The 144,179-nt window shown below is 42.3% G+C and overlaps 1 protein-coding gene across 4 annotated transcripts; it reads left to right on the top strand.

The window, feature by feature from the left end:
• Positions 1-18,569: 18,569 nt before the first annotated feature.
• LOC148039433 (uncharacterized) lies at positions 18,570-92,321 on the top strand. Of its 4 annotated transcripts, none has more exons than XR_015692803.1 (10): positions 18,572-18,880; positions 56,895-57,119; positions 66,196-66,288; positions 66,678-66,827; positions 68,223-68,330; positions 68,420-68,528; positions 90,543-90,628; positions 90,709-90,792; positions 90,880-91,218; positions 91,851-92,321. XR_015692803.1 is itself a non-coding variant. In XM_087690612.1 (9 exons), exons 1-9 carry the CDS (start codon positions 18,632-18,634, stop codon positions 90,991-90,993), a joined length of 1,218 nt encoding a protein of 405 aa, XP_087546738.1. In that variant the 5' UTR covers positions 18,572-18,631; the 3' UTR covers positions 90,994-91,254. The 4 variants fall into 4 exon arrangements, 1 of the variants encoding a protein (XP_087546738.1); XR_015692806.1 differs by having other exon boundaries at positions 91,902-92,320; XR_015692808.1 differs by lacking the exon at positions 91,851-92,321 and having other exon boundaries at positions 18,570-18,880; positions 90,719-90,792; positions 90,880-90,922.
• Positions 92,322-144,179: the final 51,858 nt, after the last annotated feature.

Below are 144,179 nucleotides of genomic sequence, written 5' to 3' on the forward strand. Positions count from 1 at the left end.
CCTTATGTGTTCTTCATTTCAAAAGAGCATAGATGTGTTTAGGTTAAGTAATGAAACAACATGTACTTAAAGGAACATTGCAACTCCAAAGTATTGATGAGATAAGCATGTAGTGCTTTTCGAATTGTAACAATCATCAAATCTGCATAGAACTCAACCACTAACCACTAAACCATTAGCAGATTATATTGATTAAAGAGGGAAACTCCCTTATAAAAGTGGCCATCTAGCCAAACTTCCTTGTCATAAACTTATAGCATGGAAGGAGCATCCCAACCGTGCATGCAACTAACTAACTACCTAACTACGTAGACATAACTAAACTAAAGTATGTGAGAACCTAAAAATCAAATAACATAAATTAATTTGGATAGATATTTTATTTTTTAAAAAAATTAATTAAGTAAGAATAAATGCAAAAGAATCTAAGAAAATAAAACATCTAAATAAAAATCCTCACACTCTCTAAGATCCTCTAATACAAATAGTAAACTTAGCCCAAAATCATCTACACTATCAAAATCAAACCTAAAAACTAAACTACTATCTTTAGGATGCTCATGAATGGCCTCCAATATAAGTATATCAAATGTCATAGATCCACTATCATGTGCATAACTAGAATTCTCCATCATTTCATGGAGTGGAGCATTAGTTGCACCATCAACATAAGGCGTAGGTGCCATAGGTAAACATCCCAAAGAGCAACCTGTCATCCCATCCATGTACTAACAAATGTGGTCCCGATAAGGATAGCTATCATCTAATTGAAGGTCTAAATATGATGGAGTCAAGCACGATAGACAACAGCTTGATATCTCATGGCAAACTCCTGCTATTTTCTATCCGTTGGGTACTGACGAATACCATGCTTAGGGGAAAGAACACCGTCATAATCATGATGTTGATAAGTGTAATCGATAGCTTTCTGCATATCAGTGGTACCATAAAGTCGAAAATACATCCGATACTGCCAACACAGTAGCTGAGTGTATACATAAAGATATCGCATGCATGGTTGTCAACTAAATTGAGAGTGATATTGTAAACAAAATAGTCACAAAATATACACCACAACACATCTCACCCCATAGAGTATACACAAAATTGTCGTACATATAAAATTGAGGAATACGATAAGGTCCCACATATATAGGATCAGAACTATCGGTGTGTCAGGGCAAGATCTGAGGGCATCCAACTACATAATCTCCATACCTACATCCCATGAAGAATTACCTTCCCACCCTCCCCCTCCCCCCCAACAAAACAAAAAAAAGCACCAAAATGAGCAAGAAAACCATTCTAATTATTTTATCTACACATCTGACCCAAACTTCTCAATTAAGTCACAAAAGGTTTCAACTGAAGACCATTAACTTGAAAGAGTTCATGTACTACCTCTAAGTCTTGAATATCCACTGAACCATTATCATAAACCCATTTGACTTGAAATGGATCTAACCATTGGATGCGAAGTTTCCCAGGAAATTTATAGTAACGACTATCATACAATAAAACTAAATCATTCTTTTGAAAATCTTTAAGCTTTAAGCATCTATCATACCAGGCTTTCCATCATTTATAATGTGCTTCAATACGTTGTAAAACAAATATATGATCCTTGTCAAGCTTAACTAACTTATATACAAGTGATTAGTAAGAGATTCTTGCTCTCCAAGGTGATTAGATAATGCAACATGCAAAGTAGGAACTTCCAATTCAATAGGAAATACAACTTTAGTTCCATAAACCAAACTAAAGGGGGTGTTATTAGTCATCACCTTGTAGATAGTTGTTAACGCCTAGAGTGCCTATGGCAAGTGCTCATCCTAATCACATCTATTATTGGCTACTGTTTTGGTTAAGATTGTCATCACAATACGATTAGTTACCTCTATAGCACCGTTGGCTCAAGGATAATAAGGGGTAGACTTTTGATGTTTAATTTTGTAGAGATCCATCAATTCTAAAATTAAATTATTCAAAAAATGAGATCTATGATTACTCACTAACTCTAGTGGATAGCCAATGCAAGTAGTAATATTCTCATAAAGAAATAGAGTGACATCCTTGCCCCGATTAGTCTTAAGCACTTTAGCTTCCATCCATTTAGTTACATAATCAGTACATACCAAAATATATCTATTGGAATGATATTGTATAGATGAATCAATTTGACCAATGAATCTATACCTCACTTCTCAAAAGGTACAAGGGCTATGTTAACATTTATTACACTTCCTAAAATGTTCATATGCATTGAGCTTGAGCTCGTTTTGCAAAGCATTTGGATACTCCGTCTTGGATGTACTTATGGCATGTATGTTGCTTATGTCTGACCAGTCTTGACATGCTTAGCCTATACCATTACTACATGCTAGTTACATTGTTTGGAGACTATTGCTACTGGAGCTCGATCTTGGCTTTTGACCTTGGATTCTCAGAGCTTACTTGAGCTATTTATTGGCTTGCCATAGTTGTATCTTGAGATGTACTTGATGTCTTACATGCTTATGGATGCTACATACAGATGCTCTACCGCCTACATGTTCGGGATGTACTATTGATGTATTGTCTTGGACTTATGTCATTGGCACTGTATCTTGCCTTGGCTTGAGCTCTTGAGCTCGTACATATGGCTTTTGTGCCAGTGGGAGCATTCTTGAATGCTTATCAGACATTGAGTAGGTGGTACTTTTATGCATTGAGCCGTTACATGCTATTGAGCAGTTACAGACACTTGCTTTGGGACTTCTTACCTTTTGGGATGATACATCATATGTCTTGGTTCACTGTATGCTTATGAGCTAAGTCTCAGTTTTGGATCCGTATCTTTGTGAATTGACACCTACTTGTGTCAAGTTTTGGTAGTGGCAGGAACACTTTGCCCCGTTGCTTGGGGGGTGTGCCTACTCACTGGCAGATGTTTGTATGACATACTTGGGTGTTGGATTCATGCTTATCAACCATATATGCTTATGCTATGCCTGCATGATGCGGGCTTTGGTCTTGGCAATATCTGATTGCCTTGGGATCCGATTTTGGCATTGTTAGCTCTCTTTTACTGAAATCTGAAATTTATTACAACAAGCATATATGTATGGATTGACATGGATTTTTCATGCTGAAACACTCTGAAATGATGTACTTTCACTAGTACTTGGTGGGCAGCAGGTTTGGTTCTACTTTCTTCGCCTTTTTTCCTCGATTTTGGTGTTTTTTTGGTCATTTTCTGCAGTAAACAACAAGCAGTTTTGAACTGTCTACAGTCTTCCAGCCTGCATTATGGCGAGTTCGTCCACTGATCATGCTACTTTCAACATCATTAAGCTTGATGGTATGAATTACTCTTATTGAAAGAGCCAGATTTGGCAGGTGTTGGTGCAGAAATCGCAGATCAAACCTTTGTGAGGTTAAGCGGGCATCCGCCTGCAACTATGCCAGATGAGGAATGGCTTGAACTTGATGAGTAATGCAAGTCCACTATTGTATTGTCTCTCACAGAACAGGTTCACTATAATGTCTTTGAGGAAGAACAGAGTGCATGGCAGTTGTGGGAAAATATTAAAAATCTCTATGATAAGAAAAGTCCAACGAGTCAGATGTATTGGCTGAAGCAGCTTATGGATATGCGCATGAAGGAGAATGTGACTATGTCTGCTCACTTGAGCCAGTTCCATGCTATACTCAAGAACTTGACTTCACAGGACATCACTTTTGCAGAGGATGTCACTCCTCTTTTCTTGCTTGGTACTCTTAATGAGTCATGGGATGTATTCCGCACTGCATTATGTGCCTCTACTGCTACCTTGAAATTATCTGATGTTGAGAGTGCTCTTCTGCAAGAAGAGGTTAACCGTAAGAATTTGGATGCCTCTCATGTGTCTTATGCTATGACAATTAGAGGCAGGAATGATGGATATGGAAAGCATGGCAGTGGTAGTGGCCATGGACGGGATTCTCAGAAATCTCGGTCCAAGTCTCGTGGGAAGTCACGTAGCAAATCCCATGGTAGGAATGCAGATGTTACTTATCACCATTGTGGGAAAAAGGGCCATATTAGGCCACAATGCCATGAATTGCGCAATGAAAGGCGCAAAGATAAGGGGAAAGACAAAGTGCAGGATAAGTCTTTTGATCGCAGCATAGTACCTGCAAAGTCCAGTGTTAAAATTGAAGAGATCAATGTTATGCAGCTTGAGAATGTTGATGATGATGATTATATCTTGGCAGCTTCTTCTAGTGCTTTGCAGATAACAGAGATACACTCTATGTATGCACAGTGTTGGCTCTTGGACTCAGGTGCGTCCTTTCATGTGACACATTGCCGAGAGTGGTTTCATTCATACTGTATTGTTCGGATTCTGTGCGCTTGGGTGATGACATCTCTCTTGATATTGTGGACATTGGTGATGTTAGGCTGTAGTTTCCTTTTGGCAACAGTTTTGTTATGCAGGATGTACGTCATGTACCTACTTTGACACGCAATCTCATGTGAGTTGGACAGCTTGATGACACAGGATATCATGTATGTTTTGGAGACTCTACATGGAAGATCACTCGTGGGGAAGACTTGTGATTGCGAGAGGTGCCAAGGCTGGCAGTCTCTACCCCTTGATTGTATCAGCTTCTTCCCTTGATCATGTTTTGTCTGTGGGTTCTATCCCACATGTATCTCTTTGGCATGCCCGTTTGGGCCATATAAGGGAATGAAAATGCTTTCTGGTTTGCAATACTTATCGCCCCTTGATTATCCATGTTTTGATTCATGTGAGCATTGTCTTTATGGCAGGGAGACTAGGTCTACGCATAAGAAGTCTGGTAGGCCACGCATGAGTGAGCCCTTGGCATTAGTACATTCGGATGTCTGTGGGCCCATGCCTTGTCAGTCTGTGGGTGGTGCAAAGTATTTTGTTACATTCATAGATGATTCTTCACGGAAAGTTTGGGCTTATCCCATTAAGCTGAAATCCGATGTCTTGGCTGTGTTTCAGAGATGGCTTGCATTGGTTGAGAACCAGTCTGGGTATAGGCTAAAATGCCTAAGGACAGATAATGGGGGTGAGTATGTCTCACGTGCTTTTGAGCAGTTATATGATGAGAGGGGTATTAAGCGTCAGGTGACCGCCCCCTACACCCCCCCCAGAATGGTTTGGCTGAGCAAATGAATAGAACCATCCAGGAGCATGTATGCAGTATGCTTAGCCATGCAGGCCTACCACAAAGCTTTTGGGCTGAGGCAGTTGTTACAGTTGTGCATGTCATAAACAGATCACCCTCTAGTGGTTTGGATTTCTAGGTTGCAGAGAATGTATGAACTGGAAAACCTCCCTCTTATGCGCATCTTTGTGTCTTTGGATGTGAGGCATTTTGCCATGTGCCCAAGGACAAGAGAAGTAAGCTGGATCCCAAGAGTGTCAAATGCATTTTCCTTGGTTATGGGGATGCAGGTGAGATGGGTTACTGTCTCTGGGATCTGCAGGCGCGGAAAGTCATCCATAGTCATGATGTAGTCTTCCATGAAGACAAAATGCATAGGCAGCCTGAGAGAGTTGTTGAGATCCGCAGGGTCATATTTCAGGAGGTGCCGAGAGCTCCCGCACAGCTAGTTGGACAGCCTACAACTACAGCAGATGCTCATGGTTAGGGTGTTGGGCAGGTAGTTGGGCAAGCAGCAGAGCCTACTGTGAGACGGTCTACTAGAGACAGATGTCCACCTGATAGATTTCATCCCTCGATGCATTATGTCTTGGTTACAAATGTAGGAGAGCCTTTCACTTATGATGAGGCTATGCGCAGGGGTGACAGTCACTCCTGGGAGAGGGCTATGCAGTCTAGATAGACTCCCTGCATAAGAATGACACTTGGGATTTGGTTTCCTTGCCTACGGGCAAGAAGGCTTTGCCATGAAGTGGGTGTACAAGCTAAAAAGTACCCCTAGACATTCCAAGCCAGCATACAAGGCTAGATTGGTAGCAAAGGGTTTTAAGCAGGAGCATGGTGTGGACTTTGACGAGGTCTTTTCTCTTGTGGTTAAGATGACCACCATGTGCTTAGTCTTGGCTTTGATTGCTCAGCTTGACTTGGATTTATACCAAATGGATGTCAAGACGGCTTTCTTGCATGATGAGATTTACATGGAGCAGCCTAAGGGCTTTGCAGAACCTGGCAGGCAGCACCTAGTGTGCAAATTGAAGAAAAGTCTTTATGGCTTGAAACAGGCACCTAGGGAGTGGTATCATAAGTTTGATGCCTTTATGCAATCAAAGGGCTACAGCCGGAGTGCTATGGATCCGTGTCTTTACATGAAGAAAGCCTGTGATGGTTCTTTATTGATTTTGGTACTCTATGTGGATGATATGCTGATAGCAGGGAAAGCTCATGATGAGCTAGATGCTCTTAAGGCTCAGCTCAAGAAGAGCTTTGAGATGAAAGATCTGGGATAGGCCGCTCACATACTTGGTATGTGCATTAGATGTGATAGACATCAGGGACTCCTTTACTTGTCACAAAGGGAGTACATTCATAAAGTCCTTGAGCACTTCCGCATGCAGGACATAAAGCCTATTGACTATCCATTGCCTTCTTATGTGAAGGTATCACAGGCTGATTGTCCGTAGACAGATGAGCAGAGGGTCGAGATGGCTAAGATTCCCTATGCATCCGCAATGGGCAGTCTTATGTATGCCATGATAGCCACTTGTCCAGATATTGCCTTTGCAGTTGGTGTTGTGGCACGCTATATGGCTACACCTGGCAAGAAGTATTGGGATGCCGTGAAGGGTATCATGAGGTACCTGAAGGGCACTGCAGATATGTGCATATGCTATGGCAGCCAAGATACAGGAGTCGTGGGGTACACTGACTCTGATTATGCAGGACATGCAGATAATAGGAAGTCCACTTCCTGCTATGTATTCACCTATGCTGGAGGTGTTGTTTCTTGGATGTCCAGGGTGCAGAAATGCACGACCCTTTCTACTACAGAGGCCGAGTATGTTGCAATCCCACTGAGGCTTGCAAAGAGGCCATTTGGTTGGGTCATTTAGTTGCTGACCTTGGTATTGATGCTATCCCTACACTGCATTCGGATTCTATGAGTGCTATTCAGTTAGCCAAGAATCCGGTCTTCCATGCGAAGACGAAACACATTGAGGTGAGGTATCACTTCATATGTGGGGTCGTTGAGGAAAAGTGTATTAATCTTGTCAAGATCTCGATTGACCAAAATCCTACAGATCTGCTCACAAAAAGCCTCTCTACAGAGCGCTTTGCCTTCCTCAGGAGGTTGATGGGCGTGGGATGAGATGACGTCTTTCCTCATCCTGTTGTACATGTGTAAATGTTGTACTGTCTTTTTTCTTTTTCTTTTCACTCCTCACTGGGGCAGATTTGCCTTTAAGTGGGAGGTTGTTGGGGGTAAAGGTGCCTCTGCCTAGCCGCCCGTGTATTACTACACTGATAGTCATCGCCACTGCAACTGCAGCTGGCAGGCGCCTGTCACCGTCACTTTATTCTTTATTCTTTTAGTGACAATTTGAATAAAGGAAGGCCCGGTCACACATTGTGATGGTTGGAGTTCCCATTTCTAGTCTCTCCCTTTCTTACTCTTGCTCTCCCGCCATAGCTCTCGAGTCCAACCTTCGATCCGTCGCTCCCTTTCACCAAGATAAAGGGAAAAGCATTGACCAAAGTCAAGAGCTAGCAAAAATGAAAATGGCGCTAGCAAGATTGCAAGAAATGGTAAGAAATCCTACGCGCCCACATGTCTAATGTGTGCATTGCAGTGAAAAACACCTCCCAGCAGAGTGTCAATACCCTCAGTCTCGACCTTGCGCCAATTGCAATCATGATGCCATGCATTGTAGACTTCCAAGAAGACTTCCATACTAGCAGCTTACAACCAACTGTTGCCTAGGAAGTAGGCCACTGAATTCCTTTGGGAGGGGAGCCCCGTTGGCTCTTTGACCATCTAATGATATGAAACCAACTATCTCTATGATGGAAATTAACTCCACAAGCATACTTAGGCCGCCTGAACCTTTCGTAACCCACCCACCGAGCAATGCTCCAATCCACTACATGGAGGAGCCAAATGACAAAATGGCATATGTAAATCCTTACGTCTCATATGACCAAGAGAGCAACCTGATCCTTATGGATTATCGACCAGTGGCAGTAATGGCATTAGGCATTGGTAGAGGTAAAGGCATAGGAGGCTAGACCCAAGAGTCGATTGCTTGTTGGACTTGTAGTCACCCAAGGTACATACCCTCACACTGCCCCGAGAGGGAGCAAGCCAACCAAGAAAAGGCTAACCTCAGATGCCATCAGTACCATTGGGGCTCAACAGAAACTATCATCTAGCTCAACAATCATGCCATCAATACCATTGGGACTATTCAGAGTTAACACACTCGAGGGAGAGGCTACGCCCATCCCGTTGTATGTTATGACCCGAGCATAGACGAAGCAGCCATGGCCTACCAACATAGATGCAACCTCAATAGGAAAGAAGAGCCGTAGGCGAAGGAAAAAGAAAAGCAAAGCAAAGGTTGTGCTTAAAACTAAGGGTGCCATGACACTACACACAGGGAAGAAAGTCACTGATGCAAAGGTAGAAACATCCACTCCAAAGACTATGGAAAAAGGCAGTCTTAAGATTAGGGAGTACCCCAATCTAAAGTGCCAACTCAAAGCCATAGGTAAAGTCAAGGAGTGGGTGAGAGAAGCCTAGGAACACTTAAAGGACGTAGAGCCCATCTTAGAGGATGAAATCGATGATCTCGCTAGTGTAAGCACACTAGTTTCACCTACACAACTGAAGTTGAGAGATGCCACTGCACCTCAAGCAGTGCCGAATAGACAAAGCTTGAATGCCACAGGCCAGCAAGCTAGCCAGGGCCATTGCCCAAGGAGCACAATTTTAGGAGATAAGTAAGTAACTAGAAATCTTCTTATGACGCTAGTAATCACCCTAGTAACTTTGAGCTTAGGAGGCCTACTTAGGTAGCATCTAATGTTGTGGCAAGAGTTGAAACAATGGGTGGAAGGACCACTTCAGCAAGGGGCACCTGACTTGCATGACTACGACGCAGTAATGCAGATACCAAGCTTAACATTATACTCAGTGTCCAAGACCTTACATGTCAACACTTTTTGGGAACTTTCTGGGAAGGCATAGAGATGCATGCCGTCTTGCCAGTCCTAGCACTAGAAGATACAACAAGGCAAGGAATTGTAGACATTGGGGCAGGAGTGAGTGTTCTTAGCCACGCTATGCTCCAAACCTAGGGTGACCCGCCTGTTAAGAACGCTAGGCTTAATGTCACACTAGCCAATGGGATGAAGGCCAAACCATTCGAAGTGCTAAAAAATTGGCTATTGAAGATCGTAGGAGTCGAGTTCTCAGTAGACTTCATCATCATAAAGGGAGTCGACTACGATATCCTGCTAGGCTAACCCTGGATGCGAAATGCACGTCATAGAAGACTCATGCAATGGTTTGATTTTCTTAGGCAATTGAATGAAAGTAGTGAGGGTAGAAATGGACACTTGGAAGACTACGCCAGTCGACCTTGATACCATCTCAACTCTACTAAAGGGTGATACTCAAGTTAGAAAATCTTACGGGCCGCTAACAAAGTATATCCCTTGCCTTGAGGACAAGCATGATTGGATGCACATGCTAGCCACAATCAATCTACCGTTCTCAGACAATGAGGAATATGAACAAGTTGCTAATGCAATCGGTGAGCCCAAGGACAAACCCTTAGTGCCACTAGGCATGATGGCCAGAAGCCCTAGTGAATGGCCCACCCCTATTGCATTCCATATTCCAAATGACAAGCGAGAGCTCCATGAAATGCTAGAGCACTTGACACACGAGCTAGCTAGCAACCTAGCCGCTAACCTCACCCCCCTTAAGGATCTCTTGGATGAACCCAAGTGGAGGTGGACTAAGGTGCACAATTTGAACTTGATGTACAATTGGACCTTAGTCACCAATGAGAAAGAAAGGGAGCGTCGAGACTTAGGAAATGACAAGCAATCAGATGAGGATAGTTTAGACGATAAGTATGAAGACTACTATTCTACAAAAAAAGATACTAAAGAGGAGATCGACACAATAGAATATGACACAAATGGTCAGGTAATTGAGTAGATCATAGTAGACTTAAAGCTGTAGAGCACCAACACATTTAGGATCGAAAGAGGAGTTCTCAAAATTGACCATGGTCGCACCTGGCTAGACCATTTAGGGGTGATAAACTATGAGCAGGGCTAGTTCAGCCACTTGCCGTGCCTCTATTGAGAACGAAATCACCGTTAGAGCTAGGATCACCAGGAGAGACTCCCTCTTCTAGTGATGAAGAAGAGTTTAATTTTGAATCGAAAGTGAGCTTAGATAGCAACCCTGAGATACCTTGACCTCCTAATACAAAACACACCAAGGGAGACCTACCAGTCTACCTAAGACACCGAAAGTTGAAGGAGGAAAGGAAGAGACAGTCTAGGAAGTTGGAAGTTAGAGAATAGAAAAAGCCACAAGCCCTACCGAAATGATTCATGAAGTTTAAGAGAGGCAATAGGATAGTGATCTTGCTAGGATCCAAAAGACAAGGGCAAGCGAGTGAGCCTATATAAGGACTTGCTAGAGTGAAAGAGGTTAATTTGGCTAAGGAAGGGGAGATGCCTCGACTTGTCTTTATTACCGATGACTTGAGCGTAGGAAGAAGCCAGTCTCATTGCTCTCCTACGAGAGTACAAGAACGTCTTCACTTGATCACTCGATGAGCTGAAAGGAGTGGATCCAAGTATAGTGACTCGCAACATCTCCATGACACTTGATGCAATGCCGGTCAAGCATCAACTGTATCTGATGAATCCCAAGCATGCTCATGTGGTCAAGGAGGAGATAGAAAAACTCTTAAGAGTAGAATTCATCTATGAAATTGGGCACACGGGCTAGGTCTCGCCCATTGTAATCGTCCTCAAGAAGAATGAAAAAATTAGAGTGCGTGTAATTATAAGAAAGTTAACACTGCAATGAAGAGAGACAACTATCCACTACCGTACACTGAGCATATGCTCGAGAGAGGGGCTAGCAAGAAAGCCTATAGTTTCTTGAACGGTTTCTCAAGTTACAATCAAGTGCAAGTGCATCATGATGTGACACGCATAACACTACATTCACTACCGAGTGGGTGTGTCTTTGCCTATATAGTCATGCCCTTTAGATTGACAAATGCACCAGTCACATTCCAACGGCTCATGTGTACCATCTTTAAGGACATGCTTTAGTGGGAGTTAGAGATGTTTGTTGATGATCTACGTGTTTACTTGAGCTAGAAAGAACACCTAGACAAACTCCACGCAGTCTTTGAACGATGCAGATTGTATCGTCTCTCGTTAAACCCCTTAAGTGCCAGTTCTGGGTGAAGCATGGATGCATCTCAGGGCATGTGGTGTCCAAGAATGGCATTGCCGGTGACTTCTCGAAAGCTAGGGTTATTTTCGACCTTCCACCACCAACCAATTACAAGGGAGTTTAATGCTTCTTAGGGCATACATGATACTATCAGCAATTTGTGTTGAACTATGTGTTAATCACTACACCTCTCTACAAACTACTGATAGTATTCGAATGGACCAAGGAATACCAACGTGTATATGAAGAGTTGAAAAAGGATCTGACAACTGCGTTAATACTATGAACCCCAAACTTGACCATAAGCTTCCATGTCCACATTGGTGCCCCGAGGTTTGCCATGAGGGTAGTGTCGTGCCAGACTATCTAGCAAGTTTCGCTAGCAGACAACTCATGGACACGGAAATGAATTATTCCACAATGGAGAGAGAAGGTTTAGCCATGGTATTTGCCATAAAGAAATTTTGGCATTATCTATTGGCTACGCCTTTTACTTTCTTTGTTGACCATCAAGCCTTACTTTATCTTGTTAATAAACCTTGTGCTACATGATGCATTACTCGATGTTTACTTCTGTTGTTAGAATTCAACATCTTTGTGATTGAGTGCAAGGGGAAACAACATTACATGGCTGACCACATGTCCCGCATACCCACATGAGATGCTGCTGGACAGGATATCACCGACGATTTTCCTGATGTGCAGCTCTTTGACATGTCTAGTGAGAAAGATTTGTTTAGAGCCGACTTAGCGCCATATTGGGCAGATGACATAGTGCAAGTGCTCAAACATGGATTACCCAAAAGACCCATCAAAAAAGCCCAGCTTAGGTGACTCATCCTCAAGATAAAACCCTATCAGTTTGATAGCATGTTCACTCTATAGGCTAGGACAAGATGGCTTGCTATGTAGGTGTGTGTGCAAGAATGAAATGCATGAGGTACTTTGAGAAGCACATAGAGGAATTGCTAGAGGACACTTTCAGCGGAGACACGACAACCCGCAAGGTACTGTAGTCTCAACTATAGTGGCCTACACTTTTTCGAGACACAGCATGATTTGTAAAGCACTACGATGAATGCCAACTAACCAAGGTACATGTTCACAAGGACAAGATGGAGTTAACTCCAATCATTGCAAGGCAACCTTTTGAAAAATGGAGAATCAACTTCATTGAGCCAATTAATCCCACAACATAATATTCACAGGCCAAGTACATCATAGTTGCCAAAGACTACCTCACAAAGTGGGTAGAAGCACAAGCCAGTAGAAACAATGATGTTAGAACCACAACTAAGTTCCTTTGGGAGCAGGTGATCTCGTGATTCAACTTTCCCATTTAACTAATTAGTGATCAAGGCATGCATTTTATCAATGAAGTGATTGCTAACCTCTTGTCTACCTCTCTAATCGTACATCAGAAATCCTCGCCTTACTACCCTCAAGCAAATGGCTAGGCAAAATCTACAAATAAGATCTTAGTGAAGCAAAGACTACCTTGGTTAGGACATTCACTAAGATCTTATTGTCCATAAGGCTGCCATCAGCTTGCAATGTCGACTACGAGTCACAATACATTCACCTTGCCATCAACAATGTACGCATCGTGATAGCTTTCAGTAAGCACAACATGGCTCCATCAAAGCCCGCGAAGCCACCAATAGAGGAATCCACCATCACTAAGTCTAAGGAGGGGGTCATGACTTGTCACAACTCACCAAGCCTCAACGTCAGCCAACTGTGGAGATGAAAGCCAAAGCCCATGAACCCAAGTTCAAATGGCCACCTAAACATCAAGGACCACCACCAAGAAGTAACCAAACACGCCCTCACAAGGCTAGGAATTCATCCTCCAAACCTAGGAGGCAGAGAAGAAACTATAGTCATTGATGAACAGTCAAGCCACGTTGGGTCCCCAAGACCTTATTGCAAGTGCAAGGCTATTACGAGGGCAATATCTAGATATGGGTGCCCAAAACCAAGACTTCCACAAGCACACTACTCAAGTGCAACCCTTGACTTTGCCCACACAAGCCCACATGATAGATTAGAAATCGAAATCCCAAACAACTCAAGCTTCGGAGCCCATAGAACCTAAACCTACTATGCTTGTAGAGCCTCAAAAAGTCTATCGACCAAAACTATAGCTTGATGCCTCCAAAACCACCTCAACCTAGCACTACTAGTGCCCCTAAGGCCTCACAGGCATCTAGTAGCACAACATCTACATCGCAACCCACGCCTAATGCGCAAGTGACTGCACCACTCCCTCAAAAGCATTCAAAATTGTTGAGATTTTATCAGTAAAAGAGCAGATTGCAATGTGTCAAGAGACACAGTTAATGACAGTGTGAAAACACACTATGTCAGTGTTGATGTTGAGCTTGATTCTTCTTGTTCGGGATCGTTCCGTCGTTCTTCAATCTTCTCAGGTCCTTCCCCTCCTTGATTTGATGCTGGGACAATGGATTAGAGTGAGCTTTAGCTTGGTAAAGTGTCAGGAGTGAGAAAAATAAGGAAAAAAGAAGCTTGAGAGATTTTGGCTATGGCTGACAGTTTAGGGTTTCAGATAGGGGCCTGGTTTTTTGCAGATTGCAAGAGCTATGGTTGATCATTTCCAAAACTTTTTTAATGGAAATGAAGCTTACTTCAAGCTCTTCAAAAGCCCTATCCTCCTTGTCAAGATTGTGGCCTGTATGGCGCACGCATAATGAACGAATAGGCACGGTGCAGTTTTGGGTAGCGATGTCGAATGTCTGCAATGCCAGGGCTGTAGATCACCAATGTGGTCGATTATTGTGCCAGGAGGGAGCGCCCTAAGTAGAGGAAGATATGTCTAGAAGAAAGTTCATGAAGATATGCTCTACAGAGAGACATATGAAGGCTCCATGGAGGGTATGTCATGCAGGTCATAGTTGAAGACTATGGCAGTGCTGGGAATTTTCACAATGCTGAGCTTCAGATAGCCAAATGTCATGGATTGATGTGATACAGGGAAGCTTTGTGAGTTGGGGAATACTTTTCCAGAAGGAAGCTCCAAGAGATTTGACCTGTGGAATGAGATATAAGCAGCTCAATCTAACAGGGTGCTACTGGCTATGGCTGCCATGGAAGCTTCAGTGAGGGTAGAGTTGGGAGATGAAGTCATGGGATGGAACTAAGCTAACCAGAGATTAACATGAGCTGAGAGAGAGCAGAGGAGAGCTAAGCCGAGCTGAGCCATGCCCGACTGGGCTTTGATACCATGTTGAGAAACATGCGGGATCTAGAGCATGGCAGTGAGTTATGGTGGATGGAAGGAGAAGTGTGGACTCATGATGGAGAAGACAAAGACACTGTTTGTTACACAAGTGAATTAGGTTCCAAGATTGAGACTTGGACTCATAAACACAATCTTGTGTATGTGGACAATGACATTGACACTTCACTGAAAAGAAAAGAGTACTATCATTGCATTAAGAAAAGGAAGCAAGTACAATGCTTTATAGGAAAGTAGGAAACTACAGTAGGCACCACTGTGCATATGGGATAGGTAAGCCTGCATGTCCTTAGCCCTGAAGCTCCATACAAAGAGGCTGTTTAGTGAGTGTGATTGCTGAATCTCAACAAAAATCACCAACCTTAGTTGCAGACGTGTCTTGCCCAACCTCCCATCGGCCTAAAACCCTCTTATGAGCGATGATCAATTCTTATCTTGGCCTCAGACTTAGTTGAAAATATAGGGGATGACTTGGTTACTTGCTTTCAATGCTTGGATGCTACATTTAGTACACTTTCCAAAAGCTATGACCGACTAGATCTAGGCCTTTTAGAAGAGCCTTTGGCCACAGAGGTATGTATGATGCCTTGCTCTTGGGAAGAATTAGAATTCGTATTTGTTAAGGCTCCTCAGGCAGCTGAGGAGCTGATTACCATCGAGATTTCTCATAAGCAAGCACACAAATGACAACTCATCACCTCATATGACAAAAGCACAGTCCCTACCACAGACCAGGAGATTGAAGAGTTGAAACAGCTTGTTAAGCAAAGACGTGCCATCAAAACCTTGGAGTACAACCCAACTTATGTATCTCTGACCTCCTAGTTTTGACCACCATTTGCAACTGACCCCTCAAAGAGCACATCATGACCCACCCCTATTTAGATCACATGTTGACAAAGGAGGAGTTACACAATGGTAGGCGTAGAGACTCCAGTGACTTCCTAATGTATGTCCTCACTTACCTCACCCATGTAAGTATTCGACCCGACGATGTAGACCACTATGACTTACATAGAGTACAACCCGAACTTCTATGCTTGACTCATGCGAAAGTAAAACACAGTGAGCATGCCCTGAATGCCATTAACCCTTTAACCTCTAATTATAGGAAGGATTCTTCTCCTTTCCAAGGGAGGAGGGGATAAAGTGTGGAACAAAGGTGTGGAATAGGGGATAAAGTGTGGAACATAAAAACAAACCCTAAACCTCAATCAATGTCCAAAAGTAGAAAAGAATGGATAAAAATTAGCTTATGATTGAGGAAAAGTGTCATAAATTTTTGAGGAATGCATGGACTGTTTGAATAAAAAATTCCTTCATGTATTTAAGCATTTCAAATTTTCATGAGCATTTTTAACCTTTCCTACATGTCTTTTTGCAAAAAAATTATCTCGAGAGCACTAATGGTGAGTCATGGCTTCATGACATGTACTTATAATGGTAGGGTAGGAGAAAACGAGCAAGTTGCCATTCTCAGAGGAAGAGCAAGCAAAGCATGGCCTCTTAGTGGAGATGAGGGCCTACAACCAATTCAAGTTCAGGCACATCCTGAATTTGGAAGATGTAGTCATGGAAGAGCAGGCCATAAATCAGATTGTGAATCAATGCAATTTTGCAGAAGTACCTGGAGAACAAGCAAGCCATGGATTATGAAAAGTGCATGGAGTTCCTCTGTACTTTCAACAAGAACCGTGACACCATGACTATGCGACAAGGAGAGGCCACCTGCCAAGTAGAAGTTGAGTTGACCTCGAAGCTGGTGGAGAGAGAGTTGTGCCTATCCAACAAATTTGAAAGACAACCAAAAAGGGACATGTACAACATGCTGGGAATGGAAAAAGTGTTGGTCCATGCTAATGATGGCATTAACTTAGCTAATATTCCTGACCTAGAAGTCTAGCTACAAGATGGTGGTGCACGTCTTGTTTTCTAGCCAAAGGTACAACACGTTGATGAGCAAGATCAATGTGTCGATGCTAGAAAGCATTGCAACCAAGTCTTTAGATGAAGTGACCTTGAACGGATTCATGCACAATATAATTAAGACCTCAGCAAATGCACTAGCTACATGTGGAAGACCCACAAGTGGAGAGTCCTTGGCCTCCAAGGCAAGAAAGAAGTCGTCATCTAAGGCCTCAACCATTGGATTTGGTGGGGTCTTAACTAGGGAGGCATTGGCGGAAGCACAAGGCGATGAAGGAGTTGATGAGAGACCAGACAAGTCACCTCCCCACCAAGAGTAAGAAGAGTCTAATACCCCCCAAAGGAAGATGCAAGAAGAGAGAAGGAAGAAAGAAAAAGCTGACTATCTCAAGGTCCAAAGGGAATTCAAGAAGGCGGAAGAAGAGAGAAAGAGAAAGGTAGATGAAGAGGCTAAGGAGCTTAGAAGGAGAGAAGAAGAGGACATAGCCAGGGCCATCTGCATGTCAGTGGAGCAGCCCTCTGGAGAGGAGGAGTTGGCTGCCATGAGACTGCACAGAGTAGAAGGCCCATGGACAAGTTCCAAAGTGCCAGAATTACACCACCCCTAGTAACGGAAGGCAAGGGCAAGGGTTTGAATGATCCTATTCCACTTGTCCTTGTGCCTACCACCCCAATCTCTACACCCATCCAAGGCACATCAACTACAGTAGATGCCAATAACCTTATGGTTTGGGTGTAGTTTTTGGTAAATAAAGAGATAGCTCAAGATGCAAGTGGAGGAACCCCCAGTGACGAGAACAAAGAGGCCGGCAGCTGTCTGCGGATGTAAGGTCAATACAAGATCCTAAGAGACAGAAGATAGAAGCATCCACAATAACTACCCCTACAACACTGCCATCGTCTACAAATTGTGATGATTATGTCAAAGAAATCCTTTCATAGCTGGAGAGAGCAAGGGAGGAAACGAAGATGGTTGTTGCCGAGTTAGAAGCGGAGAAAGATACACTAGTGGCCTTCTAGCTTAGGAGAACCTGCCAAGTGGCCAATTATCAAAGAGAAATAAGTGAGCTAAAGGCAGAGCTCAGGGCTAAGGAGGAGCAAGAAGAAAGCTGGCAAAAGAGGCTTGAAGATGAGAATCAGGAGCTGGTGGGATTTCAAAGGGAGTACAAGCTCTTGATCCTGCGACAAGAAGAGCTGCAAAGGACAGATGAAAAGAGTCTAGAATGCCATGGAGGAGTTTGTAGTTGGAGAGGAAGAGAGAGCCCAAAGATATCAGGAGAACATGGAAAATTTGGAGAAGAGGGTGGTTGTAGAACTAAAAGATTAGAAGAGACTGGAAAGAGAAATCGAGGAACTAGAGTAGAGAATAAGGGCCTTAGCTCAAAGGCATAATGAAAGCTTGGAAGAGATGAAAAGAAGAGCAGATGAATGGGTGGGTAGGAGTGAAAGAAGAGTAAGAGACCTAGTGAGCCAACCAGCCCTTGCAGAAGGTGACAAGGTATTACCATAAAGCAGGGCAAAGGAGGCTGCATAGATAAGCTTGGAAGCCTAACAACACGCCTTCCTCAATACTCTCTTAGACAAATCAGAAGAGAAGGAGGCCATTGAGTCACTAAGGAGAAAGCTGGAGATCGCTCGCAGGCTTATAAGACACAGTCTGCACATCCAACCACAAGCAACAGGAACCAGCCAAAGCTCATAGGATCAAAGAACCTACTTGCTAAGGTTAGGCTTGGCAATCCAAGGAGTGGGCTCTCTAGGGCCTAAGGAGAGCCACAAGAGCACAAGGGAGAGGAGATGCAAAGGCCGACTACACTACCCCTTGAGGGGTTCCAGTATTTTGTTCAAATGACATTTACTTTTGGATTATCTTAGGGATCCAAGAGTGATAAGGAATCATTGGAAGAAAAAAATAGTGCTCTTAGAGGTCGAGGCTTGGTAGTAGCAATCCTTCTAATAAGATATACACATATAGCCGATAGTAGAGAGAGTGAGATGCATTGGGACGCAAAATGACTCTAGAGTGTGCTTTCTCTATCGGCTGGTCGCGCGTTCCATGCGCTGCTCTGCATGGCCAGGTGGTGGTGGCGGCATCATTGGAGGCGAACAAGAAAGGCTTCGGTTCGAGCCCAAGCAAAGACGACCACAAGCCGAAGAAGCAGAAGCCCAAACAGGCCCCCTCTGACCTTGCCGATAGAAAGGGAATCCTTCTCAAAGAAGACTCCCAGGAGCTCCGAAACGTGATCAAGTCCGTGGAAAAGGTCTGTGGCGTTCTTTCGACCTTATCCAGTAAGCTGCCATGGTGCTTCCTTACCATTAAGAACTACTCGGTGGTTTGTTTTTCTGGTGGGGTGCACAAGGAAGCATTTCGTGCCATTCCCAGGGATTCACGGCCATTAATGGCCTTTCTACAGATTCACGGTCATACATTTTCCAAGCATTGTCCCCCAAATCCCGCTGATTTTGTTGTTTTGACCTTGCAAACCTCGTGATCACCAGCTGGGCGAGCATGCATTATGCGAACCTATTGTTCTGCGCTTGCAATCGTGTAATCATCAATTGGTTTGTGAGCACGAATTATGTGAACTGCTGTTATGCAACTGCACCTTCTCCAGAAAGTTATGGCTACAAAAGCATATTGATCTGCATTGGCTAAATTGCTAGCCAGACCTTGGCATCATGCATGACAACCCTATCAAAAAACCACCGGTTCATAAAGATAATAGTACATTCGTTACCCTACATTGTAGGACAGTGGGTGTGCATTTATTCATTGTATGTTGACATCATCGACTGTGTTGGTGCTTTGGGGATTGCACGTTTCTCCCACAATGTGTGACTTGCAATTTGGTGACTTGATATTCCTTGTTGACATTGGTTGTGTTGGATGTCATTGACTCTAACATGTATCTCATTTAAAATCCTTTCTGGACCCCTCCTTGGGCTTCAAATGGGGGTACTTTTGTCAACATTTCTCTAAATGGGTGCCCTTCCCACAGAGTGGGCACTTGGGCTTCTTCTTAGTATCCTTTGTATCCTCTTTCTTGTCATCTTGTTTCTTTGCCTTTGGCTTCGTGTTCTGCTTCCCTCCTCCCCTTGCTATGAAAACTTTCATGGAGCTAGATCCACTGGCACCAACCTCTTTGAGTCACTCGTCATACTCCAAGACTAGCAAGGCAAGCTCCTCCCAAAAAAAAGTCTCTCGGGTCTTCAATGTCAGAAGGCTGGTGTAGAGCACATCGAACTTTGGAGATGGCAATTGAGTCAAGAGAATCATTGCCATATCCCTTGAAGAGATAGTCCTCTTGAGGGATGCAAGCTCATCCCTCATGTCCTACAATTTGTTGATGTGATCCTTCATGGAAGGGGAGTCTTCAACATGGAGCATCCAAAGTTTCTTCTCAAGAGAAATCCTATGGGCAAATTCCTTTTTATGATTCAAAAATGCAAGTTTCGACTATATTTCCACTGCTATCTTCAACCTACGAACATGCACTAGGATAGAGCCTTGTAAGCATATGAAAAGAAAGGATCAGGCTCGAGAGTTGAGAACATCATTGGGTCAAAGGGCATGAGATGGGCATGCTAGTAGCAAGGAAGGGTGGCTCAGAAAGAAAGAAAGAAAGAATGAAGAAAGCTATATTAACATCTTCTGAGGCTAAAATCAGCCTATGAGACAAAACCATATACAATGATGTCATTAGACATTTGTGTGACATGCTGAAAGATGGTCATTGCTGTACTATGAAAAGAAGTAAGGCAATCTAAGAGATACTTGTCTCATACACCAAAGATCATATCGCAGTGTTTGCTCCAATTTAAGGACCCTAGACATGGATTCTCACAAAATAGACTTTTTGTTTGTAATGAGGACTCTTAAAATACCCTAAATAGCAAAAATAAAAAATTAGGGTTTTTGTTGTTGACATGGTAGTGCCATGTGGCACTTCTAGGTCATAGGTGCACTTGTTGATATGGCATTGCATGTCGTATATTTGACTTGTCTTGATGAAGATCAACCTCCCTTTTGGCCTTATGTCAAATTCTAAGTGGAGGTGTGAGAATTTTAAGGGCCTTTGTCATACATGGAAATTATGAAACTCAGTACTGCATGAGTTGAATGGGAACACTTTTCACACACTTTGCATGTGCATGGAGCAGCTTTCACCCACGTTATGTGCATGCAAAGGCTGAGGGTGTTTTGCCATCATTTTCCTACAAAAAAGACACATCGAGAGCATCTTTACACATTGTTTGGAGCTCTACTTGACTGAGTCACTTGTTGCAACAAAAGGGAAGCTGTTGCTGCTCAGTACTGCATGAGTTGCATGGGAACACTTTTCACACACTTTGCATGTGCATGGGGCAACTTTCACCCACTTTACATGCATGCAAAGGCTGAAGGGCATCTTGCCATCAGTTTCCTACAAAAAAGACACATCGAAAGTATCTTTACACATTATTTGGAGCTCTACTTGACCAAGTCACTTCTTGCAACAAAAAGGAAGTTGTTGCTGCTGTTTTGAAGCCGTTTCTATAGGTTTATAGGTGATTATTCACCTTAATTTACCCTTAAGTTGGTACTTAATTTTGGCCCACATGTAAAGTTATTGCACAATTAATTGAAGAGAATGGATGAATTAATTGATGCACAATGATACTTGATCACAAAAGAGAAGGGATGTCTTGATGAATGAGAGAGTACAACTCTCAAGGTGATCACAATGAATAATGCCATACTTAAGTGCTAACGATGCATAAAGTGTCTTTTTATAATAAAATGAAACCCTAAAGGCTTAACTTGTTAGAGATTACGGACTAGCATCTCTTAGGATACAGTTGGTGTGTTTAGTTCTCTTGGAGGGACTTACGCGTTTCCTGTTAGTTAGTTGGGCATTCTTTCCGACATTCGCTAGTGTTTGGGCAGGTTTGGTGGGTAGTTCAGTGCCACATGGGCAGCACATTTATTACAGAATATATGGTGGCCAATTTTGTGCGTTTTGGGTCAAATTTGGCAAGTCGGCCAAATCTGGCAGCAGTCGGCCAGATTTGGCTGGCCGACCAGCCATATTTTATGCATTCTTCTGTGCTATTTATAGCACCACTCAGCCTGCCCTCCTCACTTCTATTTTCGGGTTTTGGTGAGAGAGGTCGGGCTCGAAGAGATACATCGATAGCCCTTGTACATCTTCCCTCTTCATTTCAGTACTCATTGATTGCAAATTTCTGCATTCTTCTATCTCTTTTCTCTCTCCCTTTCTCTTGTGTTCATTGTCTTTCAGTCTTGTCCATACGCTTCCACATTCGCTGTATTCTAACATGGTATTAGTGCAACGTAGAAGGATGGATTGATTGTGGGTAGACTAGATCAGAATGATTCTTTGTGTTGAAATGCATGGATCTAGAGCATGGCTATGGCGGATGGAACACAAAGACCAATTGTTACTCAAGTGAATTAGGTTTCAAGATGGAAGCTTGGACTCATAAACACAATCTTGAGTATGACATTGACTATGATTGAAAGGACAAAGTACAGTTGTATTCCATCATTGAATGATAAGAAGGTACATCACTTTATAGGTTCATAATGGTCCCCTTTTTCTCCACTGTGCATATGGGATTTAGGATATCTCTTCTTGGAGCATACATCATTTGTTATTTCTCAACAACCCCCTTGAAATGATGAGTCTCTACACTTGCTGGCTTTTGTCCCCCCTACATGATGACATGGCTCGAGAGACTAGCTCATAGGCAGTCTAGTCAAGTTAAAGCTTGAATCTTTACATCTTTGGCAAGGGTTTTGTTTTTACAAAGCAAATCCACTAAGGGAAACAAAATCCACTATGGGAAAGATAATTTCTTCAAAACAATCTAACAGAGTTGTTGTTGATGGTAGTGGAAGCATCATCTTTTTCTTCTTCATTCATGAACTGGTTCTGGCAGTGATCATTCTGCATCTGTTCTGCTCTTTTCTTGTGGAAACATTCACTGGTTGTATGGCCAGTCTTGCCACAGTAATGACATATAATCCGATCCTTGTTGTTGTTGGTGTTGAGTCCTTGACCACGGCCTTTTGCTCCATAAGTGCCCTTGGTGTACAAGAAGAGTCTGTTTTTGGTGGTGTATTCCTTTGCATCTTTGCTTTTAACTTTGCTTTCTTCATCAAGTAGTGAGTGCTCAATATCTTTAAGTGAGAGACATTACCTAGGGTGGACACAAGATTCTCATATGGATCCTTATTTACACTCACAAGCAGTACGACTATTGCTTTATCTTCATCAATATTCTTCTTAAGAGTCGCAAGCTAGGTTTTTAGGCTCTTGAACTTGTTAATGTGCATGGTCATGGAAGCACTAACTTTTATGTCCAGTTTATAAAACTGTACAAGTAATTTTACCTTTGAATTCTTTGCTTGGGTACCAAACATCCTGTCAAGTTCCTCCCAAGTAGTTTTAGCATCTCTGATGCCAGAGATATGATGTAGCACATCATCACTTAGTCCCTAGGCAATGATGTCTAGAGCCTTGTTGTTCATCTTTTTCCACTCCTTTGTCTTGAGCTGGTCTTCTTCAATGAATCCGTCTTCATCATCTTTCTTTTTGCTATCTGCATCATTCTCAAACAGGTCCCACAAGTCCTTCTGTATAAGTGGTATATGGTCTTCTCCTTCTAGGCATGAAAGCCTTCTCTGTTGAACTTGGCTATTTGCTCAAGCTCTGCCATGTTGATCAGCTTCAAATAACTAGCAAAAGAGTTGTAGTTCAATGTGTCAAGAGACACGCAAAGATCAGTGTTAAACTGACACTAGTTGAGTATCAATGGGGGATACTATTCTTTGAGCTTAGTGTTGGATGTCGGTGCTTGAGGTCTTCAATTCTTCCAAAGTCTTTCCTCCTTGTTGGTTTGATGGGTGAAACTTTTTGTAAACTTCAGTGCTTGTAGCTCAGTGATTAAAATCATAGTTAATAGCTTCAGCGAGAAGACCCAATGAAAAATGTCAAGTTTTTGAGGTTTTGGCTATGGAGTCTTCAGGGTTTCTGATAGACCCGACTGGTTTTTTGGTCACAACAGCCTGTAGAGGCAACCATTTGATGAGTCCTTTGATGGAGAATAAGCTCATTAGCCCATCTTTGATTGCCCTATGGTCGCAGGAAGGATCGCGGCCTGTGCGCGTAGCAATAGCAATACAACTGAAATTTGGTGTAGTTCAGACAACGATGGAAAATTGTGTCAATGCTGGGCTCTGGTTGGGGGCAATGTTGGTGTTTGATGTGCCACAGAGAAGGTTTGAAAGTCAGGATACACTTTTCCAACAGGAAGCATTGGAAGATATGGCCTGTAGAGAGAGATCTAGCTGCTCAAAGTAGGGTAGGTACTGTTTTGACTATGGGCAGACACAAGGTCAAGATGAAGGTGAAGTTGAAAATGGAGTCATGAGCTGGACAAAGATGACCAGAGGTGAAGAGAGACTAGAGAAGTAGTGTATGGAGTTGTGCCATGTTCAGCTGAGTTCTGATACCATGTTGAAATGCATGGATCTAGAGCATGGCTATGGCGGATGGAACACAAAGACAATGTTCATGATGACATAGATTAGACCAACTGTTACTCAAGTGAATTAGGTTCCAAGATGGAAGCTTGGACTCATAAACACAATCTTGAGTTGACACTGACTATTATTGAAAGGACAAAGTACAGTTGTATTCCATCATTGAATGATAAGAAGGTACATCACTTTCTAGGCTCATGATGATCCCCTTTTTCTCCATTGTGCATATGGGATTCAGGACATCTATTTCTAGAGCATACATCATTTGTCATTTCTCAACACTTTGCAACAAAAGTTAGAGTTTTTAGCCTTTAGAGGCTGCGGGTGAACACTGTGTGTGAAGAAGAAGCAAAGTTGCTGTTTTTTGGAGGTCCTTGCTGTTCGTGAAGGAGGAAAGGGTGCAATTTCAGCCTTTTGCTGTAGATTTTGAGTTTTCATTGCCTCTGGTGGATGAAACTGTTTGAGGATGAGCAGAGGAAGCTCTGGTAGGCATCGGAACCGTGACAAAGTCAGAGGGGGACTGCCCTTGTTTTTGTGCAGGTCATTCCATTTACAATATCAATCAAAATTGATTCGGAGTTTTCGGCTATTATGAACCGTAAGGTCCTCATGTTGCTGGCTCTTCCTTCAAATCAAAAGCTTGATGGGGAGAATCACCACATTTGGAGTATAATGATGCTTGCTATCTTAGAGTCTTATGATTTGGTGGCGCTCGTGAGATTGAGGCTATAGACTATCCTACAGTTTGTGATGCTTCCAAGCTTTCTGCCGATGAGAACACCGAGTTGATGAAGGTACAGGCACATTGGGAGAAATTGAATGCTCGTATCCGTTCTTTCCTCTTTCTCTCTTGCACTCTAGGTGTCATTGCTCACATCGAGGAGTTGATTGTGGCTCGAGAGATATGGTTGGAGCTTAATCAAATATACAATCGTATGACTATGATAAAGCGGGTGTCATTGGAGATTCAGATGAGGACTTTTGAGTCCTAACATGTCTTCTTCTATGCGGGAGCATGTCAATAAGCTTCGGCAATTGCAGATGCAGGTCTAGAACGCAAGGAAGGCGATTACCTCAGAGGTCATGGCGGTAACTTTTCTTTCTCAGATATTACCTTAATTTAGTCCATTCTATTTTGCCTTGATTGCTTTAGGTGGATAGAGACCCGTAAGTGGGAGGAGTTGGTTCCTATGGTCTTGGACCAAGAGGAACAATTGAAAGGTCAGAATGGTCCCAAGTCAAAGGCTTGCCTGTAAGTGGGAGGAGTTGGTTACTATGGTCTTGGACCAAGAGGAACAACTCAAAGGTCAGAACGGTTCGAAGTTAGAGGCTTTGTGCAACTAGTCTTCCCAATAGAAGAAGAAGAAGAAGAAGAAGAAGAAGAAGAAGAAGTCCAAATATGACAAAGCCAATGAGTCTACTCATCACATATTTGGCAAGACAAGCCATTGGAAGAAAGACTGCTCTAACAAGGACAAGAAGGATACCAAGAAGGAGAAGACTACAAAGGACTTGGAAATGATGGGTGCTCCTTCATTGACCACCTTCCTCCAGTTGGAGGTGGTAGAGGATGTTTCTTTGATGGTCACTGATGCAGCGATGATGGCCCTATTGTCTCATGAGTGGATTGTGGATAGTGGTGCTCCTTGCCACATGAGTCCTCCTTTAGAGGGGATTGTCTGAATGCATTCGATGCATGGAAAAATCCTTATAGGTGCAATTTCTTTGGTTCCCATCAAAGGCAAGGGTGATATGCAGTTGATTCCGCATGGGCAAGGTGATGCCCACACATCAGAGGTACTCTATGTGCCGGGTCTAGGGTATCATCTCCTTTAGGTGCACAAGTCTTGTGCTCTTGGTTTGACACTCAAGTTTGAAAGGACCCCTTTTGAGTTCTTGATGGTGTTTCTTGATAGGTTCTTTATGCAGGACATGAGGAGAATGGAGTCTATAAGATGCTATCTTCTTCTACCTTTTCTTCTCTTCTTCTTTTTTCATAGACTCAAACCGAGCTTTGGCATGCTCAGTTTGGCCACCTTAACCATGAGTACCTTTGGAAGGCAGCTCATGGTCAGTTGATTAGTGGATTGGTCTATGGATTGCTAGAGATTGGGATGGGCCACTCGTCGGTACTGGAGAGGCGATCCTCTCTCTCAAGCTCTTGGTTATATGCTTGGATTGATTGCCTTCTTAGAGAAAGGCAACTGCAATTGGACATTGAGATTGCATGCATGGTGATCGAGTGCAATCTTGCATTCAATGTCCTAAGGCATGAGCAATGGAGAAAGATGGTGAGAACCATCGCCAATATGTGCCTATGTGAAGGATGGAGGGTGCTACATACAATGACATGAGGAGGAAGAAGATTGATGAAGAGGAGAGAATTAAATAAAACCCTTGATCCTATTCGGGCCGCATGGACAAAATATAGTTACTCCATTCTCACCGATGGATGGAGAGATTGTAGGAAATAGGGTATCATCAACATACTCGTTTCATGTCCACTCGGCACATATTTTTTGTGGGCTGTAGACACCGGCAAGAGGAGAAGCAAAATGACCGGCACATTTATCTATTGCCACATTCGGCAAGCTATCATTGAGGTATACATTGTTTTTTAAAATTTTAAAGTTGTTGCTTTCATGATTATAATTTTTAATTGATGTCCCTTCGAAGCTTTTCTTATCATAATTTGAATTTGTGCCATGTATGATGTGGTTGTAGGTGGGCCCATCAAATGTGGTGCAAGTTATTACCGGCAATGCATCTAGGGGCTCTAGCAGCTCTCATCCCGTGCTTGATGATGATATTTCCCCCCTTGCCTACAATTACATAGCCATTGCCTAGGGAGCCATCATTTGATGATGATGGTAACCTCATAAGTGAGGATGAGTATGAGAGTGCCTCATCATCTGATGTTGAGGGGTCATCTTTAGACTCTCTTGATGAGTGCTTTGATGATGATGATGATGATGAGTATGATGTATGATGTATCATTGATGATTGCATCCAGATTGGTAGATTCCACTCTTGCCTCTTGAGTCCTGACTCCTATGATAGTTGTATGATCATTGATGTATATAGTATCATGTACGATCATTGATCTCATTTTGTAATGGCATTGTTCTAGCCTATTTTCACTTTAAACATGTGTCTTATGATTTTTAGTTTTTAAAAAAAGTAAGTAATTTTTTTGGTACTAATATCATATCGTATCTTATAAAATCATAAGGTGCCATTTAGTACCATATTTTTTCGTACTGTACCGTACCTTTCATACATGACAATCATGATTCGTGGTAAGTAGCATAGGGATGATATTCCCAGCCCTTGGAGTTTGTTTTGACAGACTTATGTGGATCCATGAGGACATAGTCCCTTAAGGGAGTTTGTGTTTTATGTAATTGTTGATGATTTTAGTAGGATGACATGGGTGTATTTCTTGGCCTTAAAGTACAAAGCATTCTCACAATTTAAGGATTGGTGGATCTTTCAAGAGAACAGATATGGTAGGAAACTCAAGGCCTTACGTGTTGACAAGGGAAGGGAGTTTGTCTCCCATGAGCTAACTTGTTTTTGCGTAGATTGTGGCATTCATCAAGAGTTTACCAATACGAATATCCCTCAGGTGAATGACATATTGGAGTGAAAAAGTCGTAGTGTGATTGAGATGGGGTAGACTACGATGGAGCATCGGTAGACACCTTAGTGTCTTTGGGCCGAAGTAGTGGCTATTGCTATCCACAAACTTAATCGATCTCCTACTTCGACTGTGGTTGGTATTACTCCTTTTGAGGTTTATTTTGGCTTGAAGCTTGATGTCTCTTATTTCAGGGTGCTCGGATGTGATGCCTATGTTCACATCCCGAAGAAGAAGAGAGACAACTTTGAGTTGGCTTCGTCTAAGCCCATTTATAGAAAGGTGATTGGTGTGAAATGGGTCTTCAAGTCCAAATATCATAGTGATGGTACTCTGGATAAGCACAAGGTGCAACTCATTGCAAAGGGCTTCACACAATAGCAAGGGGTGGATTTCCATGATACCTTTGCACCTACAGCCCAGATGATTACCATTAGGGGCGTTCTTGCCTTAGCTAGCCATAGGAGATGGCTGGCTTATTAGCTTGATGTGAAGTTTGCCTTCCTAAATGGTGATTTGAAGGAAGAGATCTATGTTCAGTAGCCTTCTGGCTCTAACATTTCTTAGGATATAGTTGGTGTAGTTAGTTCTCTTGAAGGGACTGACGCATTTCTTGTCAGTTATTTGGGCATTCTTTTCAGCAGTTGCCAGTGTTTGGGCAGGTTAGGTGGGCAATTTAGTGCCATGTGGGCAGTGCATTTATTGCAGCATTTATGGTGGTTAGTTTTGTTTGTTTTGGGCCAGAATTGGTAGGGTGGCCATCTCCATGAGCGATCTATTCTTCCATTCCACTATTACATTTTGTGGTGGGGAGTAGGGGATGGTGTACTGATGATGAATACCTCGAGATGCAAGATACTTTGAAAATTGTTTAGAAAGATATTTATCCCCTTGTTGGTGCGAAGGGTCTAAATGTGAAAGCTGCTTTGGTTCTCCACCATGGCAATAAAAGTCTTGAAGCAAGAGAATACTTCAGACTTTGACTTCAGCCCATATATCCAAGTGAATTAGGATTTTCCATCAATAAATTCGACAAAATAGAGGAATCCACCAAGAGATTTGGTTCGCATAGGACCACAAACATCATTGTGAAGAAGATGCAAAATAGATGGAGAATGCACATGAGAATCCTTGGGAAAGGAAAATTGATGTATCTTACAAAGTAAAGAGCCTTCACAAATGTGATTCGATGGTAGGTGGATTTTTGGAAAATCTTTGACCATTTCCTTTGAGTGGAGCTTCATCAATGCATGATACTTGATGCAGCCAAGCTGTTGATGCCATGAATGAATATCTTGAAAGGATTCCTTTGTTAACAAGGCACAATCAGTACTAGGTACAACAAGCTGCTTATTATATATATCAAGACGGCAAAGACCTTTAGTGAGGGTGCTTGTCAAGACAATGGAAGAAGAAACTTGATCATCATAAACTGCATACTGGTGTAAAGAAAAATACCCTAATATAGAAACATAAACAGAAACCGTACGACAAAGCACAGATTGATAAAAAGAACACAATTAGGGTTAGGGTTAGAGTAACTCAGAGACAATGAACACAGTGAATAAATGAAATGATATGACTACTAATATTACGATGCTCATGCAGCAAACACACTATGCAGTGAATGAATATTGAACCTCAAACTCCTGTATCTCTAGGATCAAGGCAGGGGTAATGAGCTGGAGAGTGTGTCGTACTCCAAATGGATCCCGAATCGCAGCAAGGTAGCCTCCGGATGTCGAACACCAGCAAACACAACAGTGAGAAGTTGGATCTGATGCAGACAGCAGTGAGGAGAGAGAAAGACTAAAAACGGAGCTTGCAGGAGAGAGAGAGACTAAAAACGCAGGCAGGATAGCCTACAGGAGAGAGAAATACTAAAAACGGAGCCTGTAGGAGAGAAAGACTGAAAATGCAAGTAGGACAGCCTGCAGGAGAGAGAAATACTAAAAATGGAGCTTGCAGGAGAGAGAAAGACAGCAAATGCAAGCAGGACAGCCTGCAGGAGAGAGAAAGATTGCAGCAATTGCAGACAGGAGAGAGAAAACTGTCAGGGTGGCAACTGGAGCCTGCAAACGCAGCAGTTTGCTGGTGTGGCAGGTTGTACGACAACAATGCAGATGAACCACAATCAGTCGCCAGGCAAAAACAACAGCAATCAACGTGTGGAGGGCTGGAAACATGCGCCAGACTGTAGGGAATGGTGATGGACAACAAGGGCTGAGATGTCCTTCGTGACCTGGGTGTGGGCAGCAAGCTGGTAACACTTGAAACTTGCAAAAACGAGATTGTGAAAGAGTGGAGGGCTGATTGCCAATTTATAGAAAATTAGGGTTCTAGATTCTCTCCCACTTAACTTTCTCGATCCGCTCCCCGTTTTAGGGTTTTGGCTAAAATAAGCCTAAAATAAGCATGTTTTGGGGTTGTTTAAGTGGCTAAGTGCATTTCTTAGCACAACACCCCTTCTCAGGCCCAAAATAGGGTTAGAAAAGTAGGCCAGCCTAAATCTTGATTTACCCCAAGGCATTCCATCCCAAAGCAGCTAGGGCATCGGACAAAAGGTGCACGTCGGCTGCCCAGTGGCCTACCAAGACTACAGAGGCGATGGATATCTTACCAAGGGAGCCCAAGTGATCACCCCAGAGAGGTTAGGGCATCGGACCAAGGGTGTTCGTCGGCTGCCCAAGGGCCTACCAAGGCCTACAAAGGCGGATGGAATCAACAATGGACTTGTTTGTTTGTTTGTTTTTTTTTTTGAAGAGTGTTTTGAAAATACATAAGTAATATAGGGGCAGCGGCTGATTAAGTGACAGATAGGAAAAGATAAAGAGAGTTTTAAACCCAAGTTATTCACAAAACTAGCAAGCCAATCCCTCGCACTGTCGAGGATAAGTGCCTAAGGATGATAAAAGTGAGTGTATGTGCCAATCGTGTGTTAAATATGTGAGAGGCAAAAAAAACGGTGGGCTTAGCAAAACAAGCAAAGCAAGCAAGCAAGCAAGCAAGGGTAGGAAAACTACCTTTAGAAGAACTGCCATGTGTTATGATACGAATATGGTGGATCCTAGAGTCGACTACTCCAAAAGATCGAAAAGGGATAAATGCACACAGATGCATGTTGACATGAACAGAATGCCAATGCATAGGGTAATGCAAAGGGAGATGCAAGATGTCATGCTCATGTAATATGCTATGCAACGGTGCCACTGGGACAGTGCCCTCGCAAGGGAAGTGTTCACTTGTCCAAGTGCCCTTTTACAATCAGGTCATCCTGATAGTGCGGATGAAGTTACAAATGCCCATAATACAATACAAAATAATAAGTGAATGTAATGTCGAAAAAACTGTAAGCATCATTACTGTCACGATCAAGAGTAGGAGCCACCCCCTCTCAAACTAGAAGGGAAAGCAAGAGGGAAGCACCCTCTCCCCGTCAAGCTGAAGAAGTAGGGGAGGGTGTACCCAAGCTGATCCTGGGTAGCAGGTATTGAAGAACCGGCCGGTTGACCGCTTTGGTCAAGATATCTGCAAAATTATTTGATGAAGACACAAACTCTAGGCGAATAGTGCCTAGCTCAACCTGCTCTCTAGAAAAGTGAAAGTGGACTCCCACATACCGTGTCCGTGGTGTGATGATCGGATTGCCCGTAAGGGCAATGGCACTCTGGTTGTTGTAGTAGACAACTGTGGGAGAGTCACATGGAAAATGAAGCACCGCCAGTAAACTCCTTAGATAGATGGCCTCAGTGGTGCCATCGAAGAGAGCCCGATACTCAGCCTCGGCCGTGGAAGCCGCCACCGTCTCTTGCTTACGGCTGGACCAAGAAATGGGAGCTGTGCCCAAGGTAAAGAGGTAGCCGCCATGGGAACGCCAGGTGTCAGGATCCCGTGCCCAATCAGAATCAGTATACCCCTGCAAACATAAACCAGAACCATATGTCAAGCCATAAAAAAAAGTACACCGCAAATAACGCAACACACGAAGACATGCAATCCAATGTGACATCCTAGGTGCTGTGAAATACTGACTAAGTATGCTAACTGAGTAAGCTAAATCTGGCCTAGTGTGAATTAACCAAAGAAGTTTTCATACAACCGAACTATAGGTGTGTGCATCAAAGGGCTGTCCTAGGGTATCCTTCGACAAGTGGACAGTAGGATCAATAGGCGTGGCCACTGACCGTGTCTGATCCGAAGTGGTAAGCTTACCTATCTTGTCATCCAGCGTGTGTGTGTACGCACGACACCCGAAGACTCTGAAGTGGTAAATAACATGCCGAGAGCCAAAAATGCCTCATACGGGGTCTTTTGAGAAATAGCCGTAGTCGGGCACCGGTTGAGGATGTACACCGAAGTGTTAACAGCCTCGACCCAAAGGCGCTCAGGAAGCTCTGTTGTGAATAGCATAGAGTGTGCCATTTCCATGACTGTGCGGTTCCTACGCTCTACAACTCCATTCTGAGAGGGGGAGTTGGTAGAGGTGAGCTAGCGAGAAATGCCATGCTTCTGTAGAAACTCGGAAAACTCGTGGGAGATAAACTCACCTCCGCTATCACTCCTCATACACCCAACACGACGACCAGTCTGGTTATGAATCAGCAGCATCCAAGCAGAAAAATATGTGAAAGCATCTGACTTATGCTTGAGGAAGTACACCCACATATATCGAGAATGATCATCCACTATCAAAAAGAAATACAGCGCGCCTTTCAAAGCAACAGTGGATGCCAGCCCACAAAGATCAACGTGTTCAATCTAACAGGCTCCTTAGCTCTATGTGTAGACTGCTGAGGAAATGGGGTACGGTGCTGTTTCCCAAGCTGACAGGCTTTACAGGCATCTAGAGTTAGCTTCAGGCGTGGAAGGCCCTCAACCAACTCATGGTGTGACAACTCATAAAGTGAGTCATAACCAAGATGCTCTAAGGGAAAATGCCAAAGACGCTCATTGTGCATAGGCTCCCGAGATGTGGCCAAGGCCTGGAAGCTATGGAACACGGAGCCTTCGGCGGTCTGCTCGGTCAGAAAGTGTGTCATGTGGTATAGGCCATTAGGCTGTGCCTCACCGCGAGTAATCACTAAACCAGTCACAGAGTCAAGGACCTTGACTATGGTCACTGTAAAGAAAACTGCTCGCCCCAACCAGCAAAGTTGCTGAATAGATAACAAGTTCACCCCAAGTTGAGGGACATGATATACATTGTCCAGCGAAGCCAGATCCGGACCCTTGTCAGTGGCAAAACTGACGCAACCTTGAGCTTGAATCTTGACCGAGGAGTTGTTTTCTACGCGGACCCGCCCAGCTGCAGGGGCTCGGGTATGGAAATGTGAGAGTGCGCAACGGAAGAAGAACACGAACACAGAGGAGGAGAGAGAGACAGCAGAAAATGAAGGAAGAAAATCTGCACTGACTGTAATGAATGCTGAATACAAAACTGTGGACTGTCCCTGCACGCAGCCCGAAGCGTCAGTGAGGGCACCAGATCAGGCTGATGATGACGGCAGCACCGAAGACGGAGGAAGATGACGGAGTCGGAGTGTGCACCTGCCAAAGAAGGAGGGAAGATGATAATACAACTGACTGCCAAGTGGGAAATGGCTATAAATAGCCAAAAAACCCAAAAACTGGCCGACCTGAAATTTGAGGCCATAAATATGTCCGACCAGCATTTAATGCTGATCCGACCAGCATTTAATGCTGGTAAAAATGCCAGGAATGCTCAAAAAAATCCCGGAAAGGGTGGACAATGTCCGGCAGGTGAGGCAGGCTGAAGAATGCAGAAACTGCCTCGGGAAATGCACATAAAATCCCGACTGGAGGAGAAAATGCACTGAAATGCAATAAACTGAGTGCTCTAGAATGAGCTACCTCCTCCGTCAAAACAAGTGATAGACAAGTCAGAGCTCCTAAAGTCCTCATCTAACTCAAACTGAGGCTCACAGGCAGGAGATGACAAGGCATGACAAACATGACTGCTAACACCCCCTCTCAGATCCTGGATGTGGCTGAAGGCCAAGGGATGAACGGATCCTGGGGTGGCAAGAGGAATGCCAAGGTCGATGAAGTCCGTCGATGTAGACTGCTGCTGAAGGAGCTCCTCACGATCCTGGGAAGCCCCCTCTAAAACACTAGGGGCCAGGGAATCCACAGCCGCATCACCGAGATCGTCCCCCTCTGAAAGGGATGGGGGGTACGAGGGAACCACCGGAGGAGAAGGTGGGGGATGGGAAGAAACCTGTGGAATAGAAGGTGCACAAGCGGGAACGGGTGTAGCAATAGACTGCCTCAGAGGACCCTGCATCAAAGAAGGGGAATGGAGCCTGTAAAGCCCGCTCTCCTGCCAACCTGTAGATAAGACAGCTCCTGTAAGAGAATCCTCAATAACAACGGCATGCTCGGTGAAGATCACTTGTGTGCCAAGCCTTGTAAGACCATAAACTGAGAGGAAGGGAAGGCCCAAATCCGGAACATGTAGGGCCTGGGAAAAGGAGCTCGAAGGTCGGTCGGTAAACAAAGGCAATGTGCCAACACCACTAATAGACACCGATAAAATGTCACCAACAGTGACTGAACCCTCTGATGGACGGAGATCCTGTAACAAATCACCTCGGGGAGTTATATGACTCGAAGCACCACTGTCCACTAACCAAGGCTGCGCAAAAGACACTGCAGCCACGGAAGAAGGATCCTCCTCCAAAGCATGGATATGAAGGAACACTGACTCATGGGTAACAGCTGGTGTAGAGGTAGAAGAAGGCTCCGATGTAGATCCACCCTTCGCTCCCGGACGAAGGTGAGGATACTTCTTCCAACATTTCTCCTCTGGATGTGTCCCTTTCCCACAATGTGGGCATGTCGGTCTCTCTGAATCTGAGTCAGAGCTTGAAGAACTGTCCTTCTTCGTAGCCTTTGACTTCTTCTTCTTCTTCTTCTGTCCTCCCGAACCTGCAACAAAGGCTTTAGTGGAGTCGGATCCACTAGCACTGACCTCTTTGAGTCGCTCGTCATGCTCCAAGACAAGCGGGGATAGCTCCTCCCATAGAAGCTTCTCACGGATCCTCGATGTAAGAAGGCTGGTGTAGAAGACATCAAACCGAGGCGATGGCAGCTGAGTCAAAAGAATCATAGCCATGTCTTTAGAAGATATCGTCCGACCGAGGGATGCAAGCTCATCCCTCTTATCCTGTAATCTGTTGATGTGGTCCTTCATGGAAGGGCTATCATCAATAGCGAGCATCCGCAACTTCTTTTCAAGAGATATCCGGTGGGCAAACGTCTTCTGTTGATAGAGAGACGCAAGCTTTCTCCACACGTCTGCTGCAGTCTTCAACCTGTGAACATGAACAAGGACAGAATCCTGCAAACTCAGAAAGAGGAAAGATCTGGCTCTAGAATTAAGCCGATCCCATAAGGCTGCACGATCCATAGATGTCCCATCTGCGGGATCCACCTTAGTCCGGGGAATAGGAACAGAAACAAGCTCCCAAAGATCGAAGGAGTCCAAGATACACTCCACCTTGCAGGACCATAGAGAAAAGTTGGAGCCATCCAATCGGTCCTATTTGGGCAGCTGAGGAAGTACGAGTACCTGTACAGGGGGTACCAAAGGCTGCATCTTTGGCCCACTGGAAGGGGATCGCCGAGATACATGAATAGAAGGGGGACGGGAGAGAGGAATAGACTCCGGACGACGGTCCTCCTGATAGAAATCACGCCTCCGTTCAGATGAGTGTCGAGACAAAAGCTCGTTATCTGAGTCATCAAAGCCCGTAAACTGATGAGAAGACATCTTCCAATCTGCAAAACACCAAACACCATAGAAAACTGTGCCGAAGCCGAAGTAGGACCAGTAGTGTGGTCACCAACCACCAAAACACAGGCTGTGATAGCCTACAAACACCTGGAGCTGGAAAACGCAAGGATATCTGATGAAGATCACCAGAAAAGAAGCCGCCAGCACCAAAACGCAGCCTGGGAGTGGGTCGCCACAGCAGGAGATGAGCCGCCAAGAGTGGAAACGACCACCAGATCAAGAAAACGCAGCCTGATGATGTGTCGCCCAGCTGAAGGAGGGGCCGCCTGATGGTAAACGCAAGCAGGAGGGATCGTTTGATGACGTGGCAGCCTCGGGAGTAGTCGTCTGCAGCAAACACAAGAAGAATGGCCACCTGGAGGGGCCGCCTGGGCAGTTGGAGATGAGGCGACAGCAGCAGAAGAGGGGTGAGGTATCTCTCCACAAGGTTAGGTCCTCCGTGCTCTCAGTCAGGCGATGATACCATGTGAGAGTGCGCAACGGAAGAAGACCACGAACACAGAGGAGGAGAGAGAGACAGCAGAAAATGAAGGAAGAAAATCTGCACTGACTGTAACGAATGCTGAATACAAAACTGTGGACTGATCAGTCCCTGCACGCAGCCCGAAGAGTCAGTGAGGGCACCAGATCAGGCTGATGATGACGGCAGCACCGAAGACGGAGGAAGATGACGGAGTCGGAGTGTGCACTTGCCAAAGGAGGGAAGATGATAATACAACTGACTGCCAAGTGGGAAATGGCTATAAATAGCCAAAAAACCCAAAAACTGGCCGACCTGAAATTTGAGGCCATAAATATGTCCGACCAGCATTTAATGCTGATCCGACCAGCATTTGATGCTGGTAAAAATGCCAGGAATGCTCAAAAAAATCCCGGAAAGGGTGGACAATGTCCGGCAGGTGAGGCAGGCTGAAGAATGCAGAAACTGCCCCGGGAAATGCACATAAAATCCCGACTGGAGGAGAAAATACACTGAAATGCAATAAACTGAGTGCTCTAGAATGAGCTACCTCCTCCGTCAAAACAAGTGATAGACAAGTCAGAGCTCCTAAAGTCCTCATCTAACTCAAACTGAGGCTCACAGGCAGGAGATGACAAGGCATGACAAACATGACTGCTAACAGGAAAATGTCCTCTATAAGAGTCGTGTGATGTGTAGCTCCACTGTCCACAATTCAAACTGGAGCTGAAGTGCTCGGCTGTGACGAGTGGGCCTCTGTAGTAACCTCGTCGGGAGGCAACTCACAGATGTGGACGAGACTCGCATCTGATGTCTCTATGGAGACGATATGGGCCTCTGCAGACCAGTCAAACAAGCCCTCTGGAGTTAAGAACGTTGTTGACTGAGATGACTGTGCAATGGCAGTGTGAGTCTGATCTTTAAATTGCCCCTTGCCATCACCCTGCCTCCCCTGCTGGGGGTTACCCGATTGAGGGGCGGGGATCTAAGATTTAGGTTTTGGTGCTGTGCCTCGTGCCTTTGATCGACACTCGTCGTCAAATGGCCAGCCTTTTGACAATGTTGACAATACCTATTCTTTTTAGGTACATTCTGCCACCCAGGTTTGAGTTGTGATTGGGAGTTTCCTTGAGAATCCCAAGATTGATTTAGCTTTTGAGTTCGATTTTGATTTAGAGTGGAGGTTTGGTTTGGTTTGCCCTTCCCTTGTTGCCCTTTCTGAGAATGAGCAAGAAGAGCTCCCTCTGAAGAGGAATTCATATGAAACTGATCGAACAACCGTGCGCAACGCAACAGCTGACATTCAAATTCATAGAATGTAGGCATGGTAGGCTTTGAAACTATTCCTTCCACAAAATTGAAGTATTTCTTGGGGAGTTTAGGAACAATGTGACCTGATCGTCAAAGGACTTGGGAGTCCCCGTAGTGGAGAATTCAGCGAGGAGACGCCGACCAACTTAACTTTCAAGTCATCCCGGTCAGTGATTTTGAAAAGCTGAAGCTCATGGTCAAAATTAATACGATGGGTCCTATCTCGAGCCACATAGCGGTCAGTCAAGTGTGCCCATCGCTCTGATGCTAAGTCAAAATGCTGAAGCTGAGAATGAAACTCTTGCAATAAGCCTTGCATCAGCTCGACAATAGCAGAGGCATTCCTAGCCTTCCATGAGCAGACGACCTCGTATGGAACAAATGCGGGATCGGGTTGGGGTTTCAACCCCTGCACTAGATCCCATAGGTTCTGTGAATCAAGGACATGTCCTATCAAATTCGACCAAGTAGTAAAGTTTAACCCGTTAAAACGAGTATTGTCATTAAATGCATTCTTGGCAGAAGATGAGCTAGAACCATGAGGTGTCGGGTGGGTGGAGTAAGATGATGGTGGAAAAGATGGTGGAGGTGAGAGTGTTTGATAAGAGTAAGGAGGGAAAAGAGGTGGGTAGGCAGAAGTAGGCTATGAGTGTCCAGTGAGTGCCGATTGATGCGGAGGCACTGGAACATGAATGTTTCCATAAGGTGGTGGTGTAGGTGGAGGCACTGAGACACAGTAGCCTTGTCTAAAGTAAGGCTGGGACATAACATTATGACCAGAAGGTCCACTTGGCAATGCCATGGAGGCAAACTGTGGAGGTAACTGATCCACACTCGGGAGAGACTGAGTGGGATACCCAGGCTGCAACGATCCCGAAAGTGTGTATGAGGTAGGTGGAACACCACCCGGCTGAGGGAAGGATGAGGTCCTAAAGGATGTGCCTATGTTTCCATAACCCCCCGGAGTGATGTGCGGTGCGACATGAGGTGTCTGAAATGGAAATGTAAATGGTGTAAATGGAAGTGGTGAAGTAGCAGAAGAATGTGGTGGGATGGGTGGGTTTTAAAAGTGAGGTGTATGAGGTGCAGATTCTTTTTGTTCATTTTTATCATTTAAAGACTGAAAATAAAACTGTGAAGATGATGATACACCATGTAATGAAGTGAAAGGAACACCAAATTCAATCTGATTATGTGAAGTAGACGGAAAAGAAGAAAGGATAGAAGAAGAGTTACCTAGCTTTTTCTTATAATCCCCGCGACGTGTGTTAACATACAAGAATTGGTCCTCTAGAGGACCTTTTCCGTAGTCAACAGACTAGACTCTTTCTTCCACATGATCTCTACTAGTGTATTGCAAAACAGAAGAGGTAAAAGAAGAAGGCACAAAAGACGAATCAAAAGTACCTTGCACCGGAGAGGACGGAAGAGTCTGAAAAAATGGAACATACTCCGGATCTTGCTCTCCAAGAGGGGGGCCCATCCCTGATGGAGGTTTCAATGGCCTTGCAACATCATCAGACTTACGCGTAACATCTGAAGAGTGAAATCCATGCATACCTTCATTTAGAAGCTTTCTTGAAGGGCAATCCTTCGGTCGAGCTCCTCAATCTTCTTTTGTTGATAGGCTATGATCAGTTTATATTCCTCAGAGGTCAGCTTGCCTATCTTTTCTTCCATGTACTTAGATGTTTCTCCCACCATGTCGGAACTTTGTGGAGCAAGCTGATCGGCCCACTCTCGCTCGGTTCTCGGCATAGGCTGATCTGGAGACTGATTGGTGTTGATGTGTTCGAAGTCATTTGAACCTACTGTTGTTCTTGCTTCTTGCGAAGAGCTTTCAGATCAAAGGCTTAGGTTTCTTAGAGAGTACCAGGCTCTGATACCATGTAAAGAAAAATACCCTACCACAGAAGCATAAACAAAATCCGTACGACAAAGCACAGACTGATAAAAAGAATACAGTTAGGATTAGGGTTAGAGTAACTCAGAGACAATGAACACAATGAATAAATGAAATGATATGACTGCTAATAACACGATGCTCATGTAGCAAACACACTATGCAGTGAATGAATATTGAACCTCGAACTCTTGTATCTCTAGGATCAGGGCAGGGGTAATGAGCTGGAGAGTGTGTTGTACTCTGAATGGATCTCGAATCGCAGCAAGGCAGCCTCCGGATGTTGAACACCAGCAAACGCAGCAGTGAGAAGCTAGATCTGATGTAGATAGCAGTGAGGAGAGAGAAAGGCTAAAAACGGAGCCTGCAGGAGAGAGAAAGACTGAAAACGTAGGCAGGATAGCCTGTAGGAGAAAGACTACAGCGACTGCAGACAGGAGAGAGAAAACTGTCAGGGTGGCAGTTGGAGCCTATAAACGCAGCAGTTTGTTGGCGTGGCATGCTGTACGACAGCAATGCAGATGAACAATAATCAATCGCCATGTAGAAACAATAGCAATCAGCGTGTGGAGGGCTGGAAATAGGGCGCCAGACTGTAGGGAACAGTGATGGACAGCAAGGGCTGAGATGTCCTCTGTGACCAGGGTGTGGGCAGCAAGCTGGTAACACTTGAAACCTATAAAAACGAGATTGTGAAAGAGTGGAGGGCTGGCTGCCAATTTATAGAAAATTAGGGTTCTAGATCCTCTTCCACTTAACTTTCTCGATCCGTTCCTCGTTTTAGGGTTTTGGCTAAAATAAGCCTAAAATAAGCATGTTTTGGGGCTGTTTAAGTGGCTAAGTGCATTTCTTAGCACAACAACTGGGGCCATCCAAATGATGTGAAGCCCTAAAGTTGCAATGGCTGAAATAAAAATAAGATTCCTCTTGATGCAGGGCACATAGAGAACATTATGCAATGTCAAAGAAATGTCTGAAACATAGACAACTTGCACATGACCAATGCCTTTAATTGTGTAAGAGGCATTGTTGGCACACATGATTGCGCCGCCCTTAGGTACATGAGAGATGAATGAAAATAATGCTTGACAAGAGGTGATGTGTTTAGAAGCACCACTATTGAAATACCAAGTAGAAGCTGTATTGGTAATAGAGAAACAAGTATCATGAATAGAAGGATTATATTGATATTGAATGAAAAAAGGATAATCCTTAAACCGAGTATAGTTCATGGTCTCATGTCTGAAAGCAAGACCGTTCCTCTTCCCTTTCCGATGCATTGCGCTTTTGACATTCAATGATATCATGCCTCGTCCTTCAGCAATAATTGCACCTGTTGGGTCTGGTGGATGTACCTTTTGAAGAGTTGGAAGAGGATGGGCCGCCATAGGAGGGTGTCTTTGATGTAAAAGATGTGGAAGTAGAAGGATAACTAGTATGAAGGCCTGCTGATTTTTGACCAAGAGGCTTGTTTTTGACTTTAGGTTTGCCCTTTCCACGATGATGGGTGGAAAAGGCTTGTTTGTCTGCCAAAGTAGCATTGTGGTTGAGATAGTTTGTTCTTCGTGCAACATAAGAGACACAAGTTGGTTGAAGGTATAGGTAACTTAGTTGCCCATAGTTGTTCAAGCGCGAAGTAGTAGCAAAACCTCGATAGGATTCAGGTAGACCATTCAATGTAATAGAACAGCTTGATTATTTGGCACTACATCAATATTTAATAATTATTTGCGAAGATTTTTAATGCCAATGAGATAGGTATCCATGTTACCTCCTCCTTCCATATATGAACATCTTCTAGTTGCTTGTGTAAGTAAGCAACTTGCGCTTCATTGTGTACTTGATACAGGGAGGCAAACTGATCCTATGCATCCCTGGTTGTTTTACATGATTGGATGTGTGGAATGACACCTCTCGTCCCAATAAAGTGATTAAGGCATGCACTTTGGTGTCATGGACATCCCATTGAATTTGCTCTTGAGTGGAAAGCAATGTGGGAGAGCAAGATGATTTGGCATCATGAGAGCCATCTCTCGATGTGGAAGCAGAAGGTGGTACTAGTGTTGGAGAAGCTGGCTTTTGCTTGGTGCCATTTACAATATGCTATAGTTTCTTTTCGACAAGAACATGTTGCATCATATATGTCCACATAGGATAATTGGTTGCCATTGAGCTTGTCATCATCGGCACCAAGCATGCCCAACAAGTCATTATTATTGCTGACCATGAGTGCAAATTAGCAATAAAATAATAATTTCCAAAAGGATGCCCCGAATAATGAGAACCATTGATAGAAGAGATGCTGGCCACTTCAGTGGGGTTGAATAATATGAAAAATAATATTTTTCTTTCTTGCTGAGGGGAGAGAAAAATATGCTAAAAATAATAATTCTTTGAAATAAAATATTACCTGAACAAGGCAGCAATCAGTAATATACTGAAATTGGAGATTAATGGCTGAAATGCTCCGATATCACCCAATAATTCTGAAATAATAGAAATTGTCTTCAATGTCAGGAAAAAAATAGGACGAGACCAAATAATATGTTTTTTGAGCATGTCAAGGCCAAACAAAGTGAATTAGGCAAAAGCCTCAAATTTCGAGTGCCTCCGAGGTAAAATTGAGCAAAAGCTTCAAATTTTACTAAAAAGTCAGGAAAAATTGAGGAAATTGGATGAAATTCTTACCCAATTGATTTTGAATGCTATGTTGAAGCTGAATGCCTTGATTTTGATGAATTTCAAAAATGGCCCAAATTCTCCAAAGAAATTTAGGTGAAATTGAGCTCGAATAGTGAAAAGTCCTAAATATTACTAAGAAATTTGAAGAATTTTTGTGACATTTTTACTTGAATAGTGCTGAATGTCACCAAAAGATGCCAAATGTTGCATAGAGGTTGAATTGGGCCTTGAGTTCAATGAAGAATGCCAATATGTTGAATAGCAGCACACAAATCTTCCAGGTCCAATTATACCATCTTCAACTTCTCCTTTGACGAACTAAGAGTCACATTAAAATAGTCTAAACTTACTGATTTTGAACTTTTGCAAGGAGGGAGGTCCACTAGAAGCAAATGAAATACATCATGTATTGCTGAATTTAATCTTGCTTTCATAAATTCTATCATTAATGATGATGCAGAGCCATGAAGTGTAGAGGAGGCTTTGGTCAAAAGGTATGCTCAAAAAGAAGGCATCGATTATGGAGAAAAATTTCTCCTGCAGCAATGTATAAAACCATTAGTTGTATACTTGCTTTGTGTGCAGAGAAAGGATGGCCAAATTATCAAATGGATGTAAAATCAGCCTTGAATGGAGATCTCTCCAAAGAGATCTTTGTTGAACAACCTCCAGGCTTTCTAGAACTCTGAAAAGAAGAGAGTGTGTTTGTTGAAGAAAGCTTTGTATGGGCTAAGATGAGCTCCAAGGGCTTGGTATCATAAAATTCTAAAGTTTTTCATTGATTGTGTGTTTTATTGCTCTCCTGCAGACTCAAAATTTATATGTATTACTTGATGAAAATGTTGTGCCTGTTCTAATCATCTTGTATGTGCATGATCTAATCATAACTAGAGAAAAACCAACAAGCCTAGCTGCTGTAAGACAACAGCTTTCCATTCAACTTGAGATGATCAATCTACGTCTTCTTCTCTGTTACCTGGGGATGGAAGTGTGGCAATTCAAAGATCACATTTTTATCTCACAATTCATATTTGAAGCAGCTTCTTGCTAAATTCAAAATGGAGAATTTTAAACTTGCTGCATGTCCTCTTGTGCCACATTCCAATATAAGCGAAAATGACAAGTCTCCAGAATTTGAAGATTCAACAAAGTATAGGCAACAAATTGGATCTCTTTGGTGCCCGACTCACTCCAGACCATATCTATGCTATTTATTTAGCACTTTAAGCCAGTTTTCTACCAATCCTCATGTATCACATTGGCATGAATGCTTGGGGGTTGTGAAATATGTTGCAGGCATAGCTGACTATGGCATTACTTACTCTTGTGAAGATCAAATCTATGTATATACTGATGCTGTTTGAGCCGAAAATATATTTCAGGTTTTTGTTTCATGTTTGATGGTAGGCTTGTGTCTTGGCTTACCAAGAAACGACCTTCAGTTTCAGGTTCTTCCACAGAAGCAAAATATAAAGCCTATTATTCTGCAACAGCCAAAGTCCTAAGGAAAGACATAAAATTTGCCCATGACGATCTTCTCAGATAGTCAAAGTCCTATTGCTCTTGCGAAGAATCTTGTGTATCATATTAAGGCAAAGCATATTAACATTGCCTACCATTCTACTCAAGAGTAGGTACAACCTGGAGTAATCAATGTGCAATTTTGCACTTCTAAAGACAAACATACTGATATGTTTACCAAATCCTTGAATAGGAAACAATTAAATGGCATTACTCAAAACGTTGGTATTGGTCCTCCCAATTGTATCTAAAGAGGAGGTGTTGGAGTGTCAGCTCCAATTTGAGGTCCCTAGATATGGATTCTCACAAAATAAACTTTCTGTATATTATGAGGACTCTTAAAATACCCTAAATAGCAATAATAAAAAATTAGGGGTTTTGTTGCTGACATGGCAGTGCCACGTGGCACTGCCTCATGAACTTGCTGATATGGCATTGCATGTGGTATAGATCAACTTGTCTTCATGAGGAGATCAACCTTTCCTTCTAGCTTTATGTCAGATTCCAAGTGAAGGTGTGAGAATTTTAAGGGTCTTTGTCATACATGCAAATTATGACACTTGGCACTGCATGAGCTGCATGGGGACATTTTTAACCCACTTTACATGTGCATGGAGCAGTTTTCACCCACGTTACATGCATGAAAAGGATGAAGGGTATTTTGCCATAGCCTCTCTACACATTGTTTGGAGCTCTGCTTCCTAGACACTTCTTGCAACTAAAGGGAAGCTGTTGCTCCTGTTTTGAAGCCATTCCTGCAGGTTTATGGCTGAATCATTCACCGTAATTGACACTTAAGTCGGCACTTAAACAGCCTACACTGTGTGCATCACTTATCTCTGTATTTTCAGCATATGATCAAGTTGTTACATTGCTAAAACAGTGCTTTTACAGCCTTCGATTCTGTACAACTTCTGCATGATTCTCTCCCCAATTTGTGGTGCATTTGTCTTAATTTTAATCAGCTGTAATCTCAGTCCACTATCAGTTTAGTATCTGTGCAATCTAGCTGTAATTCAACCTTAACCTTAATTTACCCTTAAGTTAGTTGGTACTGAAACAGCCTATGCCGTGTGTGCCACTTATATCTGTATTTTCAGCATATAATCAAGTCTTTACTCTGTTGAAACAGTGGTAGCTTTCAATTGTGTACAACTTGTGCATGATTTGCTCCCTAATTTGTGGTGCATTTGTCTTAATTTTAGTCAGCTGTAATCTCAGTCTAATATCAATTTAATATCTGCACAATCTAGCTGTAATTGAACCTTGTGTGAGTAATCTGAAATTTGGTTCTTGTTCCAAGCATCGTCTATCATATCACACAGCATCCAAGATTGTGTTGAAAATTCTAGGCTTATACCATGGTTGAATATGCAAAACAACAGAAGTAGTAGAACAACAATACGATAATCATAGAGAGCAAAGCAACTCGAGATGAGATACATCCAAGCATGATATGCTGCCATAAGGAATGTGCTCAAATATCCTCTCTTTTGGTATATGTATGCAATAAAGCAATCCACCCCTCCATAAATAGGCGTACACTATCTAAGAATGTGCACTCACCAAAATATGGGGGTGTTTAGAATGAACAATAGTGAGTGCATTTTGAAATGTTCAAATAATAATTGCTAATAGTGTTGAGGCACAAACTCCTAGATGTTGGGTATTTCACTCACGCCTCACTTACGCCTATGCTCACATCGGAGTGTCGGTGATCAGTAGGACACTGGGACACTTTTTACTCTCGGTAGGAGAGGTTTTTTCCCCCAGACTTATGGTATTATTTTGTATGTGCTTGTGACACACACTTACGGGTACTTACCGTGTTCGGGTGTGAACACCCCCCTACAACCCTAAGGTTTAAGGGTTGTACCTTGTACTTTCAGTTTACACTCTTTCAGTCTATTGCATTGGGTGTTGTGCTTCACTCTCTACTGTCTACTGTTTTCTGTGCTGAGCTTCGATCCTACCTCCACTCTTACATTTGGTATCAGAGCAGCATTGGCTCTGTTTAGCTCAGCTCCGTTCAGCATTCAGGACTCTCTGCTCAGGTCCAGCCTCAACCTTCAGGAGACGCTGTGCACTTCTGCCTGCACCGTCAGCCCACTTTGAACTCATTACCTCCTTCTTACTTGGCTTTTCATATGGCCTTAAACCTCACAATGAGGATTGCCGCGCAGCCAATCACTTTTCTTCAGTTAGTCAGTTTGCTTCTAGAGGAGGGGCAAACACGGAGGAATAGTGGTGTGGATGCTATAGCTTCTGAGCAGGCTTTTATGGCTAGATAGAAGGGCAAAGGCAGCTAAGTGAAGAATGCTCTGCAAAGTTCTGGAACTTCTGGCACATCCCAGGCAAACAAAAAACAAGGAGGCACGCAAGCCAAAAAGGGTAAATGCCATTACTGCAAGAAGCCAGGCCACTACATTACTGAGTGCAGAAAGCGCATTGCCAAAGAGAAGAAAAAGGAATCAGGAATTTCTGTTTCTGATGCTCCTTCCACTACTACTGAGTCTGCGTCCTTTGTTTCAGACAGGGACTATTACTTTTACACATATAGTTATGACATCTCTTGGGCAGATCGAGCATTCAGCTCTACTGAGGATGCAAGCACTTGGTTTTTTGACAGTGGTGCTTTTAGGCATATTACATCTCGCAGAGATTTATTTGCATATGTTCATGCAGCTCCAGTTGGCAAGTCTGTACAGTGTGCCAACAATGCATCATACCCTGTTAGAGGTATTGGGGAGATTGTGCTCACAGCCATTGATGGCTCTATTCTCCGCCTACAGGATGCTTTATTTGTGCCAGGCATAAAGAAGAATTTGCTTTCTATCTCTTCTTTGGCACGTTGTGGATTGCAGGTCACATTTGATGATGACCGATGCATGGTGAGAGACAAAGAACACATGACTTTGGTCTTGACAGACACTTTATGTCATGGGTTATACGAGTTGGATGCTCTTTCAGTTGATTAGTCAGCGTACTTGGCATCCACTCTTACTCCTGCTATGCTACAGGCAGAGTTATGGCATGCTAGGATGGGGCATGTGAACTTTGGCAGCTTGATGCTCTTACAGCGTATGAAGATGCTAGATGGATTACCTCTATTGGAGAGACCTCTTGAGCACTTGTGTGAAGGATGTATTTTGGGAAAAATGCATCGTTTTTCGTTTCCCCGTGATGTTGCTTTTAGAGCAACAGCCAGGTTGCAATTAGTGCATTCAGATGTATGTGGATCTATGCAGACAAAGTCATTGGGAAGATGTTACTATTTTGTGACTTTTATTGATGACTTTACTCGATTTTGTTGGGTCTACTCTTTGGTCAAAAAGTCAGAAGTGTATGATGCATTCTTGGCTTTTATTGCACTTGTTGAAAACCAGTCTGGTTGTAAAATTAAGACTCTCCGTTCGGACCGAGGGGGGGAATATATGTCCTTTATGCTGAATTCTTTTTTGAAACAGAAGGGCATTGTCCATTAGTACACTACTGCTTATACTCCACAGCAGAATGGGGTTGCAAAGAGAAAGAATTGGTCACTCATGGAGATGGCCAGATGTATGTTGAAGGCAAAGAGCTTGGATGGAAGCTGTCATGTGTGCTTGCCATTTTTTGGACAGATGCCCCACCAAAGCATTGAAGAAAATTACACCTTTTGAGGCTTGGAACAGTCAGAAACCTTCTGTTGGACACTTTCATACCTTTGGGTGCCTTGCATATGCACATATTCGAAAGATACTCAGGAAAAAGTTGGATAACAAGGCTGTCAAATGCATTTTTATGGGATATAGCAGTGAGAGCAAAGGCTACAAACTCTATGATCCTGTTTCTAAAAAGGTGTTTGTCAGTAGGGATGTACTATTTGATGAAAAATCAGAATTGTCCCTGGCTGGTTTAGATACATTTCAGGCTGCCCGTGATGTTTTTGAAGGGCTGCTGCCCGTTACATTTGGTGATTCAGCTGGAGTTTTAGCAAGTGAACTTAGTGTTCAGCCAGCTACTCCTTTGGAAAATGCAGAAAATCAGCCATTGTCAGCAAAGTGCTGAAACTGAAATTCAGTAAGAGCTTATGCACAGTTAGGAGGCAAGACAAATGCCTAGATGGTATTTACAAACTATGAAAGATAGTCATTTGGATGCATCGAAGGCTGGTCGTACTAGAAGTCAAGCTCGTATGCATGATATTCCACATACCATGGAGTTAGTTATGGCAGCAAGCACCTTCGATGATGAGGAGCCTGAATGTTTTGAGGATGCACAACAGAGTGTGCATTGGATGGCAACAATGAAAGCTGAATTGGATTCTATCACTAAGAATCAAACATGGGATTTGGTGTCTTTGCCATTTGGGAAGAAAGCCATTGGAACAAAATGGGTCTACAAGCTGAAACGGAATGCAAATGGATCCATTGACAAATACAAGGCAAGGCTTGTAGCTAAAGGCTATGCACAGAAAAAAGGCATTGACTATGAGGAGACATTTGCTCCTACCTCCCGTATGACGACCATAAGGTCTATGGTTGCTTTGGCTGCTCATTATGGATGGACTGTGCATCAGTTGGATATTAAAAGTGCATTTTTACATGGGGAACTTCATGAGGAAGTATATGTACATCAGCCCATTGGTTTTGCAGTTGAGGGCTTGGAACACTTGGTATGCAAGCTGAAAAAAGCTTTGTACGGTTTGAAACAAGTCCTAGAGCTTGGTATGCAAAGATAGATGCTTTCTTGCTTAGCCAAGGTTCATTAACAGCTCATCTGAGTCTACCCTTTACGTATGTAAAGAGGGGGGGATCCATGCTGATCATTTGTCTTTATGTTGATGATCTTTTACTTACAGTTACACATGATGATCAGATTTCAGCATTTAAACAAAAATTACAGCAAACTTTTGACATGTCAGACTTGGGGTCTTTGCATTATTACTTGGGCATTCAGTTCATACATGATGCTAGAGGTATTGGGTTATCATAGTCAAGATACATTGGTAAACTTCTTGAGAAGTTTGGCTTATAGGATTGCAAGCCAGTTTGTACACCAATGGAACCTGGACTTAAACTGTCATTACATGATGACAGTGATTTGTTTAATATACACACATATGCTCTAGCAGTTGGATGTCTTATTTACTTATGCAACACTAGACCAGACATACAGTTTGCAGTTTCAGCCTTGAGTAGATATATGCATCAGCCACGCATGTCACATTGGCAAGCTGTTAAGTGTGTCTTCCGTTACTTGCAGGGTACTAGATCTCTTGGATTGCTTTATGCCAAGGGGGGACCACTGTAGTTATATGCTTACAGTGATTCTGATTGGGCTGGTGATTATGATTCACGTCACTCCACTAGTGGCAATTGTTTCTTTCTTGGCTCGTCTTGCATATCTTGGCTTAGCAAGAAACAATTCACTGTTGCCACATCGTCATGTGAAGCTGAATACAAGGCAGCTTTCACTACCACAATTGAATGTGTATGGATTAGACGTTTGCTTGCTGATCTGGATGTATCTGTTACGGAGCAAGCACTTTCGTTGAGTGTTGGTGATCAGTAGGACACTGGGGCACTTTTTACTCTCTGTAGGAGAGGCTTTTTCCCCTAGACTTATGGTATTATTTTGTATGTGCTTATGACACACACTTACGGGCACTTACCGTGTTCGGGTGTGAACACCTCCTATAACCCTAAGGTTTAAGGGTTGTACCTTGTACTTTCAGTTTACACTCTTTCAGTCTATTGCATTGGGTGTCGTGCTTCACTCTCTACTGTCTACTGTTTTCTGTGTTGCGCTTCGATCCTACCTCCACTCTCACACTAGAGTAGGTAGACGTCTTTAGTTTCATGGCTCAACATCATGGAGCTATGAGGGGATGCTAGTAGGGATAGTGAGGGCTTCTCCACTTGTGAGTTGAGTTGTTATTGGGTTCACATCGAAGTTGTCCTATTCTCTTTTGTGCTTGGGGACCTTTTCTTTAGTGGTCCTTTGGATTAGGTGATTGCCAATTACTTTGGCTGTTATGGCTTTGGCCCATGTTCTTATGTATTGAGGCACCCTCTCGAACATTCACATATCTCATTGTGTAGGTTCCATTGTCACTCTCATTTGTTCTCATGCATACGTTTCTTGTCTCCCTTTCTCGTAGCACCAAAGGCATGGTGCAACTATGCAAACAACCTATATGACCTTAGAGCAGAGATAGACGTGGGCTTTAGGAGAGGGTTCACTACTCTTGATCATATATTGACCCTCAAATCTATTATAGAAGAAGGTAGGCACATGGGAGGAGGATTTATTGTTGCCTTGTGTATTTTTGCAAAGCATTCATCCCAACAACCTCCCACTTAAAGGTCCGGAGTGAACCTTTAACCAACTCTCACTAGTCGTATGCAATGCTCATGTTGAGCCTTGCCTAGACTTTTAGTGAGAACATCTGCAGGGTTGTCCTGTGTTTTGATCTTGGTCAATGTGATTAGACCATCCTCCAGAATCTGTCTGATAAAGTGATATCGCACATCAATATGCTTTGTGCGTGAATGATACATGGCATTTTTAGCCAGATACACAGCACTCTGGCTATCACATCCCAACACTGGAGTACTCATAGACATGCCGAGATCCTCTGCGAGTTTGCTCAACCATATAGCTTCCTTGGCTTCAGTAGCTGATATGTATTCAGCTTCAGTAGTACTCAGTGCGACAATGTTCTGCAACCTGGAGCACCAAGAGACGGCCCCTCCAGCAACTGTAAAGACATACCCACTAGTGGACCTGTGAGTGTCTAAGTCACCTGCCATGTCTGCATCACAATAACCCTGCAAGTTAAGTGCACCCTGCCCATAGCAAATACACTTTCTTTGTGTACCCTTCAGATATCTAAGAATACTCTTGACAGCCTCCCAATGTGGTTTGCCAGGATTTGACATAAACCTGCTAACAACTCCCACTGCATGAGCAATGTCTGGACGAGTAGCCACCATAGCATACATAAGAGAGCCACAAGCTGATGCATAAGGGACTCTCTTCATAGCATTGGCTTCCATGTCATCTTTTGGGCTGTTGGCTTTACTAAGCTTAAGGTATGGAGGTAAGGGTACTCCGAGAGGTTTAGCTTTAGCCATGTTAAATCTGTCCAGTACCTTTTCAATGTACTTTTCTTGAGATAAGAACAGCAATTTCTGCGTTCTATCCCTACGAATCCTCATGCCCAATATATGCTCTGCATTCCCCAAATCTTTCATGGAAAAAGCTGATTTCAGCTGATCTTTGAGAGCATCCAAGCTAGTCTTTCTCTTCCCAGCTAACAACATATCATCCACATACAAAACAAGTATGATAGGGCTGCCATCTGTATCCTTTTTCATATACAAACAATGATCTGCATGGCTGCGCGTAAACCCATGTGAGAGCATAAAAGTGTCAAACTTTTTGTACCACTGCCGTGGTGCTTGTTTCAGCCCATATAAGCTGCGTTTTAGTTTACACACCAACTGCTCTTTTCCAGGAACTACAAAACCCTCGGGTTGTTTCATGTAGATCTCCTCATCAATGCCACCATGCAGAAAAGCTGTTTTCACATCCATTTGGTACAGCTCTAAATCCAATACAGCAGTGAGAGCAAAAAGCACACGTAGTGTGGTCATCTTCACGACAGGTGAGAAGACCTCCTGGAAGTCAATCTCTTCCTTCTGTGCATACCCTTTGGCAACCAATCTTGCCTTGTACTTGGGTTTCCCATCAACTGTCTTTACTTTGTAAACCCATTTGTTTGGAAGAGGCTTTCTTCCTTTGGGCAACGACACAAGATCCCAAGTATCATTAGCATACAGAGATTTAATCTCTTCCTGCATAGCTAGCTCCCACTTATTGCTGAATTTGCATGACTTAGCCTCTTTATATGTCAGAGGCTCACCCTCATCAGTAAGCATCACATAATGCAAAGAGGGGTCATACCTATGTGGCTGCCTTCTTAGGCGTGTAGACCTGCGTATCCAATGATCTACATTCTCAGGAATCGGATCTACATCTGGAGGCATGTTATTTTCAGCATTTATTGGCTGCTATAAGCCATTTTCAGCATGCTGTTCATGCTGTACAGCACCTTCATTTTCATTTCCAGCACCTGCATTTTCATAATCAGCAAGTCTATCTTGCTGTCCACGACCTCCTTGTGCTTCTATTTGCTGTCCATCATCATCTGGCTCAAAGATAACCGGCTGATCATCAGTTTCAGCTTGTGGTACAGCACCATGAGGCTCATCATTTGAAGTAATAGGTGGCTGCAAATTCTGAAATTTGACATTTTTCATGTCTTCATCAGAGGCTAAAGTACCTTTCAGCAACTTTGCCTCATTAAACACAACATTACGGCTGCGAACAATTTTCTTGGACTGAGGTAGCCATACTCTATAGCCAAATTCACCCTCATCACCATAGCCCATGAAAATGCCTTTGGTGGATTTCGGGTCAAGTTTATTCCTCAGCTCATTTCTAACATGCACAAAAGCATCACAGCCAAATATTCGTAAATGGTCATATGAGGCCGGTTTGCCAGACCAAACCTCCTCAGGAATGCCATTATTTAGGGACCTGTTTGGAGAGCGGTTGCAAATGTGAACCGCGGTTTTAAGTGCCTCTCCCTAAAATTCATGAGGGAGATTAGCAGTGGACAGCATGCACCGCACTCTCTCACATAGAGTCCTATTGTATCTTTCAGCCACACCATTTGAAGAAGGGCTGTAAGGGGCTGTAAGCTCCCTCTTGATCCCATGCAAGTCACAAAAGGACTTAAATTCATTAGACGTGAACTCACCCCCATTATCAGTTCTCAAGCATTTCAACTTTCTACCTGTCTGAGTGGTCACGAATGCATGAAAAGTTTTAAAAACAGCAAACACTTCACTTTTCTTTTTCAACAAATAAACCCAAATATTCTTGGAACAGTCATCAATAAAAGAGACAAAGTATGCAGCACCACCCAACGATTTCAAAGGCATGCTACATACATCAGAATGCACGAAGTCCAATACATTTGACTTACGGGAGACACCAGAGTAAAAGGAATTTTTCATTTGCTTTCCAAACTGACAGTCATTACAAAAATCAAGTTTAGAGCCTTTTCCATCAACCCTCTTCAAAGAGGTAAGAACATCAAGTCCTTTCTGGCTCATATGGCCTAATCTCTTATGCCATAACTCCAAATGACAGCCAATTTCAGCAACTGCAAGAAACTTGCCATTCAAAGCTTTACAGTGCAGACAATACAAAGTGCCCTTCTTGGTTTCTTTAGCAATCAGAATGGAACCCCTTTTTAATTTCCATAAACCACCACCAAACAGTGTGGTGTAACCATGCAAGTCAAGCTATCCAACAGATAGTAAACTCTTCTTGATGCCAGACACATATCTGACATCTTTCAACACAAGTTCTTGCCCATTATCCAAAGACAAGTGTATGGTGCCAATCCCATCAATGCTGCAAGCATGATTATTTCCAAGGTAAACCTTGCCATAACAGCCTGCATCAAAAGTAGCAAAACACTCCAAGCATGGAGTCACATGGAAAGAGGCACCAGAGTCTACAATCCAAGTCTGAGTGACACAATCATCAACTGACAAAAGTGCATCAATCACATCAGCCTTGGTGATTTGCATATCCTGCATGTGACATACAAGGGCATCATAATCCACTGCAGATAATACATCAGCCTCTGCGTCTGAGAGCTCCTCTATGACAACACTGGAGGCCACATTGGCCTTTTCCTTGCCTTTACTTGCCTCAGATGCATCTGTCTTTTCCTCTTTCTTCTTTTTGTCTCCTGCATTCTTCTTTCTCTCTTGTTCCTTCTTGTAATACCTGCAATCAGGCTTCTTGTGGCCCTTCCGACCACACTGATAGCATGTAACATCACTTTTTTCTTTTCCTTTGCTCTTGCTCCTGCTTCTCTGTCCAGCATTTGCATTTTTCTTTTCAGCCCTGCCTCTAACATTATAAGCTGAGTTGCTGCCTTCTCCACTAGACTTACGTCTAATTTCTTCATTCAAGATGGAACCCCTCACACCATCATATGTGAGATTGGGGTTATTGCTGAGAGAAACAACCAAAGTCTCCCAAGTGTCAGGCAATGTCATTGTAAAAAAGATTGCCCTCAACTTATCATCAAAATCCAAACTTGCATCCTTGAGTTGATATGCACTCAAGTGCTCAGCTGTAGGCTTGGACTCATCCAGCCGCATATTCACCAACTTACGCATTAAATGCACCTGATTGACAGGTGTGGTGATCTCATAGGTAGTCTTCAACTTCTCCCATATTGCATGACCAGTGTCTAAACTCTTAATGTCTGTCAAAATGTCATCAGTGACACCCATCTTTATATAAGCCACAGCCCTTTTATTGACTTTGGCCCAATCTGCCTCAGACATTTGTGCGGGTTTATCCATTTGCAAAGCATCCTCACAATCCTTTAAGAACAATATGCCCTGCATACGATCTTTCCAAAGATCAAAGCCCTGACCATCAAATCGCTTGATTTCCATCAAACTTTTAATGTCAGAACTAGAAGAAGTTGCAGCCATTTTTTCACAAGTACAAGTGTAAAAGCACTGAACTGCAAGAGCACAAGCTAAATCAGCAAATACACTGCTGTTCTTGCATAACCAGCAATAATCCTCTGCTGTTTTGACATAAACTAGCCACTGCACAGGCAAATAATGCAGAAATTTATCAAATTCTGCACAAAATCCCAAATTTCCAGGTCCAAATGTGCGCAAATGTCAGCCAAACTAACTCAGCTGAGCAAAATTGCATCAATACATGAAAAACCCCAATTTTCCTTGGTCCTACTCGGATGAGCAAAATTCCAACAAATTTTGAAAAATCCCCAAATTAATTGAGGTCAATGCGCACAATGTCTGCGATTTCTGACACAGATGTCACTGTCAAGCATAAACAACATCAAATCTGGGAAAAGCCCCAAATTTCCAGGTTCAAATTTGACCAAATCTGAGAATTGTGCTTGCGCGCGCGAACTCCCGTCAGTGGTAAAGAGGTTGCTTGCAGTAAACCTTATAAATTTTTTTAAAAATTTCTGGAAGAAAAAAAAAAACGTGTCGAACTGCAGCCGTTGACCTGCGTTGCCTGCGGCAGCCTTGCGTGAGCTGTCGCCTGCTCAAAAACGTGACGAAAACAACATCGCGTGACCTGTCCAGCCTGCGCCTGATGCTCGTGACCTGTTCGACTGCCGCTTGATAAAAAAACGACCTGCCCTGGCTGGTCGTGACCTGTTTGACTGCCGCCTGATCAAAAAACGACCTGTCCTTGCCTGCCAGGTCAAAAACGACCTGTCGCCTGTCTATTAGGCTGTCGCTTGCACAAAACGTGACCTGCAACACTATCGCCTGACTGTCCAGCACATACACGTGCCTGGAAACAGTGACGACCTGACCTGTATGAGTGACGACTTACTGATTTCTCGCGAGCGAAGAGCTGGTGTTGTCTCACATGGACTTCGAGGAGCGCGAGCACCTTAACCTCAGCTATGATACCAGTTGTTGGAGCGCGCGGGTAGTGGAAGCGTGAAGATTTGCAGCAGAGGAAGTGAACAGGTGAGTGAGAGTGAGAGTGAGAGTAAGAGTGACGAACAGATTTGGGTGTACCAACAATGTGTTGGTACACAAAGAATAAAATGTATTTATACTTAGGGCCCGTAAGGGTGCATTCACATGTACAACATAACAATACACGTGTAAAATACACGGAGGTGAATAAAGGACCTTTACATCCCAACAGTTTGCATGCAGGTGCATCCCCTAGAGCCCCTTGGTATGAACATTGCAGGGTATCATCATTTCCTATACGTGTTGGCAGAGGGTATCATCATTTCCTATATGTGTTGGCAGAGGGATTCACTGTCATTCCAATGTACATGGACATCAACCTCTCCCATGGGATTGCCAGTGTTATTGGACAAATATAGACATCATCACACCAGCTCAAGATTGAGACAAGACGGTATGCACACGTCAGAGGATGCACACATTTGCTAGTTATTACTTATGCCACAAGGACATTTGAGTTTGAGGAGCACTTTATTTGTAGGACTGTATATTATGAGATTATAGAGAGATTTCATTTCCTTTTTCAAGAGGGTTTTGGGCCTCTCCACAAGGTGATGGAGTATGAGGACTAGAGATTAGAGGGAGATTTCGTTTCCTTTTTCAGGAGGGGTTCGGGCCTTTCTGCAAGGTGATGGAGTATGAGGACTAGAGATGCCTAGGACTATTCTTATTGGAGCTCTGGGCATATAGAGAGAAGCTTATGAGGAGCAGGACAGAGATAGAGGCAGAGTTAGCGAACTAGTGGGTTTCCACAAATTTTTTCAGTGCTAGCTCACTAGATGCTACCACTACAGCAACACCACCGCACCATCCACGAGTTAGAGGGGTCACAGTAGACCAGACAGCCACAGTCCATAGAGCTCGATGCCCACCACCTTGTCACTGTCTTATATCCTTACCTCCAGTAGATTCAAGCCGTCATCTCTTGCCATGGGAGACGAGTACCTCTCCTTAGTGGACTTGATGTCTTGGTCCCACCCCATGACAGATATTCTTGCCTTGAGGAGGGTACATTATTTCTGGAGAGTCATACTGATTAGGGTGGGGTTCTATGGGTTAGCTGAAGGATCGTTTATAGATCATTTTGTACATGATGGTAGCTTGTACTTGCAGTAGTCATAGTTAGTCGTCTTGTTTTTCTTAAGTTGAAATGACGTGGTCAGATGCACTTATTTTTTTGTCTCAGGCCATTTTGGATTTTTGGAGATGTACATACATCTTTCTTTCTTTCTTGCTTTTTCTCAGCTCCGTTGTGGCTTGTTGTCAAAAAAAATAATAGGTAGGTCCTTTAGGTTTATCTTCACTGTTAGTGCATGGAGATGCCATAAGAATGACGTGAATGAGAAAGGAACAACTTGCAGTAGCAGATGGAGGGAGTTTAAAGCATATGAAAAATGTAAGGTTCAAGTAGCTTATGAAACAGAGTTAGGGTCTACTTCTCAAAATGCAAACACAAAGAGTTCAAATGCAAAGCTTAGAGAATTTAGGGCATGAGCAGGTGAAAAGCATAGATAAGCTATAATTGGTAGAAAACTATTGTTCATTTCCAGTCTGTTTTTTTGCCATAGTTTTCATGTTGTGGTTAATGAGATCCAGTAGCCCTGACTGTCACTTTCAAATATCATGTTTGGATTTATCAGAGAGTTTGGCGTTATTGCTATCCTAGTTCCTAAGGCTGGTTGAATTATAAACTTGTATTTCTTGTTATTTTTCTTCATGTGTGTAGTTTGTTTCTTTCGTATCAAGTGCATATATCATTAATGCAGTTTTTGTAGGGTAATTCTAAAATGCAAGCAAGACAATTCAAGATAGACAAGGATGTTGCAGCAAAAGGAAAAGTGGACTTCGTGAAAGTTGAGTCATGGGGTAGTGCTGACAAAGACCAGGCTGAGCTGGATAATTTGAAAGTGAGATCTTTCAGTCCAGCTTTAAGCTTTAGTGACCACAATGTTCCATTCTATGAAAGGCTGGTGCGCCGGCTTGAACTGCTTGAGACCAAGGTAAGCTATTTGATTCCTGCTCTGTAAAGGGCTGTGAATGTTGGAGCTTTTAAGTTTTAACTGCTGCTTAGTGCTGATCAATTGGTTCTTTGATGGGCGCTGGAAGATTTTGCATCGTAGTAAAAACTTGCATGATTATTCCTTTGGTGGGAGCTGATAAAATGCTGCATTCCATTGAAAATTCTTCGTTCTTAGTTAACATACTTGTAGTGCTATTCGGATAAGTGTTAAATCCTGGTTTTTAGAGCAAAAGTCTGGCTAATTGCACAGTCTTGCATGACTGAACCTCAAAGTAAACAGTCAAGGTTTTGAAGTATAGATTTTCTGAATGTGCTAATGTTTGCTCTCAAATTTAGAATAATAAATAGTTTTATTAAAAAACTAAACACTCATCAAAACAATCAGTCAGCCCTTACTGAAATAAAATATCTGCTCAATTGCTAACTTTTCTCTCCAGTGTGTAATAACAGAAAGGTTTTATCAAAATCATTATATTATCTCTCATAATGCATTTCTCTTGCTCCAATTGTAGAACCTAGCAAAACTGCTTGAGACGCTGTTTGGCAGTGGAACTTGTTTTCTGCTGGACTGCATCATGTTTTCTTAACATAGTACTCGGGGTTTGCACATGTTTTCTTCCAGATTTGGAACCATATAGAGCCTTTAACATATTACCGCTGATCCAGGGGATCTGTAAGAAGAAAAATATAGCTTGAATGCAAGGGGCCTTACTTTTTGCAAGTTTTATCAAGAGTCATTGAGCTCTTTTACAACATGGTTTCTTAAAAACCTGTTTGATGGAAGCACACTGGGCAGATAATAGTCCACTTCATAGAGCTTAATACCCACTTAAAAAGTATGAGTTTTGTGATTTGGCTCAAGTGTGATTGTCTAGTTATTCTATTGCTCTGCATGCTTATTATTGCCATGCACTATAATCTTAACTTTGGCTCAATAAGTAGACTGCTTTCTATTGTATTAAACGGTAGTGTGCAAAGGACATTTATATAGGGACAGTTCATATGAAAGTTATAGCGCAAGGAGGGATATATTAGGTGGGAAGAAATGAAATGAAATGATATATTAATGTCTACAAAAGGCCAAAATGACCTATGAGACCATGAGTTACAACCATGTGTATGGTGGTACACTGTCTGGGCAAAATATGTAGCACAAAGCAAAATAAGAAAGGAAACTAACTATGGCTATGTGTAAAACATAGATCTCTATCTAGTAACAATGAGCTCCAAATGATACAATCTCATGTGGGTACGGAGGGCCTAGCTCTAGCCTGAGCAATAATCCCCTGTATCCGCCTATGAAGGTGTCGCCATTGTCTGTGTCGAGGCCTAGAACGTTTGGATCAGCTAAGTTGAATGGCTCAATCAATCAGTACTCCTTGTCTGTGTGTGGACTGTGGCGGTGAAAGAGGCTCTCGTGTGGACTGTGGCTGTAATTGTATTGAAGTCTTCTGATTCTCCTTTGCAAAGAAGTCTGTGAGCTACCTCTGTGGAGGGTCTAGGTGTCCTGGAGCAGTTGTACTCCTGAGGCGCATGTCACGAAGCTGTTGTATCTCAAGAAGAAAGAGGCCAAGGCATCGCTGATCGGTAAAATCCATGATTCTGGATAGTGGTTCAAATCTGTCTCTAAAAAGACAGTGGAAACGACCATGGACCTCATAATACGTTGGGCAGCGGTAGATATAATGCTCCTCTGTCTTTGGCTCTAATTGGCATATCTGGCATATGCGCTCCTTTGATGAGATGGATCTATATCTGCCAGTCTCAATATCTAGCTGATGTGAGGAGGTGCGCAATTGGCCAATAGTACATTTGATCCCATGGGAAAGGTGGATGTCCATGTATCTCAGGCGAGCAATAAATCCATCATTTGTAGTATGAAGGAAATACTCGCGGTAGAAAGCTATCTTTGTCCCTAGCTCCTGCCTTGGCATCAACCATGTCCGCCTGATATCCAACTGGGTAAGATCCATTCTGATGATCTTGCGAATCTCTAACCTGCTCAGAGCAAGAGATGGTGCATCAAGGGAGTACTGGAAGGGGGGTAACTTGTCCATGCTAAAGCCATGCAGCTCAAACCAGGCCTACATCTATGCATACCAACATGAAGTATCACCCTCTTTGGCAAGCTGCTTGGAGGAATCAAGGGCCAACCGTGCATACCTGTGTGTGGGTAAGTCCCATAGGCTATGTATGTATGTGACCGATTGGGTGAGGGCCTCTACCACAATCGGTGTAGCTGCTAGCTCGGCTTTGATGATCTCATGTGGCACAAAGGCCTTACATCTGATCATCCTGGATATCATGGACACTAGGGGTTTCTCCATCGACCTCCATCCGTCATAAGTGAGAGGGATCTATTAACATCTCTAGAAGGCAAGAACGGCCTATGAGACCATAACTAATACAACTGGTATCATCATCTCTCATCAGAGAAGAAAACATAATTATGTCTAGGTCTATATGATAAATTGAAATGGAAAATGAAGAATATGGAAAACTGAGAAACTGAAAAGAGTATAGAATATCTCCCTCTCATTGTATGGAATCCACCAAGACTTTGCAAGCTATCTCTGACTGACTCGACATGGTAGTCTTCGTCTGTAATGAGCAATTGTGACACGAATGTGTTGCATATGAGCATGCCTATGTTGCCGAGCAAGTACCCTAGGGCATCATGCTCTGCATAACGTTGTAGCTCTGTCTACTGTGATGCCACTTGATGATGTCCCTCGATGGCGCCTCTTAGTAGGAGATATGTCTAAGGTGGCAGTGGCCGGGGGGTTAGCTATACTGAAAAAGTATGTAACTGCTCTCTAAAGGGGTGGATGTGACTGGGGTTGCCTCCAATCTTGTAACAATGTTGCTTCGCGCCATTGGAGCTCCAATAAGAAAAGGCCCAAATATCTGTGGTCCTCATAGTCCATTGCCCGTCTCAATAGTTCAAAGCCGTCCTTAAAGAGGCAATGGTAGTTGCCTCGGATATCATAGTGTACAATGCATCTACAAATGTAGTGTTCCTTTGTCTCTGGCTCCCATCCGCAAAGTTGGCACATTCTCTCATTTGTTGCAACATGGATTCATTGACTTGTCTCAATCATCAGTTGATGTGATGAGGTGCGGATCTATCCAATAGCAATTCGAAGCCCGTGAGAAAGTTGAGCATCCTATATCTCGGCCTCACTATGAAACCATCATGGGAAAGTTGCAAGAAGTGACATTGGTATTGTGCCATCTTTGTGTCTAATGGGAAAGGGGGACTTGGACCAAGTCCTCTCTATCTCTACTTTAGTGATGTTTGCTTTGATCACTCTATTCAACTCTGAATGGCTGAGACTCAAAGTGGAACAATCAAGGCTTTTAATCGAATGGTGGCAATCTGTCTATATTCGTGCCATGCAAGTTCAGCCACATGCTCATATGTGCATACCAACACTGTCTATCTCCCTTTGCTGCAATCTTGAAAGCTCTAGAGCTAGCCTAGGGTATCGGTCTTTAGGGAGCTGCCATATCCTCTGGAGGAAGGTGAATGCCTGAAATAGTGCCTCCACTACCATGGGTGTTGTACCCAATTCTGCTCGGATGATCTCTTGTGGTATTGAGGCTTTCGCCCTTATCATACGTGCTATCATCATGACCATTGGTCTCTCCATATGTTCCTAGCCATCATAATGTTGTGCTTCAAGTCCGTTACAGCCCATGAGAGGCACTTGTCTAGTATGATAAAGGCTTGGGTCCCAAATGGCTGCTCTGTAGAGTAGTATGGGCATAACTAAAGTGTCAAAGAGCCACAATTTGGTACGAGACTCTTGGAACTGTATGTGTGCACTCTGTTGCTCTAGAGTGCCCAAAGCTACATATGCCAGTGCAAGCCTCGCCTCTGAAGTCTCCTTCCATGAAAACTGTGGCCCTTTGAAAGTGACCCCAAGGTATACATATTGTCTAACCATTTCCATAGACTGACCATCAGACACTGAGTTTGTTGTGTCTCCAAGCACTCGTACTCTACCCTGCCACCGTCTCATACAATGTATAAATACACCACTGCATATATAATATACCATTGCATATCCTTTGGGACTCCAATGGTTCGCAACCTTCGCATGAGTCTTGCTTGTGGTACCATATCAAAAGCTTTGTGGAAATCCATGAAACAACAATAGATTTTTTGTCTTTGTGATCATCCCTCCTCAATCAAGGCCCTTAGTGTGAATATATGGTCTAATGTATTGTATCCTTGGCAGAAGTCAGCTTGTCCTGCAAACCATATCCCCTTTGTTTTAGCCCACCAACTCAACTCATTCTCCACAATAGAGGCATATATCTTCACTAGCATATTGCCAATCATAATAGTGCGGTAGTTGTTAGTGACCAATGGATCTCCGCTCTTAAAAATCAGCACTATTGTGTGGTTACACCAACTTGTTGGAAACCCCTCATGTACAACTCTATTGAAGATATTTGACAAGATAGGGGCCAATGCATAACATGCATGTGCAAGATGTTTTGCCACAAGGCTATCTTGATCATGTGCTCTCCCATTCTTTAACCTCCAAATGGCATATCTCACCATTTTTTCGGTAAAGAATCCACAATGTGTTGGCTTAGAATTTGATGGACAAGGAATCTGCTCTTGTGGTGGAACATCATATAGTGCACTAGTATGCTCATGCCATACTGTAGGTGATGTCAGCTAAATAGGGGGTTGTCTATCATGAAATTTCTTCCATGCCTTCTTGCTGTCCTCACTAAAAAAAGGTGATACATTTCGGATTTTATGTGGATACCGCGTGTGTAGTGTCACTGATAATGTGAACTTTTGATGCTTTGCTTAGTGTTTGATAAAAAAGTTAATCAAATGTATAAATGTGACTTGTACATGTGAGGTGCAGGTTTAGTTATTTCACAATGTGGGACAGACATATTAGTTGGTGCCAAAGGCAAAAGTTGTAACAAGTTATACTTAAAAGATATTAGGTGGTATTTGATGTTAGAAATTGACCTAGATCATTTAATTAGCTATAAGTGTCATTGGTGATACTAGGGATTTGTCATTAATTAATAAATTAAAGCTAGTTCCAAGGCTAATGAGTGCTCAGGATTACTTGGGTGATAAATTGGCTATCGGGTAGCCAATTTAAATTGTTAGCCAGTCAAATTAGTTTTCTGAGTTGGATTTAGAAGGCTGCCACTTGACAAAACTTTCCCATGCAAGCAAGAAAGATTGAAGGAAGGCTAGGAGAGAGAGGAGAGTTCATTCTATGTGGGGAAGTTGGGCAAAGAGGCTAGAAAAACAGGTTGCCAGCTGATCAGGGAGAATTTGGCAGCCTCCAAGAGCACCATAGCTGTAGGCAACAACATCCACACTCCTTGTTGGAGCATGCAACAACTCTGGGCAGCACACGGCTGCATCAAAGCACTCCTCATTCTTCCTTAGAAATTTCTAGCAAATTTAGCCATTGGAGGTGGAGATTTCGATGAATCTTTGCTATAAACCCTAGTTTACAGAAGAAATTAACATTTGATAGCCACCTTGAGAAGTGTGCTATAAATTGAAGGCTTAGAGACTTGAATTTCAGTCATTGAAATTGGGAAAATTTCAAGACATTCAAGGGGTCATTCAGCCAACACACATTTGGGGCTGAATTTGTCACCCAAGGAACACGAAGGCCAGTCCTGAGCAAACCAAGGGGCAAATTGGTTTGAAGGCTTGCCAGTTATTGATAACAGTAAGAGGCACTTGGATCAGCAGGGGAGATTGAAGAATCTTAGTGCACTCCATCCATTTGCAATAAAAGATAACGAAATACTGCAAGGGGCACTAGCTTTGGGGCAAAGAGGTTGTCCATTATCCAAGGTTAAGTGGTAAATTGTGCATTTCAATTTATGTGCTTTAGTTGCTTGCTATAATCATTGATTAATCAGGTTTCTACCCCCCTCTCCAAGAAGGAAGGCTAGTTTCATGGTTCCATTGTTGGGATACCATCAATTCCCTTGACTTGGTGGGCTTGAAACACTTGATTGAAGGTTAGAAGCTTTGCTCTAGTGCTGAAATTGTGTTCAATTGAGCATTTACAACAAGAATGTCTTCTTAGAGTGAGATGGCATCAATTAGTGATGATGTATCTCATTCTGAAAATGCACATAATGAAGGGGAAAATGCAATGCCTAAGACAGCAAGGAGGAAATGTGGTTGTTGGGCCAAGAAGCAGGTCCTTTTTAGGCCACATGATGTGGGTGACCAGCAACTAGGAAGTAAAGAATATGATGACTAATATAAGGCTTGGTTGAAGGTAGCAGTTGAAATCTTTGCTCAAGTGGCTAAAGATCCACAAATTGAGACATTTTTGAACTCTCCTATCAAGGAGCTTGGGAGTCAAATTATCATAAACTGGCTGTTGCAAAAAGGGTGCACTTGTTGCCTTTGCATCATAACCACCACTATAAGAAGCATTTGCATGGTCAACATTCATTCCTTGAGCCCCATACATAAGGGGGGGTGCAAATGCATTACCATACATGCCACTTTGTGCCCCAAGCAATATGCCAATACTACCATACATGGGGTTTTGCATTTCACTTGCCATACCGGAATACATTGGGCCTTGCATTCTATGCATTAGTTGTTGCATACCATAAGGAGTTGTACCATGCATCCCCATATATCATCCTAGATCCACCATCTCATGAAATTTAGTACCACCACCAAAGAAAGTATCTTGGCTGCCCCATACTTGCATGCATGCCTTGCTATCCAAAATCCATTGCATTGGCACTAACAAGATAGCCTTGCATTTGTGTGTCTTGCCCCACTTGCACTAGTTGCTTTTGGTATTTGACAACATTGGGAGCATCTTGAGACGGTTTTGGCATTTCCTTCAGTACATCCTATTGTTCCAGAGCTCTAGAGGATAACTTTCTTTTTTTGCCCTTGTTGTTCTTCTTGGAAGAATTCAAAAACTAAAATGAAAATGTTTTATCTTGGATAGTGGAAGAATTCAAAAACTAAAATGCAAATGTTTTATCTTGGATAGTGGACAGTCTGTTGGCCCCAAAACTAGCACCCCTTGTGGTATTTCTTTATCTTGAATTGCAATCTGGATAAAATACAATGAGATTCCCTGAATCTTCTTTGCTCTGCCAATTGCCTCTTGTTGTCATAAATGACCAGCAAGCCTTCAAACAATTTGCCACTTGGTTTGCTTGGCAATTGGCCTTCAATTGTACGCCTTGGGTGACAAATTCAGCCCCAAATGTTTGTTGGCTGAATGGCCACTTGAAACTATTGAAATTGCCCCAATTTCAGCGATTGAAATTCAAGTCTCTAGGCCTTCAATTTTTGAGCATGCTTCCCGATTTGGCTATCAAAACTAAATTTACAACTGTAGAGATTAGTCAAAATCTCCACCTCCAATGGCTGATTTTGCTGGAAATTGCTGAGGAAGGAAGAAAATAGGCTGAGGATGAGAGATAATGCTGAAGAGAGAGAAAATTTAGACTTCTAGCTTCGTAGAATTAGCTTAGATAGGGCACTACTCAACCTTTCCTATCAGACTTTGTAGGAGATTAGAGGACAACTTTCAGCCTAGGAAATTTTCTTTATTTATTTGGCTTATAGTTAATGTAAGTCTCACAGTTATGCACGTGGGTGGGTATGGTAAAGTACTGGTGGCATGGTTGAGATGTGGAGCGGTTGAGGAGTTTCAAAAACATTGCATTCATGACTGCACCATAGAGATATGGACTCTCAATATGTCTTTCAAAGCACTCGTGGAAATATGATTGTTACCTTCATAGCAGTGGAATGGGTAATGGACAGAGGGCCAGCATGCAGACAGTGATTATGAGATTTTCAGAGATTATATATCTTAGCAAGTCATGGGTTAGTACACAAGTATTATGCATACTCTGATTTCGTAGAATGCAGGTAATTTTTACAAAGGGGAGCTTAATTCTTGCATCATTCCTAGGTACATCTGGACAATACAAAACAGTGAGGCTATAGATTAGTAGGATATCATTTCTTTTGAGGCTTAAATATTTGTGTGAGATCAGGTGGGAAGATTATAGTGTGGCTGATAGACTATCAAGAGGAGGTCAGAAGGGGTCCTTCCCCATTGGATACAAGCACCTTCTTTCTTTATATGGTTTGGCATCATAGACTGCCAGAGAGGGTTTTTATACAGCCTTGCACTAGACATTCTCTTTCGAGAGCAGACAGCCCGGGTAGTAGGAGTCTGTCTCTGTACTTTTTAATTTTCAACATTTGGTATATTTGTATTGTATTGGATCTTGTGATATTTCTTGCCGAGGTGCCCTATACAATTCTCTTTTCTTGGAAACAAGGCATTCATGCCCACTCACATACTGGTTGGTAGTTTTCTGAATTTGAAGATCATGTGTGATATTTGTTTGTGCTTTATACAGTCCTTGTACTAAGCATTCTCTTCCTAGAGCAGACAGCCATGTGAGATCTCAATATGCAGTCAGGCTCTTGTACAGTATTTACCTTATAATGCTTGTTACTGAGGTGTCCTTTATTGTTCTCTTTTCTTGGACAAAAGAAAGACATTCATGCCCAGTGTACCGCACATAGTCTTTTGAATAAATTTCCATATGACAAATGCATATGGGTATGGAAGTATGATTCAACCCTTGAAAGCAAGGAATTATACATTATTCAGAGGGTTGCAGAAGCTGAAATTTCAAATTTCAACTTCAAATTTCAACTTTCAAGCTTCATTATCCTTGCATGAGAGATGCTTTTGCAAAACTGGCATATTTTTAATGTTTGGAACCCTGTTTTCTAAATCCCATAGGGGTTGAGTATGTTTGCCCTTTTCCATACGGGTATGAAACCACTTATTTCCCATGTCTGGTTCAATCGATCATATGAGTATGGTTCCAACTATGGTACTACAAATCATTATGGTTTAATAGGTAAGAGGAGAAGTGACTGAGAGCTCTCAGCTGTCCTTTGACATTGCTATTGCCATTACATAAGGGAAGAATGGTGTTGTACCCTGCTCACTGATAAGGTATGATTCATTTTACAGGGAGATATGTCAGTTGTCCAAGTCAAATCCTTACCACCATTTCAGGAATGGATTTTTGGAGAGAAGAGATACCTTCAATACTTAGTTGACCAGGTTTGTGCCTCTGAAGTTTAGTAATATAATTATCTCTCAGTTCTGACTCTTGTTCTAGATTGAGTATTTATAAAATGGGCTATTATAGTTTACAAGTTTCTATTTACACCAAAAATGTTGCTTGGAAGTCTATAAATTTCTTTAGTGAAGTTTGTTCATCAAGGTGCCAGATAAAGTAATGTAAAGAATTAAGCTAAGATGGATGAGAGTGAAGTCAATATGGCCCACATATCCTGCCGCAGTCAATATTGGTTTCTGTTGCATCCATTTTATGCTCCCTTGTGAATTATTTTTCCCCAAATCAGTGCCATGTAATTTGTGATCTTGTTTTCTTTTAGATCTATTTATCATCTATTCAAATTGAGTTTTCTGTGTTGGCATTCTTGCAGCATGCTGTCTTTGAAACGTTAAGGAATGCCATTTCGAGTTTACAAAACCTAAAGTCTGAAGTTTTCGATTCTTCTGAAACGACGACTGATGGAAGTGTAGTGATGGCTGTTGCAATGTTTGATGACAGTCTAGGCCTAAACAGATCACAGGTCTGCAGGTCTCTGCATACCCGGACTTGTTCTCATTCAAATTTCTTTGTGTGTGTCTTGGTTTTTCAATATGTAAGAGTTAGCTGTATGGTCCTGTACTTTTGTTTTCATTTAACTTTTCAGGTTCCAGCTTTATTTTGAGGTTTTCAGCTTTCAAGATTTTGTTTTGGTGCATAGATATTTTCTGAAAAAGCAAGTATAGATAAATTTTAAGAGCAACTATGTATTGAGGTACAGTGTACCCAGGACCAAGATGCTTCTTTCCATGTCCATAATCATACTTTTGGAAATGTCACAAAATACAAGGACTTGACATGAAAAATTAATCATGTCAATACATGCAGGAGTGGATGCTGAACAGCGGCACCACCAAGACAAACCAGCTTAGTCGCAAATCTGGCTTTATGCATCGTTCATAGTTAGGGTCTCTGCTTGGTCATTATCACAAACCCTAATCTTGCACAGGCAAGGAAAGTTCAAAAAATCTCTACATCTTAGAGATAGCACACAAAGGAAGCAGTGCAGCATGTTTGGTGAATGCTTATGCATGAATGCACAATGCAGGTTGATAACGTACCAGCAGGACCAATCATCTTGAAACCATGTATCCTGGTACAATCACTGAATGTGCAGAGTCACTGCTGATTTAGCAAAATCACTAGTCAAAATAGATCGGAGAATGGTTTTCTGATGCTAGTTTCAGTCATTGGTGTATCTTATATTATTGATATTGCCTTCTCATGTTAGGTCCAACCACTGTTATGGTTTTCTTACTTCCATTATTTAGTAAAACAGTCTTGCAAGAATCCATCTCATTCCTGATTAAAAAATGTGTATTGAATAATCCAGTCTCCATAATCCATGATTTAGAGAATTACATATGGATTAATAATTCAATGTTTTGTACATGGGTGGTGATAGATAATACCATCCATACTTGTGTCATCATCTATTTGGATCCATTGGTTGCAGCACAGACCGTCTTGTCTAGGACTTTCCCTTCGACAAGCTTCACAAGTTATTTTGGCTGAGATATATCTCTGTTGTAACCATTGAGTTTGTCACTGTTGAAGTGGTGGCTAACAAACATAGAAGAGAAAGCATTGTTGACTCTAACAAGAGCTACTCTCATATACTTGGATTAAGTTCTAAAATGAAAGGACAAGAGTTTGAGTAGAAAACAGGTGAAGAACATGTATAGAAGGGCTTTTTTGTTGTACTGCAATGCACTTGGCATTGAGAATACATGAAATGGTTAAGTAAGTCTCTGTGTTGGATTTGGAGCTACCCAAATGTTTTTTGTGGAGGTATGTTAATGCTTACCTAAGCAAGAAACAAGAAGTGGTGATGAGAGTTGTGATAGTGCTCTGTCTGTATGCAAAATTTGCAACCCAGGTCCTGTGGAATGACATTGAGACACTGTCTAGGATGATGACTGCAAAAAACAATGGCATTGTTTCTGAGCTGCCAAAATCCACCACACAGACCACAGCATATGTGAAGGTCAGAAGAACTAATAGTTTGGAAATTAGCATGGTGATTCTTATGCTGTTACATCTATATGCTAAGCTTTTTCCTTTCTCATGTGTTAGTATCTGAAGCATTTTACAAGTCTTTCCTCTGATGGGAAAGGTTGGAAACGAGCTTGCCTACAGTTGATTGCTCACATATTTGCAGTTTATGTGGCACATTTGACTACAGGTTTGATCAAATCACTTTCTGTTGGACCAGCTAGCAGTTTGGATACTTCTTGGAATTAGTTCATTTTTTTCTTTCCTGCTGTTTGCATGAAAATATAATTAACTGCAAAGGTGGGTTAGACCTTCTGTGCTAAGCAAAATCATGTTCGCAGGATAAAGAATGCTGATAGTATAGTTCATATGAATACTGTATGGCAGGGATGAGATATCCAACACTTTAAAGCATTGAAGTCTACATTGGGGACATGAAGCAGAAAAATATGCAAGAACCATGAGATGCACTGAAACAATGATGGATTACCACACATTGTTGGAGGAGGAAAGACATGACAAAAAGCTCGCTTGTGATGCCTAAGATCGGCAAGTGAGTGATTGGGGACACCAACACCATACCCGGGAAGGGGTATAAGAGCCAAGAGGCCAAGGGAGAGCTCATTTGTGACCATTTCAGTGTGTGTGTGTGTGTGTGTGAGAGAGAGAGAGAGAGAGAGAGAGAGAGAGAGAGCTACCGCTTGATTCGATTCGATCGCACCATTGACGAGCCCACCACTCTATTCAGGTATATGAATCCCTTTCCCTATCCCCCTAGATAGGATTTGGAGGTTATTGCTTACTATGATTGCCTAAATCGAACGAATCGACCAAAATCGTCCCTTCGCGGTCATCGCGCTGCCGCACTCGGCCCGTTCGAGTGGCCTTTTCTGGGCCGAGTCCCAGAATCGGCCCTTGGTCCCTTACCATTCGGCCCACTCGGCCCGAAACCCTAATCGGGCCTCGGCCCGTCCGAGTTCATTATTTTGCCCAAGCCATTCGGCCCGTCCGAGTCAAACCGTCCGAGCCTATTGATTCGGCCCGTTTGAGTTCAACATTCGGCCCTCGGCCACGTGTCACATTCGGCCCTCGGCCCGTCCGAGTAACCTCGTCCGAGTTTGCTCTGTCCGAGTCACCCACTCGGCCCGTCTGAGTCTGCTCTGTCCGAGTTAGGAATTGGCTCTCGGCCCTGTGTCTCGGCCTGTCCGAGTGACCTACTCGGACCAGTTGGGCCGAGTGTAGATTTTTATCAAATTTTCAGAAACGGAATAGGCAAAATCGTAGGGCACAGCTGCTTAGCAGCTAGAAGTAGGCAGTTGTGAGACCCAGAGACTTAGGCGCAAACCGTTGAGTTGTAAAGCCTGATTGGACAAAAAACGAACGAGGCAACATATTAGAGAAACCCTAAACCCTGCCAGGACGGCCAGAAAATTGACCAACAAGCCTATCAGGCCCGAAACAACGCGAGAGTGCTTAAGACGCCTAGAAATTGGTTGCTACACTCACCCTGAATTTCTGCACTTGAAGTACACTTAAGGAAACTGAAAGCCTGATTGAGCACAAGTGCACAGGAAAAGACACACACATTGAGTGGCCATAAATTGAGGATTGTATTCAATAATTGAAGGAACTCACCCAGATAAACCACTCAAGGAATCCACTAGTAGGAGAGAACCCAAGACATAGACAAACCATCAATGCATAAAGTAGGACCAAGCAAGGGGCACTAACGAAGTGGATTTGACAAGTCTACTGAACCTGATCGATAGCTTGGTGGAGCACGAGAAGGACAGCAGACGCTATCATCGTAGATCTAGAAGAGGAGAGAAAGCTAGCCCGCAAGGCATTGCAAAGCATGGCTGAATACAATAGGGATCAGCAGGCTAGGAGCCAAAGGTAAAGCATGGAGTTGAGAGAGGTGCAGCGGGTGCTGAACCTGGCTGGCAGAAATCGAACGGACCATTAGAGAGCACTAGAAGGAGACTTAACGTTGAGCGAGCTTCTCATGAAGCGGCTGCTCGATAACACGGCTGTAGAGCAAAGTGCCACGGCTCTAGCGACATCGCTGCTCGCAGGATTAGGAGCAAACTAGGGCTCAAAGAGCCAGTCTAAAATCCCTATTGTTGCCAAGCAACTCGATAAGTACCAACCCCATGACGATCCATACAGCTTTGTTGAGCAGTTCGAGCAAGTCTGCGAAGCCAACGGCCTCAATGACCTAACTCAACGCTCTCAAGCGTTCGGGCTTTGCTTGGGCGACAAGGGTAGGACGTGGTATACGAGCTTAGATACCGCAGAGCGAGCCAACTTCGATGGCCTCAAGGATCTCTTCATTAAGAGATTTTCCGAGCTCGGATACTCCGATAATCTACTAGTGTGCTTGATGAACGTCAAGCAGAAAGAGAAGGAGGATATTCGCGATTACGTGATCCACGTGAGGAGTCTCTTCAAGAGAATCCCTACTGGAGGGCAGCCGACTGAAAGAGCAGTATCAACTGTATTCATCAGCGGAATTCGGGACGAGGAACTATATAAGGCTTTGGCAGGCAACTTGAGTTTGCAGCGAGACGCGCTAGCTAGGGTCTTTGAGGAAGCCATCCGAGTTGACGATCAGCTGAAGGAACGAAGCTCTAAGAGCTCGAACTCTGAGCAAACCAACTCGCGGAATTCAGAGAGAGTGTCAGCCTCGAGTGAGCGATCAGTCTCATCATCCCAGGATAAGGGGAAAACCACCGAGACGAACCAAGACTTGGCTGACGTTAAGATGGAATTAGCCAAGTTGCAAGACATGTTGAGACGACCAATGCGCCCACACATCCAATGCGTGTACTGTGGCGGAAACCACTTGCCAGCCGAATGTCAAGACCTTGTGCTAACTGCGATAGGTTCGGTTATGACGTCGCACATTGCAGATTTCCAAGAAGACTTCCATACTCACAATCATATGGCCAGCCTTACCTAGTGAACAGGCCGCAACCATTTTTCGGAAGAGGAGCCCCATTGGCCCTCCCTATGCCTAACGACATTAAGCCGGCTGTTCCTAGGATGGAAATAAATCCTACAGGCATTCCTAGACCGCCTGGTCCTTACGTAACCCATCCAGCGAGTGACGTTCCTGCCACTACGTGGAAGAACCAACTGAAGAAGAGACCTACGTATATCCTTACGTCTCGCATGACGACGAGGGCAACGCAGTCCTCATGGATTATCGACCAGTGCCGGTGATGGCGTTGGGAAGAGGGCAAGGTAGAGGCCTAGGAGGGCAGACGCAGGATCCAATCATTTGATGGACTTGTAGTCACCCAAGACATGTCTCGTCACGCTGCCCTGAAAGGGAGCAACAAAACAGAGACAAGGCTGACCAAAGATGTGCAGAGTGCGGAATCACTCATCTCTTCTTTGATTACCCAAAGCGGAAGCCATCTTCTAGTTCAGCCAACGTGCCATCTGTCCCATTGGGGCTGTTTGGTGTCGAGAACCTCGATGGGGAGGCCACGCCTATCCCATTGTGGGTCATGACCCGTGCCTAAATGAAGCAGGCCAGTATCTCTCTGCCAGGACCTAGCAATCTTGATGCAGCCTTGATAGGAAAGAAGAGCCGTAGACGGAGAAGGCCGCAAGAGGAAGTGCTAAGGTAGGGGTTTACCCGCATCCGAAGCGACAGTTAGAGGCCATAGAAAAGATGAAGGAATGGGTGAAGGAAGCTCAAGAGCATCTAAAAGACGCGGAGCCCATTATGGAGGACGAGATCGATGATCTCTCTAGCATAAGTACACCGGTCTCACCTGCTCAATCAAAGTCGGGAGAAGCAACTACATAATAAGCAGTGCCGCTAAGGCCAAGCCTTGATGCTACAGGGCCGCAGATCAGTCACGGCCATTGGCCAGGACAATCCAGGTTAGGAGAGAGCACCCAACGATCTCCTGACCACGTTGGTGACTACCCCTGTAACACTTAGCCTGGGAGATCTGCTTAGGCAGCATCCCACCCTATGGTAAGATCTTAAGCATTGGGTTGAAGGGTCGTGAGAGTAGGTCACGGCAAACTCTCATGACCATGACGCAGAGACGCAAATACAGAGTTTGATGCTGCACTCTATGCCTAAATCCTTACACGTCAATGCCTTCTGGGAAGGTTCCGAGATGCATGCGGTCTTACCGGTTGTAGCCCTAGGTGACACAACGAGAAAGGGGATTGTAGACACGGGAGCTGGGGTTAGTGTGCTTAGCCATGCAGTGCTTCAGACTCGGGGAAACCCACTTCTATTGAGACTGCTAGGTTTAATGTCACACTAGCAAACGGTATGAGAGTCAAGCCATTTGGAGTGCTTAAGAATTGGCCAGTGAAGATCGCAGGTGTCCAATTCTCTGTGGACTTTACAGTCATGAAGGGAGTGGACTACAACGTTCTATTAGGCCGACCCTAGATGCGCAACACTAGAGTCATTGAAGATTGGGGTAACGGCTTGATCTTCCTTGGCAATAGGGCGGCCGCCGTGAGAGTAGAGATGGACACCTGGAAGACCTCACCAGTCGACTTAGATGCCATCTCTGCTATGCTCAGGTCAAGAAGTCCTATGGGCCCTTGACCAAGTATATCCCATGCCCAGAGGATGAGCGGGATTGGATGCACGTCCTCGCTACAATCGACCTGCCGCTCTCAGATCATGAGGCGTATGAGCAAGTGATCAAAACAATCGGCAAGGCTAGCAACACATCCTCCGTACCAGTCTGCATGATGGTAGGAAGCCGTCATGGGAAACTGAAGCCCGTCAACTTCTAAGTCCCATCCAACAAAAGGGAACTTCAGGAGATACTAGAATACCTAATGGACAAGCTAGCTAGCAATCCAGCTGCAAATTTCAAACCACTCTAGGATCTCTTAGATGAATCCAAGTGGCAATGGACCAGAGTGCATGACTTAAACCTCATGTATAACAGGGCCTTGGTTCCTGACCAACGACCAGAGATATACCAAGCCCTAGGAGACGACGAGCAGTCTGATGAAGAGAATTCTAACGACGAATACGAAGACTGCCAATCCTTCAGTGAAGAAAGTGAGGGTGAGGTAGATACTGTGGAATACGACACTGAAGGACAAGAAATAGAGCAAATACGAGCAGCCTCCAAGCCGCAGAAAAAGAGTGTCTTCAGAATGGACCGAGGAAGTATTTGAACTTTCTTTGGTAGGCTTGCCCAAGCTTTGATATTTGTTGAGATTTTTCCCATTTCATTAATATTTCATGTAGCTTCTCATGGAGTTTCAATATTTCAATTAAACATACTAAGAATCTATGACTTTCTAGAACTATTTTTGTAATATGCATTGGAGAAAGCATCTATAATGTAGTCCTCGACCATGCAAAATTTGTTGATACATATATGAATCAAACGTATCTTGTTCTATTGTAGGTCTCTTTCCATAACATTATAAATGTTAAGACCTGGCTTGACTTCATTAGAAACACTAAAATATACATCAAAGGCTTCATAATTATTTTCCTTTTCAATAGAAATGAATACTAGTATAATCTTAGGAACATGCTTGTCACAAATCCATTTGGGCTCCCACCTATCCCTCTCTCATCTTTCGTTGTGCCTTCCTTTCCGCTTTCATTAAGTGTACCACATTGTCCACCACACACCACACCGAGGGATTCTGAACATTTAGGCACAGCCATCAAGATCTCTACATACCCTTTTTCGGGTGGTATACCTGTGATGGAGGCTTGATCTCCCACACACATACTTTTGAGTTTTTCCCCTCTAGGGTATTCTTTGAGTGTGGATTGTTTGGTATCGTAGTTTGCATCTATGGCATCACCTAGTGGACCATCCGATCATTCTGTAGTGTCCCAGGCGACAGTTGGACAAGGCTATCGTGTCCTAGTGTCTCTATCTACACCTAGTTCATTGGACATCATCGACCTATTTTTGCCTATCCATCTTTACCTCTTCCTGCTTCTTATTCATCACCACTATCACCACCATCTTATCCTCCATTTTATCCTATTTTCCATCTTTTCTAGACACCTCTTGGTTCTAGTCTCTTATCCGCCAAGCATGCACTTAATGATAAGACTCATTTCAACGGGTCAAACTACACCACTTGATCAAATTTGATGAGGCATGTCTTAGACTCTCAGAAGCTATGGGATTTAGTGCAGGGGTTGGAACCTCAACCTGATCCCACCCTTGTTTCATATGAGGTTGTGCGCTTATGTAAGGCTCGTAATGCCTCCACTATTGTTGAGCTTATGCAAGGCTTATTGCCTGAGTTTTACTCTCAGCTTTGGCATTTTGACTTGCATCTGAGCGTTGGGCACATTTGACTAACTACTATGCGCCTTAGGATAGGACCCATAGCATCAATTTGGATCATGAGCTCCAAAACTTCAAAATCATAGACAAGGATGACTTGAAAGTCAAGTTGACTGAGTATTGGCATCTCCTTGCGGAGTTCTCAACCTCTGGGACTTCTAAGTCCTCTAATGATCATGATACCTTGTTCCTTAACAAGGTGCCTAGAAAATATTTCCATTTTGTGCTGCAAGTAATTTCACAGCCTTAGATGCCCACATTTTATGAGTTTGAGTGCCAACAGTTGCATTATGCATGGTTGTTTGATCAATTTCATAACACGTCCTTGATAGAGGGGGCTCTTGTTGCATCTTCTAAGAGGGGGCAGCAAGGCAAGGACACACAAAACTCAAATCAAAATCAAAATCAAAATAGGGCTAGTAAATCCCAAGGAAACAATCAATCCACACTTAAATCGGGATGTCATAATGTATCTAAAAAGAATCGGTATTGTTAACATTGTCAAAAGACTGGCCATTATGACAAGGAGTGTCGACCTAAGGCAAGAGGCACATAGCCCAAATCCAGGAATCAGACCCCTGCACCCCAATCGGGTTACCCCCAACAAGGGAAGCTGGATATAGTGGCAACCCTTTGTGGGAGATGAAAGATCGAAGCTCAACTGAGTGTACACACTGTAACATAAATACACAAGATAAAAAATAATGTAACTGGGGAGAAAACTTCTCGTAAGGAGGGTAAAAAGTGCCTGAATGTCCTACTGTGGATCACCAGCACTCCTCTGTGAGCATAGGCGTGAGTCAAGCCCAACAAAAAAAAAAATTCAGCAAGGAAGACATGTATTCTCCCCCTCGGTCCGAAAACAGAGTCTTAATCGTGTAGCCAGATTGATTTGAGACCATAAACATGATTGTCACCAGAACTTTAACCTAATAGTCCAGGAGTGATTGAAATTACTGACTATCGGCTACTTATATCCCTAGTAGAGACTCAATTTGACTGCTTGAGTTGATCACCCATCACACCACCTATCAAACTCCATGAGGAACCCAAAATCGATTGTTAGGAGTAATCATGATTTATGCGAAAGAGTTGCAATGGCATGAAACTGATTGGTAAAAGTGTGGATATGATTGATTTCATTGAAGCTTGCACCCTGCATCATAGATACTTAAGTACATGTGAAAACTGGAAAGCTTGATTTCGCACAACTCACATCGAGTCGCATTGCTCAAGCGTATAAGTGTGTGTATACTTGCAGATTGATTGGATTAACAAGAAACACACTAAGGGGGATTAAGTTAAGAAACGGACCCACCAATGGGAGTGCAACCTTGGAAACCGGACGAGTGACCCAAGACACTAGAGATAAAGATCTAGGGAAGAAAGAACCATCAGACCATTGAGGGAAGGAAGTACTAAGTAAGATTAGAGACACATCTTTAGCCGGTCTAGTCAGCCTCATAGAAATACTAGTGGGTCAAGAGACAACCACCATGGTAGGTATGAGTTCGAACGAGAATGACCTTGACCTTGACCTTGACCTTAACATAGTAGGGTACTCTGATGTCATTCGGTGACTTACCACACAGTATGACCAACAGACAAGGATAACACATCATGGAGGATCTGCAGCTGATATCATAGTCAATCTTGAGGAGGAGAGGAGGCTAGGAAGGATCTCACTGCAACACATAGCAAGCTATAACCAATTTTGTTAGTCTAGATAATGCCGAATGCAATAATTTCAACGATGTAAAGGATCTCTTCATCAAGAGATTCTCGGAGGCAGGATACTCCAACAACCTCATCGTTAAGCTGATGAATGTCAGTCAAAAAGACAAAGAGGACATACGAGACTACGTTACTCACGTGACGAGTCTCTTACAAGAGGATACTTGTAGCTGAGTGATCCAATGAGAGAGCAGTCTCCTCCCTATTCATCAACAGGATTTGGAACAAAGAACTCTATAAGGCCTTAGCGAGCAACTCGAGCTTGCAAAGGGATATGCTGGCAAGAGTCTTTGAGGAGGCTATATGAGTGGATGGCATGTTAAGAGAAAGAAGCTCTAGGACTACACAGTAAGAGAACGCATTTAGAAATGCCGAGAGAACTGCAACACTTAGCGAATAATTAGTCCTAGTGAGCAAGACAAAGGAAAGAATGTCGATCAAACCCTAGCAATAGTTGATCTAAAGTGAAAGCTGACCAGACTACAAGAGTCATTGCAAAGGCTAGTGCGACCTCACATGCAGTATGTGCATTGTGGAAGGAACCGCCTGCCATTTGAGTGTCCCGATCCTAGGTCTTAGCCCTGTGCCAACTGTGGAAAATTCGGGCATGATGCTATGCACTGCTGATTGTCAAGACGGTTGCCATACCAACAACCGTATGCTCAACCATACTATCCAAGAGTTAGGTAGCCTAACTTTGGAAGAGGAGTCCCTTTGGCTCTATCCACACCTATTTATTTAAAGCAAGCCGCTCCAAGGATCGATATCAACCCGATAGGAATCCCTAGACCACTGGGACCTATAGTGACCCATCCACCAAGGGATGCTGCAGTGCACTTTGTAGAGGAACCATTGGAGGAAGACTCATACATGAACCCTTATGTCTCTTATGATGAGAAGGATAATCCCATATTGATGGACTTTAGGCATGTGCTGGTTATGGCTTTAAGTAGAGGGAGAGGTAGAGGCCTAGAAGAAGGTCAGAACTATGAGTCCATAGCATGTTGGATGTGTGGTCATCTAGGGCATATTTCATTCTGCTACCCTGAAAAGTAGCAAGCAAATAGAGAGAAGGCTGACTTGAGGTGTCCCGAATGTAGAGTCATAGACCTATTCGTCGATTGCTCTAGGCGGGAACCCTCCACTAGTTCAGCAATCGTACCATTTGTGCTGCTCGGACTCTTTTGTGTCTTGTTACTAACAACAATGCCACACCCATCCCTATAAATGTCATGACACGAGCCTAAATGAAGCAGGCCGATATTTCATTATGTGGACCTAGCAACCTAGATGCAACCTCTATAGGGAAGAAGAGTCGGCGAAGGAGAAGAAAGAGGATTGATGCAAAAATAACACTCAAAACTGAGAGCGCGACCACTGTAGCAAAGGGAAAGTAGGTTACTGATGTAGAAGCAGGAACATCTGCTTCTAAGATGAGGGAGAAGGGAAATTATCATGGTTGGAGAGTACCTTGACCCCAACCAGCAACTAAAGCTTGTGAATAAGGCCAAAGAATGAATAAAAATAGCACAAGCTCACTTGCAAGATGCCGAGCCTATCATTGAGGACGAGATCAATAAACTCTCAACCATGAGCCCACTAGTCTCTCCTGCATACTCGAGAGTAGGAGAGGCAACATCACCACATGCATAGTTGCATAGGCAGAACATGGATGCCATGAGTAGTTGAACTGTCCAAGAGTATTGGCAAGAAGCCCATGAAGTAGAGGAGGGAAGTACGATTGGCAATTTGCTCACCACACTTATATCAACTCTTGTAACATTGCCATTGAGAGAATTGCTTAGGCAAAACCCGGCATTGTGGTAAGTGTTGAAGCAATGGGTAGAATGAATTGATAGACATGAATGCAAGACTTGCCCGACTATGACGCTATGATGCACATACCAAGCCTAATGCTGAACCCAATGTTTAAGTCCCCACAAGTGAATGTCTTTTGGGAAGGCACTAAGATGCACGTAATTTTACTTGTTGTTGCCCTAGGAGATACAAAGCAAAAGAGGATAGTAGACACAGGAGCAGGAGTTAGTGTACTTAACCATGTAGTCTTGCAAGCTTGGGGAAACCCATTGGTAGAAACTGCATGGTTCAATGTTACTCTAGTGAATGGGATGAAGATTAGACCCTTTGAAGTCCTGAAGGATTGGCCTTTAAAGATAGTGGGAATTTAATTCTCCGTGAACTTTATAGTCATGAAGGGAGTAGATATGGTATCCTGCTAGGCAGACCTTGGCTAAGGAATGTCCGAGCGATAGAGGATTGGGGTAATGGCCTAATATTCTTAGGCAATAGATCAAAACTAGTCCGAGTAGAGATGGACACTTCAAAAATCTCACTAGTGGACCTAGATGCCATCTCTGCCATGTTGGAGGGTGACTTAAAGGTTAGAGGTGATTATGGACCTCTAACTAAGTACATTTCTTGTCTTGAGGATGAGCGCGATTGGATGCATGTGTTGGCAACCATTGATCTGCCATTCTTGGATGATGAGGATGAATATAGGTAAGCTGTACCCCTCAAGGATCTCATGGAGAGTAAGGAGTGGCGATGGACTAAGATGCATGACTTAAACTTGTTATACAACTGGGCTTTCATTACAAGTGAGAAAAAACTTGAGGATAGGAACCTTGAAAACAATGCATAGTTTGAGTATGAGGATTCTGATGATGAATACAAAGACTGTTGTTTCATTAGTGAGAAAAGCGAAGAGGAAGTGGAGACCATAGAATATGCCACGGATGGAAGAGTGATTGAGCAAATTAGTGTAAACTCTAAACCCCGAGAGGTCAACGCTTTTAGAGTGAATGAAGGAGTTGCTAAGGTAGATTGCAACCGAACTTGGCTAGAATACCTAGAGGTAGTAGATTATGAGCAAGTGAGATTAGTCTAGTTTGGCACCACATATTTGTTTGTAGTGGAGTCAGTCTCAGAGCTACGACCACCAGGGGAGACAGCCTCTTTTAGTGAGGATTGTGAGTACAACTTCAAGTTAAGAGGTAAGCTCTGATAGCGACCCCAAAATGCCTTGACCACCTAGGATCAAACGTACCAAGGGGGACCTTCCAGTCTACCTAAGGTGCAGGAGGCTAAAGGAAGAGAGAAGAAAACAGTTGAAGTCTTCAAAAGCTGTCTGACAAAAGATACCCCAAGATTTGCCCAAGTGCTTCACAAAGTTTAAGAAGGGTGATCGAATAGTGGTGTTAGTAGGAGCCAAGCTGAAAGGGCAGGCGAGTGAACCCATTGAAGAACCAACCAAAGTTAAGGGAATCAACTTGGCAAGGGAAGGGGACAAGCCTCAACCCATGTATATAGTGGATGACCTAACTAAGGAGGAAGAAAGAAAGATCTATTAATGTCTTTAGAAGGCCAGGATGGCAAGGAAAGGGGACAAGCCTCAACTTGTGTACATAGTGGACGACCTAACTAAGGAGCAAGAAAGAAAGAAAGAGAGATCTATTAACGTCTCTAGAAGAGACTAATCTCATAAATCTCTTAAGGGAAATCTCTGACGTGTTTGCATAGTCCTTAGATGAATTGAGAGGAATAGATCCGAGTATTGTGACTCATAATATTTCCATGAATACCAGTTAAGTAACGACCATATGCCACAATGAATTCTAAGCATGCACGTGCAGTGAAGGAAGAGATTGATAAGCTACTAAATGCAAGATTCATTTACAAGATAGAGCATACGGACTAGGTATCACCCATAGTGATAGTCATGAAAAAGAATAGAAAGATTTGAGTGTGCGTGAACTATTAAAAGGTCAATGCAGCTATAAAGAGAGAGAACTACCCATTACCATACACTAAGCACATGCTAGAGAGAGTGGCAGGAAAGAAAGCCTATAGTTTCCTAGATGGCTTCTCAGACTATAACCAAATGCAAGTCCATCCGGATGGCAGGCACAAGATGGCATTTGCCACCGAATGGGGGGTGTTTTTCTATATAGTTATGCCATTTGGGATGACCAATGCCCCTGCTATCTTCCAATGCCTCATATATGCCATCTTCAAGGACATGCTTAGAAAATGGTTGGAGGTATCGTCGATGACTTGTGCGTCCACACCAATTAGGAAGAGTACTTAGAAAAGCTACGAATAGTCTTTGAATGGTGTAGGAAATATGGTCTCTCATTGAAACCCTTAAAGTGCAAGTTTTGGGTGAAGCACGGTTGTATTTTAGGGCACGTTGTATGGAGGAATGGAATAGCTACAAACTCCTCAAAAGTCAGGGTCATTGTAGACCTTCCCCTCTAACCAACTTCAAGGGAATTCAATGTTTCTTACGTCACATAGGGTACTACTGGTGGTTTGTGCTGAACTATGCATTGATTGCTAGACCTTTGTACAAGCTATTGATAGTATTTGAGTAGACCGAAGAATGTTAACAAGCCTATGAAAGGCTTAAATAGACTCTAACTTTAGCTCCTATCTTAAGAGCCCCAGATTGGTCCATTACCTTCCATGTGCACATTGATGCATCAAAGTTTTCTGTGGGAGTAGTGTTGTGCCAACCTGGTGAGCATAACCGTGATTATCTAGTGAGCTTTGCTAGTAGACATTCTTTACCTTCTTCGTGGATCATCAAGCATTGCTTTATCTTGTGAAGAAACCTATATAACAGGACGTATTGCTCGATGGCTACTTTTGCTTTTGAAATTTGACTTCTTTGTGGTAGTACACAAAGGCAAATAACACTACTACAGGGCAGATCATATGCCTCGCATACCCACAAGTGAAGTGGCTGGACAGGGCATCATTGATGACCTACCGGATGCACATCTTTTAGAATGTCTAGCGAACGAGACTTGTTTAAAGTAGACCTCACACTGTACTAGAGGATACTATAATTAACATCCTAGAGAATGGATTGTGTGAATGGCCCATAGAAAAAGCTAGTTAAAGAGAATAATTTTGAAGATCCAACTCTATTAGTTGATTGCTGATCAATTATATTGGTTAGGAAAGGATTCTCGTTTTTTGGTGTGCTTGTCAAACCAACTCTTGCATCGCACCTTCTCGTAGATTAGGGCTTGGGTTGCAATGAGACAAGTCTCGCATAGTTGTTCTAGCTCTACCAAATGATTTTTCCATGCTTCTTTGTCCTTCCATCTCTCTGAGACTGCTATTCTCAAATTTGGAACAAAGAATTCCGCTGGTAGAGTCACTTCAGTTCCGTAGGTCAAATTAAACAGGGTCACCGTTTTGTAGGCCGTCCCATATGTCCATAAAGTTGCCATGAGCTTGTTGTCCTAGTCATTGCGTGAAGCAGAGACTACCTTTCTTAGGACATTTACTAAGATCTTGTTTGTGGATTCGGCTTGATTGTTAGCTTGAGGATAATACGGTGAAGATTTTCTGTGGATTATCAAGAAGGTGGATAACAAGTGAGCAATCACTTCATCGATGAAGTGTGTGCTTTGGTCACTAACCGACTTTTGTCAACTTTTATTTTTTCATTCTCTCTTTATCTGTGTGTGTGTGTGGAGCAAGGAGATCTAGTCTTGCGGTACTCTGTCAAGGGACATAAGCAGAAGATGAAATTCAAGGGATTGGGACTTTTCAAGATTTGCAACGTTAGTAGAACAGGCAATGTAGAACTCAAAACCTTAGAGGGAGATGGCATAGGCTTTTTCAACGGAAGTCGTATAAAAAAGTATCACTCTCCGTCACATCCACTCCATGAACCTCCAATGATAGAACCACCAATGAATGTGAGAGTTCCAACTATCACTTAAATAGAGGATGAGGAATAGTGACTTCTCAAAAGGCATACATCTTTAACGCACTAATTGATGAGGGAGCTGACTATAATATCTTAACATATGATCACTGGATCAATATTGGTCAACCCCAATTGCAACCAACTAATGCAAAACTTAGCCCATTTGGTAGGCAGTCTTGTCCACTCTTGGCGAAGTGCAAACTAATGGTTTCTATTGAGACTGAGAGCCTACACATCATCTTGTATATACTATCTAACAAACAAAGTGTTGGCAAGGAATCACTCTTGGGTCACATGTTTAAAAAACAAGTTCTCTGTAATATTGACTACGACTCGTAGCACATCTACCTTGCCATGGACAATATTAGAATAGTAATAGCTTTCAGCAAGGGCACCATAGTCACCCAAAAGCTTATAGTGCCACCGGTAAGATAACCGTAGTGTCAACGCTTAGGAGGGAAATAATGCACCACAACGTACACCCATTGTGAAGTCCCACCAACATCTAGAAACCATACCCAAAGCTACGGATCAAATAATCAAGTGGGTCCCCAAGCGTAGACCATAGCCTCATAAAAGCTAATCATTAAGAACTTATAGTTTTTATTCCTCACACTCTAGACCGAAACAGAGGAGTTGGCATTTCTATGGTATACATGTGACTAGGCCATGTTGGGTCCCAAAAGCCCTATTGCATGTCCAAGGTTACTATGAAGGTAACACCTTGGTATGGTTGTCCAAACTTACAAGTGGCATGTATGCCCCTCAATCCTAGGCTCCAAAAAATAATGGCCAGAAATGTAAATCAAAATAGGGTAAGAGAAAAGCCAAGAGGAAGGGTGCTCTATCCATGAGAGCTCCAATGGTCTATCGACTAAAAGCTCAAGCAATCATCTATGAGCTCCCACCTAATAACTTTGATGTGATCACCACTACACAATCCGACGACAAAGCGTCAATCGAAATTCAAACCCAATGAACTTCTCAAACCATGCCCACCAAACCCGATAAGAATCCCAAAGTAGAAACACCAAGTACCAACGTGTCCAGTCCAATTAAACCAAAGCCACCAGTAGGCCTTAAGCCTTCGCAGCAATGACAATCCATTCTTGAATTGGCTTCCAACATGGCCATGGACACAATAGATGACTTAGTAACGTGCATCCAACGATTGGACTCAATGTTCACATTGTTTGCTAGAAGTTACAAACGCTTGGACGTAGGCCTACGTGATGAACACATAACAAATGAGGTACGTTTCTTGCCGTGTTCTTGAAAGGAATACGAATTCATCTTTATGAAGGCCTCCACCATTGTAGAAGCATTGAGTGCCATTGAAATTTCAAGAGAATAGGCCTTAAGCAAATGCTTAATCACATTCTTTAAGATGAGTAAAATTTCCATGTCACCACAGAAACTTACTGAGCTCCAACGATTAGTTGAATCTGAGTTCAATTTCTTATGTAAGTGGTATACTCTGTGCATTCAATGTGAACAAGCAGGTTATCAAATCATGACCAATGTAGAGTAATGACGTGCTATCAAGACTTTCGAGTATGATCAAATATATGTGGCCCCAACTTCGTTTAGGGTATTAGCAATGACAAGAAATTGACCATTAGAAGACAATATCATGCTACATCCATACTTGGATAGGATCTTGACAGAGGAGGAACTCCACATTGCAAGCTAAATCAACTCAGGTGATATCTTGACCGATGTATTGACTTATATTACACATGTGGGCATTTGTCCATAGGATATGGACCATCATGCGACATTAGAGTATAAACCAACCTTTTACGACCAGCTCTTAAAACAATGAGGCACACCAAGGATGCATTGAAGACCCTTACACCTTTACTTCCTCAATTCTAGGAAGGATTTTCATCATTTCCAAGGGGGAGGGGATAAAGTGAAGGTGAATGAAAAATTGAAATATGAATTGAATTTTCTTCTTCTTTTAGTAAAAATTCTCCATGAAGTTTTTGTGTGGAATGTATGGATTGATTAACGTGGAAATTTTCATTTCTTAGTTTCTACATTTCACCATATGATAGTGTTTCTTTCTAATCACGTTAACTTTTACGCAAGAAATGTCCTTCAAAGAGAACTCATTGTGGGCACCCACCCCTACTAGTCATAGTCACTACGATCACTTCAATGCAAGGAATCATAGAAGGGGCAGTCAATGGAAGTAATTTCATTGGCTTGGGTGAAGTGAGCAAAGTGCAAGAGCTTGCACCTGTACCAAGTAAAGGAGCTCCACTTGCAGGAACCAAAAGGCTACCAGTAGTTGATGTGGAATCATGCCAAGGGCCAAACGTACCTTGCCTTGAAGTATCTACTACTTCGGTGCCCTCAGCAATCCACAACACAAAAGAGTATGATGAGTTGGTGAAAGAACTTCAGAGTCAACATGACAAGATGAATGAAGAAAGAAAGGCCACACTAGTTGAGCTAGTCGAAGAAAGGAACGCTCTTGCAACCTAATGATTAGAAAAAACGAGACAGATGACCATAGTAACCAAGGAAATGATGGCATTAAAAGAGGCCCTAAAGGCAAGGCAGGGTAAAGAGAGCCTACGAGACTTGTATGATGAAGAAAGGGAGAGCCGCATTGCTCTAGAGGCACAATGCACTCTCGTAACTTAAGATAGGAGATGCCTTGAGGAAGAGGTCAATAGTTTGAAGCAACAAAGAGAACAACTATTCAAAGAACTATAAGAGGCAAAGGCACGAGGTGAACAAGAAGCAAGGAGAAAGATGATGGAGCTGCATAACCAACTTCAGACAATACTCCATGAGCGGGTCATCCTAAGGGAATAGGTTGAGCATTGGAATTGAGAGAAGGAACAAATGAGTATATTATGGTGAGAGCAAGAGCAAGTAATCACTACCCTTGCACAATACTAGAACCAAGGATTGGAGCAAATGAAAGGAAAGGCAAAAGAATGGGCAGATAAAAATGATGATAGGATTAAAGATTTAGCTTACCGCTTGACATTCAGAGAGCGATTGCATTATGGCAGAAAACAACGCTGAAGTTGTGGAGACAGGGATGCTTGAGTAGCAAAAAGCCTTTTTTAATACGATATTGAATATCACCCAGACAAGAGAGGAAGAGACGATTGATGAACTCAAAAGGAAATTAGAGATGGAAAGGAGAACACTTAAACATGGACTCCATACTAAGGCACCCAAATCTAGAACTAGCTTAGGTGTGGAGGAACAAAGAGATCATTTGATCACGGCTTGACTATCCATGCAGGAACTTGAATTGCTAGGGTTTTAGGAGCAAGAGCAGCAAGCATAGCCTCCCCCTCAGGAGCCGAGAGAGCTAATATATGAACAGGGGTTGGACTTTGAGTAAGATCATGATGAGAAAGAGCAGCCGTATGAACAAATCCCCCCAGTGCAAACACAAGCACAAACAGAGGAGCAAGGTGAGGAAACCATATCCCTCGAGAGAATGGTGGAAATGAGACGTAAGTGGAGAGAACATGTAGAGCTAGCATGAAGAAAAATCCAAGCCAAGCCACAACAAGTTTCTAATGTGGCCATTCCTCAAGGAGAGAAGTATGATCCTATGAACTAGAACCAGGAACTTGCAGTATGGAAGCAGTGGGAGAATCGTAGCTGACCCTTTGAATTCGCCTTCACCTTCCCTCAAACATTGGATAGAGTGTTATCTCCAAGGGTAGTGGAGGAAGTGATAAGGCTCTCGGCAAGGTTGGGGAAGCGATAGTTAGAGGCCCCACATGGTGGCAATGGGAGCCTGCAGATTATTGGGTGGACAAGGTGAGGGAGATACCCAGGAAAGTAGAGGGATATGAAGCACAACCAAAGTGGCGAAGAAATATTTGGGACTCTAACTTAGATGCCTAGATGGCATTTTGTAATACACTACCATACGAGAGGAATAATCCTACCTACATACCCTATACACGGAGAATTGGAGTTGATTTCAACTAGAAGGTGCATGGTAGGTATGATTTCCCTAAGATCTACAATGTGAATGCAGCATCTTCGGAGGAGTGCTTAACCTTCATAGAGAGGGACCTCTGCCCACTCATAGTACGCTTCCTCAAGGAATTCTCCTCTTGCCCAAATTTTGTCTTCATTACCACTTGTAATTATCTCTACCTCTTGAGAATCCTACTAAAACAAAAGCCTACTACAGAGGAAGACCGGTTATTGCTTCTCTTCTTTGACATTAATGCAGGGATAGATAGCAGTGCAATGACCCATCTCATGATGAGAGCCACCCTCTTGCAAGCATTCTGTATGAGCTCATTAGAAGATACGAGCGATAGTAGGTTTACTGGGTGCAACCACTCGTTTTCGTCCATCACCACACCCCTCAATGTATGAGATAGGGAGAGAGGGAGAGAGTATGTGTAAGGGAGCGAGGGATTGTGGAGAAGCTATTCTCCTTCTCTTTTTATCTTGATTTTCTTCTCTTCTCTTTTCTCGCGTGTATGGCTATGGAGCTTGTAGATGAAGCTTGCTTGAAAGCGCATCTTGGATCGTGGAGCTACCGGCAAATTTGTGGGAGGAGGCAACTTGATCGGATTTAAATGTAAGCTTACTATACGTGTGTGAGAGAGTGCGCACGGCTATGTGAGAGGTAGCCATAGCTCTCGACTCGAAACACTTGAAGCAATAAGTGGTTCATGGGTCTTGGCAATGTGCTCACAAGAGCGCCGACACTCCATATGATTGGCACACACACATTCACATACACTTAGGTATTTCTAAGTACTTATCCTAGTAGTATATGGGAGTGTTTTGCTTCTTGTATAAAGGTAGTGGAGCTATCCATTCTTATTTTCCCGTACTTCAGAGCAGAGTGACTTCAATTCTGATGACCTTGTCAAGATCTCAACTAACCAGAATCTTATAGATCTACTCACAAAAGTCTTTTGGCGGAGTGTTTTGCCTTGCTTAGGAAGGTGATGGGCATTGGATGAGATGAGTTTTTTTCTCATCTTGTTGTACTTATGTACATTTGTACTTTGTTACAGTTTTCTCGTTCTCTCCTCACTAGGGACACATTTGCCTTTGAGTGGGAGGTTGTTGGGGGTGAAGGCGCTTGTGCCTAGCTGCATGTATATTACTACATTAATAGTATCCATACACTTGTATAGTGCAGGCAGTGGGTGCCCATCAATATCACTTCATTCTTTATTCTTTTAGTGATATTTGAATAAAGAAAAGACTAGTTACACATTGTGACTGTTGGAGTTCCCACATCTTCTCTCTCTCTCTTTCTCTCTCTCTCTCTCTCTCTCTCTCTCTCTCTCTCTCTCTCTCTCTCTTTCTCTCTCCACTATAGCTCCTGCTTCCGCTCATGTGCTTCCACTCCAAGCTCACTCCCTTTAAGTTCACTATGCTTTTCTGGGCGGAAGACCTTGGGCCTTGGTATGATATCACTTTGTGCTTTCAGTCTTGTCTCTCTCCACTTAATATTGTGTTTATGAGTCCAAGCTAATCTATTTTGGAACCTAATTCACTTGAGTAATAGTTAGTGTGTTTAGTCTTAGTCATTATGTCTCTTGTCACTGACTTTCACCCTCCATAGCTAAACCTTGCTTAAGCATCTATGTTTCTCAACACCCACCATGCACATGAGAAATGTGCACAATGGATCCGAATGTCAACATGGGCGAATCAGGTATGGTGGGCATGGTAACCGTATGAGGAGCCAGGATGGAGGGATAGGGACATGTGGAACAAAGGATGGAAATCGTTGCATAGGAGTGACCCAAGGGGTGTGTAACGACAGTCCATAAGCAAAGGATAGATATGCCTACATGTGAAAGGTTGTGTAGGGGGGTTGTGTGTGTTTGGGGGTAGAGAGGGGGATGCCTATCACAAATGTCCCAAAGTATAAGGAGATGGTAAAGTGATAGTATGTGGAATGCATAGTGTTAAAGGGTGGTATTCCCCCTAACGATGCACCAGGAGAGGTAGTGAATGGAAGATAGGTAGATTGTGGGACAGAGAAAGAGAAGATGTTAGGAGCGGAGATGGAAGATCCAACCCCTAGTGTGCTTTCTATAAGAGTAGACAGTAATCCAAGGCTTTGGAATGAAGATGTGAGTAGATCAGAATGTGGAGAAGATAGTGGTGCGATGAGAGGGAGTTGAGAAGTGTGGTTTACTTACTCAAATGAAACAAATGGTACAAATATACATGATGAAGGGTATTTTCTTTGAGAGCTTTCTTTATTAAAGTTAACATACTGAAAACCATCTGCATCCTACACACCAAAAGGAGAAACAAAAGAGGGTTTTGGTAGGGTTTGCATTGAGGAAACATAGTATATGCAACCACAACTAAAACACAAAGACTCATATAGTGGCAAGTAAAACTTAAACCCTAAATGCAAAACTTAGAACTCAAACACAGGGACAAACGCAGAGAGAAGAAACTCTAAAGTGAATGAATGTTGTAAGTAAATGTAAGAGTGTATAGAATGCCTAAGGGCTGAACAATGGAGTGTTAGAGAGTGATGCCCACCGGAGACGGATCCCGAGTGCTATGATTACCAGTTGCAGTGACACAGTGAGGGAAACACCAAATGCAGATTATCAAAGTGTGAGGAAACTAAGGTGACTAGAGAGAATTATGCCTGATGATGTAGGCGACACTAGAAAGGTGCAAATGCAATAGAGGACGAGCTGTCAAGAGGATGGAGAAGCACGTCAGCTACCACCAAGTGAGGAGAAGGCCAAATGTAGATAGCAGCAGGTCGCCTAATGATGTGGAAGGGCTGCCACTTGATGCCAAGGATTGTGGAGTCCAAACGCAAGTAGCAGGAAGAGTTGGCAATGACGGGAATGCTGAACGCAGCTGGAGGGAGGGCACCAAACAGTGGGTGACAGCTGGTGTGAAAGAAGGCACTAGGCATTGGAGTAGCTGTGGGAGGAGTGGCAGCAGTTGCAATGGTAAGATTACCACGTGCATGAAGGTTGTTGGCTGAAATCTGCACAAAAGGAACAAGTTTGAATGGTGGGCAGCCCGTCTATTTATATATGTTGAAGGGTGCCCCAAAGAATTAGGGTTTTGGGAGACCATTGAAACTTTGTCGAATTGCACTTCTATTTAGGGTTTTTGAGTAATTAAGTGTGTTTTGGGGTTACTTAAAGATTCTAATCAGCTGTAAAGTGTGTTTTAGCTCAACAAACCAGATCATGACCATCCTCATGTTGCACCTCTCCCATTTATGTATCTCCTTTTCTAGAATCATTGTATGTGACTAGACATTGACTCTTTGAGGTAAGACCTTCCAATTTTCATTTCTTTGTGTTTTTCTTGTTATGGGTTTAGCCACCCATGACCTGAAGGGAAAAGTTAGTTTTATACACATCCTTGTGTGTGAACACACTTTAGGTGTTTAACTGTGTGTCAAAGGTGTGAATACCTTTTCCACCTCCTAGTATTAAATAAGGGTCAAAGGTTTGGGTAATGAGACCCCAAGCATTGTACTTTCATTAGGATCTATTGAATCAACCTATTCAGCTTGTTGTGTATGTGTAAGAGTTCACACACACACACACACACACACACTCTCTCTCTCTCTCTCTCTCTCTCTCTCTCTCTCATTGAGCTTCACCTTCCATAGCCTACTGGCCACACATGCAAAGCTCACTCACAACCCAAAAATAAGAAAGAAAGGAGTGCCATTAAACTTATTCACTTTGTCAACAAGTGTGGAGCTCAAATGAACTAAATTACCAAGCGTAAACGAGTGGATAAAGCTAAAACCTCATGTAGTTGCAAAACACATGCACATAAAGCATTAACAATCTCCCAAGAAAACACTATACCTCAAGTTGTCAAAAATTTTGTGAAACTACAAACCTGTCAAATCCACTATGCTTGAAACTTGAGCAGTCTAAAGCTCTACATAAAAGCCTTTAACTTCTTCAATCTACCTTGTCTTTAGTGTTACCCTCCTCTCTTCACATAAACAAATTTCTATGGCAAGCATACCTAACAAATCAACCGTTAGTAGATCAGGATACAAGAACTGCTTTAGAATCTGTATTTAGAGTTTGTGTTGTTTTTATCACTCTTTTGTGCTCTTTTCAAGCTGTATATGATACCAAAATCTTAGAAAAAGATGACCACAATTGTAAGATTTTAATTGGTGAATACAACTATAAATCTTGATATTGTCTCATGCAAAACATTCATATATTTGTACATGGTCTGACCATCATGTATGTTGTCCTTTACTTTTACATCCTGGTCATGTAGACATATTCTTGAGAACACCTTTTTGAACCAGTCACTAAGTTTCTCTCAAACTGAAGAAAGCATAGTGTTGGTGGTGAGTATGTGTGAGCCTCTCGTGTTGAAACTAGGGTTCCCACTAAGCACCATAATTTCTTAGGGATGCGTATTGGTGCAAAAGCTTTGGATAACATTCCTCTTGTGAAAGAGGCAAAGGCAGCCAGCTACTACCGAGATTATCCTAAGGTAATGATTCCTTGGCTATCTTTGTGTTGGGTATTATTTTATTACAATGATTAACACTGTGATTCTTTTGTCCTGCTCAGCACATCTCAGATCCATTGAAAGCTTTTATCACAGCAGTCAACAAGGTCCCTGAATTTGTGGTGGCACAAGAAGACCAGGAATTGGTACTATGCTTGCTTAAAAGTTGGATCTTGGGTTTATTTGAAATGAACATACTACGTGCTGTTACTGAGCTTATGCTGGTGTGTCAGATAATGGAAGAGCTTCCCAAGGCAATTCAGAAGACAAGTCTGCTGCTATCCGTGCTTGCAGTAAAAGAACAGCTTGACCAAAATGAAATTTCAACTAAAGAGCTTGCTGTATAGTTTATCTACACATTTATGAAGAGTGCACCCATTTGTCATAGAGCTATGGCTTGTGTCCCTCAATTTAAATACTCAGTTGCGACTCCCATGTGATTTGTCTTTTTAGTTTCTGTTGCAGTCGTGAGGCGTCGCTTAGTAAGTTGGGACTTCACATTTTGCTCTGTTGTGATGCTGCTTTGTCCATCTGAAAACTCAGGAGATCTTCCAGCTTCCAGAACCTTCAAGGTGATTTGATCAAATTCCTTTTGCAATTCTTGTTAACTGCATGGGGATATGTGTTATTCAAGGAAGCAGTCTTAAACTACATGTTTTCTGTACTCACTGGACGTAACTACTTTACACTAATTATGAGGATATTGCAATATAGGTATCTGTAAATTGGATACATTTCAATGTACCAAGCCCAATAAAATCTCAAGCAGCTTCTGTCATCATGTCTTGTGGTTTAGTCACTTTATTTAGCTTAATTGTTTGAGCAGTCATTTTGGATGCCCAAATAGTCTAGTTAGAAGAGAAATGTGCTTGCACTGAGAGTGTCACCAATAGATAGCCTGCCCATCAATGAAGGAAAATCTCATGGGGATATGTGTTATTCAAGGAAGCAGTCTTAAACTACATGTTTTCTGTACTCACTGGACGTAACTACTTTACACTAATTATGAGGATATTGCAATATAGGTATCTGTAAATTGGATACATTTCAATGTATCAAGCCCAATAAAATCTCAAGCAGCTTGTGTCATCATGTCTTGTGGTTTAGTCACTTTATTTAGCTTAATTGTTTGAGCAGTCATTTTGGATGCCCAAATAGTCTAGTTAGAAGAGAAATGTGCTTGCACTGACAGTGTCACCAATAGATAACCTGCCCATCAATGAAGGAAAATCTGGCCTATGGATGGTTGGAGCAGGTGGGCTCAAAGCTGTGGCATCTTGTACAACCAAATTCGACAGTTTCAGACGAAAACCTGAGCCTTGGCCAGTGCAGAGTATTCAGAGCCATACATTTTCATCCATAGCCAGAAACTCAAGCAGCCATTTGTAGCTTGAAACTGGTGTGAGGTTGAGGTGAGGCACTCTTTTCCAAATGGTGGTTTACCATCTCAGAACTTGTAACTTTTGCAGTCATTCAGAAACAGTGATGAGAATTGAACCCCGGTCTGCGGGTTGAGATCCCAATGGCACGACCCCTGGGATACCTTTGGACCATCAGGAAATACTGAGAGAGAGTATGTAGCACGTGTTTTTAAGCCTACGTTTTGTATTTTATATGTATTTCTGTTTCTTCATGATTCACCCAAACATTAGAAAGGTCTTCAAGCATTATTTTTTGATTACTCAATAATGTTCTTAAGACTTTCCGTGTGTAGGCCTTACGACCAAAGGTTTATTGAATATTTTTTTGATTACTTAATAATGTTCTTAAGACTTTCTTCTTTCCATGTGTATGCTTAAGACTTTCCATGTGTATGCCTTACAACCAAATGTTTATTGAATGTATCTAGGTTAAAGGGGCCAATTGTTGAACATGGTCCAATAACAAAACATTTTTTATTTGAGTTTGGGTCAATAGTAGAACATTGGCCACTTAATGCACTCCGAAGAGTGTCAATAGTAGAGCGCTGCTAATTCAATGCAAGAACATGGGGAAAGGAATTGGTTACATTAGACATATATGGCTTTTAGATATGTGACAGAATAGGGGTTCAAACCTCATTTTCCAATTGGCATGTTGATACTTTTTTGAAGGCTTGCAACTGTTAAGCATTACAAGGCTCATTATGGTACAAGGGGATTCATGGTGCAATATTTTAACCTGTGTTTTTGGATGGCCACAAGCTCAAATTGATTTTACCAGTAGAGATAGACTTGATGCACATGTTCATAATCTCAAATGCACAGAATTTTACCCCTTTTGTGAAGATCAACATGTAAACTCTTCACTGTTCAACTATTGACTCCTATATTCTTGCATGTCAAGGTTGCAAATGTCAAGACTATTAGCTTTGATAGAAAATAATGTTTAACTTGTTATTGTAGTGCACACTTAAAAATCACATCGACTCTTCTAGTATGTGTACCATGTCTAACCACCATATGTGTTTTTAGATGGAAAGCTAGATTATTATTCATTTCACCAAATTGCTAAACTATGGGGGGGTGCATATACTTTTTCTCTCTTAACTAGTCTCACGTAACTAAGGAGTAAATAAACTAATTTTCCTTTTGTCTAATCTTCAAAGCTGCTTGAATTTTCATGGCATCATCCACTCGAACCCCTTTTCTTCCAAAATTAGCCATAGTTTGGTCTTTAGCCAATTTATCTCAAAACATCCTTGGTGCTCTTCAGTAGTTAGTTCATTGTGTTTCTTCATGCCATCCCACAAGGAGGTCTCCAAAATGTGTATAAGATGTATTGTAGCCTCGTTAACTACTAAAAAGCTCATGTCGGTCATAGCTTCTTGTTCTACCTCTATGTTTCCATTTTGTCTATACTTTCACACGCGCGCGCGCACACGCACGCACGCACGCGTATGTTAAGGTTGAAAACTTATGACAAAATCATGTACAATTGATGTGGTAATAATGTCAATTGAGGGATAAAAAATGGGCCGATAGATGGAGCACTAAAATGATACAATAATGTAGAGCAATCTCCTCTTGGCATAATCTACAAGACTTCTTGGCTCTCTTCTTCATGTCTAGATGGTGAGAGGAGACCCTTAGATGACTAATGGCTACTCCCATAGATTACAAAAAAGCAAGATATAACCAACTTGAACTTACAACTCTCTTGAATGCAAGATGAAATGAATGACTTAATTCTTCTGGAGTACACAATTCAAAGAGCTAAAAACTAATTCAAAATCCAAAGCAAGCATTGTTGACAATCTTGAAAACTTGCAATCCTCTATAGCTAGATAGATTTTTCAAAAAACTCTTACTACACCTATGTTGCAAGAAGTTGAAATAGAAAAGGAAAAATAAGGACAAGACTTTAAGGAGAAAATACAGAAGAAACTTCATGATCTTCTAAAAGACTTCATGAAATTCAAGAAACGAGATGACATTGTAATTATGGTAGGGGCGAAGCACAAAGATGATACCAATGAATTGATCGAAGGACCTATTGAGGTAAAGGAAGTCAAATTGGTTGGCAAGGATGAAAATCTCATTTTATGTTCATAGCTTAACCTAGGAAGAGGAACAAAACCTTGACCCATGTTTGCTTGGTCTTATCATGATCTCAAAGGGTTTTTCCCTAAGATAGTTGCACACATAATCCTAATGGCCTTGGATGCCAAATTAGTTATGGAGTGAATTAGAGGGATACAAATGGAGTTCAAAAAGAGTTGGACAAGCATCTCAAGCTAGATTCATCTATGAGATTTAAAGCAGAGTGATTGGGCATTGCCCATCCTCATGAGAATAAAGAAGAATGATAAAATTAGAGTGTGCATTAACTACTAGAAAGTCAATGCTATGATAAAGAAAGGCAAGTATTCTTTTTCTTACACTAAGTAAATGCAAGAAAAGCTTTAGGCTAATCTATGGAATCCCCTCTTCTTGGTTGAGTTTCTTATCCCAAGTCTATGGATAATAGTTGAGGAACCATGGGCAAGCCAAAAGGCTTGGATTGAGCGACTTAAAGAGTTAGAAAAAATCTTCAAATCATGATTCTTGGCTATTCATGCACTTGTCTGTGATGGAAACACACACTGAAAGGAATGGTTTGATAAGCATGTCAAATAAAGAGACTTTGAGAAAGGCTTTATTTGATCAAAGGGTATAAACAATAGATGATATTGTATAGTTTTTGAAATTTTCATATTTGCTCCATTAGTAGAATGAGCAATGTAAAATTTGAGACGCATGAAGACAAGGGAATCAATTACTTCAATTATAGCCATATCAACAAGTACTCTTCACTTGAACATCCATACCATGATCCACCTATTAGAATAATGGAATGTACTCATATGAACATGTACTTAGAGAATGCCTAGGAAGACAATATCTAGATATTTAAGAGAACTATATAAGATAGATCTAGAACATGTGGAGGATGCTTATGTAAGAGAACCTATCATATCCACAACTTTCTTGTATGTATATGTGTACTCTCAGCTATTGTAATGCAAGTGAGCAATACAAGTGTGTGATTTATTCTCCATCTTATTGTATTATTGCCTCTCCCTCTTTCTCTCACCATCACTTTCACTACATGGTATCAGAGCACATCAAGCTCCTGATGGCCTAGCATCCTCCATCATCTACAACCTTAGAGCTAGCCATGGGTTAATAGGTTCTTGTATACATCTTAGAACTCATCTTATCTAATTGTTGCATTTCCTAGTTGTGCACTTATGATAGGCTTCTAATTGAACAAGCACTAGTCTACATCTTGGTTTTCTTACTCATTGAGTTTGCATCACGTTATTGAGAGGTTTCATCATCATAAAAGTTTATAAGGATTTTCTATCAAGCAATGGTGGTGTTTCTACATTAACCAGAAGGTGCTTTTCAATGAGAATATTCACAACAAAATCTACATCTCAACGATATCTACTTCAAGGAGTATTTCTATATTAAATGCCATCAATATTGGGTAAGATTGCAAGCTATATTTACCTTGGAATCACAAGGTGGTAATATTAATTAGTGGTTATCTACCTTAAGAAGAGCTTCACAAAGGCCAATATCTATAGCAAGATGTGAGTATCTTATTGAAGTGTAATACCATCATTTGTCTTGACTATTTCTGCCATTGATTATCTTGGTAAAATCCACTATATTTGGTAAGTACATATTTGGAAACTCTATCTTTGCATTATTTGGAAGTGGAAGCAGGATTCAAACCCACACAAAGCCTCACTGGATTCCATTACAAGAAAAGGGCCACTCACTATTCCTTGGAGCCTAATTCAAGTTGTGTTAAAGGTGTATTATTCTCTACTATCTTGGAGCCTACATTACGGAGCATTGTTGATTCCTGCATTTGTACCTCTTGGATCTCTTATCATTTTGGGTGATAGTCCTATTGGCCATCTATTGAAGTACTTATTGGCTCATACCTCTATGCTATTTGTGCCCCTTGAAAAGTGGATGACTATTATTCTTGGCTTTCTATAAAATATATCTTGGGATATTACTATAGCATAAGACCTAATCACCATTCATGGGATACTCTCCTATGTGTTGTCATACATCATGCACTATCTACTAGTTGAGTTTATTTGAAGAAGAAGAAGGTATTAATCTAACTTCCTCCTACTTTAGCATGAAAGGTGGAATCAACACCATTAGCATTCTTCAGGTTCCACTTTCCAAAGTGGCTATTGCTACTTCATCAATGTTAACTCTTCCTAGTACCAATATAGCTACATGACTCAACAACCTGGTGATTGAATTTACACCACCATCGTCATCAACAAAGTATATTTGGTATACTCAAGTCATTTCTAATACAACATTCGACTTTAGTGGCTATTTAAACCGAGTTTAGTCCAACACTACCAATCTTCAGGCAATGCTTCAATGTCCATCTTTGCTTGATGAAATGACGCCCTGTTGATCAACCCATCACCTTCTACCCATCATTGCATTGATCTACTCATTAGTAGTAGCTACTTAAACACTCTACATCTAGAGAGAATGTAATAGCAACATTATATCACTAGCAACATTGATTGGGTTCTCTTAATCTATGGTGATCATCAATGGCTTTTGATGAAGCTCCACATCAAAAAGCATAATAATTAGTGTTTGATTCCCACTGATGAATATTTAGTGCACAACCAACTCATAGCAATCATCAACTAAAGCCTGCTAGGCTCCACCCCCATCATCAACAATCAAAATGGTGGGCATAGCTACAGTGCAATAGTAGTGCAGATAACAACAAATCCATGACAAGCCTTGCATACCATTTGTCCATTATCTCCAATGACATATGCACAAAATCAATGTCATCAGCACAGTAGAAAAGGTGATCTCATCACAAAAATCTTGCTGATGAAGCTCATCACTCCCCAAGAACAAATCTTGACAAATCAACAACTGCATCATCGTGCAATCCACGTCATTAGCCAACATCCACACCGATTTGATAGTTGCAAAACAACGCTAATTAAGTGGCTCCACTAGCTAGCTTAACATGACTTCAAACCAACTAATCGAGGTGGCCTACTTGATTATAGTCCATGTAATTATTGGTAGTAGGACATTGTAATCAACGACACTATCTTATCTAAATAAGCCTTTTAAAACAAGAAGCTTATGACCTTATTAAGGTTCATAATATCATTCTCTCCAAGTTGACTCTGGGCTCCATACCAATCATTATTAACATTTTTCAAGCTCTTTCTCCATATTGGTTGATGATATCTTCACCATTGTCTCTTTCTCACCCAATCTTATCCACTCACCCTTGAGGTATCCATCCCCACAAGTTGCACCCAACCTTATCCTCAAGGTACTTTCTCCCTAGATACATGCTCCATTTATTTCTCACCTACATCAAAGACTTCTCATTAATCCTCTTTGTCCTTGCATCTTTGTGAGCCTTGCCCAACTTCCACATCATTGCCTTATCTTTAATATTATCCTCACTCACATAGACTACCCCATTACTTTGTGGTAGCATACATATAGTTCACACACTTCCATAGCCCTTGCCCTTGCCACATGCTTACTCTCTCCTCTTTTGTTAAACTATAAATGTTCTCCTTTATCTAAAGTCTCTCTCTCTCTCTCATTTCATCCTTACACATCATCACAAGAAATTTCTATCACATCATGCAACACATATGTTCCATGCTTGTATCCTCATTAAGTCCTTCGTTATCTATCTTTGGCGTGAGCATTTAAAAAGAGAAAATGAGGTGATACAAGAAGATAGCCAGTACAACTTTGACGGCAGCCACGTGGTCCCAAAGAAGAATTATATGAAGATGCAAGCCCTCTTTCCTCATTCAAAGCAAATCAATAAGGATCATTTAGGAAAAAAGATGGACGAAAAGGATGCGGTGCCTGTAGGTTTCTTTCATCTTGTGTCAAATCCATACATTATAGATATGAAAAAAATGTGGAGGTAGCCTAATATGCCCATTGATAGATTCCATGAAGTCCCCCTTAAGGCCCATCGGGGTGATTTAATAATAGTAACATACTATTATGGTTAGTCCACGGGTAGTAGATACCCACTTTGAATAGACCTTGAGGTGGAATGTTCACTCTCTTTTGTCAACTAATGGGCTACATAAAAAACTCTTTGATAGAAAATCCCAGTCCTCTACCAGATGAAGGCCCCTCATATCCACCTTTCTCTCAGGACTCTTTCAATTTTTGCTCCCATGATATCAACTCATCCATCCAAGCATGTTATTGCACTCTTAGTTGTCACTTCCAATACTACAATGTTTGTCACCCTTGTCAGTCTCTTCTCTTGAATCTTGAAATAGAAGGTTCTATCATTGGAACAACCATTGAAGAAAGGGACGCCCTTTGTACCCTACATCTCGAGGCCTAAGAAGGCATTGTCCACGGCTTCTTTATTGGATTATGTTCTTCAAGGCATTTGGATGGTACTTTAGTGGCAAAACCTAGTCATTCTCTTAGTTCACCATGTGGATACTACTACCATTCCTCATAAACTCTTATTGGATATTTCTACCAACCATCAAGGTTACTCCTCATCAAGTACATCACTTCCACTTCTCTTACATATTTGAGTATTGTCCTATTTCCTTATATTTGTCACTCTCTAAACTCCACTTCAATCTCAAGATCATATCTTGATCCTTATCTTGCACTCTCTCTATATACTCAACATCTTGATCTTCTTATGGTCATACACACACTCCACTTCAATTGTGTGCCACAATCTCTTGACCAGATGCAATTACACACACTCTTGGCTTTCTCCTACACAATTGGGGTTCTCACAACATTTCTAAGTTCACATTAAAATTCTATCTCCTTGGGTTCCTCATGATCACATTAGTACTTCTTGATGTGCAATCCTAAATCCCTACACATGACCTTATCCTACCATCACATTCCATCCACATGTTCCTCATTATCACATCAATACTTAATGTGCAATCCTAATCCCTACACATGATCTTATCCTACCACCACATTCCATCCACACAATGTTATTTATCTCCCATCAACCCCAATCCATAAAATCATCATTTCTTTCTATACTACCATATCCAACCACCCACACAGTTACATTCATTCCATAATCATCTTGCTCTAATTGTATATCCAAGTCTCAATCACATTTGAGAGTTGAATTTTAGAGCCGAATTTAAAGCACAAAAGTGGCTCGAGATCTATAAAAGAGGTGTTTTTAGTAAAAAATGTGTCGATTAGAGATGGCATTTTCCTAGATGCATTTTGATGCCAGGAATCCAACGCAAGTGTCCATTCGTTGATTGGAGTCTGTGTTTGACCCCCCATTTAATGGTCGCAAGGTTTGGCATTATGAAGAAGTAACCTCATTCGGAAGCCAAAAAGCAACTGACAGAGGCTAGGGTAATAGATTTTGATACCACGAAGCCACTGTTGAGATATCGAGCTCCACTCGTGATATGCCAGGGTGACCGTTATGTACTTATGTCACCGACGTGTTAGTTGCAGATGCGGTTGGTACACCGCCCATGAATAATAGCTACATGATAGCTATCCTTATCTACTCTAGTTCGTGGCTCAGTTAGTATGCCACCTTAGTTATTTGAGTTTGGTTTTGAGACCTGTATATAGGGTTCTTCTATTTCTTTGTATGAGAGTTCTTTTGGCTTACACAACTAAGAAGAGGAAAACTATTTTCAGCCTCCACCCTTGTGTGCATTCCCCCATTGTGCAAGCAAGAAAGCTACAAGTGAGACTCCTTCCTTCTCTCCCACAATCTTGACATGGTATCAGAGCCTTGTTCGTGGTAAGGAGCTCAAGAAAGCAAGCCAAGCTCGCGGTGTTCTGGTAAGAGGAGCAGTGTTGCTTTCATTTTCTGTTTTGGGAGCAGATCTATGCAGGTAGCACAGCCGGAAATTGCAAGAGTGCATTGTCTCAGTTTGAGACGCCCTTCGCGGTGAAGCAAGAGGGCAGTATATGCTGCGGGAAAAAGCTTTAGCTCTTGGCGACCCTGTTTTTTTGATTTGAGGCCATTTCGGGGCCTGTTTTAGAGGCGGAAGTTTTCTGCACGCACTCAGGAAAAGGCCCAGTTTTATGCTGTGCGACTACTGTTCTACAGGTCGGTGAAAAGTTACTGTAGAAATTGCATCGTATGCTTGTGTGCAGAGACATTGGGAGTTACAGAATCACCCTTGTTGCCTGTTGATGCAAAATCGTCACTAGGAAGTGACTGTGTGGTCAAATACCACTTTCATCAGTTTTGCAGATTAGCCCTTGTGAGGCTGAAGCTGTGTTCTTTGCAGTGACAGAATTTTTTGCAGTGTTCTGTAATGGCTAGCTTGGTCATGCGCCCATGCTCTCTCATATCAAGATCTCCCACTCCCCCTCTCCTCCCCCCCGAAACGGAAGAGAGGTATATCCAAGCTTGATCACATGTTGAAGCTCTATCCTAGAGATACCTCAAAGGTGTGTTGAAAACATATGGTTATTATGGCCTTAGTGTGTGCTCAAGCTCTATCTCCTAAGACGTCTCAAAGACAAAGATAGGGTTCAACTCTCTTTCCTCCTTGAGGTAGAGCTTGGCTATGTGCTCAAGCTTGTAGCACCTCTTTTATCAATGGGCTCTCTTTAAGAAACTAGAGCTTGCCCATGTGCTTCTATATAGGACCAAGCTTCTATCTAAAGCCTAGTTTAAAGAAGCATGAGCACGTGGTCAAGTTTGAGAGAAGGTTTGACTACACATGTGCAAACCCAATGTTTTATGCTTTCATGATTCTAATTTTATGGTGTAAAGTATTAAACCTCATAGTGATTGCATTTAAACCTCAATCAATTCTAAGTCTCTTGGTTGTACTATTAAATACCTCTAAATTTTGAATTTTGAATTTATAGTTTAAGTACTAAGAGGTGCATCTCTAGCAAATAATTTTTTGATTCTCAAACATTAGAGTTGTCGCCTCCCTTTTCTACGGGCTTCAGTAAGGATTCAAATTTTGACACAAGGGTTGGGAAAGCTTGAGCATGTGGTCGAAAAGTAGTGGCACAAGGACATCTTAAAGCCACTTAATAAAGGAGTTAATTGTCATCTCTCTTACCAAGCTCTCCCCTCTCTCCCTCCCCAAAAGGAAGAGAGGTTTATCCAAGCTTGATCACATGCCCAAGCTCTCCCCCTCCCCCCTCTCTCCCTCCCCAAAAGGAAGAGAAGTTTATCCAAGGTTGATCACATGCTCAAGCCCTATCCTAGAGACTCTTCAAAGGTGTATTAAAAATAGATGATCATTATCGGCCTTAGTGTGTGCTCAAGCTCTATCTCCTAAGACATCTCAAAGACAAAGATAGGGTTTGACTCTCTTTCCTCCTTGATGTAGAGCTTGGCTATGTGCACAAGCCTGTAGCCCCTCTTTTATCATTGGGCAACACATGGTGAAGCTTAAGAGAAGGTTTGACAACACATGTGTAGAACCAATTTTTTATGCTTTCAAGATTCTAATTTTATGGTGTAAAGTATTTAACCTCACAGTGATTGCATTTGAACTTCAATGAATTCCAAGTCTCTTGGTTGTACTATTAAATACTATAAAATTTTGAATTTTGAAAATAAATTTTAACTATAAAGAGGTATATCTCTACCAAAATATTTTTTCATTTTTGAGCATTAGAGTTGTCACCTCCCTCTTCTATGGGCTTTAACTAGGATTCGAATTTTGACATAAGGGCTAGGAAGGCTTGGGCATGTGATCAACAAGCTCGGGCACAAAGACATCTTAAATCCACATCATAAGGGAGGGGATTACCACTAGATTGGCAAGCTCTCTCTTACTAAGCACTCCCCCTTTGCAAAACAAAGAGAGGTTTATCCAAGCTTGAACAGATGCTTAAGCTCTATCCTAGAGACACCTCGAAGGTTTGTTAAAAAGAGATGGTTATTATGGGCCTTAGTGGGTGCTCAAGCTCTATCTCCTAAGATGTCTCAAAGACAAAGATAGGGTTTGACTCTCTTTCCTCCTTGAGGTGGAGCTTGGCTTGTTGAGATATCGAGCTCCACTCGTGATATGCCAGGGTGACCGTTGTGCATTTATGTCACCGACTTGTTAGTTGTAGATGCGGTTGGTACACCGCCCATGAATAATAGCTACATGACAGCTATCCTTATCTACTCTAGTTCGTGGCTCAGTTAGTATGCCACCTTAGTTAGTTAAGCTTGGTTTGAGACCCATATATAGGGTTATTCTATTTCTATGTACTTGAGTTCTTTTTGGCTTACACAACTAAGAAGAGGAAAATTGTTTTCTGCCTCCACCTTTGTATGTATTCCCCCATTGTGCAAGCAAGAAAGCTACAAGTGAGACTCCTTCCTTCTCTCCCACAATCTTGACATGGTATCACAACCTTGTTCGTGGTAAGGAGCTCAAGAAAGCAAACCAAGTTCGCGGTGTTCTGGTAAGAGGACTAGTGTTGCTTTCATTTTTCTGTTTTTGGAAGCAAGTCTCTGCTGGTAGCACAGCCGGAAAGTGCAAGAGTGCATTGTCTCAGATTGAGACGCCCTTCGCAGTGTACCAAGAGGGCAGTATATGCTGCGGAAAAGGGCTTTGGCCCTTAGTTGCTCTGTTTTTTTGATTTGAGGCCATTTCGGGGCCTGTTTTGGAGAAGGAAGTTTTTTGCAAACACTCATGAAAAGGCCCAGTTTTATGCTGTGCGACCACTGTTCTACAGGTCGGTGAAAAGTTACTGTAGAAATTGCATCGTATGAATGTGCGTAGAGACATTGGGAGTTAGAGAATCATCCTTGTTGCCTGTTGATGCAAAATCATCACTAGGAAGTGACTGTGTGGTCAAATACCACTTTCGTCAGTTTTGCAGATTTGTTTTTGTGAGGCTGAAGCTGTGTTCTTTGCAGTGACAGAATTTTTTGCAGTGTTCTGTAATGGCGTCTGATTCGCTTTCACAGATTGTCACTGAAAAGCTTGACAAGAACAACTTCCAAGCATGGAAGTTTAGAATGATGAATTTCCTTATGGGAAAAGGATATTGGGAGTTCATTGCAGGAAATGAAGAAGAACCAGTTCTTCCTGATGTTCCCAATCAACAGCAAATGCAGGCATTTAAAGCATGGCATGAGAGAGCCAGGAAAGTTATGTACTGGTTGTCTATCAGCATTTCAGACTCTATGATTGTGCATATTCAAGATGCAAGTACGCCAAAGGAGGCATGGGATACTTTGTCAAAAATGTATAGCACAAATACGCAAGCAAGGAAAATGCAGCTCAAGCAAGAGTTGCACAATGTGCAAAGAGAAAATATGAGCATCAATGACTACCACATGAAGGTGAAGAAGATTGCAGATGCACTTGCTTCCATTGGGTCGCTAGTGGAAGATGATGATTTAGTTTCTGTGACCTTGAATGGTCTAGGAAAGGATTATGCACAGTTCCGAACATCCATTTCCGTCCGTGAAAGATTTCCTGATTTTGAGGAGTTGATTGCTCTTCTAATTTCTGAGGAGCAGAGAAATGGTGGTGGATCTTCTTCAGGAGGAACTTCAAAAGAAGCTATCTTCTACTCAAATACTAGAAGAGGTAGAGGCAGAGGTAGAGGAAGCCGATCTAGAGGCCGTGGTAGAAATAAGAATATGTAGCAAACTCAATAAAACCAGTCCTATGGAGGAGGACGTGGTAACTCTAGAGGCAGGGGGAGCCAAAGAGGTCGTGGTGGATGGCAAAGAGGCCAAAATGCAAACATTAATGTTGAATGCTACTACTGTGGTAAAATGGGTCATATGGCTAAAGACTGCTATAAAAAGCAGAATGACATCATGAATGGAAAATTGCAACAAGGGAATTATGCATCTTCTAGTAGACAGGGTGATGACAGAAATGAGCATTTGTTTATGGTGTAGCACATGAATAATTCTGTGACAAGTGCACAAAAGAAAGCAACCATGTATGGTATGTTGACTCAGGTGCATCAAACCACATGGCAGAATGGATGGAGGATGCAAGGAAAATGGAAAAACCAGGATTTGTGGAGACTGGTGATGATACTGCACATCCTATTGTGCAGATTGGAAAAATTCCTTTGTCTATACAGGATGGGAAAAAGAAATACCTGTCCGATGTATTTCATGTCCCGAATATCACCAAGAATCTGGTTTCTGTTGGTCAAATGGTTGAGCAGGGCTTGCAGGTCAGATTTAATCCTCATGGATGCTTTGTTGAGGATATGAAAAAAAAAGGTCACTTGATAGCAAAAGGAAAGAAGAAGGGCAGAATGTTTATGTTGGATGCAGACATGCCTGAATTGAGTGCAGCAATGTTTGCACATGGGACCGGTGTAGTTGCAGATATTGATATCTGGCATAAACGCATTGGTCATGTTAATGTACAGCGACTTAAATCAATGCAGGCCCAAAATATTGTTGCAGGATTTCCTAAATTCAAGGTTGCAGAAATGCATAAGGTATGTGAAGCCTGTCAATTTGGAAAACAGGCAAGGAAACCATTTCCTAGACATGTTCAAGAGAGTGAGAAGCCATTGGAATTAATCCACTCTGATGTGTGGACTATGAAAGCTGCATCTCTTGGAGGCTGTCATTATTTTGTCACTTTTATTGATGACTATAGCAGAAAAGTTTGGGTGTATTTTATGAAAAAGAAAAGTGAAGTTTTTGGGCATTTCAAAACTCTTAAAGCTATGGTTGAAAAAGAAATAGGTCTGCAAATAAAATGCCTAAGGTCAGATGGAGGGGGAGAGTACCTCTCAAATGAGTTTGCAAGGTTCCTGCAGGAGCATGGCATAAAGCAGCAATATTCATGTAGTTATACCCCACAACAAAATGGAATTGCATAAAGGAAAAACAGGCATATTGGAGAGGTATCTCGTGCCATGCTCAATGAAAAAGACCTGCCAGATTTTTATTGGGCTGAGGCAATTGCCATAGTAGTCTACATAATGAATAGGACTTCCATTGCAGCAATACATGGGATGACTCCAGAGGAGAGGTATACTGGTAGGAAACCAGATATTTCTCATTTGAAAATTTTTGGTTGCATCACCTATATTCATGTGCCAGATGAGTTGAGATCCAAGTTGGATCCAAAAGCTGAGAAGTGCATCTTTATTGGTTACTCTTTGCAGCAGAAAGGGTATAGATGCTATAACCCTTCTACTTGTAAGTTTATAGTGAGCAGAGATGTTTTTGATGAGATGAGTAGCTGGTATAAACTAGTAAATGTGATTGATAATGTAGATTCACAAAATGGTAATGCTACACATAATTCACAGCAGTAGTCACAAGATATTAGTGGACCTGGAGCGTCCTCCAGTAGTGGTTCACATTCTTCGCCATGGACAGGCAGATTGAGATAAAGAGAATCTTCTCAAAAAAATGCAGATAGTGGTATGCAGGTATCACAAAAAGGAAAAGAGAAGGTAGATCATCCCATGTTTGATGTGAATGCAGGTCGCTCTTATGTGGATGGTGAATCCAGTGGCTCAGAACAGAGCATTGATGATGAGTTGGGTATTCCTTCTATTGTTACACCTGGAGTAAGGAAGACCAGGGATGTTTTGAGAGCACCTGGGAGTGAACCTACTTTGCGCAGGTCTACCAGAGCTAGGTATCCTATGGATAGGCTGAAATATGATGGATTTACAGCCATTCACTATGCATATATGGTCAAAGTGATACAGGAACCAGAACCCACTTCTTTTGAGCAAGCCATGGGAAAATAAAAATGGGAGAAAGCCATGGATAAAGAAATGGATGCCTTGGAAGTAAATGCTACATGGGAATTGGTACCTTTGCCTAAAGATAAGAATGCAATTGGTTGTAAGTGGGTTTATAAGGTGAAGCACAATGCAGATGGTTCTGTGAACAGATAAAAGGCAAGATTAGTAGTCAAGGGGTATGCACAAACATATGGCATTGATTATGAAGAAAAATTCAATCCGATTGCAAGGATGGCAACCGTAAGAGCAGTCATTGCTATGGCTGCATCAAAAGAATGGTCTTTACATCAGATGGATGTAAAGAATGCCTTCTTGCATGGTGATTTACAAGAAGAGGTCTATATGGAGCAACCACCAGGTTATGTGCATGATGTTCATCCTGAGTTTGTTTGCAGGTTGAAGAAAGCCTTGTATGGCTTGAAGCAAGCACCTAGAGCATGGTCTGACAAGATAGGACAGTATCTTGTCACTATTGGCTTTCAAATTTCCAAGGCAGATTTCTCACTTTATGTGAGAAAAACAGAGAAAGGTATTATGCTACTTGTCATTTATGTTGATGATTTGATTATGACAGGTGACAGTGATGAAGATATCCTTCATGTGAAAATGCTATTGAAGCAGAAGTTTGAGATGAAGGATTTGGGAGAGCTGCGTTATTTCTTGGGCATTGAGGTGATTAGATCACGAAGTGGGATACAGCTCTTGCAGAGGCAGTATGGATTGGACATGCTGTCCAAATATGGGATGACAGGCTGTAAGCCTATTTCAGTTCCTTTGGAGCAGAATGTGAAGCTGAGCGTAGATGCAGGTGAGCTTCTGGAAGACCCTACTATGTACAGACGCATAGTAGGAAGCTTGATTTATATGACTATTACCAGGCCAGATTTGAGCTATGCTATTGGATTGGTAAGTCAGTTTATGCAGGCTCCAAGGAAACCGCATTTGGATGCGGCTAGACGCATACTCAGGTATGTGAAGTCCACATTGCAGTATGGACTATTTTATGAGACTGGGGTTCAGATACAGCTGCATGGATACACTGATGCTGATTGGGCTGGTAGTATTTCTGATAGACGATCTACCAGTGGATATGTGTTCTCTTTTGGGAGTGCTGGAGTCACTTGGAGCAGCAAGAAACAGCCTACAGTTGCCTACTCGAGCACACAGGCTGAGTACAGGGGCGCAGCAATGGCTGCATATGAGGTAGCTTGGTTGCATAAGCTACTTTATAATATGCATCAGCCTACAGATGGGCCAGTTGTCATTTATTGTGACAACATGAGTAGTATACACTTGGCAAATAACCCAGTCTATCATGCTAGAACAAAGCACATTGAAGTGCATTATCACTATGGGGGGGAGAGGGTTTTACTAGGTCTTATTGATCTAGTTTATGTCAGCATAGAGGATCACGTAGCTGATATATTTACGAAGGCATTGGGCGCGCAGAGAAGCTGCGCAAGTTCAGAGACCTTCCTTTCTAAATTATTATTCGATATTGTTGTAATTCAATCTTGCAAGGTTAATTTTCAGAAATAGGATATATTTTCGTCCTAGTTGTTCACGTCGAAGGAACTTAGTCATCAATACTTTTAATGGAATATGCAAATTAAAGAAAGTATAAACACATTTCTAGTAAATAGCATATGCATTGAAATAAATTATAAGACTAGATTATTATCCATTAAAATAGTATACTTCGATTAAGCCTTGAAGTATAAACTATGTCTTGCACTATTAACACATATCACAATAAATCATTATGGAAAGTGCAAAGCATGAAACGATTCTTACGGTGCATAAAATCTATGAAATCATCACTGTCAATAGCATAAATTATCAAGTAAAAGATTGCTTGTTTAGCATGAATTTTGTTCGCAAAGTGTAGGAGGATTATTTGGATTTAACTTAACCTCAAATCAATAAAGTTTAGGATTGAAAAATCAATTTATGCATAGACAACGAATCATGTGGAAGTAATCTCGAAATTATCTTCTAGAGTTAACCAAATTGACATAGACTTAAAAACATGTATGCTGCGAAATACTCGTTGGGAATGAGTTAAATTCCAAGAAACGCCTATACCTTAAGTACTTGCCCACATTCCCTGAATGTAGGGACAATGAATTGTAATCGCAAAAGAAACTAGGGTTTCTCCCTGAGAATCTTACAAAGATGAAGCTTGGAAACCCTAGGTCTAATGACGTCAGCTTAAAGAACCTCAAACAAATTGTTTCGTGACTCCATTGTCTCATAGTTCTATGTGACGCTTGTGTAGCAAATGCGGAATCATATGATCTTGTGATTGGATCACAAGAGAATGGCCAAAGCCTTGCAATGGGTTTGGCGGATCCTTATGCAAGCTATCTTGCAAGAGGATGAATACTTTAGTATCCTTCTTGAGTAAGGAAGATTGTTTAGAAACTAAAGACCAGCTGATAGACTGAAGTAACCAATGAACTCAAGGTTTGACCAAATTGGGTTAATAGGGTATGCCCTAACACACGATATAGGGGATCTTGCCAAGTTTCAAGTCATCTCGGATCGAGTGCTAGACGTATTCGAAAGGAAGGGTTCATTCCTTTTAGCAGTTTGCCAACAAAAATGATCAATGGAAATATTTGTGCTTGCTACAGATTTTTAGAGCACTATTTGGATTTATTTGACCAATGGATTAAAAGATAAAAGAATATCTATACTTCAGGTTGAAGGCCTGAAGGGAGAGGTAGTTTCAATTACCCCCGACTGCCTGCCTGACCCTAACTAAGGGGGTTGTTGACCACGCCAGGAACGTGGACCAAACTCGCCGCAAGAGGTCTCTCCGTTGAGTGCTACTTGGAGCAGGAGGATGCTTGGGTGCCAGGGGGGCTCTGGCCGTAAATCCCTTGCCATCTGGGTCCTGCACAAGAGGCTAACGTGACTTGGGATTGGATCTCAAGGCCCACAAACTAGTCTATGGGTGAAAACTTGGAATAGTGATCCCTGTGGATTGCTGGATAGCCTTCGGACGGATTGTGGATAAGCCTACGGGCGGGAGTCTTTGTATTTCAAAGATAAATATGATGACCTGTTAATAAAGAACTTGTCTGATATTATTTTTCTATGTCAAGTGATAAGATTACGTGAAGGAACCAGTGCCTAATGGGTTAATTAAAGAAGCTGGTTGTTACATGTCCAACTAATGTGTTAGATAATTAAATAACTAAAACAACCCGAGAAAAGTGTAGAGGATGGGCCATAGGTCCGTCCTACGGATGGGTGGTCCCGGTTGGTCGGGAGCTTTTCTCAAATCACGAGGAACAACGGGATGATCGTCAAAGGACATGAACAACAAAAGTGTTGACCTAGAGTTATGATTTAACCCGATTTACGTTGTTTTAGGGGAACGGAATGGGACTATGCCTTATGGCAGAGTCTGATTCTCTCTCACAGATTGTCACTGAAAAGCTTGACAAGAACAACTTCCAAGCATGGAAGTTTAGAATGACGAATTTCCTTATGGGAAAAGGATATTGGGAGTTTGTTGCAGGAAATGAAGAAGAACCAGTTCTTCCTGATGTTCCCAATCAACAGCAAATGTAGGCATTTAAAGCATGGAATGAGAGAGCCAGGAAAGTTATGTACTGGCTGTCTATCAGTATTTCAGACTCTATGATTGTGCATATTCAGGATGCAAGTACGCCAAAGGAGGCATGGGATACTTTGTCAAAAATGTATAGTACAAATACTCAAGCCAGGAAAATGCAGCTCAAGCAAGAGTTGCATAATGTGCAAAGAGAAAATATAAGCATCAATGACTACCACATGAAGGTGAAGAAGATTGCAGATGCACTTGCTTCCATTGGGTCGCCAGTGGAAGATGATGATTTAGTTTCTGTGACCTTGAATGGTCTAGGAAAGGATTATGCACAGTTTCGAACATCCATTTCTGTCCGTGAAAGATTTCCTGATTTTGAGGAGTTGATTGCTCTTCTAATTTCTGAGGAGCAGAGAAATGGTGGTGCATCTTCTTTAGGAGAAACTTCAAAAGAAGCTGTCTTCTATTCAAATGCTGGAAGAGGTAGAGGCAGAGGTAGAGGAGGCCGATTTGGAGGCCGTGGTAGAAATCAGAATATGTAGCAAACTCAAGAAAACCAGTCCTATGGAGGAGGACATGGTAACTCTAGAGGCAGGGGGAGCCAAAGAGGTCGTGGTGGATGGCAAAGAGGTCAAAATGCAAATAGTAATGTTGAATGCTACTACTGTGGTAAAATGGGTCATATGGCTAAAGACTGCTATAAAAAGCAAAATGACATCATGAATGGAAAACTGCAACAAGGGAATTATGCATCTTCTAGTAGACAGGGTGATGACAGAAATGAGCATTTGTTCATGGTGCAGCACATGAACAATTCTGTGACAAGTGCAGAAGAAAGCAATGATATATGGTATGTTGACTCAGGTGCATCAAACCACATGACAGGTCATGCAGAGTGGATGGAGGATGCAAGGAAAATGGAAAAACCAGGATTTGTGGAGACTGGTGATGATACTGCACATCCTATTGTGCAGATTGGAAAAATTCCTTTGTTTATGCAGGATGGGAAAAAGAAATACATGTCCGATGTATTTCATGTCCCGAATATCACCAAGAATCTGGTTTCTGTTGGTCAAATGGTTGAGCAGGGCTTGCAGGTCAGATTTAATCCTCATGGATGCTTTGTTAAGGATATGAAAAATAAAGGTCGCTTGATAGCAAAAGGAAAGAAGAAGGGCAGAATGTTTACGTTGGATGCAGACATGTCTGAATTGAGTGCAGCAATGTTTGCACATGGGACCGGTGTAGTTGCAGATATTGATATCTGGCATAAACGCATTGGTCATGTTAATGTACAGCGACTTAAATCAATGCAGGCCCAAAATATTGTTGCAGGATTGCCCAAATTCAAGGTTGCAGAAATGCATAAGGTATGTGAAGCCTGTCAGTTTGGAAAACAGGCAAGGAAACCATTTCCTAGACATGTTCAAGAGAGTGAGAAGCCATTGGAATTAATCCACTCTGATGTGTGGACTACTAAAGCTGCATCTCTTGGAGGCTGTCATTATTTTGTCACTTTTATTGATGACTATAGCAGAAAAGTTTGGGTGTATTTTATGAAAAAGAAAAGTGAAGTTTTTGGGCATTTCAAAACTCTTAAAGCTATGGTTGAAAAAGAAACAAGCCTGCAGATAAAATGCCTAAGGTCAGATGGAGGGGGAGAGTACCTATCAAATGAGTTTGCAAGGTTCCTGCAGGAGCACGGCATAAAGCAGCAATATTCATGCAGTCATACCCCACAACAAAATGGAATTGCAGAAAGGAAAAACAGGCATATAGGAGAGGTATCTCGTGCCATGCTCAATGAAAAAGACTTGCCAGATTTTTATTGGGCTGAAGCAGTTGCTACAGCAGTCTACATAATGAACAGGACTCCCACTGCAGCAATACATGGAATGACTCCAGAGGAGAGGTATACTGGTAGGAAACCAGATATTTCTCATTTGAAAATTTTTGGTTGCATTGCCTATGTACATGTGCCAGATGAGTTGAGATCCAAGTTGGATCCAAAAGCTGAGAAGTGCATCTTTATTGGTTACTCTCTGCAGCAAAAAGGGTATAGATTCTATAACCCTTCTACTCGTAAGTTTACAGTGAGCAGAGATGTTGTTTTTGATGAGATGAGTAGCTGGTATAAACCAGTAAATGTGATTGATGATGTAGATGCACAAAATGGTAATGCTGTACAGAATTCACAGCAGCAGTCACAAAATATTAGTGGACCTGGAGCGTCCTCTAGCAGTGGTTCACATTCTTCGCCATGGACAGGCAGATTGAGATCAGGAGAATCTTCTCAAAGTAATGTAGATAGTGGTATGCAGGTATCACGAAAAGGAAAAGAGAAGGTTGATCAGCCCATGTTTGATGTGAATGCAGGTCACTCTTATGTGGATGGTGAATCCAGTGGCTCAGAACAGAGCATTGATGATGAGTTGGGTATTCCTTCTATTGTTACACCTGGAGTAAGGAAGACCAGGGATGTTTTGAGAGCACCTGGGAGTGAACCTACTTTGCGCAGGTCTACCAGAGCTAGGTATCCCGTGGATAGGCTGAAATATGATGGATTTACAGCCATTCACTATGCATATATGGTCAAAGTGATACAGGAACCAGAACCCACTTCTTTTGAGCAAGCCATGGGAAAAGAAAAATGGGAGAAAGCCATGGATGAAGAAATGGATGCCTTGGAAGTAAATGCTACATGGGAATTGGTACCTTTGCCTAAAGGTAAGAATGCAATTGGCTGTAAGTGGGTTTATAAGGTGAAGCACAATGCAGATGGTTCTGTGAACAGATATAAGGCAAGATTAGTAGTCAAGGGGTATGCACAAACATATGGCATTGACTATGAAGAAACATTCAGTCCGGTTGCAAGGATGGCAACCGTTAGAGCAGTCATTGCTATGGCTGCATCAAAGCGATGGTCTTTACATCAGATGGATGTAAAGAATGCCTTCTTGCATGGTGATTTGCAAGAAGAGGTCTATATGGAGCAGCCACCAGGTTATGTGCATGCTGTTTATCCTGAGTTTGTTTGCAGGTTGAAAAAAGCCTTGTATGGCTTGAAGCAAGCACCTAGAGCATGGTTTGACAAGATAGGACAGTATCTTGTCACTATTGGCTTTCAAATTTCCAAGGCAGATTTCTCACTTTATGTGAGAAAAACAGAGAAAGGTATTATGCTACTTGTCATTTATGTTGATGATTTGATTATGACAGGTGACAGTGATGAAGATATCCTTCATGTGAAAATGCTATTGAAGCAGAAGTTTGAGATGAAGGATTTGGGAGAGCTGCGTTATTTCTTGGGCATTGAGGTGATTAGATCACGAAGTGGGATACAGCTCTTGCAGAGGCAGTATGGATTGGACATGCTGTCCAAATATGGGATGACAGGCTGTAAGCCTATTTCAGTTCCTTTGGAGCAGAATGTGAAGCTGAGCGCAGATGCAGGTGAGCTTCTGGAAGACCCTACTATGTACAGACGCATAGTAGGAAGCTTGATTTATATGACTATTACCAGGCCAGATTTGAGCTATGCTATTGGATTGGTAAGTCAGTTTATGCAGGCTCCAAGGAAACCGCATTTGGATGCGGCTAGACGCATACTCAGGTATGTGAAGTCCACATTGCAGTATGGACTATTTTATGAGACTGGGGTTCAGATACAGCTGCATGGATACACTGATGCTGATTGGGCTGGTAGTATTTCTGATAGACGATCTACCAGTGGATATGTGTTCTCTTTTGGGAGTGCTGCAATCACTTGGAGCAGCAAGAAACACCCTACAGTTGCCTTGTCGAGCACAGAGGCTGAGTACAGGGGTGCAGCAATAGCTGCATGTGAGGTAGCTTGGTTGCATAAGCTACCTTATGATATGCATCAGTCTACAGATGGGCCAGTTGTCATTTATTGTGACAACATGAGTAGTATACACTTGGCAAATAACCCAGTCTATCATGCTAGAACAAAGCACATTGAGGTGCATTATCACCATGTGCGGGAGAGGGTTTTACTAGGTCTTATTGATCTAGTTTATGTTAGCACAGAGCATCAGGTAGCTGACATATTCACGAAGGCATTGGGCGCAAAGAAGCTGCGCAAGTTCAGAGACCTGCTTGGTGTGCAGGAATTGGGATTGAGCTCGAGGGGGAGTGTTGAGATATTGAGCTCCACTCGTGATATGCCAGGGTGACCGTTATGTACTTATGTCACCGACGTGTTAGTTGCAGATGCGGTTGGTACACCGCCCATGAATAATAGCTACATGATAGCTATCCTTATCTACTCTAGTTCGTGGCTCAGTTAGTATGCCACCTTAGTTATTTGAGTTTGGTTTTGAGACCTGTATATAGGGTTCTTCTATTTCTTTGTATGAGAGTTCTTTTGGCTTACACAACTAAGAAGAGGAAAACTGTTTTCAGCCTCCACCCTTGTGTGTATTCCCCCATTATGCAAGCAAGAAAGCTACAAGTGAGACTCCTTCCTTCTCTCCCACAATCTTGACAGCCACGCGTCTAGTCGGATCACGAATCCGAGGTCATTTGCCCCTCCACCTGACCCAAAACCACTTGTGGGATAGTGTGAACGTGAAGGATTGTACCAGTTTTTTAAAGGTTTAAATGGTTAATGAAGATGAAAAAAGAAGCAACTAATCAATAAACATCACGAATGGGGGGAGAGGAGGGCACCATTTTTTATGGCTACCCCTCAAATCATTAAAAAATTAGCATTCAATGGTTGTTGGCATCAGGCTTCATGCTCCTGGCCATGGATTCCCCAAATTTTTCGTTGCCCATTACGAAAAACAATAAGCAATTTGACGCATTGAATGAAAATATAGAAATTCATTATTTGCCTCTCCTCTTTCTCTCTCACCATAAACATGGTTCATATGGGCTAAGAGGATGAGGGGAAATGGGCGTTGGTTCATGACAAGATGTGAGGAATGGTATAAGGAAGTGGAGACCCAAGAGGAACACCAAGAAAAACGGGGAATCTACTGGTGGGAAGAAAATCTATCTTGTATCATCAACAAGCATGTTCTTCATATTTTAATCAACCACAAGTAGAAAAACAACACCAATCTTCTCAAATCTTCACACAACTTCATGTAACAATTCTCCCACGAATTTATCACAACAAAACTTCAACACATTCTTCATATTCTTCATCAAAAGAACAAGAAAATAGAAATGAACGCTCCACTTTGAATGAAAATAATCACATATATTTCATCTTCAATAGCTTCATAGTCTTCATAATCTCTTTCATGATCTCTCACTCATAAATACATTGTTTTGTATCAAAAATTGGCTATCTCTCACTGTCTATCTCTCACACACATACTCTCTCTTAATAATACATTAGAATAATCAAGAATAATAATCTATAATCCTTCTTTGGTTGTGGATACCACTTCCAAGAGGTATGTTTAATATGAAGGGTCACTAGAGCCACTATAGTGTCCTTTGAAAGCTCACTACTGTCATGGCTACTTCAGTCTTCACTTGAGTCTTTATCAACTACTTCTTCCACTTCTTTGAAATATTTTGAACTTGTATTCATCTCTTTCAAAGGTTAGAAAAATTTTCCAAGCTACTTATTCATCCAAAAAAATACTTATGGAGGTATACATAACAAAATAGAGGCTCTATAGATGCTCAACAGAGGTCTACAAAAAGATATCAGAAAGCATTTAGCTCAATTAAATTCATTCAAAAACCATCAAGAATCATTTAGTAAGCTTTGAAACACTTTCAAACTCCATCAATCATCACTCCATTCTCTCATATTGAAGAAAAACAGAAGCTCAACAAAACCAATCACAACCAATGAAGCACTCAATAGAACCTATCAACACATCATATCTCCACTTAAAAAATACCAGGAGCTTCTCAAACCTATTTAACCTTATCCAAAACTCTCTCAAACACTTTCAAACCAATAAATCATCATTCAAATCATATAAAAATCACCCAAAAATATAACAAAAAAAGCCAAAAACATAGTTATATCAACCCTCAACATATCCCCACACTTAATCAAGGAGCTTTCTCGGGACCTTAAAAAAAGAGAATTAAAGTTTAAAATAAATAGCTTAGCATGATCTGTCACAGCATCTTCATGAAACATCATCCAAGCACAACCCTAACTTATAATCTCCTTCTAATAGAGAATTGTGACAAAAGGAAAACACCTTTATCCATTAACACATCTTAGAAACATAAAAGCATAAAAAACTTTTAAAGGATATAAGAGGTTGCTTTCACAATAAACATCCACCCATTAGATAGAATCACAAACCACCATCAACTTCTCGATCAACTCCATCTTGATCTTGAACTCCATGCAAGAAGGATAAAATGCCACATATACATCATAGAACATACATAGAACTCACACAGACACAAGATAATGTAGTCTAAATGGCACATGCTCCCAAAACATGGAGAGCAAAGAGAAATATTTTCATTAAAAAGATTAGTACAACCAAGAGAGTGTCCACATGCTATGTAGGATAAATATATTTTTTCTTGAACTTCATACTTAGCTTGAGACGTTCGAGACTCTTATTCTCATCCACAAAATGTAGAGGCACATTCTAGAGAAAGTGTAAACAATACGTCCTTTTCAATAGGATAATAAACTTGGTAGGAAAAACTTGTGCAAAATAATGTAGGACATCCATCTAAGCACAACAATCACATCCTCATTAGGATTAATTGTCAAGTTCGGAATACTCTTTTGAGTATTTAGATGAGACCACTGATGCATAAAAGAAACATCCAACAAAAATGAGACACCAACAAGTGTGCCAATGTATCCTCAGAATGAGCATGTGCTCTCAAAAATTGAAGATAGGAAGTAGAACATTGTGCAAAAGTGTCCTAGGACCCAAGAATGATGGGCCAATTAAACACTGGTCGTATCAAAGAATCATTCAATGTCCACCGCCATCGATGGAGGATATCACTGTCATACCCAAGAGTATCTATCATTGATTGTGGAGGAAGACTAATATAGTAAGATAGAGATGGTAAGGAAATAAGATTAAAACAATGAAGAGGTGGGTAAGATAAATCATAAAATGAAGATATTTGAAGGGTTAATGATGATGGGAAAGAAGAGAAATAAAGTAAATTTTTTTGAAAAGATTTTGCTGGAAAAACAGAGGGAATAGGTGGAATAACAGAAGTAGGTTTAATAGGAGTAGGTGAAGATATAGGATCAGCAATAAATAAGCATGTAGTAAAAATTGAAATTTGAGAGGAAACTACAGAGTAAAAGATAAGATAGGGATACCATCTAGATTGGAAGTGAGGATGGCAATATACAAGGGTAATCGATAAGAAATTAGGGAATAAGATAGGATATCATGAGGATCATATGGGTAGATGGAACATCAAAAATCAAAACTTGAAAAGAAATTCAATGAATAAGGGATTGCTAGCAATATAGTCAACACTTGGGGATCTCAATGGTTGAATACCTGACTTATGAAAGGCACTACGTTGGGCGAGGATCTAGAAAATCATCCTCCAAAGGAGGATGCCAAGCATAGCCTTCAACCAAAGTCATCAACTGCGATGATAATTCTTCAAGCCATCAACCAAAGTCATTTCAATAGAATGTACATACATGATTTCCTGCAAAATCACATCCCCTACATAAAGATTCATGTTCTCCTCATCAGGGATGTGTAGATCTTCCTCAAAGATACATAAAAGATAATAATAAGGCCTCACTAAATATTAACTCATCAGAAAATCTATCAAACACTGCTTTGAGTAAATTTGCAGACCACATGTTCTACCACCCATCCCCTCTGGAGGTTCCAAGTCCACATTACTCAAGGAAATGTACAACGCAAATTGTTGTTGATAATACTTAATCTAAAAGGATGATGGAGGTGACACCAATTCAACATACTCGACAAAATCTTCATGAACACAATTCATACGTTGCTGAAGGTGCTTTATCTTGGCAGAGAACCCATCACATAGTTTAGCTTTCTGCTGCACAACTGATCTAGCTCTTCCTTAGAAGACAACAAAGAAGACATAATTGGGATTGGAGAAGGAACAAAAAGAGTAGCAAATTTTTTGTTAAGTTCTTCAATCAACTTCTTCTGCAACTCTACAGTTTCTTGGGAATTCTGCAAGTGATCCTAACATATACCAAGCTTATGAGCAAATTCTATCATTTCCTCAAGAGGAGCTGCATTTTTCTCCTTAGTTAAGGACATGTTCTCTTCCTCTAAAGTGACAACTCTAACTTCTAACTCCTTAATCATGGCTTTCTGTGAATCCATCAAAGCTGTAGTTGCAGTCATTTGTGTATGGATATCACTCAAAGTAGCCTTTTCAGAAGCTAAATTCTCCAAAGCTTTGTTAAGATGACTGGTTAAAGAGTTCAATTTGTCTTGCAATGAGATGTACACTCATGTATAGATTGTTTGAAGATAGGAAGTCACAGAGGTCTCCAAAGTAGACTAAACACTAGAAACTAACCACGAAAGCATAGATCTAGAAAGCACTGTTTGCAAGGAAGGAGGAATTTGTGGATCCAATTGTCCTTCCTGTTTCCTTGCAAAGAGGTTGGTACATGATAGGAGTGAGGGAAGGGAGCTACCAGACACCTTAGGTATCGGAATCTATACCATAGGGGTTGGACCAAGGAGAAAATGAGGACCCTGTGTGTGGTGCTTCTTTTGAATGATTGGGATAGGGGATATATCTACTAAATCTAAATTGGCTTCCATAGGAGGAGAAGGAAAAAAAGGAGGAGACTGATGTGGAAGTGGAACATGATTAGGCACAAGAATGCCACCTAAGAGAGGTGCCAATTGAATAATTTTTTGTAGAAAACCCCCATAGGAGACAATATTGAGTTGACCTTTCGTGACAATTGAAAATGCTGATCCATTTTAGCCAACAAAAAGGTTGTCCAATTAAGCTTAACCCCCTCCAGGATTCTAATAGATGCAATGAATAATTCTTGGGACAAACACTTGGATGCAGGCTTGCCTGACATAAAGCAGGACATAAAGCAGCCCTGGAGGAATTGGCATAATTTCTTCCATAAGGGAGAGGAAATATATGCCATTGATACTTTCAAACCAATGATAACCTTATGCACTACCAAAGGAGTAGAGGTCTCCTTCTGCAATAAGGCAAGGATATGTGCAATGGATAATAAATGATTACCGCTAGGCACATGGGAAGTTGCAAAAGGCAAGAACAAGGCCTCATTGACAGTTACAGAGCATAAATAGAACCGACGTCCATAAATCTAATACGAAAGCTTCTTGCAAGTCTCCAGAAAAGAGTAACAAAGCTTTGCATCCACTGGAGGAAACTTCAAGCCCACAAAGAGATGAAGACCAGCATTGCAAATATAGTCAATATCCAAAAGTACATGTTGAATCACAAGCAGGGGTGTAGAAGAAGATGCTATTTAGACCATACTAGATCACCCACACACACATAAAAACCAGGAAAAGAAGAAAGTATTCTTGCAAAACCCACACATAAACACTGAGACATATAATAGGGAAACAAAAAGATAACAAAAGAAAAACTGACTAGACTAGACTAGGCCTCCCCAAGTAGTCCACATCCTACTAAAAATTTGACATGACCTTAGCGCATACGCGATCGAAAGCTTCATGCTATGTAGACATATAGGCACCCAAAAACCCCGTAATCAATCACTCAAAAGAAAAGAAAAATGCCACACATATCGTATCCTAAACACAACCTAGAAATCAAGACTGAACCATAGACTCAAGCCATCAAAATAAATACAAATGGACAAGACTGATGTCTCTGACCAAGAAACCCCAATCCCCATAAGCGTGCGGCGTATACCTATGGTGCGGTGAAGTGATGAGTGAAAACTACATGACTCATTTTTATTAGATGACCAATTAATCACAGTTCATTATTAAATTATTTCATTAATGCACAGTGAGTCGTATTTGCATCCCAACCCTTACTTAAATTGACTTGACTGAACTACTAGACTAGGGGTCGCTACAAATGCAATTCATTTTTCAAAATTTAGATGATCTGTGGCGCAAAGCACATGCATGCGTGACTTCAGGTTCCTTATTATTATTTACCAATTAAATGTGTATATAGCACGTGTATGCGTGCACTATGAATGGATTTTAAGTTACAAAATTAAGTGGATTATTGTGCTATGTTCTCATGCAATGGCGGGGTTTCATTTATGAATTAATAGTTGGTTCTTTTCAATAAAACTTTATAAGGTGCATTCTATTAGTTTTGGTAGGTGTAATGATTGGTTGATTTTTAGTTACAATTATATGTGTGTTACGATGCATGTGAAGGAGGGAAAAAGGAAAAGAACCCGGTGGTGTGTGGACATTTGTAGGGGTATGATGATGTGCAAAATCCCACGTCCAAACAAGCCATAGAATAGAAAAATCCACGTACGAAAACAATAGGTCGACTAGGTGATGGTTGGGCTCCTATAAGGTATGAAAAAAATTACTAATACCATGGTAAAATAATAATAAAAAGGGAGACAAGTAAGGGTTTGTCACTTGGGTGATCATGTATTGGGACTTTTTTTCTTATTTATGTTTTGTTTTTTAAATTTTTGTTAATTTATCCATGTGTTTTTTTATTTTTCAATTTTATTTTATGTGGTATGTGAATCTTGAGAATTTTGGAAATTGTGTATTGGACTGTATTCAAAATTGGTTTTTAGATGCCATGTCATATTTGATGTGAATATGACTTGCAAAATTTTGATTGGTCTGTTGGATGATTTATTTTTCATTAGATTTTGTTATTTATTTTTTACTTTTTTAAATAAATAAATAAATAAAATTGAGTAACCAAATGGCTACACAAACATGGGAATTGTGAAAAAGAATTTTAATGAATTTAGAAAACAAATTTTAAAAATTTTCTCAAAATTTCCAAGCATTTTCTTATTTTCAAGATTGGGACAATGGGTACTCGATGTGGCGACTACATGTAAATGGCAACCCCACGGCATGGGCGAAACAGGATGCACATCGTCGTGCATGAATGAGGGCTTACAACATAGGTACGCACGAATGCGATCAAATGCACACACTCTTGTGCACCAACAACAACAAATCATGAGCACACCACCCTGCGTGATAGAGGACTTGCAAAGGGGTGTTCACATGGGTGAATGATCCTGAACCACAATCATCATGCAAAAAAAGTCACCAGTGGGCATTCCCATGGGACCAATCTTGAGAAGACTCAGGGTGGGAACATGGGCTTCCAAAAGGGGGGGGGGGGGGGGTTTAAAGGAGGGATGGGCAAGGTCAAGGGTGCGGGTGGGGGGTAAGCATAATTGGGGGGGGTTAAGGATTAAGGTGGGGGAGGGTAATGTTAATGGGCATGTATAGGGTATTGGTGGGGCGAGGGGGGGGGGGGGGGTAGGAATAATGGGTGAGTGGGGAAGGAATGGATGGTGGGTGGGTGGGGGGAAGTAGGGGGTTGGAAGGGATGGCGGTATGGTGGGTAGCAGGCGAGGAGATGGAGGCGATGCCCAATGGGGGTGGGGAGGGAAATGGTGGGTGGGGGAGGGAAGATGGCGGCCGGGGGGCGAAGGAAGGCCGTAGGACGAGGGAGGGGGTGACGAAGGCAGGAGGGGGCGGCGAAGGCAAGGAGGGGGGGGGGGGGGGGGCGGCATTGGTAGCCACTGGAGGAAGGGGGAAGGAGGAAGAGAGAGGAAGAAGGAGAAGAAGAGCGAGAGGGAAGGGAGGAGGGAGGAGGAGGGAGGGAGAGGGAGAAGGAGATGGCGGGAGAGGAGGGAGAAGGAAGAAGGGAGAAATAAGGAGAAGTGAGGGAGAAGGATGGTGGGAGGGGAGGGAGGAGGAAGGAGGGGGAGAAGGTCGGGAGAGAAGGGAGGATGCACAAGGGGGGGAGAGAGAGAGAGAGAGAGAGAGAGAGAGAGAGAGAGATGATTGGGGTTTTTTGTTTTTTAAAATATATTTTGAAATTGAATTAAAAGGAAAGTGTGCCTCCCATCCCACGGATGAACGCGGGTAGGGGGTTAAAAAATTTGTGTTGACAAGAATGAACGAGAGCAAAGGAGAAGTTGGGGGGGGGGGGGGGGGGGGGGTCCAACGTGACACATTGAATGCTTGGCCCACGTTTCGAGGCAAAAACTGACCGTATACATGACACAACAGGGGTGAAAAAAAATGGACACAAAAAACTAATTCGGAGAGATTCGGGCATAAGATGAAATGTCGTAGAAATAAAAACTGGGCAAGGTGATGGGAGGAATGGCATGGACAACACGTCAGGCCCGAGCGATAGCAATGAAGGGGCTCACATAGAAAAATATAAAAAATTAACCACTAAAAATCACACAAAAATTAAATTTAAAAAATCCATTAGTTAAAATAAAAGATGGAAACAAGAAAAAATATATGTTATTAGGATTTGGATAGGCTTGTCATGTCAAAATACAGTTCTAATGAGAATAGAACCTATTCACATGGAAAAATAAAAAAAGAAAATTTGAAAATGTAATCCAAAATTAATAACAAAAAATCGAAAAGTCAAAATGGAAAGCAACAAGATGGAGAAACATTTTAGGTGATAAGTTGGAGAGGGCTATTTAGTTGAAACATGGTTTTGAATGGCAAATGGGGTGGTTCGCATGGTAAAAACAAAAAAAACGTACCCAAAATTCCAAACAAAAATTAATTCCAAACAATCCGTGAGTCAAAATAGGAAAAACAAAGAGAAAAAATATCCAAGGAATGGTGGGCGAGAGGGCTATCAGATGCAAACATGATTCCGATACAAGAAAGGGGCATTCACATAAAAAAAGGGGCAAAAACACGTAAAGAAACATAATTAAAAATTAATAACAAAAAATCAAATGGTTGAAACAAGGGGGAGAAAAAAGAAAAGATGTCCAACGGAATGAATAGCTTGAAGCAACCAATCCTGCATCGAAAAGAGGGGATCTAAAAAGAAAAAATGTTTGAAAAAAGGAAAATATCGAGGCTATCACATCAAACTATAGTTCCGGTGCAAAATGGATACATTCACATGGAAACACATTCAATTCACATAAAATTCTTCGAAAATTAATAGCTCATGAATCGTGGCTCGGAACTGAGGGCTGTAAAAAGAAAATTTACCATTTCAAAGGACAAACAAGGATGTAGGACTAGATTGCAATTGCGGTGAACATAGGGTGCGTTCACATGGAGGATCAATAAAATGGAAAAATATGAGATTGTGTAAGGATCAATTAATAGGACGTTCGCAAATGCATGCAATCAAGATACGCAGGGACACGACCCTACACTTAAGACATGAATGGATCAGGTTGACTAATTGACAGGGGTTTAACACTTGACCACAACCTATACTCATATGTCCTCACACTTAAAACATGACATACACATAAATGAATGCAGGAGGTAGAGTTAGAAACATTTGGCTCATTCAGTTGGTTGATGTAGATCGTCGACACACGCGTTGGAAGTTAGCCTTAAGAGGTACCAAGGATTGCCACAACATGCTTGTGACATGGTAGGAACTATGCAACATCACTTAGGGAGATAGCATTATCGATGAAGATCCGTAAGGCATCAATGGTGGAAAAGTATTCATCACTAAATCTTGATAGTCACTCATGTTGGAATGATAAAATCAGTCGCTCGCCTCATAAAACACATCACTCAAGGAGAAGGAGTGGAACTTGTATCTTACACCAATTTAGAAATAGACAAGAAGGATGGTTTAAAAAGAGTATGCCAACGTGCATAGTTGATGGTGCATTGATGCGCACAGGAATAGAGTGAGGTGTGTAGTGATGGTGGAGGACCGTCCCTGTGTGCATAGGAAAATGAAAACGTACCTAACGCCAATTGTCGTAATGTCCCTCAATCCTCATCTCTTAGTTTATGAAAGGGAAATCAATCACTCTTAGTAGCCCCCCCCCCCCCCCCCCCCCCCCCGCGCCCCCCCGGTTTCATGCTCTGTTGATGAATATAGGAGAGCAATAGAGTTCCTTACACCCATTGATGTAATCCTTATTGTCACTTGTGCGAAGGTCATATGCCTTGTGTGCAATTGATGGTGCAATAGTGCATCATCCCACCCTGTGCTAGCATACAGTGTGAGAAGGAAGGCTAGGGAGTCTTTTAGTGTTGTGCATAGGAATAAATTGTGCTTTGTGTATTGAGAGGCCTAGCATGTGTATGCAACACTCCATTCACACAACTCACCTCTTTGTGGGATTCACAGGGCAAAGATTGGTCACTCACCCCACCCTTTGTCTCACACTCGTCTGGTAAATACAGAGGGCAGCCCATACTCATATCTCCATCTAGTTAGGATGAAAACTCACATCACTCAATGGATTGTCGATGAAGATCTCGGCTTTTTTTGGGTGATGATGTCAACTTCTATTGGTTAATAAAGAGGCATACCCAGGGAGGTAGCCAACAGATCTGAAACTTTGATTGTAGCATGTGAAAGATGCCATATGTTATAGAGGAGTCAAATCCACTAATGGAGTTGCATGATATAGTGCACCAAGGGAGACGCCGTCTTGGAAAGTCTAACTAATGATTCAGCTGATCTATACTAACGGGGTGTTGCCACCTTTTCCACAGCTAGCTTCTCGTCTAAGGGTGTTTGCACCTATTCTTGGAACGAGGCCTATTATGATAGGGAATTTCTTCCTTTTATCCCATGATAGTTTTGATTTTTTAAAATTTTTATTTTTTCATACTCCCAAGGGTGTTTCCATCTTTTCTCAAAGAATAGGTTGTCATGACAAGGATCAAAGATATTTTTTCTTATAATCGATATATATATATATATAAATTGTTAACCTTAGTTCAAGTTGATAGAAAAATGAAGCAAAAAGTGGAAAAAGAACAGAAAAAGAGAAAAGACGCAATCTTAACGCAGCATCGATAGGGAAGAAGAGCCATAGGCGAAGAAAGAAGAGATCCGAAGCTAAAGTCGTGCTTGAAACTGAGAGTGCCACAATGCTACCTTTTGTTGGAAAGGAAGTCACTAACACTGAGGCAGAGACATCAACTCCAAAGATGATTGAAAAGGGAAGTGCTAGGGTAGGGGAGTACCCCAACCTAAAGCGCCAACTAGAGGCCATCGAGAAGGTGAAGGAGTGGGTAAAGGAGGCTCAAGAACACTTGAAATATGCTGAGCCCATCTTAGAGGATGAGATCGAGGATCTCTCCAGCATCGACATGCCACTCTCACCCCCTCCACCGAAATTGAGAGATGCGACTGTGCCACAAGCAATAGCGCTTAGGCAAAGCCTTAACTTTGCAGGCTAGCAACCCAGTCAGGACCACTGGCCAGGACAATCCGGAATAGGAGAAAGACAAGTAGCCAACGACCTCCTTACAACTCTAGTGACCATCCTGGTGACGTTAAGCCTGGGAGATCTACTTAGGAAGCATCCGATCCTATGGTGGGAATTGAAGCAGTAGGTTGAAGGGTCAAAAGAGCAAGCTGCTACAGGCCTACAAGAACATGATGCAGAGATGCAGATACCAAGTTTGATATTGCACTCCATGCCTAAATACTTGCACATTAATGCTTTTTAGAAAGGCATCAAGATGCACGTGGTCTTACTAGTCTTAGCCCTAGGCGACACAACAACGAAAGGGATTATAGACACATGGGTGGGAGTTAGTGTATTGAGCCATGCAGTGCTCCAGACTTGGGACAACCCACCTGTCGAGACTACTAGGTTCAATGTCACATTAGCTGCGGAATAAAAGTGAAGCCATTTAGGGTGCTAAAAAATTGACCAGGTGAAAATTGCTCGAGTCCAATTCTCAGTCGACTTTATAGTCATGAAGGGAGTGGACTACGATGTCCTATTGGGCCGACCCTGGATGCGCAATGCCAGAGTGATCGAAGATTGGGGGAATGGTCTCATCTTCCTAGGCAATAGAACATAAGCCATAAGGGTAGAGACGAACTCTTGGAAAATTGCACTAGTTGACCTCGACACCATCTCTACCGCGATACTCAAGGGTGATACCCAAATCAAGGAATCCTATGGGCCCCTAACTAAGTATATCCCATGTCCTGAAGATGAGCGAGACTAGATGCATGTCCTTGCTACTGTTGACCTGTCATTCTCGAATGACGAGGAGTATGAATAGGTCATTAAGATGATCGACGAGCCCAAGAGTTCACCCTCAGTATCAATCTGCATGATGGCAGGAAATCTCCGTAGAAGACCTAACCCTATCACCTTCCAAGTGCCAACCAACTGGAGGGAGCTCCAGGGGATTTTAGAGTATTTGACCGGCAAGCTAGCAGGCAATCTAGCAACAAACTTCAAGCCACTCCAAGATCTCTTAAATGAACCAAGGTGGCAATGGGCCAGGGTGCATAATCTAAACCTCAAATACAATGGGCTCTTGTCCCTGATCAAATACACAAGACATACCAAGACCTAGGAGACGACGAGCGATCAGAAGGAGATGCTTCCAATGACGAATGTAAGGACTGTCATTGCTACAATGACGAGAGTGAGAATGAGATAGATACCATAAGATACAACACTGAAGGGCGAGTGATAGAACATATACTAGCAGATTCCAGGCCAAAGAGAAAGAACACCTTCAAGATAGAGCAAAGGGTCATGCGCGTGGATTGTGACCACGCTTGGTTGGAATGTGTAAGAGCCGTAGATCTAAAGCAAGCAGGCCTAACCCAACCAGGTAACACGCTAGTGCTTAAAACATAGTCATCGTCTGAGCTGCGACCCCCAGGGGAGACTACCTCATCTAGTGAAGATGGGAGTTCGATTCCGAGTCGGAAGTGAGTTTAGAGAGTGACCTAGAAATACCGAGGCATCCCAAGACTAGACATACCAAGGGAGGCCTGCCCGTCCACTTCAGGCGTAGATGCTTGAAAGAAGAAAGGGCAGAATAGTCTAAGAACGTAAGAGTAGACAAACAACAAAAATCACATGACTTCCCAAGGAGATTTATGAAGTTTAAAAAGGGTGATAGGGTAGTGATCTTGCTGGGTGCCAAACGTCAAGGGAAAACAAGTGAACCCATCGAGGGACCCGCCAAGGTCAAGGAGGTGAACCTAGCCCAGGAAGGGGAGACACCCTGACCTGTCTTTATTTCCAATGCCTTGACAGAGGAGGAGGAGACACGTCTTGTTGTCCTCTTATGAGAGTATATAGATGTATTCACCTGGTCCTTAGAAGAACTCAAGGGGGTAGATCCAAGTGTAGTGACTCATAACATACCCATGAACCAGATGCAACACTAGCCAAGCAATGAGGACTGTACCCCATGAATCCAAAACATGCTCATGCGGTCAAGGAAAAGATCGACAAGCTCATGAGAGCGGGGTTCATCTACAAAATTGAGCACACAGATTGGATATAACCCACAGTCATTCTAATGAAGAAGAATGAAAAGATTAGGGTGTGCGTCAATTACAAGAAGGTAAATGATGCAACTAACAGGGACAACTACCCATTGCCGTACACCAAGCACATGCTCGAGAGAGTGGCGAGAAAAGAGGCCTACAATTTTCTGGACGGCTTCTCTAGATACAATTAGGTACATGTGCATCCTGATGATAGGCATAAGACTCCATTCGCCACTAAGTGAGGTGTCTTCGCCTACATAGTCATGCCCTTTGGGTTGACAAACGCTCCAACCACCTTTCAATGCCTTATGTGCACTATATTTAAAGACATGCTCAGGAAAGAGTTAGAGGTCTTTGTAGACGACTTGTGTGTTCACTTGACTTGGAGAGAACATTTAGACAGACTTCGAGCGGTCTTTCTTCGAATCCCTTAAAGTGCCAATTCAGGGTAAAGCACGGATGTATTCTAGGGCACATGGTGTTGAAAAACAGCATTGCCAGTTCTGGGTAAAGCACGGATGTATCCTAGGGCACGTGGTGTCGAAAAATAGCATTGCCATGGACTTTTCAAAAGTCAGGGTCATTGTTGATCTTCCACTCCCAACCAACTATAAGGGCAATGCTTCTTAGGTCATATGGGGTATTATCGACAATTTGTATTGAATTATGAATTGATTGCTAGACCTTTGTACAATCTATTGATAATATTCAAATGGACTGAAGAATGCCAACACACATATGAGGAACTAAAAAAAGTTCTAACCACAGCACCGATTCTATGAGCCCTAGATTGGACCATTACCTTCCACGTGCATATTGATGCTTCGAAATTTGCTATAGGGGCAATGTTGTACCAACCTGGCAAACATAATCTTGAGTATCCATTGAGCTTTGCTAACAGACAACTCGCTGAGATTGAAATGAACTACTCAACAACAGAAAGAGAAGGTCTAGCCATGGTATTTTTCGTGAAGAAATTTTGGCATTATTTGTTAGCCACTCCTTTCACCTTCTTTGTGGATCATCAAGCCTTGCTATATTTAGTAAAAAAAGCCTTGTGCTACAGGTCGCATAGCTCGATGGCTCCTTCTGCTTTTGGAATTCGATTTCTTCATGGTTGTACAAAAAGGGAAACAACACTACATGACCGACCACATGTCACGCATCCCCACGGGAGAGGCCGCTAGATGAGGTTTTGTGAATGATTTGCCAGACACGCACTTGTTTAGCCTGTCTAGCAAGAGAGATTTATTTCGAGCCGACTTGACGCCATATTGGGTAGATGACATAGTCCAAGTGCTTGAACATGGTATACCTGAATGACCAACAGAGAAATCCTGACTTAGAAGGTTCATCCTTAAGATCCAACCCTATCAGTTGATAGTAGGTCATCTGTATAGGCTAGGGCAAGTCAGATTATTGTGCAGATGCATATGTGAGTATGAGATGCATGGGGTGCTCTCCAAAGCACACACTGGACTTGTTGGACACTTTAGTGGAGAAACAATAGCCCGCAAGGTGGTGCAATCGCAACTGTGGTGGCCCACGTTCTTTCACAATGTGGCACAATTCATTAAGCACTGTGATGAGTGCTAATAGACAAAGGTCCCGATTCACAAGGATCAAATGGAGCTTACCTCGATAATTGTACAACAACCCTTCAAGAAGTGGGGAATTGACTTTGTAGGACCTATTAGTCCTGTGGCAAAATACTCTCAAGCCAAGTATATCATTGTAGTCACTGACTATCTGACAAAATGGGTAGAGACAAGGGCTATGAGAAAGAATGATGTGAGAATGACTGCCAAGTTCCTATGGGAGCAGGTAATCTCACGATTCGACTGCCCCATGGAACTAGTTTGCAACCAAGGCACACACTTCATTAATGAAGCGATTGCGCATCTTCTATCCACCTTTCTAATTACCCATTGGAAATCCTCACCATACTACCCTTAGGCAAACGACCAGGTGGAATTCGCCAATAAAATTCTAGTAAACATCCTGACCAAGGTAGTCTCTACTTCGTGCAATGACTGGGATAACAAGCTGATGGCAGCCTTGTGGGCTTATCGCACAGGCTACAAATTATCTGTAGGCCAGACACCTTTTACATTGACCTATGGAACTGAAGCAATTCTACCTGTAGAGTTCTTCTTTTCCTAGCCTGAGGATCATCGCACTTCACTAAAGATGGGAAGCAAAGGAAGCATGGACAAAACGTCTAATTGAACTCGAACGCCTCTTGAAAACTCGCCTCCTAGCTACCCATGCGCTCATATGCAAGAAAGCATGACACAAAAGATGGTTTGACAAGCATGTCAAGTAGCGCGACTTTGAACAAGGCGACTTAGTGCTCATGTACTCCGTTAAGGGGCATAAACAAAAAATGAAGTTTAAAGGTCTAGGGCCCTTCAAGGTTCGTGTCATCAACCAAACCTGTAGTGTCAAACTCAAGACTTTGGAAGGCGAGGGCGTAGGCTTCTTCAATGGCAATCGCATCAAGAAGTATTAGCCCTCCACGCATCCCTTGCACGAACCAACAATGTTAGAACTGTCGATCAAAGTATAGGTAGCCACAATCACGGAGATTGACGATGAAAATGAGAAAACCGTAGAACATGCCTACCTCCGCATCACAATCACTGCCAAGCAAACATGCACTGTCAACGCCTTGATTTATGAGGGAGCAGACTTCAACGTCTTAACCCACGATCATTAGATCCATATTGGCAAACCACAACTACAGGCCACTACCACCAAACTGAGCCCATATGGGGGTTGATCATATGCACTCAAAGGAAAATGCAGGGCCGCAATTTCTATCGAGTCTGAGAGCATACCAATGACATTTTGTGTTGCTGAACACTGAAAATGCAAGCACCGAATCGCTACTGGGTTCGAACTTTTAAAAAGCAAAGCTCACTGCAATGTCGATTATGAGTCACAGCGTATCCACTTAGCCATTGGCACTGCATAGTGGCATCTTTTAGCAAGGGCTGCGTGACTTCCACCAGACCCACAACGCCACCGGTAGACATGCATTCAACCAAATCCAAGGAGGAGGGTTGTGATTTGTTACACCCTCCCAAGCCTCTATCCCAGCAACCTACTGAAACCAAGGTCAATGCCCATGAACCCTAGTTAAGGTGGGTGCCTGAATGTCAGAATCTACCACCAAAGAGCAATCAACTATGCCTTTGCAAGGCTAACAACAAAACCTCAAAACCTAGGAGGCCAAAACAAAGCTACAAACAACAACGGGTGGTCAAGCAGCGATGGGTTCCTAAGACCCTATTGCAAGCATAAGGTTATTATGAGGGTAATGCCTGGATATGGATCCCTAAGTCTAAAGCAGCCAAGAGCACCAATCAAGTGCCACCCTCACACATAACCATACCCCACCATACAACGTGTTAAGGCCTAACACCGTAGAAGACTCGATACACCAAGCACATTGACTCACAACTGATTATACACATGAAGATCCACCAGGACTACCGGCCCAAACCTCAGCCTGTTGTTCCTGAACCAGCCCCATGCAACTCAATCAAGACTCAAGAGGCCCCATCCGCAAGTAGTGATGCCCCATTCGAAGTCCAGATGTCCCAGCCTGTTGGGCAAGCGACCCAACTGCAATCTCAGGAACAACCGAGCCCGCAACTATCTGTTGTCAAACTCTCTGGTTCTGTCAAACCTCAACCACCCGCCGCAGGACTTAGACCCTCCTATGAGCGAAAATCATTCTTGTCAGTGGCCGTAGATCTAGCCAAAGACACAGGGGATGACATCATTGCTAGCCTCAGAAGCTTAGATGCCACATTCATGTCACTGTTTCTAAGCTATGACCACTTGGACTTGGACCTGTTGCAAGAGCCCTTTGTGACAGAAGTTTGTACAATGCCTTGTTTATGGGACACACTGGAATTTGCATTTGTCAAAGCACCCCATTTAGTGCTGCAGAGTTACTCAGCACTGAGATATCTATAGAGCAAGCCATCAAACAGTGGCTCATCATGTCATACGATAAGTGAGCCTCTTTTGCTATCATTGATCGAGAATTAGAGGAGTTGAAAAAGCTTGCTGAAATTGAATCCCCATTCTTACAGAGCTGGTACGCTCTTTGATTGCAATGGGAACTCAATGGATGCCAAATAATGACCAACGTTGAGCAGTGATGCACCATCAAGACATCAGAATACGAACCAAATTGTGTCACTCCAACTTTGTATAGGGTGTTAACAACTATTCGTGACCGACCCCTAGAAGAGCACATCAAAGGACACCCTTACCTTGACCGCCTCCTGATAGAGGAAGAGTTACATATTGCTAGTCACATTGATTCCGGTGATGTCTTGATAGATGTCCTTACTTGCATCACACACGTAGGAAGCCGACCCTTCGATCTAGACCATGACACTCAGTTGGAGTACAATCCAAACTTCTATGCTTGGCTCATGCAAAAATAAACACTCGACTGTAAGCTCAGAGCCCTGGGCCTGCTAGTTTTCAATCCTAGGAAGGATTCTCCCCAAGTCCGAAAGGGAGGGAATAAGGTAAGGTGGGTGAGTCAAATCAGAACTAATCAAAATCAAGAAAACACATAAACACATAAGGAAAAAACACACGCTGTGAAAACCTCAGTCGACATTTAAACATAGGAAGAAAAGAAACACATTAATTTGTGATTGAGAAAAAATATAACGAAAATGTTGAATTAAAGGGTGAAAAAGTCTGAAAGGAAAGTTTACGTTGGAGCTTGAATGTTTTCATTCAACAAACACGAAGCCTTTTTTTTTAGCAAATAACTCTTTCGGAAGCACTAATGGGAATGATGGTTCTCCATGGCAGTAATGAAAGATGTCGCAGCAAGATCGCACTCACCGACTCCCTTTCATGGAGGAGGAGAGAACGCAGTATGGCATCCACTTAGAAAACCATGCTTATAGTCAGCTGAAATTTCGTAGTATTCACAACCTTGAGAAGGTGGTAGCCAAGGAGCAGGTTGCAAGGAGAGTAGTCGAACAATGCAACCTCTCCAAGTACCTAGAGAAAGTTGCGCAAGAACTTGACCACACAAAGTGTGTGAAATTTCTGAGAATGTATATGTCAAGAGTCGCGTGGTGGGTGGACTTGCTCAAGATGCTGCACTGAACACACACAAAATGCACAAGGAGAAGCTCACTCAAGAGACAAGAAGATAGATGGAGGCCAAAACGTTTTCTTGTTGATTTCTTCTTCTTCTTCCACACTCTTTACAATGTACACAAAGTATAGATAAGATACAACATAAAAGGAAAGTGGCCTACTAAGTCAAACAATGCATAACCGACTACACTAGTCGACTGGTGCTATAACTATGCCAGCTGTAAATAGGTGTAACAACCTGAATATAATAAGTAATGAGTCAGTGGCCATGTAAGAGTCATAATGATCATCGACGTGCTAAGTATAGATGTGTGGACCCATCTAACCAGGCGGTCCATCATCAATGTCCGCATGTGTTGAGCTTGTCATCTCAACACCCCCCCTCAAGCTCAACTGCATCTTTGCAACTCCAAGTAAGCTTTGAAACTTTTGAAGCTTCTTTGTACCCAATGCCTTCGTGAAGATGTCAGCTATCTGATCCTGTGTGCTGACATACACCAAGTCAATCTCACCTGCTAGTACATTCTCTCTCACAAAGTGGTAGTGTACCTCAATATGTTTTGTCCTGGCATGGAACACAGGGTTCCTAGCCAATTGTATACTACTCATGTTGTCACAATAAATGACAACTGGACCTTCCACCTGCACATCCAAATTAGCCAATAACTTTTGTAGCCATACTACCTCACATGCTGCAACAGCAGCACCTCTATACTCAGCCTCTGTACTCGACAAAGCAACTGTAGATTGCTTTTTGCTACTCCAAGCAACTGATGCGCTACCAAGAGAGAACATGTATCCGCTGGTAGATCTTCTATCAGACATACTACCATCCCAATCTGCATCTGTGTATCCAAACACCTGTACATCTGTACTTGCCTCATAGAAAAGTCCATAATGTAATGTGGACTTCACATATCTCAATATGCGTCTGACTGCATCCAAGTGTGGCTTTCTAGGCACTTGCATAAACTGACTCACAAGACCAATAGTGTAGCTCAAGTCTGGCCTTGTAATGGTCATGTAGATCAAACTCCCCACTATCCTCTTGAACATAGTAGGGTCTTCTATCTCATCCCCAACATCAGTACTCAACTTTACATTCTGCTCCAACGGAACTGAAAGTGGTTTGCATGCTGTCATACCATACTTGTGTTGAGAGGACAAGCAAGATACAACATAAAGGAAAGTGGCCTACTAAGTCAAACAATGCATAACCGACTACAGTAGTCGATTGACGCTATAACTATGCCAGTTGTAAATAGGTGTAACAACCTAAATATAATAAGTAATGAGTCAGTGGCTATGTGAGAGTCATAATGACCACCGATGTGCTATGTGTAGATGTGTGGACCCATCTAACTAGGCAGTCCATCATTAGTGTCCACATATGTTGAGCTTGTCATCTCAACATCATAAGCACTCACAACCCCGATGGCCAATATGAAGTCTACCACCACAATAGACACACAAATGGCAAAATGACAATAAGCCATGGCAAAAGACAAAGGGCCTCAAGTCGTTCACAAGGTAGTAGCACTTCATGACAAACTTGGGTTCATGTGCGATTGAATCCTAGTGTTGGGGAGGCATGATCAGGCAAGGGGCATGTATAGTCGAGGTTCAAGGGTTTATGGCTCCATGGATAATCAAGATAAAGCTACACTCTATGGATGGCTATGGCTCCATGAATGTTCATGCTGACAGGTTTGTTGATACTGGAACAAGGAGGCCAGGGGCTAGGGCTTCTGGATGGTCAAGTTGAAGCTATGGCTCCATGAATGTTTAACTAGTGAGATTTTCTGATGCTGGAAACACAAGCCAAGTGGAACCTCCTTCCCTGTTCATGCATATACTCAAAACTCCAAAAACCTATTCTGATGAATGGGAATATATAGAATAAACATGGAAAGAGGGAATTCAGGTTGTTCAATGCGCACTTTATGGCGATCAATAAAAGCGACCCATGATCCAATGTCGTGATTGTAGCACATATATTGCTGCAAGTCTTCAAAATCTCAAACTTGGGAGACACGTAAGTAGCCATTACTATTGTGTCTGTAAGGCTATTCATCGAGTCTAGAGAGAGACACAGAGAGAGAGAGAGAGAGAGAGAGAGAGCTAGAGAGAGAGAGAGAGAGAGAGAGAGAGAGAGAGAGAGTGCATGTCAGTCTCACTTGCTCGGAGCATGCAAATAGTGTGTGCACTAGTCCCACTCCCTGATGGGACCTAAAATGGGCCGGCACTGGCTAAGGCACTAGTCGGACCTCATGCCCTCAATAGACAACCCCACCACACCACACGGCCTCACGGGCCAGGAGCGTCTGTCGAGGGATACACTATAAACACTAATTACTGCGCGTTTATAGTCTGTAATCCAATGAAGGTTCCCTTCCTCGTCTCCTCAGAGAGAGATTATACATATATTGGCAATAAATGCCACATATTACACACAAGGGCACCCCACCAGCTAATTGCCATGGCCCTACTGCAGCTCTCCTACATCTTGGGGATTGGCCCCTCAATGGCCTACTTCCACATTTAGACAAAATTCGAAACAAAGTCCCCTCTTAGTGACAATATATTTAACATTCTAGGAATGCACTTATCCTCACTTATCCGTCCCCTTGGACCTGCCATCTAGACCTACAGCCGGGTTGCTCACTCTCTCTACATGGGTCAAGTCCTAGAGAAACCAAGTGCTATGCATCCAAGAGCTTGTAATTGATACCATTTAACGATGCTTGATGCAAATGTGTATATGATTAAGTGCTCAAACAATTGAAAAATAGCCTAGTGCATTGTGCAAATCCATTCTTTTCATGTTTCCATACACTAGCACATATTTGTTGCGATGAGAGAAGACACCCAGCCTTACACTCGTGCTGTACTTCCCTTTATTTAACTTAACGTCATCCTATATGAATAATGCAATAAATACATCAGATTTTATATTATATTTCAGCACTCAAACTTCCCTCCTTCCCTACCGTTTAAGGTTTTGCCTCGTTGCATAGGTAAAGGGGTGATTTCATGTGTATTTCGCACGAAATAAGCAGTAAATACTCACAAAAACATATAAATGGGGATAATTTGAAAAAAATCCTCATCCTTTATCCTCATTATACACTCATAGACACTTTGGACCATTCACACTTGCCTTTGGTCCTTGGCCTCCCGGACATCCTATCTCCCATGTCCGGTACCCAAATCGCAGTTTGAAAAATCTTGGGTGTCTATCTTGAAGTCCTCCACTACCAAGCATTTCTGAGGGTCCCGTCTAATATGCCAAATAATTATGAAAATTTATCAATTGTCGTCAAGTGGGTCTTTTAAGCCTTTTTCGGGCATTGCCACTTAAAATCGTACTGATTGCCACCGTCGCCTTTGACGAAGTCTATTTTTCCCTTGAAATTCAATATTTTTGGCTATTTTTAAGCACTTCTCGACATAAGAAATCATCTATCATTGGCGACCACAGGATAGAGTGACTCAGCCCATCGGATCCCACAAACAAATCTGCACATAAACACAATCACAAAGAGCATCAAGCTGATACAAAATAGATGCACAACAAAACACATCATAGCTCTCACCCTACCCCCTTGTCAAAACCAAGGCATGATATCCACGAAGAGTAGGCCTAGCATAACCTGACAAAAAGTTGAAAGCTGGTCACTAACCAACTGCTCCAACACAGCCAAGCTGAAAAGATCTATCAACGAGGTCATCCTCAGTGGTGGTCTGAACTACCTACCTAACTAAGGACAACTCAACTAGGAGCTCCTACTAGGTGAGGACTCTAATAGCCTGAGCAACAAGTATTATCTTTTAGCACATTGGGTCTTTAGCCTCTTATTTTCCATACTCGGACGTGTAAAAAGGAGGGAGCTGAGCGTAGTGACCCAAGGAGAACAGGGCATCGGCCTTAGGTCCTGTCTCGGTACATAAGAACCTACCAAGCCCTCGCAAGGCAACACTTAATCCTTTTCTAATGCTCACTTTTCTTTTCTCTACAACCTTCTTTTATGCTTATTTTTCCAGCTGGAAGCCACCCCTAGGAAGACAAGGCATCGGCCCTGGGTCTGTCTCGTCCCAAGAACCTACTAGGCCTTCGCAAGGCGATAAACAACAGCTCAATGAGTTTTTCTTTCTTTCCATTTCTATTTTTATAGGGGTTAGAACACCTTTTTACACACCTCTGAATATTCATATATTGTCTTTCAGATGTTTAGGGTTTTGTCTCTTTCCATCATTATTTTATTAGGCTTCTCTAACTCCCTCACAACTAACAGGAACTCTTAGAACGGTCGCCTAGCAGGTCAGCAGAACAAGGTCACTAGAACTCCCATCTAAAATAGGTCTTACAATGCCTGACAATGCCTTGTGGGAGGCAATGACTACTCAGACCTCCCCCAGACAGACAAAGCCTAATCCTGGGACTTCATGCCTTGATTTTCCGATCCCCAACAAACAAAAGAAAGTACCCCTTTCGCGTACATATATCATTAATTGCTTAAGGGAAAAGACTCGGAAAGGGGACGAAACCACCTGGAATGGCCACAAGAAGCTCCTTTGCAGCAAAGGCTCCCTCGAGCGACTTCTGAACCTGTATGATGCATTCACTACAACAAAAAACCATTAACTGTACCCGCACCAAACAGGCAAATGGCCCTCTTGGCCTAAAGAAATAGATCATTAAAACCTTAAAAAAACTGGCCCTCTTGGCTTGAAGAAATCAAGCAAACCTGCTCATATAGATCCCTCCTTGGAAGAAGGCGAACATACAAACACACGCTCCACTCCAAGGGGAAAGACAGGGCACTGAGCCCTAAACTAAATGCATCAAGTTATGACCCATACCTCTTGCATATACAACAAGAGGCATACGCATAACATGTCGTCAAATCAACCTATGGGTCCAAGATAATAGTGGTAGATGGGTCTCGGCTACTCTTCTTATTACCCATATCAACCATCGCCTGGCATATAACATGTGGTCTGATAACATTCCCCACAAGCGACCAGGTCTTGTCTCATTATCAAAAACAACATCCGGACTAGGACCACAGTTGAAAAAGAGGTCCTCCTTATAGGCAAAATTGGCTAATGAATCCGCAAACTGATTCCAATAACGTGGAATGAGTTGAAGAGATATGCTCTCAAATTCATGAAGTACGGTTATAGCAGTGCGATGATACATACAAAGGAGAGGATTCCGGACTGTATATGTCCCATTAAGTTGATTTAAGATCAGCTATCTAGGAATCCCCTTTTACTAACAACCGCCTAATGCCACCTTTCTTAGCAATATTCAATCCCATAATCAAGGCTTTATACTCCGCCATGTTGTTAGTGAATCCCATCCCGAGATAAGCAGCTAATTTCATCGTAACTCTACGTCGGGGATCTTGGATAACTACTCCAACACTCCCTTTTCTATTAGGTCTCTTGGACGCTCCATCAAAGTATAATGTGTACATCCACAATGGGTTTACACAGCTAGCCATCAGGAACTCCCCTGTTCATAATTATGATAATCAAAATTCAACATATTTAGAGGATGAATTGACGACTCCATCCCACCTTCTTCATTAAACTCAACAGGTATGCTTGTCAATATTTGTAAACAATGATGGCAAAAAACTTTAATCTCCCACACAAAGGTACCGTCTTCTTGCTAAACCACTTGGTATCCCTTGCTTCACCAGATAAGCCTCCCCTGATGATATCTTTGCTCTAGATATGGGTGCTTCAAATAAGGGATTAACCGGAACATCGACCAGTTTAAGCGCTCATGCATGTCTCAAATCAGCCCCAGCAAAAATGGACTTGTAATGCATTTAGCACGTTAGCATATTTAGAAATAATAAGGTTTAATCTTATTAAGATTAACCTTATTCTTAAATTCCACTCCTTGTAGATCAGCTAATAAAACCGTGGACTTATTTTTACCTATCCGAACTATCTTGTAAGGGCCATCCCATCTAGGTTCCAGCTTTCTTAGAAATAACTCTCTACGCGCATCGTAATACATAACTAATTGCCCTTTTTTAAAGGTATACTTCTTCGCCTTTAGATCATGCGACCACTTCATCTGACGTTTAGCTACCTCTTCTGCAACAAACTCTGCAATTTGAGCTCGTCCAAGTGGGCTATAGTCATAAACTCCTCAAATAAGGCATCTTCATCACCCAAAGAATGATTGATTGCAAATCTTATGGTCAGCAACTCAATTTCTAAGGGCAAGACACAATCCTCCCTATAAACTAATTTGAGGCCAGTGGCTCGTTTAAACGTCGTATTATATGCCCAAACCGCCACATATAATTTTGTATCCCAGTCCCATTTCTTTTCAAAGACTATCCTGGATAGGATATCCACAAGCTGCTTATTGGTACTTTCAACATGTCCATTGACTTGCGGATTGTAGGGGGTCGTCTTGTTATGCTTAATGCTCCATGCTTCAGTCAGGCTTCTAATTACCTTATTCAAAAAGTGAGTTCCACATTCCGATACTATTTCCTTTGGGGGTCCAAAATGGCAGATGATCTGCTCAAGTAGGAAACTAGCAATCTCTTTTGCATTGTCCTGGCTCGTCGCCCCTGCTTCTGACCACTTTGTAAAGTAATCAGTTGCTACTATAATGTATCTTTTCTGAGTAGTAGACGACGGGGTAATAGGTCCCACAAAATCGATGCCCCACTTCTCAAATGGAAGGATAGCCATAATAGGCGTAAGTGGACGCTTCCTATTCTCTCGACTGTTGACATGTATCACATCTCTTAACATAGTCAAATGAATCCTAGAAGATGGACAGCCACCAATAACCAGCTCGTAAATCCTTCTGTTCCGTCAACTGCCCAGCAAAATGCCCTCCTCAAGCGGAGTCATGGCACTCTTCCAAAATAAAGGGAACCTCATCAAGCATCACACATCGGCGATAGATATCATCAACACCTTGCCGATATAATATCCCTGGAATCAAGGAAAATTTCAATGTCTGCTGTTTAAATCTAGAGTAAAGAAGAGTAAAAGAGGGAGAGAAGTGGTTCAAGAACAAATCCCTTATTTTGCAAAGGCTCGAGTACCGCCTCTCCCCATCGCAAGTCCCATAGCCACTCCATCGACTGCCTCTAATTGACAAAGAGACCGTGAAGTCAAGATAAGGCGTAGGGAACTCCGGCACCAAGGAGTCCTTCGAAGGAAGTGAAGGTCACTTTCCAACTCCAAAATGACCCCAAAGCATAAACTCTCCCAAGTAATTGGAAAAGCTGAGACTACGGGAGAAGGATCGGACAAAGACGCCACCATCAACATGAACGGGTTATCAGGCATGAATGCTAACTCGACACTCCAAAACCACATACTGCTACCATGTCTAGAAATTGAAATCGAATATTTAAGCATGGGCATCATTAGGAAAAAGTCATACCTCGCATCGAGTAACTTGCACATTTTGAAAGGTAGATGAAAAGGGTTTAATAACCATGAGTTGTCTAGAATAGACTAAGCATCTATGGGTTATTACGGAAATTAAGTCAAGTATTGAATGAGCCGATAGAGCCTCATGATCGAATAAGAGACGCGTATGTTATTGAGCTGGACCTTGGTACGCCTAATGATTTGCGGCCAATCAAATTGGGTTCTATGCTCAGTTCGGAAGAGCGAGAGGACTATGTGTCCCTGATTCAGGAGTTCCGCGACATCTTTGCTTGGAGCTATAACGAACTTTAGGGTATTCCTCCCAGTCTAGCTGTGCATACTATTCCTATAAAGGAAGTTACCCGTCCTATACATCAGAAAGTAAGGCGTATGCCTTTTGAATTAAGGGACCGGTTGTTCAAGGAACTACAGAAGTTGTGGAAAGTGGGTTTGATCTTCCTTGTTCAACATACTGAATGGTGATCAGGAAGAATAATAATAATCAGATCCGGCTTTGCATAGATTCTAGAGAGTTGAATAAGAAAACTGTTAAAGATTACTACCCGTTACCGTTTATTGACCAAATTCTAGATCAACTAGAAGGTAGGAAAATCTATTCGTTTATGGAGTGCTTTGCAGGGTATAACCAAATGATGATTGCTGAGCAAGACAAGCTAAAAACAACGTTTATTATTGTCTTCGGTACCTGTGCCTACCATGTAATGGCATTTGGATTATGTAATGCACCAAGTTCGTGGCAGAGAACATCCGAAAAAACCTTTGGTGACATTTCCCCCGAGGAATTGAAAGTATTCATTGATGATCTAGGGGCAGCCACCATAAGGGATAGACACTTAATTATCTTACAGAAGTGTTTTGAGCATTGCAAACAATTCTGCATAGCTCTCAACCCACGAAAGTGCATCTTTGGAGTCCCTTATGGGCTCTTGTTAGGCCATGTGGTCAGTTCCGTAGGGATTGCGAGTGATCCTGAAAAGATCAAGGTCATAGTTGCCATGAGTCCACTGTGTAGTCCAAAGGAAGTGCATATCTTTCTGTCATCGGTAGGGTATTATCGGAGGTTTATCAATGCCTTGGCAAAATGAACGTTGCCATTGATGAACCTATTGTCCTTTAATTGTCAGTTTTCATGGAGTGATGCTTGCAAAGTGTCTTTTGACGATGTAAAGCAAGAGCTTGCCAAAGCACCTATTTTAAAAGCACCTAAAAGGGATGAAATGTTCTATATATTTTCAGCAGCAACTATGTATAGTATCAGCTCCTGTTTGGCCCAAATTTGGGAGGAAAAGTGATACCGTCCGATAGCTTTTGCTAGTCGAAAGTTGGGCATATCAGAAATTAACTACACCTATATGGAGAAGTTGTGCCTTGTGATGGTATTTGCGACCAAGAAGTTTAGGCACTACATTCTTTATGAGAGGGTGGGTTTTTATACAAAGGCGGAAGGGTTTCGATTGTTGTTGAATAAGTTACAGCCACCTGATCGTTTAGCAAAGTGGTTAATCACTTTGCAGGAGTTTGATTACAAGATTAAGAGCAAGCCGCCGAAGCTTCAGGGCATTGTCGAGTGTCTTGTGGATTTCTGAGAGCCAAAAGAGGTCGTGGCTGAAGGAAGTGACATGGAAACATTGTTTAAGATTGATACGACGCCTATTCCCTCCTGGTATGCTTCTATAACGCACTATCTTTCTACGGGAGAGACTGGAGCTACTCTATCAAAACCCAAGAAGATTTTCCTCTCCTCTATCTCTCATTCTCTCCTTCATTACCTCTCCCTCTCCTTCTCTTTCTCACAATTTTGGTAGCAAGGGGGGGAAGAAGAATAACTGGTCTCCTGAAAGGAAAGGGGAGGAAAATGATTTATAAGGAAGGATGGTGATGATTAAGGGGGATGAAAGAAAGAGGATTATTGCCCTTGCTTTAAGGAGGGGGGATTTTTATAGGGAGGGGGAGAAGGGTATTATGGGGAGGGGGTGTGACAGGAGGCCCCCTTCCTTTTCCTCCATTCAAGCAGCCAAAATAGCCATTTCGCCATGCAATCGACAGTTTTTGGAGGAGAGAGAGTGATAGTGGAGGTTTGGAGGTGGCACACATGGGGCCCTCCCCCCATTGTAATCATCGTCTTCTTCACCTATCTCGACTATATGTTCAACTCCCTCCCCCATCTCGTAGTTCAACTCCCCCTCCATTTTGCGGTTTAGCTCTCCCTTCATTTTGTGGTTCAACTCCCCCTTCCTCCATCAAGCGACGGCATTGACAGGGGGAGGGGGGTGTTAACCCGAAGTCGAGATGGCAGAGAAATGAAGGAAAAAGTGGAAAAAGGATGGAAAAAGAGCAGAGACATGCATGCAGGCTCTAAAGCTAAGCTGGGGCAAAAAGTGTAATTTTAAATGAAAGGCGCCTCAAAAAGCTCTAAAAACTCTTGTAAAAGAGCGCCAGGCTCCCTCCTGTGCCATTTGTAAAAGAATAGACGGGTATAGGTTGAGGCCATGAAGCAAGAAGAGGGAATTAGAAAAAGGAACCTTGTCACAATGGCTGGCCATGTAAAAAGGGATGGGCACCCATGGGAATTTAGGGTTTTGTATATAAAGTTCAAAAAGTGAATGACAGCTCATTCTTTGGTGTGTGGCTAACAAGAGTTCTCTTCTTCTTCTCTTCTCCTTGCTTGTGTGTGCTCTTGAGAGAGGGAGTGTGAGAGTGTGAGAGAGTGAGTGTGTGGGAGCGAGGGATAAAGAGGGTGAAGCTCTTCACCATCTCCTCTTCTCTTTGTCAAGAATTGTGTGGTGGGGGGACTTGCTTGAGGTGCTGTGCCAAACACACACTGTATACACAAGAGAAAGCTCACTCAAGAACACAAGAAGAGAGATGGAGGCCAAAATGTTTTCTTGCTGGTTTCTTCTTCTTCTTCCACACACTATACAATGTACACAAAGTATAGATAAGATACAACATAAAGGAAAGTGGCCTACTAAGTCAAACAGTGAATAACCGACTACACTAATCGACTGGTGCTATGTCTTTGCCAGCTGTAGGTAGGTATAATAAACTAAATCTAATAAGTGATAAGTCAATGGCCATGTGAGTATCATAATGACCACCAATGTGTTAAGTGTAGACATGCGGACCCATCTAGCCAAGCAGTCCATCATCAATATCCTCACGTGTTGAGCATGCTATCTCAACACTCTTCTTCTCTTCTCTTCTCTTCTCTTTTCTCGCGTGCACGGCTATGATGGATGGAGCTTGGAGATGGAGGAGGCTTGAGGATGCTTGAGCTAGCATCTAGGATCGTGGAGCTACCAGTGTGTGCGAGAGAGGAGGCAACTCATATCGGCATCAAGATAAGCTCACTACACTCGTAGGATTGACGGCGTGTTGGCTAGGTAAGAGATAGCCATTAGAGCTCACTTGAAATGCTTGAAACAATAAGCGGTTCATGGGCCTTGGCGGTTGAGCGTGAGCTCCCTCTACATTTTTGGTTCTGTTTGTCAGGACCAACGAATTCAAGCTTGAGCGCTTGCGCGCCTCATATCGAGCATTGAAGTAAGGGATTCATCACCAAAACAAAGCTTGAGATACGTAGGAAGTTTGGGTGTTTTGATCTTCAAAGCAAGTAAGTATTTTGGGTTAGTTAGTTAGTTTGATGATTGGAAAACATGGAGAAATCATTTCAGTTTATTGCTTTCGATTCTTATTGCATTTAGCATAGGATAGGATTAGGAAATTGAATCAAGAAAGGGTAGGGTTTACTGTTGCAAAACATGGCATAAATCATGCAAAAAATGGCAAAAAGCTTGCTTGGGATGTTCAATGTCGACAAGTGAGTGATTGGGAGCATCAAATCATTACCCGAGAAGGGGTTTAAGAGCCAAGAGGCCAAGAGAGAGCTCATTTGCAACCATTGCACACAGAGAGAGAGAGAGAGAGAGAGAGAGAGCCCACAAAGATTTGATTCGATCTTGTCATCGGAGAGCCTACCGCGCTCACCTCAGGTATACCAATCACTTCCCTTGGTACCCTAGTTAGGATCTGGAAGTTTGTGCCTAAAGTGATTGTCTAAATCATGAGATTTGATCAAAATCATCATTGCACTACATTCATCGCACCGCGTTCGGCCCATTCAAGTGGCCATTTCTAGGCTGAGTCCCAGAATCGGCCCTCGGCCGTTGCCATTCTGACAGATGATTTTTTATGCTGAGAAGTGCTTAAAAATAGCTAAAAATTACGAATATCAGGGAAAAAATAGACTTCATCTCAAAGGTGGCGGTTGCAATCAGTACGATTTTAAGCAGCAAGTCCCTAAAGTGCTAGTGCTTATTTTCATGGAAATCAAACGGTGGCGGATGGCCAAGCTGGAGTTTTCCTAGATGCAAAATGACGTCAGGAATCCAACGCAAGTCTCGAATCTCCATTTCGAGATCGTTTGATCCCCCATTTAATCCCCGCAAGGTTCGGGGTTGTGAAGCAGCTACTAGATCTAGAAGCTAGGAAGAGTGTGACGAGGCCCAACTTTTTAGATTTTGATGTCATGAAATCACTCGTCCAGACAGATCTCGATTCCGATGTCGTTTGCCCCCTCAAAACTGAAAAATCCACTTCTGCGCAGTATGAAACCCAAGTCATGAACCGGTTCTTTTGTGTTTTAAAGATTAAAGCTCTAATTAAGAGCTTTAAAGCTCAAGAATGAAATGCCATTGGGGGGGGGGGGGGAGGGGGCAGTTTTTCG

This window comes from Lygodium microphyllum, chromosome 2, assembly GCF_053477565.2.
Source record: "Lygodium microphyllum isolate KBCC chromosome 2, Lygodium_microphyllum_v1.1.10, whole genome shotgun sequence".
NCBI classification, from domain to species: Eukaryota; Viridiplantae; Streptophyta; class Polypodiopsida; order Schizaeales; family Lygodiaceae; genus Lygodium; species Lygodium microphyllum.

Excerpts from the sequence above, each read along its gene's own strand:
- LOC148039433 (XM_087690612.1), top strand. The coding sequence starts at position 18,632 with ATGACTCTAGAGTGTGCTTTCTCTATCGGCTGGTCGCGCGTTCCATGC. Across the intron at positions 57,120-66,195 it reads TTGAACTGCTTGAGACCAAG|GGAGATATGTCAGTTGTCCA; the intron begins GTAAGCTATTTG and ends TTCATTTTACAG. Across the intron at positions 90,793-90,879 it reads CACAAGAAGACCAGGAATTG|ATAATGGAAGAGCTTCCCAA; the intron begins GTACTATGCTTG and ends CTGGTGTGTCAG.